Source organism: Melospiza melodia, chromosome 4 (genome assembly GCF_035770615.1).
Source record: "Melospiza melodia melodia isolate bMelMel2 chromosome 4, bMelMel2.pri, whole genome shotgun sequence".
Lineage (NCBI taxonomy): Eukaryota > Metazoa > Chordata > Aves > Passeriformes > Passerellidae > Melospiza > Melospiza melodia.
This window is the reverse complement of record NC_086197.1, coordinates 67,277,419-67,421,597: the sequence shown is the minus strand read 5'-3', so window position 1 is coordinate 67,421,597 and position 144,179 is coordinate 67,277,419. Positions and strand designations below refer to the sequence as shown.

Below are 144,179 nucleotides of genomic sequence, written 5' to 3'. Positions count from 1 at the left end.
GTGGAATTCTACTGTATTTTTCAAAGCAACATTTTACACTTGGATTATTTTTTTCTTTTTCTTCCCTAGAAAAGGCATATGAAGTTAATTTATAATAATAAAGGTAAATGTTGGTGGGTTAGCCTTGGCTAACACCCAAGCACCCACCAGATGCTTGCTCACACCACCCCCTTGGTGATGTGGGGGAGAAAATAAGAAGAAGCAAAAAATCTCAGAAGTTAAAAGACAGGGAGTTCACTTACCAGTTACTGTCAAAACAGACTCAACTTTGGGAAAATTAACTGAACTATTCCAAGAAAAAAAATCAAAAAACAATCCACCAAACCCCAAAACATAATTGGTAATTCTAGTAATGGAAAACAAAAATGCAAGCATTTAAAAACCACTTTTCTGTCCCCTTTTCTCAGACTTAGGTTCTCTCCACCCTCCTCTCCATTGCTGCAGCCCTGCATCACAGGGCTGGGTTATTTTGGTCAGTACACAGCACTTGCTCTCTCTGTTCCCTCCTTCTCATATTTTTCCTTTGCTGCAGTATGGATCCTTTATGGGCTGCAAGGGATATCTGCTCTGGCACCTGGAGCATCTCCTCCTCCTCCTGCTCATATGATGTTTTGTGTTCTCTCTGCTTTTTCTCACAATTTTGTTCCTTCCCCCTCTCCCTGTGGCATTCTGCCCATTTTTAGACATGTTTTTCCAGAGGAACCAACAGCTTGGCCATGTTTTGCCAGGGGGTCTGTTGGAGTCTGTAGGGATGGGCTGCAGCCCCTGATCTCTCCTCACAGAGGCCACCTCTGCAGCCCCCCCACTTTGACACTAACACCCAGCAGAGTGACTCATTTCAAGCTGAGCTGTCATATTAATGAGATTCAGCTCACTTAACTTTCACCATTTAGAGGTTTGACTACAAAAGATATTTTTCTTTATGATAAGGAGGACATCTTCACAGAACAGTCCACCCCATCTTTCTGTTCATTTCATCCTTCGGAGGTTTCTGTATCTTGAAATGAGGAAACCACAGATGCCACACCTTTCTTCAGTATTGGTTGAGATGAATCCTCTCCCTCAGCACAGCTAATTCTCCAAACTCTCCTTCTCACCAGGAGAGAACATATAAAGAGCAGTTCTGGACTCCAAAGATGGGAATTGTCTCATTTCATCTGGGGAATTACCTTATTTGTGGTGACCAAAAGCCCAGACACATAGTGAAACTTGTCACCTGATCTCCTCTACAGTTGATGGAGGAGAGCCAGGCACCTTGAAAGGTACTTTAACCCCCTGTCTTTAGATGGAAGACACGACCTTCCTGAAGTATGAACTCTTTCCCTTGTCTGTAGAGGGGATCTTGGTGACTGAGATGACTACCAACCTCTTCATCAGATACATCATCCTTAAATGTCAAGACCATATCCTGAAATTAATGTGCAGTTCTCATTCTATATCAGTCTTTGCAGTTTATCTGAATGTTATTATTAACAGAAGAGTCTGATAGGTGAAGAAGAAAAGCATTTAGTAGAAACCAAATTAGAAATGGAAAGCCAGCTAAAGAGCTGGTATTCTTCAGGCTGTAGGCTCACAGTAAGCCATCATGTCCTTCTGCAAGAAAGATAGATGAGGATGACAGCAGCCACTCTTCAAACCACTGAGCAAAAAAATCTCATCCTGGAGAACTAGAATAATTTACAAACAGTAACTCTGCCTTTCCTTAATCACTACTCTTTACGTGTAACAGCAAAATTGATTTGGTGCTCTAGAATTTAGATATGCTATCATTCTCCTGTAATCAGTTGAATATGTCTGACTAATGCTTGAATCCCAAAATAGAATTATTGGTGTGTATCTGTGACAAGAGCACCCAGAAGACCTTTGCAAGGGATGCACTACTAAAAAATATACCAAATTTATAGCTGAGCTTTCTTCCTCTACACAGATATTCTAACATCATATTTAATAACCTACCTAGAGTTTTGATGAGGAAGTATGTTAAATACTCCATAGTTTTCTTGTCAGTGAACATTAAGGCCCTCTGTTGTGTTAGCCCAATACCTGATGACACAGCTTTCACACTTTCAGAACAAAGTGTTGAGTTGCCCCAATTTCAATTATAGTTGGTAATGATAAATGGCAAAGTACTTGTTACCAAATGTTCCTTCTGAAGAGACAAATCCACAAAGTCTGACATCCCAATGTCTGCTCAGTTAATTTTCACTCTTTTCTGTATGTCAAGGGAAGTTTCCATGAACTGGTTTTCAACATATTTATTTACACTGTGTGTTGAACAATGTATTATTTTTAGTAAATTTCCTGTTATTCCTCCCAGGATTTAATACCACACTTCATAAATTCTGTCTCCTATAATTAGCAAGAGCTACAATTTTCACAACTCTTTTTTTTTTGCTTTTCTCTATGCACAAATACTCTCCTACCTGTAAGATACAGCAGTGTTTTTTCCCATTGCTCTATAAATATGTCTCACTTTACATCTGAGGTAATCTAATATGTTTAAACTCTAAGATCACACAGCAACTCTGGCTAATGAAGTTTTGATGTTTCTGCTGTGCTGTTATACTAATCAAAGGTGAAGAAGAATATTTTAAACAATGAAAAACCTGAAAACTACTTCAGCAGGTGTGAAATTTCTAAAGGGTTGTGCAATTTATGTCCTGCAATTTATTCCTTGGACTCTCTTGTGGTTGATACTGGGTGCACCAAGTGGTGAAATTAGAGTTCATTCCCTCGTAGGTATCCGATTCTGAAAAAAACATACAGGCTCTACTCCATTTAAAAATATCTTCTATTCCACAGCCAAAGAATGTGTCATTTCTCAAAATCCTGGCTTATGCATTTGTTTTTTCAGGTTATGTAAAATACTACTCCCTACACAGTGCCCAGGATGGTTCCTGTGCCTTTGTGCGCCGGGCCTGCCAGTGACCAGCAGGGCTGTACCAATCATGGGTGCAAACACAGTGAGTGGGTTTTGTCCCCATCTCATTCTCTGTCTACCAGCGACCTGCAGGACTGTACAAATGAAAGTTGGAAGACCAGTGACTGGTTTTTTTCCTTCTCTTCTCGTGATGGTTCTCCCTCTTGACTCACTCCATGGTTACAGTTAGATGCACAATCTCTTTTTACTTCTTATTACACAGCATTTCTGTAGGCTGATAAACAGCTGCTGGATATTTTCGGTGCCAAAAAAGATCACAGCAGTGATGGGGAGAGTGTAATTCTTACAAAATAAATGAGACATTATGTAAATAAAACACTTTTAAAGCCTCCAGGCTGCAAGGTGCTATCCAAATAAGTATCACCCACACCCTCATGTGCTGCTAAAAATAATCAGGGTTAAGTGTCAGTTTAGATGTGCATTTCAATGAGGGTTAATAGTTCCACAATAAATGACTCATGCAAAAGCATTTGTTTGGGGGCAAGGCAAGAAACACATGAATTTCATCTCCAAGAGAGATTTGTTTGGGGGGATTATTTTGAACATAAGTAGATGCTTGAGCAAAAGGACTTAGAAATTGTCTGTATGATTGAAAAACACATTCAAGCAGCTCAAAGTGATTTTTCTCAAATAATTTTTCCAAAAAACAATTTAAATAAGGTGGCAAAAATTGTAGCTCTTCTTAGAAGATGAGGCATAGGATCCAGTATTTTTCCTTTGAACCCGCACGCAGTTAAATCTTTCAACTTTCCTTTTTTCTTTTTGGTTCTCACTGAATGGCCTTCTCATTCTTATGTAAGGATTTCACTTTTTGATGCTTGTAAACACTATATATTTCAATAGTAAGTGGTGAGGCAGGCAGAACAGAATATCAGTGTTGTACAAGAATGAGGCAGCAATGATTGCCCCCCTTTGAAAATAATTTGGCAGTATAGATGCCATGTGAGAATTTAGAGGCATATCCTGGAATCACAGGCCAAGGGGTAAAATTTTTTTAAATATGTGGCTGTTGGTCCTGTTTGTTAGATGCCAACAATATGAGCAGCTTGAAGGCATAATGAAAAAAAACCCCATACTCTGATGACCTGGTAAGAGGAGATACAGTCAGGAGAAGAGTCCAAGTGCTGGGTGCCAGCTGAGTAACAACTGCAAAAAAGGCCTTTACTTCCTTTCCTGTTTTGACTAATACAAGCAGCTTATCATGATGATGGAAGGCTTGAATATACCTAATAATTTACAAAAATATGTCTATGGTATTTTGAAGGGCTTTGGTAGTTCTAACATCTTCAAAGGAATCTAAAGCAAAATAGTATTCATTTCTATGAGCCACACAGAGTGTAACCATGAGGTATAGCAAAAGTGAGATTATGCAACTTGGTGAAAAAGCATAGGGTTTCTACTAAGGAAGCAGATTACATTTAAAGCCATCATGAGCTTAAAGGAAAAGCAAACCTGTGTTCAACATGATCTAGGGGCTGCTACTGAGCAAAGAACAGGCCAGAAGAAACTCACACAGCAGGAAAAGGCTGTAACAATTAACCAGCAGGAAAAGTTTTTGTTCTTGCTATTTTCATGGGAATGTATTGCACAGAGACCTGAAATAGCTCTTCATGGCACTCTGCCCTGCTCTCACAGACATCTGCAAGGTTTTCTTTCCAGGAGGACACTGACATTGAGAGTAGACATCAGTGGGCTGTTAGCATTTTCCCCTGAAATAATATAACCTAGCCACGTCTTTTTGCCAAGAAAGTATTTATGTTTCTGCAAAATGTGCTTCTTATCACCCCGCTGAAAGCAGCTTTGCTGTAAAGGACCTGGGGGTCTCAGTGCACACCAAGCTGAACATGAGCCAGCAGCCTGCTGTTTCTGAAAAGGTGATTAAGAGTGTCTTGGACTGCATTAGCAGAAGTGCTGCAAGCAGGCTGAGAGAGGTGATTGTTCCCTCCTACACAGCACTGGTGAGGCCAGACCTAGAGTTCTCAGTCCAATTCCTGCTTCCTCAGTACACAAGAAACAGGGATCTACTGGAGAGAGCCCAGTAATGAGCTACAAAGGCAAGACAACTCCAGAATGACAAACAACTGACAACTGAGCAGCTTTGCCCAAATCCCATCATATTTCCTAATAGCAAAAGTGCTACTTTTGGGAATTAAAAAAAAAAAAAAAACTTTTCCCTTATCATTTTATTTAAAAAAAAAAGAATTGTCTGACTGAAAAGCTTCCAGACCTGCAGGGAAGAGAGCTAGGGGAGGCAGGTATGAATATCTGAAGGAGTTAATAATTTTGACAGAGGTATTAACTATTAAGGCAGAGGTTTGAAATAGAAAGAAGTGGGGCCATGGTTTGCAGTATGACTGCAGTTTTAGCTTACCACTCTGGGCTCTGGTCCACCAGCTCCCTGGTGCTGCTGCCTCAGCTCAAGGTCTCGAAGTAAAACACCATAATTTTCCAGGTTGCTTGCAGAAGAAGAGGAATATCAAAACAAACTTTTAATCTGTTCTGATGTTTGATACTTCTGGGAGAAGAAAGCACTTCCTTCACAGTTAGAAAATATGACTGGAATCAAACAGCTTCCCTCTGAAGTCCTCCAGAACAATTACTATTGGGGCGTGTTAGATGGTGACCTTAATTTCCAGGAGCAGGAACAACAGTGTAGAGATGTAGAAATGCAACATGCAGTGTTGCATCAATCTGCCTTGCAAATTTGAATTTTCCTTCTCATCCTCATTTATATCGCCCATGTCTGCTGGTGTCATGAGTACTGATTTAGGATCCTGGTGACTATGTAAAATTGTATTAGGTGAATGATCTAGATCACTGAAAGAATCTCTTTCAAAGAGATTAGCAAAAGTCTTTTTAAGATCACTCTGCAAAATCATGATTTAACAAACTCTGATGGCAAGGTTCACTCCATTACCTGCAACATGGAAGAAACATACAAATGAAAATCATGATCAAGCTAGAATGATTTACACAGAGACCAAAGCTGCAAAAGCTTCAATGTCCACTCTGTGTTACTCCACTTTGTGGGTTTCCTAGAGAGGTTCTTGGCCCAGCTGCAGAACACGGCTTTACCTCCTTTGGAGCTTGTACCAAAATACTGCAGGTTTGGTCAAGGGGTTGAGTGCATCCATCACAACTGGTGCTCCATTAATACTCAGACACAGTCCTGTCCATCTTAAGGAAAGCTGACACTACAGACTGATTTAATTCACTCACTGAAGACAGAAAAAAGTGATAAATCCTTCACAATAGCCTTCCTCTTGCACTTTTAACTCTGTTCTAGCACTGAAAATAAATACTGCAGGCATCAGCTAAGGGGTTTTTTGTATTGGATTTATAGGGAGAAACTTGCAATTCAAATAGATTCATGAACATTTAGGAAGTATAGACAAATCACATACACAGATTTAAGTACCTCTTCCTTGGCAATGCAGCTTGGGTTTTGTAAACTGGTCCGAACAACCTGCTTCAGACACTTCAGAAGTACTTGATTGCCTCCTCCCATTAAATAAAAGCACTAAACCTAAAGCTTTTAATAACATTATCTTCAATGAGACATCACAATTTTTTTCTCATTGCATTTTACGTACTTAAAACCACTTAAAACTAACCAACCAAAGATTTTTGGCAGTAGAATTCTAATGAGCAATACCAACGACTTCCATGTCAATTATTGTTTAATTTATGGGTTATTTTATATGGTTTTAAAAGCTTGGTTACCTGGCAAGTTCAATTAAGAACTTTACAAATCAAAGCATTTTATTTCAGTTACAATTAATTACATTCATGACAACATACTTAACATGATGGAGGGAAAAAGCCTAGATCAAGCAATTAAATGACATTTCTTCATTAGATCAAAATAATTTTATACCAATCCATTATTTATTCCATAATTTTATTCCATTATTCCAAAAAAAAACATTTTCCCAATTTACTCTAGGATCATCTCGTTTAGTTAAAAAAAACGTGAGCTCCTATCTTGGTAAAGAAATTTGGTCTGCCTGCATAGAGGTGATGTAATTCTGTTCACTCTTCTCTTTTTGAAAAGGAAAAATATTTATGAACATGTTTCAAAATATCAAAAGATGCATGTCAAATCTAATTTAATGATATGATTTTTTTTATTGCCAATGGCCAGGTTGCTGAGTAGTAAAGTAAGTTGTCAATGTTGTGTAGAATTGCCTTATTTTACCGTGAGGAATGTTTTCTATTTTGAAGTATTTACCCTCAGAATAGTCAGTCTGACAACACAGCTGGTTATATTAAGTGCAACATTCCACCAGACTGGGCACCTACAACATCTGAATCGAGGGTTTGGAATTTGTGAGGCTTTACTTTGGTTAAAACATTTTGACTAAGATGGCCATGTAGGCCATTTTGGAGGTTCTCCTGCCAACACCAACTCCAAGTACTATACCAGATATGCTTTTGAGGACAGGCTGAACATTGATATCCCCTATTACAAAAGCAGAGTATTGTTGCTTTGAATGGGAAAAACCAGACAGATTAAAAAAAAAAAAAGTACTAGAAATTACTCATTGACTTTTACTGCCTATTTTAAAGAGCAGGCACCCTGCAGGTCTATTTTCCTGCCCTGTGGATGGTTTGGGAAGGTTCAAGAATTTCTGTAGACAACTTCAATTCTCAAGCAAGGACAAAAGTCAACATAGTCCAAGATGAATCCAAATGGAGAGTTCTCTCTGATCCACCTTCTGAGGACTATACCACCCTTGAGCAGTCTAGACAGAAAGATCAGAAAATATAGTTGGCTCAAGAGGAAAAACAGCGTTGGGTGATCTAAGTTCCTCCTTCCTCAGTTCTGTTCATCACCTAGGATCGAAAACAAGCATTTGCATTTAGAAGCCCTACAGCCTGTGGCTTTACTTTAAGAGTTGCTTTTGCCATTTGTTTCAACACTAGAGAGTATTTTATTCCCCAAAAATACAGTAGTGTTCATATGTGCTATTTTGCAAGGGTGGCCCGCAGTCAATTTCCATCCATTAAGACTAGTGCTGTCACTCACTGTGGAATGCACATTTCCAGCTTGTCATACAAATGAGCCAAGGGTGAAAGGAAAATAGTGGAAAAAATACAGCACCATAACAGAAACTGACTCACGACCCAATGAGATCAAAACATGTAGGCTAAAATTGAAAAATCCTTTCAGAGTAGTTGCAATTAAATGAATTTGATGGATGTATGTGAACACCAGACACCAGCCTTGTGTTAAGAGTCTTAGGCTTCAATTCACCATCAGGAAGGACACGTTAGTTTATTATTTTCCTCAAATGGATTAGGTATATAGACTAACTTTTAAAATTTGTTTTAGGATATTGCGATTAGTATTACAATAATATCTGCAGCCTATTATGTACCATTGGATTGGGTTTGCATGGCCAAGTTTTGATAGCACTTGGGCTACAGTGGTGGCTTCAGTGAGAAGCTACCAGAAGGTTCTTCTGTGTCCAGCAGAGCCCATCCTGGCAGCTCCAAAGACAGATGTGCCACTGGTCATGATTGAACCAATTACACATGTTGATAACACCTCTGTGATAACAGATTTAAGAAAAAAGAAGAAAGTTATTGCACAGTTGTAGTTGTGGCTAGAGAAGAGCAGGGTGAGAACGTGTGAGAGGAACAACCCTGCAGACACCAAGGTCAGTGGAGAAAGAGGGGCAGGAGGTGCTCCAGGCACCAGAGCTGGGATTCCTCTGCAGCCCATGGTGCAGCCCATGGTGAGGCAGCTGTGCCCCTGCAGCCCATGGGGATCCACAGGGATGCAGAGATCGACCTGCAGCCTGTGGAGGAGACCCACACCAGAGCAGGTGGATGCCTGAGAGGAGGCTGCCACCCTGTGGGAGGCCCCTGGAGAGAGGATCCTTAGCTGGAGAAGCCTTTCCTTGCAGAACTGCACCCTGTGGAAGCGTGACCCACGCTGCTGCAGTGTGGGGAGGACTGCAGCCCATGGGATGGACTCCTGCTGCAGCCGGACACGGAGAACTGTGCTCCATGGGAGGTACCCCACAGTGGAACAGGGCAATGGCTCCTCCCTGAGCAGCAGGAAAAACCACAGGCCATAACCCCCACTCCATTCTCCCTGTGCCACTGGGGAAGGAGGTAGAGCTGGGAAGGAGGGACAGGCAGGGAGAAAGTGTGGGTTTTTTTTACTTCTCATTACCCTGCTCAGATTTTGTTAGCAATAAATTCAGTTTATATCTTTAATTCAAGCCTGTTTTGCCCATGACTGTACTTGATGAGTGACCTCTCCTGGCCTCATCTCAGTCCATGAACCCTTATTCCATCCTATTTTCTCTTCCTTGCCAAGCTGCAGAGGAGAGGGCAAGAGTGGCATTGGTGGGTGCCTGGCATCCAGCCAGGGTCAACCCACTACAGCCATCTATTCCTCTGCTTGAACACTGATAAACCTGGAACACTGTAGGAATTCCCTCTACCTCAGATTGAGGAAAATCTCATTGGTTCTCAGTTTCACCAGTCCACATGTCACCCAGAAAAAAAAAATATATGTACCATTTGTGTTGGGCCTACACTGCATTTAAAAATTCTGCGCCTACAGCTTGGTCTTTTGCACCACAGCCAAGACCTACCTTATAAAGATGCCTTTGTACAATCCAGTGAAAATCTTCTCACATGTGGTGGTACAGCCAGTACAGAAGTGTTTTGAGCTAAAGGAGTAAGAAAGGAATTTGTACTTATAAGAAAGACTAATCAGTTATGAACATAGGAAAAACATTAACTTGAATATCATGACTCAATACTTTATTTGTGTATATATATGTGTGAGTTTAAAACAGATTCAGTGATGGCTTTTGGAGTGATTCCTCTAGTGACTTCTGCTGTGGTTGTCACTCATCTTGTTTCTGACAGATGAGACATATCAGAAAGCTCTTATTTGTTACAAATAATTTTGATGTTGGCCGTGAAGACAGCTCACTTGCTGGAGAGCACTCTGGTTGGATACATGGGTTTCAGAAGAGGGAAAGATGATAGAGGCTGAGCCCTGGGGCGGTGACACTCTTGCACTTAGAACAAGTACACAGTGTGAGACAAACTGTTCAAATCTCTTTTTGGGAAAAGATGGACTTACCAAGAAATGTTCTTCCACAATCTCAAGATTTTAGATCTCCTTGAATAAAAGACTAATTTCACTAAGGCATCTTTCAGAAGCATCTTCAATAAAATACAAGGCAACCAACAGATAAATATTTGCAGATAATGCTGGAACTTAATGAACTACAGGAAAAATACATACAACCCCGCTGAGTTTTCCTGACTGGAATACAAAAGGTGTGAGAAAATGCTTTATTTCAGGCATCCAAACTAATCTTGTAAGAAAACACACTTCAGCTCAGTCTAAAAAAATCTGTTATATCATCAATAAGTACTTATTAACTGAAATATATGGATAAATATAGAGACCTTCTCTCTTGGTTGCATTGTAGTATGACATCTTAATATTTTGGGTGTTTTCTGGTAACTTCCTCTTCTGAAATCATAACCTAAACACACTGTCTATTTAGTACCTACCCCTCTGTCTATTTAATACCTAGCTGCAAAGAAAGACTGGAAAATCCACAGGTGCATAATGGGGAAGAATAAGCGCATTTATTATTTTTAAGTCCTCATTTTTAAAATATCATTCAAATGGTTTGGATTCTGATTAATGAATTCTGAATATTTGGCTAAGTTAACCCCGGGGCTTAGTCATTCTTTCATGTAGCAATGGGCAATGACTCCAGATGTCATTACTTCTCTCTACCATGTGCTTTATTCCAGAATAAGCAGTAGAATAGATATGTGATGACTGTTTTGGCAAAGTCAGACATCTCGGAGGCCAGGTCAGGCCACCAGACTTCACAGAAATGATTGACAGGTGCTCACATGGCCACAGACTGCACTGCAGGCACAAGAAGTGCCATTGGGGAGACTGGAACAAGCAGCCAGTCTGTGCCAGGCTCAGCAGGCACCTCTTCCCCTGGCTGTGTTGGTGCAGTTGTAAGCCCAAAGAGAAGCACAAAAGCATGCAAAGAAATAAAAGCAGGATACCAGAATTTGCATAAGGTTTGTTTATCCCAGTGCTGGCCTCCCTGCCATTAGGCTGAGGAAGGACACAGAAAACAATATTCAGAAGGCAGCTTGTTTGTGAAAATAATGTGGTTACATATGGTCCTCCAGTTAATGAGATCCCAGTTTAATACTCTGTAGTGTACCATCATAACTACATGGTAGTAAAGAAGGCTGCATTTCTGAATGCTGATAAAGAAAGCAGTGGAAATTTTTGCATCTGAATCTGTTCTGAGCAATGTCCTGTTCCAAGCTGCACTTCAGTGTTGGACAAGAAATCCTCTTCTGCTATAAGAAAAACATCTTTCTCTTCTAGTTCCGAACAGTCATTGACTGGATGATTCAAAAACTATTTATTAGAAAACATTTAACACATCTTTATATTATTTTCAGTCAGCTGGGTAAGACTGATTTCCCAGTGCATCAAGACAAGTGGCATTTTACTCGAGTAACACTCTATGTAAAAGGTGAAAATGAGACACTGAAAGGCATGCAGAGCCCACCAGCAGAGACAGATTGGCACCCAAACAGTTGCATATAGTGGGCATGGGAGGCTCTGCATTGCCTTCATGCCTTCAGCCCTGCTGCCATAAGAAGTGTCTGACTGCTGTGAAGTGTTTTCCATGACGGTAATTAATGATAATGATGGTTGATAAGGTTGGACACCTAGCTGTCACCATCTTAAAGTCAGACATCTGGTCTAATGTACACATTTCTGTTCTTTAAATCCAGTAATATGACATCTGAAAGCAAGTTATCCCATTTAGCTTTCAATTCCTTTCTTAGGGATGGCATGAATAGGAGGTGCTTTTGTCTCTCCATTGCTTCTAAGGAGCATCTTGATAAGGGGCCATTCTCATTTTAGTGTTATTTAGTTCATGATTAAAGACTGTTTTACTTGCTTAGTTTTGAATGTTTAAGCTTGATGACTTGTTTTGAGTTTGATTTAGTTTTGTTAATTTGTTTCTTTTTATGGTTTTTTCGTTTTGTTTTGTTTTTTTGTTTTTTTTTTTTTCCTGAAAGGAACATATGTGATGGCCTTTGAAAATTCCCAGTTAAATTTTGTTAAAATTGAATATAATTATATCCTTCTGTAATGGGAAGCACTTTTTCTAATAGACAGCAATAAAATGTAACTTTTGAGGCTGATGAAGTATACTGACTGAAAACCAGCTGTAGCTATTTGAACTTCATTACTGTGAGAATTTATTATCCGTGTATTACCAGTATTTTGATTTTAGGTCCAGGCTAAATAAAACTTACTGAGGAAATGAGGGCACGTAAAATGAATGGCTGGCTACAAGAACTAGTTTAACAGTAAGATGAAAAGTAATACAAAAATTAGTGTTATAAGTCCAAAATAAGAATTGCAAACTCTCTTATGCCCTGCCATATAGAAAAACAAGTCTGCAACACATATTTCAAGAACTTACTCAGGAAAACCTGCCCAAGTTTCTGCTGGGATTAAAATGCAGAGTCATTGTTTCACAGCATGACTTGAAATTTGGGTAAACCACAGAAGTAATCTGTCGTATTTCATCTTGTCACAAATATTTTTGCTATAACCTCATAAGCATGAAGAATGTTTGAAGAGCAATGAAGGGGAAGATTTACTTTGTACCTACTCCAATTTGGACTTCACTTAGTACATTCCCCAAACATATATGCAAGTTGGTTACAAATATAGGCTATACAAGAAACATCCCCAACTTCCTCCTCACCTTCTACTTAGTCTTTGTAAATGCTTCTTTTCACCCTAGCAAACTTGGGATTTCCTCTTCCAGATAAATTGCTACAATTTATGTATGTGTTCAGCAAACATGGCAAAAAGGTCAGCAGCTGGACAAAAAGACTGTTGTTAATAAATGCTGGGCAAAAGGGGGTGTGAGCACGAGTGAAGATCTGCAGACATGATGCCATGTCTACAATATGAAGAAGGGTGTGAGAAGGCCCTGCAGACCCCAAGTGGAGAGCAGCCCTTCTGGCCAGGGCAGTTCTCCTGTGCAGTGACCACCACAGGGATCGTGGTTCTCCTTGCCTTGTGGCTCTCGTGGGTGTTCTGTCCTGCAAAGCTCAGCCCAGACAGGCGGTGGGTTGCCTTCTCTCTGTGCTAAAAGACCTCGTGGTTATGGTACCTGGGCACACACGTGGAGTTGGATGCAAGAGAACCAATTCTCTCAACTGGAATTTCACAGTTTCACTGGACAGAAAAGCTTGGTAGACAAACAACCTCCTGAAATCTCCTGAAGTATTGTTTGAGACCTCTCCAAGAGTACCTTCTATTATGTGTGCTTGCAAACCAATAATTGCTTTCAGCTATAGAATAAAATCTGCTGAATTTTTCAGTTAATTTAGAAGCTATACATTTTACTAAGTCTAATTTTCCCTACTTTGTTTCTTACTTATGATTCTTTCTTGGAAGGTATAAGCTTTGAAAAGTTCAGCTAATTTTTTTACAACCAGATACCACAACTTTTCTTTCAAAACATGCTGGTTTGTTGTGATTTACTAAAGAAATAATGTGTGACACTCCTCCTTCATAACAAAATTGTAACATGGACTGTTTACCATTACAGTCGGTCTTCTGCCTAAAAGCACCCAGATGAATGAGAAGTCCTCATCTAGACATGAAAAATGAGGTTTTTCTGTGGCTTTGCATCTTTAAGTGGCCCAAATACTCTCCCTGTAAAATTAGAAACAGAAGATCTAGTAAGAGGGTCAACTTTAAGTCCAACTTTTCCCAATGGTTAAGAAATTCAAATAGCATTAGTTTCTGAATTCCTAAATCAACTGGCTACAGAAGTTGCTGTCTAAGGTGTGTCCATGTTGACATCTGGGAAATAGCAAAGCTGAGGACTCAGAGGTTTCACAAAAGAGTAGATGACCAATTTTTTTCTGATTTTCTGTAAGTTTGCATTTGATCTAGCACTAACTGCTATTAGAGCTTTCTTTTGTCTCTGAAATTCACATAAAAGTTTTGCTCATGATACCTTAAGGCAATTTACAAAGAAGACCTGAACCAATATCTCTGTTTTCACAGATAGGAAAATTAAGGCACAAGTTACTTGGACTGTGCAACTGAACAGCTGAAGGCTGACACAAGCTTCCTGAGCATTTGAGATCTGATTGACCAAACCTGAAAAACAGAGTTAGCAGTGTTACAAGTTATGACCCCTGCTCTGGAAACCAGACCTCTCACCTGAGGCAGAGTATCTGCCCATAATCTGTGCACAGCCCATTGCCATGCTCAATAAAACAACTTAACTGGCTGGCTCTGAGGGCGCTGGGGCTGGGAGGGTCAGTACTACCAGCTGAAGAGGCAGAAGCTCAATTAAAGGCAATATCTTCATGGCTTGGGGCTTCCTGGTCTTCCTGTGCTCCAGATGCACTGTGGTTTCAGCACTCAGAGTACTGCCTGTCCCCATGCTCTGCTCCCACCTCTGCCCTGCCATGGATAGCACAGCGCATCACCAGGCCCCTTTCTTTTTATTAACACTGCAAGTTCTGGTGCATATTTTAGGTTGCTGCCAACCTCCTGAATAAGGACAAATGTCCTTCCTTTCCTAGCCAGGCTTTTCTGCCGAGATTCAGCTCTGGACACATAAATGCAGGTTATCTACATGCAAGCTGGGTGCCAAATTATCTTATTTCCCAACATAGCCAGTGAAGAAAAGACAAACAGTGGTGCCTAGGCTGCAGGGTACACTTTGAAATGGATTTAACTTCTTCAACTTAGCCTTCTGGTGCCATTTGAGATGGCCTTGGGTATCTGCCTTGCCTCCAGCAGTCACTACAGGTGACCTGGGGTCCCCTGTAGATCCTGTGACATATCTGACAATGGGGATGTCTCGATTCCTCAAAGGCATTGTAAATGACATCTGAATCATGCCTTGTGTTTTCTTTGGAGAGAACTGAATCATTCTCTAGGCTCCACTAACTGCTGACTAGTTCTAAATCCACCAGCGTGGGAGTTCCAGCACCCCACTCATATGCAAATGTCACATGAAACCCAGGTTCCTGCTGCCTGTCTAACTCTCACTGCTCTGTTATCTTTCCTGAGACACCTACTTGGACTTTGCTTAATTTATTCTACTGTTCTGCCAATTAGCAGTCAAGTATGGCTGCTTTATTTTTAAATAAGTTGCAGGCTTCTTACAAATATTTCTTCCAAAGAGTAATAGGGCCCCTAGAAGCTGTTAGAAGCTGTGCCAATAGCTTGCTAGGACTTCACTTACAAAGCCTCCACATTTTCTTCTCAGATAAAGGTTCTGTCTCAGTGTCTTAGTTCAAGAGGTCTGCATGTTCTGCTGAGCTATAAAAGTCTGCCTTTCAGTCTTAATACTCTTAACTCCCACCTTTTCTCTTCAAATTAAAAGATGAAAAATCTTCATAGTGCCTATAGGAGGCTGGAATTTTTGTGTTTTGCAATCACTAAGTTTGTGTGGGTCCTTTCCATCCCCTGCCCCTGGGCCAGGATGCTACTGCCTACACCAGTGCCTAAGTCCTTGTTTGAAATACTGAAGGAGATGCAGTGTGGGACCCATATCACCACTTCTGCCAATCCTGACTTGAAGGATTAGCTCCATGGTGGAGTATTGAATAGAGGAACTGGGACTGCGTCACTGCAGTTGGACATCCAGGGCTGAGGCAGAGCCTGAGTTGTTGATGGTCTCTCCCACCCCTGTGTTGAGTTTTTTCCTGATAAACTCTGCAGAGGTTAGCATTTTTTCTGCTTTGTTTTTTTCATTTAAGCCATTTATTTCCCTTAATTTGGAGGCAGTGTCTTCCCTGGCTGCTCTTACTGTCTTTTAGCAGTAGAAGGCCTGGAAATAGATGACCATGAAAGCAAAATATGTTATTGACATGGGTGTTATTCCCCATGTACTCAATGCAGAAATCCAAGTGAAGGCAAAGTCAGGTCAAACCTCCAGCTAAAGAGAGTACCAAAAGAAGAGGAAGAGGCACAACCCTGCCTCTTCTCCTGCATCCAGTTCCAGCATAAGGAAGCATAAGCATTTCTGAAAACAAAAATGGGCTCTCATAATTGGGAAAGCATTCTCCCTGCTCAACCCTTTCAAATCCAAAGTGAAAGCCAAGTGAAAATGGCCAGAAACACTAAGGCAGGGAAGAAATGTCCAAAAAAGAGAGTAAACTTCTTATCCTAGCAACAGCAGCACTGAAGGAGGAAAACACTTAGCTGAATGAGGGTGTCTTTTCTGAGTCTGGTGATGCTTCCCCATGGTCGGTAGGTCACAGGACCCTGAGTGATGTGGAAGCTGCCATTTCCTTGGCCTTAGCCACTCTCTGACCTAGATTTAGGGAAATAGAAAGGCACTGAATGGTGGGCAGGCATTTCAAAGGGCCCAAAGCCACCAACAAGGCTCAGGCAGGAAGCAGGAAAGGACTGTCCTGCCAGCATGAGGTATTCACACTTGGCAGAAGGGAGGTTACAAGGTCAAACACAACTCTTGAGGGTCCTCAAGCAATGTCTCAGCAGAAAGATCTGCATGTAGAAAGACAAGGGGCAGAGTTTGGGTTCAGAACTGCAAAGCTGCTCTACTGTCTCTGCAGTGAGACCTCTACTACAACTCTCAGGGGGGAAGCAGGCACCTTTATCTCTGTAAGGGGCAGGTTACCTCTGTAAGGCTCTGTTAGCCAGAGCCCCCAGGGCCACTTAGCAGGCTCCTGAGCTGAGTTACAGCTCTGGGGAGGAGCAAAGATTCTTTGTACTCAGAAGATTTTGAAGTTTACCAAGAATTTAGCAGTACTTGCCCTCCAGCATAAGCAAATCTCCCTTTTCCCTCTTGAGCACCAGATGTTGCCTGCTGCCATTTCTCCTATTTCCAGGGCACAGGCAGATCTCATTAAAACCATCTCTATACTCCTTACATGCGCTGATGTGGGCTAAACATTTGCTACTCACCAAAGCTGCTCTATCACTGCCCTCCTCAGTTGGACAAGGGAGAGATAATGCAATGAAAGACTCTTGAGCTGAGAAAAGGACAGGGAAAGATCACTCACTGATTACTGTAATGGGCAAAACGGCCTTGACTTGGAGGAATTAGCTGAATTTATTACTAATCAAAATCAGAGCAGGATAATGAGAATGAAAACAAATCCTATGAACACCTTTCCCCAGCATCTCTCCTACTTCCTGGGCTTAAGTTTGTTCTTGGTTCTCAATGTCCTCCCTGCAGCAGCACAGGGACACGGTGAGGACGGGGCTATGATCAGTTCATCACACGTTCTTTCTGCCACTGCTTCTGCCCCAGGGAAAGGAGTCCTTATTCACCGACCTTGGTCTCTGCTCAGTTGTTTCTCTCACATATTCTCACTCTGCTCTTTCTGGCCACTATTATTTCTGAGCAACAACTGCTTTTTTTTCCCCCTCATAAACATGTAATCACAGAGGTGATTGGCTTGCTTACTCTGTGGCAGGTCTAGCTTGGAGCTGGTTGGCAGTGGCTCTGTCAGTGGAAGTTTCTGGCAGCTTTTCACAGAAGCCACTCCTGTAGCCCCACCACTACCAGTACCTTGCCACACAAGCCCATTAGCACAAGAAAAGGGTTGTATGGAAGGTTTGGGGCAAAGAGAGATCTACAGGCTCTGAGGGAATCAGAGCATGTGCTGTTGTGACTAAACCCCTTGTCTACCTCTCCCTGCCTTCCAAAGGAGGAGGGAAGATTTGAAGAAATCCCTCTGAATACCACTTTCAACACATAATCCTTAAGGTTAATCTCAAAAATGAGTATCCAGAAAGCTTCCACTACTTCATTTATTTTTTATAAAATGAGTGGATTGGATTTCTGGGGACAATGTGACTTCAGTTACAGGTCTTTAATTCCAGCATCAACAGTTTTTCCTTTAAAATCATTGGACATATTCCTGGTGACTTTTGGACCTATAGCCCACAGCATATTTTTTATTCTTCCATCACCAAAGAAATAGCAAGATCTGATTCTGAGGCTGGAGGTGGAAGTGCAGAGCTTAGCAGTAGGTTGACTTCCCTATGATATACCCTCTGTAAGCAGCCCTGTCATTGTTCATAATTTTTTCTCAACACAATTTGCAAGAGAAATGACAGTAATCTACATTTCCTCTAAAACTATTATCATTCTGCTACGGCACTAAAATTCATCTGCCCTCAAGAAATGTTTCAATAGGAACCTCCATGTATAATACATGTTTTCAATTTATTATTAATGCACTTCAATCTGAATCGCAAATTCAACATGATGTCTGACTTTTTTCAAACTCGTACTGTTCCATGTCAGCTCTTATAACATGTTCCTCATCATAGCATCTGAACAACAGACAGTGCATTAAGTGATGGACTTAAAAATCAGTCACACACTGTTGAGCTTCTCAGCTTTGCCCCAGAGGTAAAAGTCTGGACCATGTGGAACATTCAGTTTTGAGGGGATTTTTGGTTTGGTCTGATGCATGTTTTCTTTTAAAATATCCGTATTTCAGCCACTCAAAGCAATGGCTTTTAACATCAGAGTATGTGATGGTCAGTGACAGCCCTTAGTTCCTGCAGTCTTGGCTTAGTCAGGCCCACCCCAGGACGGACAGCCCTCACCCCTGTGATACGGCACCAGCCATCCCTTGGCAGGTAACAGCTTTGGTCTTGACCCCAGCATGTCAGGACACTTGGTAGATGGGCACAGGCTCAAAATAAAGATTAAAGTCTAGCAATTAGCTACAAGCCCTAAGAGCTAAGCTCCTGTGCCTGCAGAGCTGTGGCTGGTACCCCTGCCTGGCTGCAGTGCTGGACCCGCGGAGCTCTGAGTCAGCCTGTGCAGCTCACAGGTTTGCATTTATCCTCAGGCTACCCCACGGCCAGGGGACACTGCAGCACATCCCCAGGTGAGGGATCCTGCAGTGACAACACAGATCACTCCATACACACGCCCTGGAGAGAGCAGGGCTTTGTTAGGACATCACCAGCGTCCCTCCTACAGACAGCAGTGCACGCTCTCATGCACACACAGCCACTGCCAGGCTGCACCAGGCATTCTCACCATGTAAAATGGTTCCTAAAGCTTCTTTGGTCCCTTCCCAGCACTACCCATTTGCTCCCACAGAGAGGAGGCTTAATAGCCCAGTTACCACCTGGAGAGGATAACAGCTGTGCCACGGGACATGCAGAGCCAGTGGGACTCTTTTCAGAAGCTGAGAAACAGGGGGAAATGAAGCCAAGAAACAAGCACAATGCCACACACTGTCATTTCCCTTTGCAGGAATCTAAGGAGCTATAGGGAATTGTAGATTTTAGAAATGGTTATCTCTTTTCAGGAGCACAGGATATTTTGCTGCTGATGTAAACATTCCATTTATGACTGTAATCTTGATATCCAGCTCCTGTGTGTTGTTCAAAAGGCACCCCTCAGACTACTTCCTCAGGCAGTCAGTAAAATAGTAAAAATCCCACAAGTCACAATTTGCTACAGAAGCACAGACACTATGAGCTATATAGCAGCTGGAAGGAGTCCATAAAATACATCAAAGCATCCCTTTTGAAGTTCTTTGAGAACATGAATGGCAAGCTAGTGCTGAACAACTTTGCATCCAACCATGACAAATGTGAGATTGCTTTACTTGAAACGAACAATCTAGCCAAATTTTCTTTCAAATCTCTGAAAAGAAAAAAAATTTCATGTGAGTAAGCATTTCAGAAGAATGAGTCTGAGCCAAATAATCATCATTCTGACATTCATAAAACTCACTTTATTAAAGACATCAGCACATATTACAATACTAATGCAGCTATAAGGACTGGAGAACAGACTAAGCCCAACATCTCCCAGCAAGTCAGAAGCAATCAAGCAATCCTGGGAAGACAACTCAAGCACTCTTAACTTGCAGGTTTCTTGTGTATCAGGCTACATCTCCCCTTTTAAAGAGCTGCGTTGCCATCTCTGCACTATATATGTGCACTAGGTGTCACAAAGCAGGCTGCAAGACTCAGAAACCAAGGAGAGGAAGAAAAGCAGTTTGCACCCTAAGAGTTTGATTGCTTTCTGTAGAGGTGAGCCCATCAAAGGGCAACCAGGTTATATCCACCTGCAGGACAGACACCTTCCAGGCCCCATCCTCATCAGGTCTGTGCCAACTGAGCCAAGATCTCGTCTGAGGCCAAGGGTTCATGAACAGATAGGAAGTCAAACTAAGAAGGAAATAAAGAAGGAAAACATACTACCAGTAAGGTAATAGTGAATTTACCACAGTGGACTGTGAATGGGTAAACAGAAAAGCAGGTCTTGGGCAACAGATATTCGATGAGTATGGAATACAGAGTAAATTTTAAGAGGCTGTATTCCACTAACAGGGTTAAATTCAGAATTGCACTCTGAACAAGGTAGAGAAAGCACAGCACCAGATCTTCCTTAGCTGCTGTAAAAACATTTCTAAGGAAAGAGATGAATCAGTGATCACAGCAGCAAGCCTGATACCCTCTGAGTTTCCCTTATGACTGTCTGAGAGTTCCATGCTTTCCATGCCTGTGAATCCCTTGTGCCCAGCCAGCCATTCCCCAAAATAGGTGAGCCTGATCACCTCTTTTCTCCAAGCTAAATTTCTGTTCATGAAAGCCAGCTGTCACTCAGGTGTTCCTATAAAATTTGTAGTTCAAAATGGTGTGAGTTTTTAAAAAATTTACTAATGTTCTATTTGTGGGAAATAGCTCTATGATATTCTGAGGAGTTGCATTTTAGTTTATAAATATTTGATTAATGCAGCTTCCGAAATATTACCTTATCAGCTTTTTCTCTATGATACACACCCTTAAGATCAAGATTTATAGATAGTGCAATGTCTTTCTTTAGAGAGCACAATGTGGGGGCAAGGAAGCTCAGGAAAGTCTGAAAGGATGGATACTCAAGGACATGGGGGACCCACTTCCATGTGCACAGAGGCAATTTATGGGCCTCAAGATTTGACAATGGTACCTCCATCCACAAATCTGAGCACATGAAGCCCTCATTGCAAAACCGGATAAGGGCTGCAGCCTCCCAGTTGCTGCTCTGCCAAAGACAAAGAAAGCAGCCGGCACACCCGAGGCAGCTGTGCAGGAAGCTGTACAGACTTAGCTCTGGTAGTGCTGGAAAACAAGACCCCTTTGGGATTAGGCAATATTAAGTGATGACTTGGAGGCTCTGGGTGTTGGATGTAAGTGCTGATGGAGGAGGGCCCAAGTCAGGTGAGTACCTAAGTCCTTTCAGGCCCCTGAGACTGGTGAGACCAGAAACGTGGTGAGACCACCACCCTGAGGCGGTGGGTTTCATAAACTGTGGATAAAGGTATGAGATTTCCCAAAGAAAAATTTTGTTGGACAAAACCTTACATATAATTATGTTAATGAATAACCCAAAGATATAGAGTCTCCAGAGCCATTCAATATTTAATGCTTCTATTTTCAGGTTAATTTATGCTGGTTGTTTGGGACTTTGTTCCTGCTCTCTGACTATCACTAAGCAGAGGTGACAGTTGCATTTGAAAGACAGATTCAGTCTGAAGCTGCCAGAATTTTCCTGAACTGGTTAAAGATTTCCAGCAGATATTTGTGAATGATCAGAAGGAGCTGAGTCACCTTACTGAAGAATTAGAAAAGAAAATAATCTTTAAGCAGTTTCTCACAGAAATACCTTATGAGATCTTTATCTCCTCAAAGGGCATTATTTTGAAATCTGGATTTTGATCATAAAGGTGATTCACTAAGACACACTCAGAGACATGGTTTAAGCACATCTGAAATCAATGGATCTTGCATAAGTGCATTCATTCAAGTGTGCCTACCTACTCTGCTAGGAAGGGATCATTTCTCAGCATGAAGGTTTAGATACTAGCCCTGACATTCATCTCGGTGGTCTGCAGCCTGGCAGAAACATGCACAGTGAAAAGCACTTACACATTCCACCTCAGAAGCAGGTTGCCTTATATTGGAGAGAGTTAAATGATGGATATGCCAAAACTTTACAAAAAAAGGATAAAGCAGACAGCTTCCAGATTGGCTGCAAAAAACTGATAAACAACCTGGGCTCAGGACTACTGTGAAGAAAAAAAATCCATGGTGGAAAAATGCAGAGGTTAAAAGAATAAAATTCTGGTGCCCTCACTAGAGTGTGTGTCACCCAGGAAGGATGCCAAAGACACTAATTAGAGAAGTGAGGGATTTGGGGCTAATTTCCCTGCTCAGATTGCCAGCATTAAGAGCAATTAAAGCAGAGGCTTTAAGTGGACTTGGGATGAAAATCTAAGCAAGAGTTCCAGAAGTTGAAGAAGTCCTGAAGTTTAGTGACAGCAGCATACAATGACAATGACACAGTAAGTGATAGTGAAAAATTCTATCAGGTGCTGGAGAACATGTCATTGCATTATGCCAGTCTCCTGAACAGGCTAATCAACCCATGTTGACTGATTTCATTAGATCTTGCAAATGTCAGATAGTGCTTTAAACACCAGGATGTGCTTTGTAGATAAACTCTCAGCTTTCCATGGAGAACTGGACAACAGTTACAACACTGTGAAGAAAACTGGAGATCAGAATGTTACTGGATACTTAAACATACAGATAATGAAGACCTTTGCGAATCATGTTAAAAATACTGGGGCACTTCCTAGCAGAGTAGTATTACCAGGAAATGACTGAAGCATTCCCACCTCCAAAGGGCAGTACTGACTCCTGCACTTCCAGACAGGGAAGAGTTCAAAGTGCAAGAGAGGCCCAGATGTCACAGATACCTGTACTTCAAGTGCAGCAAACAAGGACCAGCACAAGATTCTGTACTGCCTGATGAAAACTGAGCCAGAGCTCAGATAAAAAGGGTGAGGCTTGGCAGGAGGAAACTGAAGCAATTAGCATCCTTACTGCATCCTTAATGCCACCTGGGCTATGTTCTCAGCCCCTTGCACCAGGGAGAGGCGGAGTTCTCAGTAGTGGAATTTCTTTGATTTTTTTTCTAGTAACAGAATGGTCCATCTTTTCTAAACGCTTACAGAAAAAAAAAAAAAAAGCATTCAGAAGGCTCTGTGAGGGTCATTCAGGGATTGAAAAATTTCAGATGAGAACCAGACACATTTTAGATTGACCTCAGTTGACCTCAGATGAACTGTGGCATTATGGAATGTCTAAAGGTTTCTCAATGTAGCAAAATACAAGACAAGACAAGTGAAATAACCCATATTGGTGGTACAGAGAAGGCAAAAACTTGCTGCCTGAAGCAAAGTAAACATCAATTTGTTTAATCTGGTGGAAAAAAATGTTTCTTATTTATAAATATTTTTCTAAACTAGCAGACACTCCTTACTAGTCTGAACACATGCTTTGACATATTTTGCATGAGTCATCACATATTTTGTAATGCATTTATTAGAATCATACCCATGAGCATTTTTGAATCGACAAACACTTTTGTCATTGAATATTACTGGAACCTCTGTTTAATTTGAGTTAAACCCATCTCTGCACAGACTATGATATGAATTCAATGCACTATTTTAATTATCACAAAAGAACAAGCCAGGTTTAGGATTGTGAATATTTACTGCACTGGCCTTTGATGGAAAAAGTTGTGTACGTACATGACTTTAGAAAAACAAACTTTCAATTCCCACATAGTAACTTTTATTACAGAAATGCAAGTCCAGTAAGGGATATGATTGTTATAAGCAATCAAAGATGACCACAGACAGATGAAACATGGATCACTCACAGTCACCATGGACTCTACACTCACAATAAGCCATATTCAGATATGCTTTCATATGTTAGACGGTATTCCCAAATTCTATCAATAGGGACAGTTTTGGAGGAGGAGTAATCTTACAAGAAGAGAAGAAAAATAATAATGTCCAGAACGTATGCCTAAGTTTTAATTCAAAGACTTTAAATACACTAAAAGAATATATTTTTTTTCCTCCAGATCCATTCCCAGAAATCATTTTCTGTATCTACTTATATCATCAAAAGCAGTAAAAAAAGACTAAACTTTCTAGTTTAGTCCTGAATTATTACATTGCCATTTATTCCTTTACTGTTTTTCACTTTCAGAGTTGGGCAGATAATCTATATTTCCTTTCATAGTTAGATTTCTAGCACATTAATCTTTTCAGGGGCAGACTTTGGATGAATGGATTGCAGTAAAAATTTTAGACTCAGCATGTTATTTTTCTCTTGCATTTTTGCTGTTTTTTCCTGGTCTGCACAAAGACACCTTAATACTTTAAAAATGCCTACTCTTGGCACACTACATATTAACCAGTGGCTTCTGATGCCTTTACATGATGGCATTCACTAAGGCTTTTTCCATTAATTCAATTATTCTTAATCTTAAGGTTCAATCTTCCATTATAATGAATAGATAGTTATTTCATCTTGCATTAGTACTCTTCATCCTTGTGCAATTTCAAAATACAATTTCACAGGATTACTCTGGTTTGAAAATATGAAGGCAGATGCCATTTTGATGTTTTTTTGAGAAAAAGAACAAAAATGTGCTTGAGGCCAATCTGCAAACCAGTGTGCACTTTCATGTGAGTTTTCTGAAAAAGTCATATTTCTAAACTTATCTTGCTGCTGGTGAGGCATACAAGAAATGTGGGCAGAAGCTCAAAGGCTGCATGTAAAGCAATATGGAGCATTCGCAGCCCATCACTCTGACTGATTCTATCAAAACCATTTATATCCTTCTTCTGGTGGCCCAAAGAGCTACATTTGTAAGTGTCTTCCATGCTGAGAGGCAGAGTGAGACATAAAACCACATAAACTGAAGAAAGATTATTGTCCTTGTACTTCCCCTTTTTCTTATTTCTTAGTTTTTCCTTCTGCAATTCAACTTTCCCATGAGCATGATGCAACAGTCTGGGTCTTCTCACACCTGCAATTAGAGGCCAAAGAAGGAAAGGAACCTTGGGCATCCCATGTCAAAGGCAGGGATTGACCTTAATCTGATGTATGTTGCAAGTCGTCTCCAAGTTTTCTAGTCTGTGCCAACTCTCTCCACTGGCCAGGAGTCACCAGGTTTCTCCTTCATCAAACTGCAAATGAACTCTTCCTGTAGTAAATTTACATTACATAATCTTCATAAAGTTATGAGAACAAGCTGCACTGAGATTTGAATAAGATCAACAGAAAAGCAAATATTTCTAAACTTTTTCACAGGTCCCCAGATAGAAGGCTGGGGTTTACCTTTTTCTCTTTTGACCCCAGACAACAATGACAGGTTTGTTAACATTATTCCATGGGAACAACTCCACCTATGGTTGATATGGGGTTTTTCTTCTGTCCTGTCAAGTGCTCCCCTCATCTTTCACCCCTCCTGTCACTGAGCAGTGGGCACACACTGTGTCCTCTCATGGTTCTCATACCACTTTCATCTGCAAATTCCATTTCTTAGTTTAAAACTGTGCTCCCAGTCCTACTTGGCAGGAAGAAATATCTTCCCTAAAATGAGATTTGCTATGATATGAATAGAAGAAAATAAGATAAATTATGTATTCATGTCAATTAGGAGCGTTTGAATAGTCTTTGTTCCATTTGGGTTAGGCTGAATATTTTAGTGACTACTGGGGTGTTCTTGTGAACATGAACATATTTGTGTGTGTCACACATTTGCAGCAGAATAACTTCTCCCTCTGCAGCATTCATTGTCCTCTCAGATCCATCCTGCTTGGAGGGTCAGTGTGACAAGTGACATTTAACCTCTGCATGCTGAAACAGGACTGATGTGCTGTTCCTCTTGAGAATGTGAACGTGATTGCAAAGGCTACCATGTCAGAAGCAGCTCACCTAGAAACTAAAGCAAATTCAGCAATTTTTTTTTTAAGGACAGCTGATCATGTTCTCAATGTAAAGGACTAATAGATATGGAATCTGAAAGTAACTTTGTTGAAACAGAAATTTGACAAAGACTTTTTACACAAGGTACTTCTTTCAGCTTTCCATCATAACTTGTTAACATTTGTTCATGGTGTTCATGCCTTACAACGGCATTCATTAAGTGTTTGATACAAAAGGTGGGAAGCCAAAAGGTTAAGAACACTTAACTCTAAACAGGACTCACACAACACAACTGCTGCCATAATCTCTTTATTATTGTCCAGCAAAAACATTATGCTTTCACTTCTCCACATGCTAGAAGTACAAAGTTAGTTCTAGAGAAAACTGTATGTCTCCAGCATATAGCAGTCTCTGCACTCCACAAGAGAAAATCATATTTTGATAGTGTTAAAAAAAAGTTTGAAAAAATTTCTAGTTTTTATTGAGATGGGAAAAAACTAACCCAGTGCAATCAAGATCACTAAAACACAGTATCAGTCATTTGAGATTATTATTTAAGAGATTTACTTTTCTTATTAGTTTAGTTTTATTGTTTGTAAACCGTAAACATGATTTTTTTTGATTAATGACTGAGAAAACAAAAAGTAAGGAAGTACACTAATGGACATCCATTAAACTATATGAATTTTTCCAAAGTATTTTTTTTTTCTGTGATTTCCTTGACAACATTATTTTAGGACAACTATTATATTAAAGAAGTGTTCTAAAGATATACAGTACTACTTTGTAAGTACAACGGTATTCCTTTGTAAGTATAACTTTTCATCTTTCTTACTTTTTTATCAATCCTTGCTCCTTTATCTCCAGGAAAAAAGTAAAAAGAGAGTGCTGGTAAATAAATTTGTAATCCAGGTCCAGACAAGGGCTTCCAAATGCATGATGAGTGTGTCTGAATTAAAGCCAGGGGAAGGCTGTGAAGTGCCCATACACTGAGGGAAAGGAGCCTGTGTGGATGCTGCCCAGGAGACAGCGCGATGAGAGCGTGTCCTGACCACCAAACTCCTGTCCCCAGAGGTGAAAGCCAGCCTGCCACAGCTTTGCTGGCTCCAGGCACAAACCCACATTCAAGCTTCCAGACAGAGTTGTGTCTTCTCTGTGCTTTCCAGGCAGCTCTGTATGATGTGATGGTGGCCAGTGGAACAACACACCACCCCAGACAGCCCTAAAAATTCAGTGCTGAGCTCTGAAATGTGCAGTCCATCTGCACACATACTGCTCACTGCAAGCATGCTCACAAGCATTACCTGCAGCAGCATCTGATGAGAAAGATAACATTCCCTTTCTTGCAGGGGAAGGAGAGGATGATGACACAGATTTGGTTTTTTTTCCATGCTAGTATAGCATGACTGGGAATTAGTGGTCTGTGGCAGTGCCTCAGCACTCACAGGCCCTGTGCAGATTTCTCATCTGCAGCTCAGTGTGTGGAGCCTCAGAGAGGTTATCAGACACCCTTCCCAGTTATCAGCCACCCTTCCCAGTTATCGGGCACCCTCCTGAGCCACCTGTGACCAAAGAGATGAGCTGCTTCTTCACAGCACAGGTTCCTACAAGGAAGGGCTTTTTCCAAGGCTGAGAGTAATGTCTCAGCTTCCCCCTGCAGAGAACCTTACACAGAAAGTCCTTTTCAAAAGCTCCTGGGATCCTTCCTTGAGTATTTAGCAATGTCTGCTGTCCATGAAGCTCCAGCATGCCACTGAAAGGATAGAATTCTCCTTTAGTTTTGCTTAGAATCCTTTCGGGGGGAAGGTGGTAATTTGTATTATTTTGTATTGTAACTTATTTGATGCTATGCAAAATTTATTCAGAAACACTGGTGGCCTTGTAATCCAATAAGGCTAAAGACCACATGCAGTTGTGTGAAGCCAGTACTTGCATTTCAATATCAGCTGCTGTGCTTTTGATGTTTCCTTAAAACTGCCTTAAGTTGGTCTTGAAAGAGAAAATAGTGTTGCAAGAAAAGGAAAAAAAATTCATTTTCTATGTATACGCTAAATTCAATAATTAAGCCTAATTGGATGTAAAAACATCCAAGCAAAACAAACAAGCCCTCTTATCACCTTAAATGCAACCATAAGCAGGTTCTGGGAGTATATGTAAATTGGAAAAACTCATGAGATAAAGAGAGTTTAATAAGGAAAATTAAAACTAACAAAATAGAAAAACAAAGCCCAGAAAAAATGTCATGGAGAAAAAACCCCAAAATGTTGCTCATCACCAGCTGATCAATGCTGACAGACTCCAAGCAACAGCAGCCCTGGAGAGTTCCCTCCCTCACAAGCTTTTACAGCTGAGCATCATGTCATATGGTAGTCTTGGACATTCCTTTGGTCAGCTGGGATCAGCTGTCCCAGCTGTGTCCCCCCACAGCTTTTTGTGCACACTCATCCTGGTCACTGGCAAGGCAGCTGGGAAGCAGAAATGGCCTTGAATCTTGTGTCAGCACTGCTCAGCAAGGGCTAAAACGTGGGTGTTTCATCAACACTGTTTGTTTTGAAGATCCAAAAAATATCCCACATGAGCTGCTATGAAGAAAATTAACACAATCCCTTAAGCAAAATGCATAATGACAACTGTATCTCTGACAACTAGGCCTCTAGAGTCCACACCAAGCCCACAGAGCCATCAGACAAACCTTGGCCACACCACATTGGGCTGGTTCTGCTGACAAACATATTGGCACCACCTTCATTGTGACAATGCAGTACATAGGGCACCAGGAAGAAAACTGCATTAGGACCAGAAATGCAGAGTTGTCTCCCAGTTTCCAGCTGCTGGGGATGCATGGGGGACAAGATGGCTCAGGAAGAAGATAAGCTGGTGGCTGTAGTGATGCCTAGGAAAGGAGGATCCTATAACTAGAGCACCCAGGGAGCAAATGCTTTTCTGTGCATGCATCCTGGGGGATGCTCTGTGCAGTCCCTCAGTGTGTAGGAGCCAAGCCAAGCCCTAAAAGAGAAAACAAGGGCACTGGGGAGGAGTGAGGTAGAATGTTGCAGCAAAGGGGCCAATGTCTCTGGCTGTGAGCAGGAGAGGACACGCAGTGGTGATGCTGCACCCCACCAAGGTGGCCCATACTTGTGCCCAGGCCCTGGCACAGCTCTCCCCACTGACCTGCCCCTCTGCAGTGTCTGCCTCCCTGTGCAGCACGGCTCCTCCCTCCAGCCCACTCACTTCCTGAGCCCCAGCATAGGAGGACCAGCAGGATTTGGCCACTGAGACTGATTTGGGGTAGACTGTTTCAAGCCCTCACAGCACAGTCTCCATCTAACAGATTCCTGGGATCTTGGTGCAGACAGCCCAGTGCACAGACACAGGGACCATCCAGTCCACTTCTGTTCTCCTCCCACTGGGACCTGCACAATCCAAATCCATCCACCTACACAGTGGGCAAAAACACGAACTCCTCTATCTCTGAAAATAAAATCACCTACAGCTGAGCTCCCACAGAGAGACTGGAGCAGATCCCCTGCCTCCCACTGCCTTGTGCCACGTGGTACCACTTGCAGCTTATACCAAGCACATGATATTGTTAAACACCAAGATGTGCATGATACAAATATTTCTGTCATGGTGTGACCACTCTGCAAAGCCATGGAGGCAAAAAGGAATGAGGAGGGGGCTGTGACATGTGTGGCACTGACTGCACAGCTGTGCTTCCCTGCCAGCAGCCCTGTGAGTGAAGCCCACCACAAAGGGAGAAAACATCCTTGTGAAATCCTCAGGAGAAGGGGACACAGACACATGCTGCAGCACAGCAGCATGGTGGCTGTCACACAATACTGCTTCTTGGACAGGCAGCATGTTCCATCTGACTCCCTAAAACTTTTGTCAGGAATTTCACAGCTTAGTATCAAGCTTTGGATACTCTACACTTACACACCACTGCTGGGTCCCAACCAAGACAGCTGGCTGCAGGGCTGAAATCAGATCCAGAACCCAAAAGGGTGTTGGCAGTGCTGCTGGCAGTGCAGCTGGAACACCAGAGCTGTGCCCTGCAGAGGACAGCCACACTGCCCAGGGGGCTGGGCTGGGCTTTGTAGGAAGGCAGTGAATTAAATTCCAGTGCTGGCCATAGACAGATGCTTGCACCTCTCTGCTCTGTGTGCTGAAACTTCTACAGGGAATCAGACAGCTGCAGTTCCAACCCCTTCCTTTGGCTTAGACATGGCAGTAACAGCCCCACTGAGACAAAGCCATGCCCACAAATTTCCCCAGGGATCTACAGTGAACTACAGACCATGACCTGGAGCATATCTGTTGCTAAGCATATGCCTGCCTGCCCTGCCAGCTGTTACAAAACATCTCATCTGAAAACTTGGATAAGCATATAACTTAGTTTGTTTAGTATTTTTAAAAAGACACAGACAATGCAGGAATGATTAAATAAAAAAATTACCTGTTACTGCCTAAAGATTTAAATACAGACAAGTGAAACAGGCTTCCTAGTAATAAAGAGAACAGAAGTCTAGAAATTATTCTCTAGTTAAAGGGTACTGAGGATTATGGATAAAACTTATTTCAGAGCTTCTGTCTAGGACAAGAATATAAAAACTTTTGTTTAAGTAACTTCTTGGAGCTACCTCTGAGGAATGTTTAATTCCTGACATTAATTTGGCTAATGCACCTATTTTTGTTATATTTATCTTTGGATCTGAAGGAAATTCACTATTACAGTAAGTCTTAAAAAGGACAGAATCATGTCAGTATTTGTCATTATTTTTGATAGCTTATGATATATATTCAGCATTCCAATCATTCTGCTCAGTACTATCATATTGATTAGTAAATGAATAGTTCAGTAAATATGTGGTTGGAAAACCTAATTTCTGAATTTGGTTTCTAAGCAATCATCTCTTTCTGGTTTTTTGGCATGTCCCTCTGCAGTGGCTCAGGCACTGGACATATTCCAGTTGCAAACTGCTTTTCATTGACAGCTGTGCTGCTTTTTAGACAGCATTTTGTGGCTCCAGAATTTAATGTTCCCAACTGTGGCAGCTATACAAAATGCAGAGAACTGCATTCATTCCAAGCTGGGCTGGACCTAACTGCAAAAGACAACATCTCCAACAAGTTTTAGTTGGCTTAAAAAGAAGTCTCAGTCTTGTGCTTCTCTGTCCTCGTGATTTGGGTCCAAGTTCACTTACCTTTTCTCTTCCCAGCAGTTCTCATGCAGGCTACAGCTGCACTGTAATGAGGAGACAGGCAAAGGAGCCAGGGGGTAAGTCCTGAATACAGGATGGGCAGCGTTGAAGCTAGGAAAACTGCAGAAGACAGACAGCAGTGAAGGCACATGCAAAGAAAACAAGGGAATAATCTACATAGTGGGTTCAGTAGCCTGCAGAATGAAAAAAATAAAAGCAAACTGGTAATATGAATGCTGCTTAAAGCTTCTAACATAGCCAAATGCTCTTCCACTAAGAGTTCTTGAAGTACACCTGGAGCTCACATGACAGGATGGTTTCACCAGGGATTTCCTGCAACACCAAAAATGAGAAGCAATTTCAGGAGTCAGTGTGGGAACATGTTCATCCCATGGACACCTGAGCAGGAGCTGCCTCCCAGGCAGGCTCTGGTGGCACACTCCTTTCTCAGAAGAGCCCAAGTGCTGAAAATAAAACTGTTTCTGAGGCAGTGGAGGGCAAATGTCCATGTCTTGGCCTGCACATCTGCAAGAGCAAGCAAAACACTGTGAGAGGCACTGCAGCAGGGCCATGTTACTTCATGTTACAGTTCCTGAATGAGGAGACAGACAGATATGGATATTTTTCTGTCAACAGACACTCACAAAGATCAATTTATCAATTTGACCCTTAATGAAAGAGGCATCTAAGACAAAGGTAACATCAGTTTCTAGACATGAACCATCCATCTTCTTTATCTCTGGAGAAAAAAGCCCAAGCAGCTTGCCTGGAGTTTGCACAGAGCAGAGATGCTGCCAAAGGTTCTGCAGTTTCAGATGTGTAGGTAGATGTGGCACTTAAAGCTGGTCTAGTGCTGGACTTGGACTTGTTGTGTAATCAGTTGGATTCAATTATCTTAAGATCTCTTCCAATCTATTGTATGATTCTATGATGTTGGTGATAAATGTCCTGGAAATGCCCATGCCATAAGCCAGTTGCTTCCCAAGACCTAGTCTTGCTTAAGTAAGCCAAGGACAGTTTTGCAATTCATGTTAGAGAGGTTATTTGACACTGGGACCTTGTTCAGATAATGTCCTGTATTGAGGAAACACTTCAGTAATTACAGATGGAGCTATTTAATTTGTGCATGTGTTCTTCTCTGAGCACAGTCCTCATGCTCTTAAGGTCTCTAATTGCTCCATTATTCAGAGGTATAAAGCACAGTTCTCAAAGTTTAAGTAGAGGTTATAAACAGCAGTAACTAAATAAATTTTATTGCTGTGATTTCCAAACAAAAGTAAGAGGAGTTTAAGAAATGTAAGAGTTACAGTCAATGTTATGACACTGACATAACAGGGAAAGCTGTGTATTTTTATTTCTATGTGGTCACAGCTTCACGTGGCAGATTTCATAAGAATTTAAGAAAACCATGTTGTTCAGTGCTCCCTCTACCCCCCTTTCCAGTGTTCCAGTTCAGAAAAGAAACTTATTTTTTATGCTAGAAAAGTGCAAAAATTGCATCTAAACAATGGCATCATCTGAAGACAATCAGACTGCCAAACTTCATTGCACCAAAAACATTCAAAGGCATGAAGAAAATAAGATTTTCATAAAACCATGGTGCTGTATTTAGTCACAAGTAAGGAAATCCCTGTAAGAAACTGAAAATCCTTTCTATATTTAGCATCAGCTTAATAGGATAATGTGGCTACAGTTTAGTATTCTTCAGATTGATGGAGTTTTGCATTGTTTCACTAAAAAGGCCAGGCTTCTTCAAGAAGTCTGATCTTGCTACTTTTGCAAATAAGCAGTCTTAAGGTCAAGGAGAACAACTTCCACTTTCCTCTTTAGTAGTTCATAGTCTTATGCAAGTCTCATACTGCTCTGAGGAGGCCAACACAGAATTTTCTGCTTTTCATGTTTTAAAAAGGTGCCCATAGCATTCTCAAAAACAAAGAGTTGTTAAGCTACAGTCATCTTTTACAGCTTCAGTATTTCCCAGGGACTATCTCTTTCTGCACAGTACAGTTCACGTTTACAATCCTATAAGAATCAGAATTACTACGTTTCAAAAAGACATCTAAGATCATCAAGTCCAGCACTGCCTTGCTCACCATATCCACCAGTGCCACATCTACATCTACATTTTTAAATACTCCAGGGATGGTGGTGATCCCACCCTTTCCCTGGGAAGCCAGTTCCAATTCAAATTTAAAATAGTATTCTCTGATTTGCTCTGGTATCTTATCTCAAAATCCCATTTGGGGAGAAAACTGAGAGCTTCATGTGATAGGAAAATGTAGCAATGCTCTAACCAGATGCAGAACATAAAAGGAACACATCCTAAAAGTTTCAGAATAGTCTAGTTGTGCCCTGGGTTTAAACTGATCTCCAGTCTTCCACCTGCAAATAATACAGGAGATGTTAAATGAAATGCATAACATTTTTGTGCCAAATTTTCAAAAAGTGTCCACCTCCAACTTCATTTTTTAAAAATATGCTAGAATATTGCCATCTGCGAATGTGAAGCTGTGAAAGCATGAATCTGAAATCTGTCAGCTGTTCATCAACATGCTGGTAATAAAAAAATGCAAGTGACAGAAGGTTGGGTTTTGGGGAGGAGGTTGCAGAGGGTGAGGGAATGGTGCCTATTTTGCCAGAAGGCGATGAGAAGCTGCACCTAGACCGAACTCGGGATGCTTCTGCAGGCTGTGCTGCAGAGCCAGGAGCCTGGCTGGAGAGCACCCCAGCCTTCCCATGGGGACAGCATGCAAAAGAACCCTGTCTCTGGGGCTAGAAATCAGGCACCTCTGCAATTCCAACATGTCCCAGGGATATTCACTGAAGTAGGAGAGAAATGTTCATAATGGCACACCAGCTAGGTACCCAACACCCAGCACTGACAGCTCAGTATTTGCCCTCAAGACAACTTTTGGCTTTTAAACCCCACCACTGTTAAAATAACTTTTCTCTTGGGAAATTAAATAAATAAAGTTTATTTCCAAGAGGAAGATAATGTATTATAAAAATATTAATAATTCTGATAAATTTGACCTGGTAGAAACCTTTCTGCTTTTCTGTAATTTCTTCTCACTCAGTATTCTAAGGCTCTATTATGGAATTGTTCAAGCCATTGCTTGTAATACAGCATATTAATAAATTAATTTTCTTTTTCTAATAGCAGTTTTCCATTCCAATTTCCTTTATCTGACTTCTGCATGGGTTTTTAAGATTATAAAATGCTCTCTTTCATATAGTTCATTCATTCAAGGCTTTTAAAATTCATATTTCACATAACTATGCTGGCAAGTTTGCTCACATTAAAATGATCCCTCTTCCCTGTAGTTTTCAGTTACCCATCTGAAGAGATTCCTTAAATTTCCCTCTCTTTTAGAAGCTTTAATTCAATCCAGACCTTTTGTAAGAGAACTTTCATGAATATCAATTTTTTCACACATGAGAAAGCCCCCTTATTATACAGGATTATATTAATTATTATTAGCTGCGTGCTTCTTAGCAATTCTGGCACCAGTTTGCAGTACACACCTATAAAAACTCATAATGCAATGTCTCAAAATTTGCTGGAACATTTTTTGAGTTCTGGACAATAACTGCCTTCAAAGTCCAAACATCCCATAATCTGCTCATCTCCAAAATATATCACAGCTTTTGATCTCTGCACAAACCCTGCTGTTGTATTAGCTCATCTTTCAAAAGGATGCTCATTTGTGATATCTTGACTTCACAATTTTAAAAGGCAAATGAGTAACAGCTTCTCCTAAATTGTTTTAGCAGATGCATTGCTTGTAAATTCACAGCTGTTTTCTAGTTTGGACTTCTAACCCTTAACTAATACTTAAACAAGGATTGAGTAAGTTTTCAGACTCCTAAGTCAAGCCTAGAGATGGCCACAAGCATCCTTTGGTGGGTATTTGATCCCCAGAATACCCACACAGAATCTTCCTGCTAGCACCAAAACTCCTCTCTCCTGGTGCAATTTTGCTTCTCATCATTCATCTGCTTTCCTTTAAAAGATGGCCAAAACCAGAAGTGAATGAGAATGTGCAGCCCAATCTTAACATCGTATCTGAGACACTGCAGTACCCTGAAGAGTGAGGTTTAGGTTTAAAGACCTCCTCAGCCTGAGAAAGTTAAACCTTGGTATCCCACCTCTCATAAAAATGCCCTTTCACCCCTTCCGGTGCCCAGACACAGGTGAGGAACAGGAAGGGGCTGGTGGTGAAGGCACCTTTTTCCTCTTAGAATAGTCAGAGTTGGGTTTCAAAACACATGAACAGTTACCAGACTCACCATCAGCTTGTCCTCCAGGTGTGTTTTAAAAGAAAGCATTTAAACATAGGCTTGGCTCTCTAGCAGAAAAATAATACTGACTCCAGGATATTCTGGACTCAAAGTCCAGTGTTGGTGGAGATCCATCCAGGCTCCTTACCATCCAGACAGTAGAAGATGGCAGACACCATGTGGCCATCAGTGTTTTCTACAGCCTTGACCAACAAAATGCACTCCATTGTCTGCATCCCATGTGGGGATCATCACTGTCCCTGTGTAGCACTGAGGGAAACCAGACACCTCTCTCTAGGTCTTGGGGCAGACATCACCCTGGGTGACTGGGGCTGGCTGTGAGCCTTGTGCTGCCTGACCACTACACCTCCTCTTCCCTTGGATACTGCTCGCAATCACAGCACAGGCAACTCTTAATTCACGGGCAAACAGCACAGTGAGCTTTCCTGACATATCATAGCACATTTTCTAAAATTGAACACCTGTTTTCTGATCCTGTTTTCTGGAACTTCTCTTACATTACAGCACATATGCCAAAACACTGTGTTACAGCCTCTCAGATCATTTGTAAAACTGTACTAGCTACCTCGCTGCTCTCAGACAATCTGCTTGTGTATTTGGGGATTTCTGGTTGCCACAAATACAGTATATTAGAAGCTTTAAGCAACCATTTATCACCTCCTTTTTTTAGGTTTGACTTCACACCAGGATGCAACAAAACTCCCATCAAGACTTAAAATACCCAGCCTGACAGAAACTTTCACATGAGGCACAGGGTCATTAACAAGCTGATAAATTTTCAATTGTTGCAGAAGCCACCTTATGCTTGCATTTGAATCAGCTCCTCAGGCATTCCAGGAGGCTGGATGGAGAACTGGGATGGCCACTAGCAGGTAGGGGACCGATACAGCTAAAGAAAGCTCATGAGCCAGTTCAGAAGATATGTTCCAAGTTCCTCCCCAGGTCTTTTGCCTTTTATTCTCCATTTCAGGTATTACATTTCCACTGGTTTCCACCAGGATTGTGCATGCACCTTGACATGTTCACAGAAGTTCCACGATACAGAGTTTCACAACTGGGACAGGTCCCTACAATTGGGACACCAGGGTGACAAAACAGATTCTGGAGAATTTCCCACTGAATAGGATGGAGAGAACATAATTACCACATCGTAGCACTACAATGTCTCATAAACATAGAATAGACTAGATCCATTTACCACAAAAATCACAGAAAATAACTTATCAAAGAATATATATATTTTATGCAAAATATACATTTGTAGAATATAATTTTAATACAACTTTTATACTTATTATGTTGGGTTTGCAACACTTTGAATTAAAAAAAAAAAAAAACACAAAATATTCTTGCTGCCAGAATTTTATTTCTGATAATACTTATAGTTTGAGGTAACAATGAAAGAAGACTGTGTGCTGTGAACAAAGTCAGTGATGTTTGTCTGCAGTCACATTTTTGTTATCAAAGTGAAAAGTAAACTTAGGACTTGGCATGTACACTACAATTCATAACAATTTAGGTCATGGCAAACTGAGAAAGCAAGGACTTATGCAAACCTATTCTGTTCAAATTTGTGACTTTTGCAATATATGCCATTAGTATGACAGAAGTCAAGACAGATGTAGTTTACATCACTATCATTATTAAGCGTGTGTCTTTGTATGATCCACAGCACAGCTTACTGCAGGAACCAGGAATAATAAACACAGGGGTGGGGGTCTTTGCATGGAACCTTAGCAATGATGACATGAATTCAGCTTTCCTTGATATAGATAAAAACTGATTTTCCATGCACACACGTTTTATTTACACTGACTCATCAACAGTGACTAGTCACCCCTTCCTCTGGCAGCAGTAATTACGAGCGGTCTTTCATCTTCTTTAACAAGCTCTGCTTCGCACGCAAAGTCTCAGTGACCTCCTCAAGGTGTGAGTCGTTTATCAGGGCCCATTCAGCAGCAGCAGTCTCTTTCCAGTACAGTCCTTGGTATGGCTAAATTCCATTGTCCCTTTTTCAGCAGTCAAAAATCCATGATAAATTCTGTACAACACTGTAGTTAATATAACAGCAGCACCAGATATTATATTAATTCATTTGCTAAAAGCTGTTTGAAATTATCTCTCTATTGACAATATTTTACCAAAAGTAAATCAATGTACATCTCTAAATATCAGAAATGTATACTTTGATAACTACATTATTGTACAAGAATTCTGACATGCAGGTCATGCTATTGGGCTTGGCTATATACAGAAGAACATGTTACATGGTCAACAATAAATTTAATTTCTTTTCCTAACAAAAAGTAAAACATGACAGTCAGGTATTATTCAACAATTTCAAGGATCACTTAAGAAGATTTCAGTCATTATGGTCTTCTAAAACTCTACAGTTTAAGGATAATTTTTCCTCACCAGCCCAGAACCTCAAATTTGCCATTGCATTTGTCCTGTTGCATAAACAGAGGTTAGTATTGAATGAAAAAGCCACTAGAGGAGATACAGTTTCAAAATTGTAATGAATGCTGGTTGCTGGGAGGAAAATTGATGCAATAGGCAACCGGTCAGTGCTGAAAAGCCGCTCAAAAAAACCTTAGGAGTGCACACGAGTTAGTCTAGATGATACTAACTGCACTTGAAAAATATGTATATTTCTATCTATACACGGATGTATAGTGCATATGGAAAAAAGAGAAAAGGAGAAAAAAGTGTTCTTAGTTCAACTTAAAAGAAGGGGGCATTTTAACAGAATCTCTGTGCTTTATGGAGACAGATGGAGACTACAAGGAGACAGGTTGCAAAACAGACAGACAAACAACACATAGGACAAATCACCTCAAAAAACATTGACTGAAGAAATTTTTGAAGCCCATTAGCCAGAGGTATAAGGCTGGTCAAAAACCCGACTTGAGAACTACTACCCTCTTACAATGGTAAAAAAAAGCCCCCAAAAATTGTTTCAATTTTACTTGGTACTCAGCTTCTGAAAATGTTGAAGAACCCTGGAGTAGAGAAAATACTACAGTACCAAGCAGCACTTGCTAGCTTAAAATTGCAAGTCTGGATGGCGTTTACCTTTCTTGCATGTTTTGTGCCTTCCCCAAGCCATTAAGAAAGAGATCTGGCTTCTGCTTGCGTGTAACCAGTAATGACAACCTCTTTGCAGTTATCTGTGTGCAAACAACCGGAGACATTCAGAACTCTGATACAGCAATCCAGTACCGAAATAAGTTAATCACAAAATAAAGTCGTTTATAAACAAGTAGATAGTTAAAAAATAAAAGAAAAGGTTAAACACAGAAAAACAATCCCACATGCAGACCAGTTTATCAGTGCTTTCATTTCAGCAGGATGGTAACAATGTGAGAACACACATCCAGAGCCCTCTGTGGTCTCCACGATCCGCAACACTGCTTGTCAGGTGATGGAGACAGGATGGTCCATGCAAATGAGCAGACCCTTCAGAGCAGACATCTTCAGAATGGATTAGAGTCACAAGAAATGGAGGTTCAATGGAGTGACTGATAATTACTTGGAAGCACATTATTTTAAGTAAATCTCCCTGAAAATATGCTTATTTATTGAATATATGGACAACAGCATCCACTAACTGTCCTTTTATTGCCACAGGAAAGTAGGACAATGTAGTAGATAAAAGGAGAAATGCTACCTGAAGTAATCTTTAAAAGCCAAGACAAAAATCTTCAGGTACCCAAGTGGCTTTTCTTACTACTGACAGTTGTATCATGCAGGACTTAGACCATATTTGTGGAGCCTATGCTTAATGCTACATTTATTTCCAAGATGTGGTAAACAGTATTTGATTTAATGCTATGTAGCCGATTGACGCCATCTGGTTTACAAGATGGAAGGGATGGGAGACCGAGAGCGCCTTAGAGGACAAGGTGAGCTGTAGGGTGATGTTACTGGAGACAGTCGCAGAGCATTGCCTGTCAAGCCAGCTATGTTGTTTAGGCTTCGGGATTTTTCATAGCCTTGTATGAGAAAATGCACAGACATCAGTTGAATTCAGCCAAAAAATAGACAAAGACAAACAGTACAATGTAATGTAATCCAAGGAGCTATCAGGGACTCAGAGGGAATCTGCCTGCAAAAGAACTCAGTGCTGAGACACATTACTACCAAAGGAAACTAATAAATAAAATTATTTACAAATTAATGCATCCACTTTTACCCAAAAAAATTAAACAGACCACCACACAAGAGGTCTGACCTGCTCTTCCACATCCCATCTTGCACTTAGTATCACACTGTGGGCTTCAGCAGGGTGTCACAGAGAGCAAGATAAGGGATCCCACCAGGGTGACTGAGCTATCTGGCTAAGCATAATCAAAAACCCATTAAGACAGACTGTAAGAACTGTCAAAATTACATAATGTCTGCTACATTCAATTCCTAATATAGTACAATTTTTTCTTTAAAATAAATAAACCAGAAACCAGATAAATTTTATACAGTATGTGTAAATCAGTTCTGCAGAGGATTGAATGATAATATAAGAAGCTCTATCTTCAAAAATATTAACTCTTAGGCTTTGCTTCTAATTTAGAAGTCTAATAAGACAGCAGAGCTTGACGTATTTGTAAATGCCTCCTGAATGGCAAACTTAAAACATTGAATTTGTGCTTCTTTTCCAGATGATTCGAACAAAATCAACAGTATTAATTCATATAAGCAAGTAGTAAATTATTAATCATTAAATGAGGCAACCACATAATGCTTCACAATTTGAAGGGAACATTGCACTTGCAGATATTTCTGTTCACATACACTGTGAGCTCTAGCTACCTACTTTTTGCTAGTGTGGATTGTTTTCACTTCGTAGAGGCAATGCTGCAAACCAAAAAAAAAGCATTGCTTTCACTGCATCACTATCTTCATATTCAAGTATTTTCAGCAGCTGCTGAATAACCCCTTTTGTTAGGAAACAGATCTGCTCGTCAGCCTGAAGATATCAGCAAGGAAATACAACAAAGGCTGGGCCAGGCAGGACCTTGCTCCTGAAGTACATGGGTACATGCTTCAGTGCAACCATGAAAGTCTCACTGATTTCAGTGGTACTACTTATTTCCTTGAAGACAAGTATGCATTTAAGCATTTGCCAGGTTAAAGTATTCAGGTCAAAATTGCTTATAGGGAAATAATGAGACTTTTTTCCCCAGAAACCTTAAAATACCAATGATGGTAAAGCTAAATACCACATGGAATGTCAGCAATTTTTTTTTTCTTTCTGACTGAAACAGTTACTGGCTCAAATTCCAGGTCTCTAGGTAACAGACAGTTAATGGCATCTTTAGGAAAAATCATATCTTAAGCTCTCCCCTTACGACAATTAACATATTTCTTACCCTGAAATCTGCACACTGTAGAACTATACTTAACGCAAATGTATAACCTCATGTCTACTAAAACATTGTGCAATGTTCCCTCCAGATGGCAAGGGCAGGCTAGACTGTGATACTACACAGAATTCAGATACATTTCTGAAACAGCCTCCAGTTTCTGAGTTTTTATCAGTATTTAAACAGACTAGAAAGAATTTTGTTTGAAAAGGGAATTAAAGAGAAGCACAATGCTAGTGTATATATTTAAACTCCCTGTAAACATAAAGCTTATTAAAAAAAATCAAAATAATCAGGTAGCTTTTTTGCATAAAAATAGGAAAGTAGTTTTTAAGATTATTTTCTTGCTACTCTTCTAATGATAAAAGGAAAGAACTGAGAGAAGAAGATGGTAATGATTATAAAGAAAGTAGAAACTCCTAAAAAATGAAAACCAGATACACAAGATGAATAGTGAGAGATGCTTGATCCAAAATCAGTACTTTTCAGGTATATTAATGGATCAGGTCTGAATCAGTATCATCTTGGAGATGGAGATGCAAAAAGCTCAGAATAAATTATAATTGAACAATCAAGAATCAACCGAGGAACAAACCAAACAAGAAGAACGTACCAAAAGAAGGAAAGAAGGAAAGGGTAAAAATAAAATGTGAAAGTAGGAGACTTGATGTGTGAATGACATTCAAGCATTCAAACCTATTTGTATATTATTTGAAGATATTTTCTGCTTATGGGCTAGCTTCTCCACTCTGTATAAAATACACTCCAAAGCCAATGACTAAAACATTTCAGCCTCAATTAAGATTATCATCAGAGCCAGGCAAAGAGCATATTTCTCATCAAAAAACTACCCATTCTGAACTCAAGCCCCAATTTTTCTAGTAAAAACAACAAAACCTAAAAAAATTACCAAAAAAAATTTATTTTAAATCTAGATTTACAAATCAAAATGTTCCAGGACAAAATAGGTTTTACTGTTATATAAATACGTCTTTAGTAGCTGATGGGTAACTTCTTTTATTATTTCTGATCTGCTCTAGTCATGGTTACTACCATAACTTGCTGAGTGAAGTCAAAAAGCTGATAATGCAAGATGCCATGGTACTCTACCTTATCCAGGTGTTCTTGACCTCCTCAAAGACTCTTAGCATTAGAGATATTTTAAATAATCCTAGTTGTTGAGAAGACAGTGAAATATACGCTCAGTGAAAAATGTAGTAAATTCGTGCAAAAACATGCTTGCAATGATTTTTCATTTAAGCTAAACATTAAATACAGGAGTACATAAAATGCCCGAGCGTAGAGTCATACTCTGCAAATGCCATACACGTGGAACTGGTTGCCTATCTGCCTTCACAGGTTTAAACTATTGAGCTTATGCTCTGAAGTGCATAAAGAGCATTGGCAGAACAACCCAAGAGAACTCCCTTAGATATATGGCTGTCTGGGACAGCTATGTTTGCTATACACCAAGCAAGTTTGGGAAAAATAAAAAAAAGCCAGAAAAATCTCGGGCAAAAATGTTTGTCCAGTGCCACATGGCTACTTCAGATGAACTCTGAGGTGAACAACTACACTTCAGCACTCAGGAATGCAAAATCTGTCTGAATGATCCAAGGTCAGAGGAATATAATTTGCCAAGAAACAAAAGCAGTTCCTATTTAAGGAAATGGGAATATTACCACTGGCATGCTGATCTTAGGGCTCTGTCCTGATCTTAGGTTTGCAGCCACAGCCAAATATGGCCTGCTGGGGTAGAAATAATCAGTCATGTCGGAGATTCAAGCACAAAACAAACTCCACCTGGGCACTCCCATCATACTGAGCAGGAAGTAATCAGATTTGAAGAGGCTAAATAACTAGAAAGGCCTTTTTAACACCTTGAAGGGTTAAGCATTGTTTTACTACATAGCTGAATTATGGATGGGGTAGACAGTAATATTTTAGTGTCAGTGGTTAGTATTGCCAAGGGAAAAAATAGTTTTTGGCATTATCAGCTCAAAATTTTGTTTGAAAGAAATCTAACTAGCATCTCAGGATATGCTTTTTTGTGTTCAGAAATGTTGCTTACTTCTGACATGTCAATCTTAGAAGTTTATTCAGCTGTAAATTTTATAAAGAGCAGACTACAGTTATAATATGATTAATTTGTCTTTTAGAATGACAAGTTATATTGAGTGATGAGTGGTTGAATGAGCAAGGTCTGAACTGCAGGCTTTTCTACTAGAGATTACGGGCAAATGAAGACACAAGTGAAATGAGTGTCCAACATCAAGCACATTTTTTGAAGACTAAAGGGGATGAGTGTTTCTAAAAGGAAAAGAATGACTAGGAGTAAAGAAAAAAAGGTACATTGTGAGTACAGTCTTTCCTCTTAGAGCATTGTGCACATCATTTACTCTAAGATTGTTTTTCACAAGCACATTGCTGAGTAACCTTTTATGATCTAATGAAAGAAGTCCATACCTTTCCTGATCCCTCCATCAGTAGCACACGTGTAATCACCTGTTGTCAGTAGGAAACATGTTCCCCCTCTTCTGTTTTTGTCTCTTGTACTAGAACGTCTGATGGGAGGGAGCCTTTCACCAGGTGAGAGTGGCTGCTCACTTCCTGCACTGTCTTCACCTGATAACACTGGTTAAAGCACCATGCCCATTTACAGACAATAATGAATGAGGAAATGAGACATCACAAAGAGCTTACGCTGAATGCCAGATATTCCCATCACTCAAAAAGTAGATATAAAGTAAATCATTAGAAGAAAACAAGATTGCAATTCATCATTAATCAGTACAAAATGACAAAAGATATACGTTTTGTTCAAGAATAAATGATCTTTTGACTTTCCTGTTCTTCTTCTAAAATTTGAATAAAATTAGACTAAACTAACATGAAGAAATAATCAAACCAAGGCTCAGTTATTCACCTACTCTGGGCTGTAACTTGTCAGAATACAATCAGCCTTGGATATTTCAAACAGTTATCTACTATTTTGGCTATCATTTTTGCTAAACAAGAGGTCAGTCATGTTAGGCATTTTTGTTTAAAATATATAGTTTAATGTTTTAAAGACAAGCCCTCACCCAGAAGGACTATATTTTCAATATTTGGCACTATACACTGTTTATTAACACACTTAGCTTTCATTTCCATATTTATTACACTTGCACTGCTTGTCATCATAAGTACCCAACATAAAATGCTGCCTTGGTCTCTGTACTTTATTTTGTAAAATGGCAAAACTTGTACCTGTCCTGATTTGTCACTCCCAACGGACTCTCTTTTAAAATTATCTACCGTTTCAAATTCAGGCCACACTTCAGGAAAAAAATCTCTTCTCAGTACAGCACATAACTTCAGCTTTACCTTTGCATGTAAACCTGCACATGGTTTTTTTCTGAACTGGGAATGCAAAGGGCAGAATTCAGCCTTTAAGTTTTGCACATAATTCATAGTGACTCTAATAACATTCTCTACTAGAAATAAAGCTACAGTGCATGATGTGAGTGGTGGTACTACAAGGAAGATAACACTTTAAAATGGCTCCTTCTTGCATGTCTGCTTTCTCTCTAACTTCAAGGATTACAACCCCTTGTAAATAAAGCTGTAGACACAAAAAAAGTGTCTCTTAATGAGAGACACAGTGATCACACTGAGCTGTCTCCATTCAGAATACCTTTGGTAGGACCTGATGGCATGAAAAAGCTGTTATCATTCACAATTTAAAGATGCTACCTCAAAGGTTGTCAGTCAAAGCACTGAAAAACTAACCATATTTTACTGTCAGTCTGAGTCTTTTCAAGTGTTTCCATCCTTTTAAATACATTTAGGATGTTCAAAAAACTGTGTTAATTTGTGAACAGTAACTCGGAGAGTGAAACCGAGCTTCTTTGAACAGAAACGCTCTTCACTAACAGAGCAACAGACCAAAGAAGGATATTGCTCAGAGATGGATTTTTCTGGACTCTTCTTTTTAAAATCTATATTTCAATTACTGAATTACACCAGTCATGAGTGGTTTTGCTCTTATTACGCTTTAGCAGCTTTACAGCTGGAATCTCATGACTGGTATGTGAGCTTTTAAACAGATTGTATTTGGCCTAAGAATAAATAAACTTAAAAAACAAGAAAATATTCTTGCTGCTAAACTATTTAATTATACTGAGAGGTAAAATTTACTTTTTAATTGCAACAGATTTGGAACATGGAGCAGTGGCTTGGAGGGACTGAGGCTGTCATTTGATAGGCAATTTCACTGAGTAAAGCAAAAAATACTCCTGATTCATCATTTGGAACTCTAACAAATAAGGTAATAGAAATCACAAAAATCAACTGTAATAGCGATGATGGTGCTAAGGGCTGTCATTTTCTTTTTTCTTGACAAGATTTACATCAGCTATGCTAAGTATAATTTAATGAATAGTAAATATCATGCAATGTTTCATCTAACACAGATGAAGGAGAATCTTTTAGCCAGGGAAGCAGAATGCCAAATGGAAAGAAAACTAGAAAGAAAATTTCTTCCTATTTCCTTTGAGTGCTGGGCTTTGGATGTAAAGCACCTGCTCCTTTTAAATGACTGCTTCTTTGTAGGATCTTGCTTAACAGGCCACGATGTGGCACAGGCAAAGCTGACACAAGAGACAGACACTGAGGCAAAACACCATGGAGTCCAACAGGGTGGGACACGGTGGCTGCTCAAATAGTCACAGTCATGCAGAAAAACAAGAAACATCCATACAACGCAACAAACAACAGGCAAAAGAAAAGGTTGATATCATCAGCAGGAAAGCATTCTCAACAGAGCAAGCAAAACTGTATAGACCAGCTACATAGAGGTTTGGGAACATCACTATACCTATTTTTGTCCTCTATGAGACTGACACACGCAAATGTTGGAGGGGAGAAGGGTGGGAGCTACATCTTCTCCTGGCAGAAAGACTGGCTGCTTTCTGACCCCTACCAAACATACTGGTCTATAAAGTGTTTTCAGAGGACATGCATTTCCAGTGGGGTCCTACCTGATGATCTGTTGTGTTCCATCAGCTGGTTGTCCTTGCCCAGGCAGATGTCACCCTGCGTGCTATTGCAGGCCATGTTCAAGTCTGTCTTGCAGAAGGTGGGTGAGCTGGCTTGAGGAGCAGGAGGGATGTGCTTCTTTCGCTTCCTTGGCAGTTTCTGCTTTGCCATGGCCAGGGAGTAGTACATCCCAAAATTGTTAACTATCACAGGCACGGGCATGGCTATGGTGAGCACTCCCGCCAGGGCACACAGGGCTCCCACCAGCATGCCTGACCAAGTCCGTGGATACATATCCCCATATCCCAGGGTGGTCATGGTGACTACAGCCCACCAGAAGCCGATGGGGATGTTTTTGAACTGTGTGTGTTCACTCGCTGACGGGTCATTAGGCTGGGCTCCCACCCGCTCTGCGTAGTAGATCATAGTGGCAAATATCAAAACACCAAGTGCCAGGAATATTATCAGCAGCAGAAATTCATTGGTGCTGGCTCGCAGAGTGTGGCCCAGCACCCTGAGGCCCACAAAGTGCCGGGTGAGCTTGAAAATCCGGAGGATCCTGACGAACCTTACCACCCTGAGGAAACCAAGCACGTCCTTAGCAGCTTTGGAGGAGAGCCCACTCAGGCCCACTTCTAGGTAAAAGGGCAGGATGGCCACAAAGTCAATGATATTCAAGAGGTTTTTGACGAATTCAAGTTTGTTGGGAGAAAAAATAACACGTACTAAAAATTCAAATGTAAACCATACCACGCAGACTCCTTCTACGTATGTCAGTGCAGGATCTGTCTCAATCTCATACTGTAACACAGCTTCTGTCCCGTTGATGACCTGCTCAGTTTTGTTTATAATAGTGTTGAAAGCCTCGTGTGTTTCCAGGCAGAAGGTTGTGATTGAAACTAAGATGAAGAATAAAGAGGCAAAAGCGATGAACTGAAACACAAAGAGATAAAAAGAGACATCAGAACCACACAGGCCTTCACATTAACACAAATGATGTCTGTGTTTATAGTAAAACTTTTACTCATTCTTCCCCAAATGGCAGACAAATTCATACACATAAAAATTTCCATCTAGGCCAGAGAAGAGTAGCAGACAGCTCTCACATGCAGATCAGGAGTCCAGGAGCAGGAAAAGCCTTGGCAATGGATTTTGTCAATCTTGACAAAATGCAACTCATTAGGAAAGTGACAACAATTTCTTTAATCTGTACTAAATTGTCTGAACTTGATTCAGTTGTCAAGGTTCCTTTCAAGCAGTCCCCATACACACCAACCACAGCAGTATTTACACACGTCCAGCTCTCACACAGTGAAACATGGGGGCTGACCCTAACAGTCTTGAGATTATGGCTCAGAACTCACACCTGTCTTGAAGAGCACCTCACAGGGATCTAGGAGCAGATCCAAAGTCTGGGTTTCCTTTAGATTTTCAATGATTTACAAATACAGGATATTTACTGATAGAAAATGCCTTCTGTGTTACAGGTAGAGTTGGTTGCATAGCCTACTGTGTTTGTAGTCATCCATCACTGATTCTCTTGGGCAGCACTATAAGCAACCCTTCCAGAACCTCACACACTGTGGTGTCAGAGTTTTGTCACATTCTTAGGATCCACAATCCTGCTAACCAGGTTACTAATTCAGGGCAATACAAACAAAAAGGGAAATACAAATTCAGTTCTAGTAGAGGCATGTGAATTAATAAAATACAGGTAAATAACCTGGAAACAGCCATCACAAAAGATTATTTAGGACTTAAAAAGCACAGACTGCCTGATCTTCAATTCAGCCATCACAGATGAATAACAGAGAAAATCAAGGACAGGATCTCAAAAATTAACACTGAGCCAAACAGCTAGAGCAGGAGATAGATTTTCTTACACTGAGGAATATACACCAAATGAAAAGGTGTTTTGAGGTCACCTGCTCCTTTGCTACAATAGTCAACTTCTTTTCAATGACATTACAACCAGTTTAGCTAGCATTCAGCAGCAGTGATGTAGTATAAAAATAACAACAGTTTTTATTTTGAATTTGCATCTTAATAAATATTTTATAGCCAATATTATTCTGGGGAAAAAAGCCTTCTGGAGACATGAAGACTTTTGAAAGTGTTAGGGGCCCAAGGAGGCAAAAAGTTGCCAAACCAGGTTAAGAATACCTAGTATGTAGTTACCACACTGAAATCTTGAATGTAATTGGAAAAATCTAGATGCAAGGCAGACAAAATAACAGCCATAAGCCGGAATGCCTTTGTTCTGCCACTTTAATCCAAGATACAGCATTGTGGCAAAACTGATTTTGTGTACTTCGGATATCAATGACTGAATTTAGTATTAGCATTCATATTTAGTGCTATGTATCACAGGAATTCATTTAGACTTGCACAATACTGAATGCTGGTATTTTTCTAAGACAGAACACTTGTTAGACAATAAAATATTGTCGCCACAACCTGTAAAGATAATTCCTTTTATTCCAGAAACAAGTTTAAATTTGCAGTGCAGGTCTGGCAAATTTATTACATTCAGATTCATGAAATGGATCTATGAAAAAACCCATATAACTACCTATATCAGATATTTGCAGGTTATTTATGGCTTCCTTTCCCCAGTCAAGGAAACAAAAGTTATTACACCATGCCCTACAATTGCAAACACACTAAATCTGTTACCTTTCAAAAAGTACTGACTCAGAGACTGAACTGAACACTTATCATCCAGTCTGGACTTCTAGCCACAAGCTAAGCAAACAATCTTACACTGTCTGATTTTTACTGAACAGGCTTTTCTGCCCTTGCCTTAACTACAAATTTGCTGCATGCTCATAGCTCACAGCACCTGACACCAACATACACAAAAAAGCCTCAGTCTTGTGTGGGACAACTTGTGAGAGTCAGCAAATACAACCAGATTTATAAAACCTAAGTGAATTAATCTCAGCAGATCTTTGCAAAACTTCTCCACAAGAGAGACAGAGAATGTGTATCAGATTCTAAGCCACTGGTGGGCTAAGAATGACCCTTGGGTGTCTCCTAGAGCATCCTCCAGAATCCTTCTACACAGTCAAGCATTGAAAAAGCAAACAAATCTTTGGAGGCTGAGTCACTATAGCTAAGTCAGCACTGTAGTTTGGGAAGGAACTTTTGACAGATAAAATATTGGGAAACCTCTTCAACAGCAACACTGGTGATTTCAGACAACTGTGAAAATTTTTTTGTCTGAAAATAAAAGAAAACTACATTCAGGCTAACCAAAGTAAAATTTACCAACAACTGAATAATTTACCAACAACTCAGATATGACAAGGACTAACTGTGCATTCAACAGTGCAGTGAAGCCAACAGTATGTAAATAATTACCACTGTTTTCTGGACTGTATTTCAGAGTCCATTCAGGTTCAGAAACCTTCTAAAAAATGCCAAACACCACGAGAGTAACTACAGGTAGAACTGCCTGACAAGCTATTTATTACTGTTTTGCTTAACATTGACACTGCACGGACATTGCACTTGGCAAGGCAGATTGAAATTTTTAGCTGTGTACCTACATTCAGTGTTTTGTTATCCCTAAAGGAAAAAGACATTCAGTCATGCCCAAAATCTATCCTAAAGATAGTCATGTTCCAGAGGTTAGAACAAAGACAAGAAAACACTATCAATCTGGTGACAGATTTCTTGGTAAGCCTGCAATAAGCATTCATAGAAATGTAAAACAATAAGTTGTACACATTTTTCCATGCATATGCATGCCATCACTGATTTTGAGCAAAGACACACATTCCTTTTATCTCTCATTGCATTTGGTTTAAAACTGCCAGCTCCTAGGATGAGGAGCGAGCTTGCATAGCATCTAGCAAGATGAAGCCTCATACACGAGACCTACACTGTTACTGCAATAATTAGAGGATTCAGAGAGCCTGCAAGAAGCAAATGCAAGGACCAATGAAAGCAGGAGCATTTTATCAGTCAAACAAAAAATGCTTAGGGATTAATGTTATATTAACAAAGATGCTTTGTTAGTATTATGTTACCTATCAGGCAATGTGTTGAAAAGCTTTTCATACACAGCTGCAATGATAGAAACTAAATGAAGTCATGTGTTATCCCCATTTTATGCTTTCCTTCTCCTTCATCCTAATTCCAGCTTCTCTAAAGTAATTAGTCTCTAAAAATACATCCATTTTTGTCATGTGAGCAAGCACCACATTTCAAAAAAAGCCAGTACAGATCTGAAGTCAGAGATTCTCTGATGGATGTACCCAGTCAAGTTCTATTCCTCAGTCCTGCAATAGTTCCTCAGTCCACAATAGCCAGGGTAGCACACACAACTTTCTAGTTTTTTTCCTTTTTACTTTTATGAAGCACAAAAATCTAAAAGGAGTTAGCCTGATCATTATTTCAGAAAGGTTACAGCAGGAAACAATTTTCTGTTTAAATCATTAGCAGCCTTTCACTGTGAGAAGTTCTGAAAACTTTGGTTTTGACTAGTTGCAAGACAAGTTCAGCCTTGGTATAAAGCAAAACATCTTATTCACCCCCTTTTTAAAACCAAACATTGCAGCCCTAGCACATTTTTTGACAGTCTTCAAAAAAAAGCTGAAGAAAAATTTTCAAATAATATCCTCATAATCATGATCTTTTCCTCATTTCTTAAAAAGGGGGTGTTGGTTTTTTTTAAGTAATTGCTTCTTGTTTGCTTCAATGGATGTGATAAAATTAACTTTCTTCATTTAGGTTTTCTTTTTTCCTCCTGAAGGAACCATCTTTCTAAGTGACAGAATGGTTGTAGGCACACTCTGCAGCCACCGTTCGAAATTCAAATTAGCGCAATTTGAATTAATAAAAAGTTCGGTCCATTTTTTCCAGAAGAGAGCAGTTAAAAGTTACAAAAATGTTCAGTATGTAATACACAGCATGTAGAGCATTCCTCATTAAGCAGTTAAAGCTCTCAGGAGATTGCTGATTCTCTCTGCTCACAGTTTGAAGGCAGTGTGCACCCAATTTTGTTCTTGTGTGTCAGCATCACACGTTCAGACACTAGAGATTCCATCTCCCAGCTTGTCTAGTTGACAGGATCACCAGCCAAGCTCTGTTGCTAAGTTCTACTAACATTCACAGTAAGTGGATTAATCATATATACCTCAATTTTCAATGAAGCACATAAATCTAGAGTGTGAGGGGCCTGCAGATAATTTGCTAGAAATTATAAAGAAAACTGTATGATTCTTACTTTGAACTCAGTGTTTCATGGGGGACTGAGTGGCTCAGAGTTTAAAGCAATTTCAAAATTGACAACCAATTCTAGAACACCAAATTGAGCAGTCTGTGGATTAGCAGAACTTTTATGAGTCCAAAGTCATGTTTTACCTTGCACTTAGCTCCTTAAGTGCCTAGAAAAATTAAGGTCACTAAAAATTGTGGCTGCAAATGACCTGACAACAGTCTTAGCTCACAGGCTATGTCTGGATTTCCCAGTAGGAGAAGGCACAAGGTCTGAGGAAGCTGTGGCTCACACCTGACCCACAAACATATGCTTCCTTTTCAAGCAAACCCAGACATGTCATTGTCCTGGGATGGAGCCAGGGCCTTGCTGAGCCATTCTAAGGCTCAACAGCTTAGACAGAGCCCAAACAAAGCAACAGTGGAGCTGGAAACTGACTCTTGCACTTAGGTGTATTATACATATTCATAAAATCAGACTGACCCTAATCCATATTTAAAATAAGTTTCTTCTGTCCATCCCATGCCCCTAAATAGACAATTATTTCTACACAGTTATTTAATGTTCCAAAATGTACAGGTCATAGTCAGTGAAGAGGTTAATGCACAGCAAAGTGTTAATTGCCACAGTCATCTTAACTTCTTGCTACATATTTAAGTTTTGAATAAAATCTCTCACCATATTTCAGTGTTTTCCAAAAAAATATATGTATCTTGTCTGGATGCAACTTGTTCTGGGGTTGGATTCTCAGCACCTCCTCTTTCAACTCCCCTCTCTGTAATGTAATGTATATTTTGTATCATGAGCACTTAGTAGCAGCTTTTAAGAATCATTTAGTTTGAGTCACATTCCAGGACACAGAAGGTTTGCCCTTGACATACTTGACAATGGAAAAAGAAAATGACTAAATATTTAATAAGCCCTTGAAAATACAACACTTAATATTCTCTAATGCAGGTACAGAATTGCCTTTAAAGAACTAAGATCAAAACGTTTCTTTAAATAAATTTCTTCACAGGGACATTATGAGATTTAATACATGTGTGTTGCTAGAACTTAAAATGATTTTTAAAAATCAGTATTCCTCCCCACCACACTCACAGACTAAAAATATAACTATAAAGCATCCAAGAAAAGAGACTGTGATGATTTTTTTTCTAAAGAAACTAACTCTGATGGCTTGATTACTATTATAACCAAAATCCTACTTTCATAAAAAAAGGTAAGAGATTACTGAACAACTTATTTTTTCTGACCGAAACAAGAGTAGAGGAGTTTCCACTCATAGGTTCTTTGCTTTCCCAGATCATTCATGCTAACCAGAACCCTCAAAACTGGGTAAATTCTGTTGGACAACAGAAAACTTAAATGGAAAGCCGTATTTTTTTGTAGTACCATACTCATTTTGACAAATAAAAAAAAGTCCAAACTCTGGAGATTTAAAAATTATACCCAGTGATGTCTGTTCACATTTGTTAGAAAAGCCTCATCTTTTCATAGTTCAGAAGATAAAACAAATTATTTGAAAAAAATAATGGATTCAGTTTCTTCCTCATACCAACCCTATGACCACAAAAAGTAAGCTGATCTATGCATTACATGCACCCACTATCACTGACTGCAAGAAGTTAGTCATATTTATGCATTACAAAATTTTATTTTACAGATTTTCTTCACACGTATTTTTAGACTCATAGAGCTGTTGCTTAGGCTGAAATAGTTAACAGTTGTTATACCAAAATTACATACTCCCATCATAAACATAATATGCTTATATTAACTTCTTTTTGTCTCTGTCAAGGTTCAGGAAAGAAAAGTATTTTTTCCTGTAAATCTTCCATAAATTTTTCTTGTCATGTTTTCCAGAAGTCTTTTTTATTCTTTCAGGAATTCAAACTGTCAGTTTCTGAAATCCCCCTTGCTCTGCAGGGAGACTGAATGAGACCCAGTCAAACAGGGAATAGAGCCAAAATCACATACTGTTTCTAATCAGTCCTATCTAACTTGCAATGCTGATTTTTTAATCTAGCTTTATAGCTGCTTAGTCATATAAAACCAAAGTCTCAAAAGAAATCCCATAAAAAATGCAATAAATTTGGGCATTCAATGAGAATATGACTCAACTGAGAATGTTACTTATGCAGAAAAAGAAGCTGCATTTGTAAAGTACATGGCATGCTTCACTCAAAGTAGCAACTAACCTTGGCAATGAAATCACAGAATTAGATACCACTTCCAGCTCTAAAGAGAGTTCTTTTTGTTTAGATTTGACAGATTGTCCTCATTTCTGATTTCAACATGATAGATTTTTTTCCCTCTGTTTGATTCCATCTGGCTATCAGGAGACTGTTAAAATCATAATGTGATTTCAGAATGAGCTCTTGTGATGAACTTCCCTCTCTATGTAGTTTAATGTTCTGTGTGACACAACTTGAACATTAATGGGCCTTTTACATAAACCCAAATACCTCACCAAACATACCATCAGCCTCTTCACAACTCTTTTTCTCAAAGCTGCTATTCTTCCTTAGCTGTCAGTTGCCTATAAAAATCTATCATTTCAAGAAAAACTAAAAAGAAGGCAAAGTCACAAGTTTTTATGGCATGATGCATTTTCAGTGCGCTGTATCTGGATATACTTAGTAAGAAGTACTAGGATATACTTAGTAAGAAAACAAATACCATCAAAACCTACTAACCAAACTACTGGCATTTAAACTATAAGCTCAAGGCAAACATACTATCAATTTACTTCACCACTCATAAATAATATTCTCTCACATAATTTGTCTCCAAAGATTAAGGAATTGGTACAGACATAGCATTTTAAATAAACCATCAAAGGGCAAACAAAAACAGGGTACATAAAGTATCAGGCACTAAGGCCAATTTTATGTCTCTAAAAATCTGTAAAGCATCCTCCCTCTGGGGAATAATGTGGAATGTCAGCATTAAAGAGATTTTTTTTTAATGTCTATATAAAGACTTAACAGCCCAACCTTAGCATCCTAATTGGGAAACTCTGGCCACCATAATATCTCAACCAACATCAAGCCACAGTTAGAACAGTTCCTGCCAATATTTTTGTTTTCATCCTTTGGTCTACTCTTTTCAAATCCCCAGTACAGTTCTACCTCATTTATATCCTCTCCTGCTAACAATATCTGGCATTCAATTTAGCAATTAAACTGCTGCTGTTACAATTCTACACATAGTCATAAGTGAATGAAAAAAAAAAACAGTATGGCAATACATTTATTGATATACTGTCTAAGAACAGCTTATAGCTAATGTCCAATGTTAGATTTATAGTGCAGCAGTATTTACAGCTGAGAGTGGCTACTGTCTGTATGTAGTAGTGAGAACATAAATGTTCTCTTGTTTGTTCACTCATTCTTTTCTCATTTGTTATAGTTTTAAAACCTGGTGTTTTTTATTACCAGCTGGAGCACAAATAAAAAGGTTATTAATGCATCTTTTCATATTTAGAAATCCAGGCATAAAAGTAAGTCACTCTAATCAATCTGTTAGGTAAATCAGCAGTCTAACACCAGTTTGACCCAGATACATGTCTGACTCAACAAATCCTAGTCACATCTGCATTTTAAAGCAGATCATAATGAAAACCAGAGTTACAAATCATTCCGCATTTTAATTGCATTGAATTGATATATATCTTTCTAAGGAATTCAAAACTGATTTACAAAGCTACCCTGATTTAGGCATATGCTCTCCTGCTCAGCATGGAAAACTTTTTCCCCTGCCAAGTAACTGGAAAGAAGACTTGAGCATGAATTTTGTAGCAGGACCACACCTCATGCAGTGGGATTCCCGGGGACAGGACTGATCTGTTTCCCAGGGCATTCCCTCATACTCCATCCCTCCCTGCCTACCATCCAAGAAGATTACTAATTTCCTAAATGACCACTGTTGTTTCCCACTAGGCAAATCAAAATCATCTGACTTTGTTGTCCCATGGAGCAGCTCAGTAAAACATGTCACACCAACACACAGCATACATTCCACTGCATCTTACTGCCTCTTGGAAACTCAGCAGAAGTCCTTGAACAGCAATTACACTGCCTCCAGAAGCTTCCGTTTCCTTTCACTTGAATTTATGAAGCTTGCTTCACTTGTGATTTTTCTGAGCTGTGACTGTTGCAGCAATGTTTTTGGTTTAACAGCTAGCTGTGTGCATTATTTTAACTAGACTTGGCATTTATATTCTAGCAATCATTTTATAAAAAGGCACAGCAAGGCTCACTTTGCCCTTGTCTTACTGAAAAGGTCTGCATGGCTATGTGGCTTGATAAGCAAACCACTGCCACTCATTCATTAAACATTGCTATAAATCAAACAGGCAAAATATTTATAGCAGCTGCAAAAATGCAATGGATGTTCTTCCCTGAGTCAAAGCAAAGGTGAGAAAAAGAGGAATTCACAGCTTGTATTCTGGTCTGGTATAAAACATTCAGAGCTTTCTTATTATTAAAGAGTATATTCCAAAATGAGCTAAAACTGTCTGAAGGGAAGAAGAATGCAGATTTTGTAGCGTGCATTTCAGCCAATCCCAAATTTACATAATGTGTCAAATTAGCCTCTCTGTTTGCTTTGTTGCCCTTCTCTAGGCTACCCGCTGTTCACATCATTACAGGAAAGATTAGGCTCGGGACCTGGCAACCTGAAATACTACACAGGCACTATCTTTCTTTCTGCACTTGATTTATCATGAGAAGTTCCCATTTGCCTCAATGGGTCAAAACTGGAAAAAAAATCTTCAGTATAATACTATTTATTATTAATAGACTTTTACACCCATGCAGACAAATGGAGAAAATAGAGACATTCTTAATATAAATTAATGAAAATTCTATTATAATGTAGTTTGCCTAGTACATAAATCTCACATCCATTAAAATTACAGAAACATTTTCATCTGTATCATTTCCATCTCACTTAAGCTCTCAGGCTCATTTATGTCTATGTTTCCTCTCCCTGAAAACAAGTCTGATGGCCTAATTAAAATTACACTTGGGTGAATTCAGAAAAGATTTTGAGGCTTGACGTCCATTGAGATTTGTCATAGAGCCCATCCCAGATTTCACTAGAGAAGCCTTTTCACTAACTCATGTAAACTCTTTTTGTTATCCTGAAGGTAATCAAAACATTCTGGAACTACTCACTAGTTTTTCAGGCCTGTGTCTTTCCTGTACAACATAATAAGATTCCTACTGCCAGTGCTGGAATGAAAATTACTAAACTACTTCTTAAAAATTGAAGGGATGGAACCATTTTCTAGCTACTCAAAAGTGTATGCAAAGTCCTCAAACTGCTGATTAACAGGTCTCATTTGACTGGAAGCTTTTCCTTCCATACCCTATTCAAGTAGCACTGGGTTAGTTTTTCATACCTGCACCACAGTAAAAAAATAGATTTGATACTAACTAGTACCTTCGCTTCATGATTGCAGCGTAGTTATGGGAAAGCAAAACCATAAGGAAGAGGATGCCCAGACTGTGGCATTGCCTAACCCTTAGTTGCTTGGTAAGACAGTCCTAATGATGAGCTTCCAGTAGAGCAGGCTTTGTGGAGCAATCTAGGCTTAATAAAAGCAAATCATGAACATAGACACTTCAGCCTGTGGTTTCCTACAGAACTGCCACAGTTGCAATCCCACAGAGAAAACCTCTCTGCCACTTGCACCAGCAGGAATATTTAACTGACTCATGGCAGAGCACACAGTCCCAAGGCTCAGCAGTCTCCAGCTCCCTGGTTCTACCTTGAAAATCCTCTAGGAAGTACAGATCTTTCCTCCCCACCCTCAGATGTCAAGAGTTTGACCCTTTCTGCATTTCCAACTCCAATTTGTCCCTACCCTGGTACTTTCTCCTCCTGTCCTTCCCTTCCTCCTCAGCCCCAGCTCTGTTCCTCAGGTTCACTGCTGGATCCCAGGCTTCCTTCCTCTCTTCTACTGAGCAACCTGTTCTTACCTTATTTGTATATCCATGGCCCATATCTCTAATAATAATAATTCTTTATTGTCATATGCAGCTCTCTTTCCAGAGCTGATGTGCCTCTGCTCTTCCAGGCCCCAGATTCAGCTTCACCTCACCTGCTACCTGGCTGTTTGTCCCAGGCTGTTTGTTCAGCTTGTTAGTCTCAATCTCTTTATCTTTCCACCTCGCTCCACATTTCAGGACCTTCAAGCCCTTGTCCTTTGACATAAATCACAACCACTTTCCTCTTTTCCATCTCCAAAAGTAAGAGATCTTCCTTCTGCTCCAGTGCTGATACCACTCCATGGTCCCCTGGTCCAGCCACCCACTGTCATGTATCTTTTCTCCTCATCTTGCAACCTCATCAGGATTTTTATGCCAGCCTACACTCCCTGTGCAGTTTCTGTGACTTTTATATTTGTATCTGAAGGGCACATGTGCCTGGAAAATCATCTGATTTTTCCAACTGAATTACTGGTCTAATGAAAGATATTTTTTCTTTCAAACCTGGTTTGACTTTGAGATCAAAGCTTCCTCCCCTGCATCACTGAGATTCCAGGGAAATGGCAAGGAGCATATACTGACCCTAATTTTAAAAATCTACCTTTTAATAAAATTAGAACAGCTCCTCTTCAGAGAAATATTTACATCTTTCTATAGTTAAATCACTGAACAATGTATAAAATAGAAGCAGTATCTCATCTTTACTCTTTTCCTAGGCCAGAGAGGACAGTGTCCTTGCAGCTCCTCCATGGTCTCACACGACCCTCTGAAAAGTCTCAATATTTTTTTAAAAATAAATACTTTAGATACCTAAATCAATGCACCTTCACACTCTGGTACAGCTGAAAGAATACCATAAGAAGTACTTGAAGAAGAATTTCAGGTCAGAAGGGTGTTTTTATGAGAGAGGGAAGGGTAAGACTGCTGAAACTCCTGAGCCTGATGTATGTGAGTATGTTTCAAGTTCACAACACAATCACATAGATCAAAGCTAAATTTAGAGATTGTGAATTATTCATTGCAACTGTAGACAGCTAGGCTTACCTGAACCCTGAGGAACCAAGCATATCACCCCAGACAACACTAGTTCACATGTTTTTTCAGACCTATCTTTTGGCTCCACAGTGCAAAAAAACTGCATGGGTCAACCAGTTACCCAGAATCTTGTTGAAGGTTTTTTGAAAGATAGGTAAATAACTATATGTAGCTTACTTCCATTTTTTAATACATTAAAATTCCATTTAAACTTGTCTCCAGGAATGCAGAAGTGACAGCTCAATTGAGCAGAGAAAGCAAATGTAAGAAAGAGAAAAGCCACCAGCGCAACAGCTTTTAGGATACTCAGACAACTGTGACATTCATATTTCATCCTCTGTTCAAAGCAGACACTTGAACTGAGATGAACGATAGTTCAAGGCTCTCCTCCAGAACCTGAGAGAAGCACAGCAAAGAGATTACACAAGTTTATGAGAGGGATTATATGACACTGGGCCTGTGATAAGGGAGGATTGGAATCAGAGACCCAAGAGGTTCCCCCAGCCCCTTGCCCCCATGAATATTTCCAAATCCAATTTACACATCTATTTAATACACAGATTATGTTCTAAGTTACTGCCATTGCAAGCATTAGCCCCGACTCTGTGAAACGTATTCCTATTATTTAGCTTAAACATTCTCTTAGAGCTTCATCACCAGTTTGCCCAAGGGACTGACACTAATACTTACACTCAGGGCTGGACTAATCAGCACAAGGACAAATACACGCAACGCTGTGCATCATCCTGCTGAAGATTCCCTTATTCTAGAGCTTGCTGTTGATGAGCAGAAGCTTGCTAACAGCAGAGGGGAACCATAGAGGACTTGCTTTGTGACTTCAGGAAAACCCAGGACTGAATTCCTGTGTCAGACCTGTCAAGCCACTACGGTATATATATTTCTTCACAACCAGGTGCTGATATGGACAAGAGAACTCATCCCAATCCAGGAGGCTTCAGAAGAAGCCTTCCCAAAATGCCAGGGAAAGCTACTGTTTGTCTACTGCTTATGACAACTCATCTCTTTCAGAGGTATTACAGCTATTCAGAAAATAAATACCTTTATCATTTTCCTTGTGATTCCAAATGCCACTTATTTTTTAATTTACATTATTAGCTTACTTAGGAAACAATCAATACTGAAATAAACACAGCGGACCCATTCCAGCATCTTTTAATTACATTCTCCACACAAAGCAGTGTGGGAAGAAATATAAATTAAATCTAATAAAAAAATTGGATGTTCTGGATGTCCAAAATTCACCTACAGTAAAGCAGCCACCAGTAAGAAGTACTCCAATTATCATGTATGTGTCAGAGTGAACACGCCATTGAGTTTGCTGGGGGAGATGTTTTTCTGTGCAACTAGGGCTTTGGGCAAGCTAAAGGCAAAGAACTCTGCACTGGCTATCTTTACAATGGGCTGATTTTTTTTTTATTTTTTTTTTTATTTATCATTTGGGCTGGTGTCTTTCCAAAGATTCTCACAGCAATGAAAGGCAACATTTGCAGCATTCAGAGGAAACTTTGCATTAAGGGAGTTCTCCAGAGAGCATTTTTGTGGTGAAACCAGAGTTAGGAGATCTTTGACGTGTCAGGCGATCTTGTTGATGATTATGCACAAAGGGGACCATGGGAGAATGAATTGCCACTGCTGCCACTACCAGGCAGATTATGCTCGCTAGAGACCTTCTGTGACTGTAATCTACAGAAGGAGTGGCACGCAATGCTGCACTGAGGGACACTCTGCAGCTTCTATTTCCAGTTTAAGTTCTACATGGCATATTTACTGCTGGCACTTTCCTTTCAAGACTAGTTACATCTGCCTGCATACTTCTCTTTTCAAATAGAGCAGGTTACTTGTACATGGAATTATAAGTGTTGTCCCTGATGAAATATGCATGTGACATACCAGCAGAAGGTGGTCACTGGTGGTGTTTATAAGGCAAACCAAAAACTTAGCAGGATGCCAGTGTACTTACCAGCCTCCTAAATCCATTTATTGACCACAAAGTTTCTTTGTTCCTTAAGATGTCCCTTCAGAACTGTAACAAAACTGCATTAAAACATCAGCTGTGGGTTTCTTCTGAAGGGGGGAGTTGTTTTTGGACTGAAACTACTTGGACAGATGATGATCATTAAAATAGTTTAAAGCTTATCACTTGCAGTGTTCAGGATTACTTTGCCAAGCAAGAGCAGAGACACATTAATAGACTGCATATAACAAACCAGGAAGACTGTGGGAAACAGAAGAAAACTTAAATGCATGAAATGATTCTTTCTAGTTTGCAGCACATAGGAGACAGCATTCATTTTTAGGAATAAAAGGCTGATTCTTCCTTTACTAAAGGAGATGCTGCAATATAAATGTTAGCCCAGCCTGTCAGATATTTCCCCCACCCTCAACAGATGAATAGCTCAGAACAAAATCATTCAAGATCTTGTGTGCAAGATTTACCAAGTATTCTATGTTTACAATTATATTTGCAGTACAGGTTACTTATACATCACTGTGTTTGACCGGCAGTTTTACATCAGGCTGCTCTGGGACGTGTCTCTCAGTTCAATTATGACTTTGGCCCCTGGGGAGAGACAGGGGTGGTGCCAGGTTACCGAGGTACCAAGGTTGAGAGTAGCATCTCCATGCAATAAATGGAAGAATCTTGTGACTAAGGGAATTTTTAGCACTGCAATAAATACATTCATCTGATTTCACCAAGCCATAGTGACCCCCATCTGTGAACCCAGTCTTCTCTAGAGAAAAACAATGAAAAGAGAAGTTACTTTCTAAATTCGTACATAAAGAGTCACCTATACTGAATACTTTTCATCCTCCCCAGCTCAAGTACTCCTGATACCACTTTTACTGTGTGGGATTGCATTTTGAATCCCATGTGCCCATAGTTCCTCCTGATTCTGAGCTCAATTCCACCCCACTGGAGAAAGAGCAGGCAGCTCTCAGGCCACAACACTATTATAGATTGTACAAGTACCAAAAAAAAGGACTATTTCCAGCTTCCTCATATAGAACAGAGATGAAAACCATCAAAGTTCAGATAAAAATAACCTGTCTCCCAGATCTATGCAGTCTGGTTGCTTCCGAGACCTTCAGGCCTCTCACTTCTCTGTCACTGCATTCATTTAATCTAGAAATGAAAACTCCCTAAACTGTGAATGGCATCCAGTTATAAGTGAGGGTGTTTGGATAAGTCACTGTGCTTCAGTTGATTTTTTTTTCTCTTGGTCCTTCACCTTCATTCATGTGAAGTTGGACCCTGTTTCTGCATGAGGACCACACACAGAGTGGACACAAAAGCAGTGCCTGGTGAAAGCCATGAGCAATTCCAGGACATTTCCAGCTTACTGTGAATGTTTGGAAGGACAGCACTCTGCATGGCATGCAGGATCTTTCACTGCCAAGTTCTTATGTGGAGACAAAGCTTCTGTCTCAGGCAATACAATAGATGCCCTCCAAATCTACAGACATGAATAACACTCTTCTAGTAATATCTTTCTTTATGCTGAATGTGGATATTGATACAGACAATGCATCAATAAGGCACTTAAATATTTCAAAACTTTCCGTCGCAGTGGATCTTCCAAGAGCATTGAAAACTGCCAAACTTCTTCCTCCCATAAGTCTCAATATATTTCTGGGTGGGAGGACATAAAGAAGTGTTATACAATATCTGGAAATGCTCCAGCTTGAAAAATCATAATGTCTGGTCAACTCCCTTAGTTCTAGCACATCATCTGCACATTGCTACTTCAATTTCTAGAATAATGTAATCCAAGAGGTAAAAAGCTGCTATTATTAAGACAAGAACTTTTCATGACATTTTCATTGGGGATTCCAGTCTCCTCAGGATAGAATTTAATTTCTTCTCTCCCCTGTCTCACCCCCAACAAAAGAGGTGCGCCACCAAAAAAAATTCAGTATCCAGGGATCCAAATGCTCATGAAAGACCATGTTAGAGTCTCTCAGGAGCCAATGTGTGCCCAAACTACAGCCTTCCAAAGTGAGAAGTCCACCCAGATGAGAAGTCCTCCCTTCCCTGCCTTCCAAAGGGCTGAACAAACTTCAAACCCCAAAATTTATTTTAAAAAAGCTTTTGTTTTCCAGTCGACCATAACCATTACTTTATCCCAGCTCCCAGTGAGCAAGATTTTCTAACTGTAACACCCCAACATATTCTCTCTCATTCTTTTCCTCTCCATCTCTTCTTTCTTCACCAAGCACCATCTGAAGTGACAGACAGGCAGACAATGCACCAGCCTTTTCAAATCCTGCTGGGAAGCACATGTGAAAGAGAACTATCAAAACCATCCAAAACCACACACAAAATATAATAGCAAGCAATTAATTAACCTGTCAAGAGAGAAGCAGACATTATTGTTCTGATGAGCTTTTTAGATTGTGGGTTGTTTCCCTTGCCAGGTGCAGCTGCAGTGATAGCAGGGGGGAGCTCACAAAATACTGTACTGCCAGTCCAGAACAAAATCTGGCCTCCAGACAAATGGCCTGGCCAGGCACTCAACTCAATACCAGAGCTTTGCTCCAGAAGAAATCAGACAAAGCAAGGATGAGCCTTTTGTAGGGGTTTGGGGGTTTTATTTTCCATTTTGCACAGCTGGCACCAATAGTATTTCTATTTATTAAAAAGAAAGAAAAAAAAAACAACTATCTGGAACTCAAATGGAACCAAATATATGTAGCTATTTAGGCTCAACACTATGAAATACTGAGCACCTCCTGCAGTGGAAACAGCTCTCACTGTTACCCACATTAACATACACAGCTTTCTCTTTTGGTCCAATCTGTAAACACTTTCTTGGATTCAGAAAATTCTTTATGTTACATGAGGTTACATTACTACCAAGATTAAGAGAGTTTGCTGAATGTGGCCATTACACAAGTCTCCTTATTGTGGGGCCTTTCTTTTTCCTAAGTTCGCTGTAGTTTATTCATAAGGTAAATGAGCAGGAAACAGCTAATCCTTCAGGCACAGATAATTGTGGTGCAAAGAGCAGATTGTTATTCATGGGCGGGGGGGGGGGGGGGGGGAGGTTGTTTTTTGTTTGGGTTTTTTCTTTTAGATTTCAGCCATAAAATTTCAGCTGAATCTCAATATTAATAGGCATCCTGGGGAAGACATAAACAACATAGCCTGGTAAAATATTCTAAAAGCTATAAAATTATGGATAACAAGAGCTTGGGAAGCAAGAAATATTGCCTCTCTTAGCAGACTACCAATATGGAAGAGGCTATGAGATTACTTTTGGAAAAACAGGGTTATGACCTGAACTGAAATATATGTCAGGACAGCTAAGATGGAGTTTTGATCACTGAGTATAGATCTACATTTTAAAATAAAGGAAGCCTTATTTCCCATGTCACATGTAGGGATTTCATCCAAAATTTTGGCTACCAAATGCTATCAAGTCATATAATGCTTCAGATAGGAAGTCTGAAAATCTATGTTTCAAAACCTCATATTAACAGTTTATTTCTAACACATGAAAAATTATGCAAGATATGACCAGGAAAAGTATTCAACCGTCTATTTTTAAATTCCTTTCCACATACCACTAGCTAACAACCCAAATACTCAGATGTTAGAAACAGAGGATGAAGCCTAGGAAGGCTTTTGTGCACTTGTAGATAGACCTGAGCCCACTCTAGATGAACCAACCACTGGTATATTGCCATATCCACTGTCACAAATCCATGACCACAGTGGACAACCAGAACAGGAAAACATAAAGTCACTACCCATACTGGTTGAGTTAAAGTATTTTTTATTTTATTTTACTTAATCTGATAATAGTACTGTCTGAAGACAGGATTATATTTGTTTTCTGCTGCTGTTACCAAAATATGTACCTTGCAGGAGGCAGAAGAGGCCACTTGGTGTGACTTTGCTATAACTGATTTGACCACAGGGTTCTTGAACTTTCCAAGGAAAGAATATAAGGTAGGTGGAAAACTTCCAAACAAAATGAGTCACATTCTGTGTAGATAGAACCAAATATTAAAACACTTTTGTGGTTTCTTGGCTGAAAAAGAAACCACAAAAATGAAAACGTGGGCCTATGAAAGAACACAGAAGGCAATAAGGTAAGTCACATGCCAGAGCAAAAGAACTGTTACCAGTTGAATGTGCATTTACAAGGCTCACCGGGGAGGCAGGAGACTATCAGGTGAGACTCTGTGGTATACATGCATCCACATTATAGTGCAGCAACAGCATGCACAGGCAAGGACACCTTTCCCTAGTTTCCTTCAAATCCAGGCTTTCCTGTAATGCTCCCAGTATCAATGACACTTTTCCAAAAATATAAGCTGATTCAGGCTTGTGAATCAGCTTATCACTTCCCTTAGTGCCTGACCATCACCATGCAAGACTTGATTACAAATGCAGCTGCACTGGTGCAATAACAAAATAACTCAGTACAACACAATGATGTTCCATGCTCTTTGAATGGAGAACAGAAACAAACCAAATCTCATAAAAATGGAAAAATGAGAGAGTAAGCCGAAAAAGTAACCTAGGCTGGCAATGTCAGACCACCTGTGACAGTGACTGCAATCCAGAATTTGCAATGAGGCACATACCTAAGAATCTTGCTAAGGTAGCAATAATTACATAGATTTTGGTAATGTGACACTGACTCCATGTGCCCACGTGTGCATAAGCTCACTCAATGTGCACAGACTGCTGCTGTACTGGTCTGCAGCAACGAGGGGCAATGAAGTTATAGAGGAGCCATAAAACAAAATCTGACATCCATTGCTCTGAACAGGGACTTCAGGATCTTTCTTTTACTCCAAATAAATCTGGGAAAACTCATGTAATTTTGAATTACCCAAAAAATATATTCAGTACAATCTTGTAAGATATGCAGACACACAGCAAGATCCTGGTCTATGTGACAGGGTATGTGAGAAAGCTCCAATTCTCCCAGGTCCCGTTAAATATCTCCACTAAGCTAATGGCATGGTAGAAGTGTTCATTGAACTAAATCTGGATGATGAGTATGCATCAAGCCTTTGGAATCTTTACATACCAAACCAGCCAAATTTAAAGTACTCAGTTGTCACTGTAACCCAGACATGAGTGTAACAGAAAACAGTAAAATAAAACTTACCTATCTGTCCCCAAGGCACTTTTACATGCACTTTTACTTGTAAGATTATGACACTGCCTTTTTAAAGATTACTAGCTGGAATGACTTGTAGGAGACAAACAGTTGATGCTATTTCCAAACATTATTTTCAAAAAGTGAGTCCTAATTTCTAAGAATAGTGCTAATAATTATGCCACATAATGTAGCTCAGTACAAATGAAAAAATAAACACAGCCTTATTCAACCTCTGGTGATATTCTTATCTTAGATGCAACAGAAGTTGATGAAATGCCAGCAGAAATGTTTTGAATTAAAGGCTGATTAGAAGCTTCATTTTGATCTTCAGCATGAATTTACTCTGAACCTCAGGCTAGACTTGAGAGCTGCTATCATATGTGGGCTAACTAGCTCACGGAGGAGACAGGAGGAATTCCCAAGTTAGGAGTGAAAGGAAGGAAGGCTCGCATACTTGATACAGAAAAATAAAACTTTTTTCAATTCAATGTCCTCTTATTTATTTTTTAGTAAGTTACGTGCAAATAGGGCGATTTACTTCAGAGGCTTGCTGCCACCATGCAGTATTGAAGGAGCACTTCTTCAGAATTTCCTGTTTCTTAGATACATGTAATTTGGTCTAAATCACATAAAAAACACAGCGAGGCAAAGGTTTAAATTTTCTGGAGGTCTTCCTGTTCTGCATGTGTAAGTGTTCTTGTATGTGCTTGAATATCCTATGCAGTTCTAACATATTTTAGATTTTCAGCCTACATTCTTACTAAGGAGAAAATTCTAAGAAACGAAGAAAATGTAAGAACCAAGAAAAGGCAATAACACATTTCATGTTTCGACAACTGTGACAGATATTTTCTTACAATCACAGAAAGATGAAATAAATCCCAGTCTTCAAAAGTTTATTTTCTCATCCTGGTGGACTCAAGGAAGAAGCAAAGAAGAAAGAACCCACCAGGATCTCCTAAAGAAACACTAGATATTGGAATGAAACATTAAAATAGGAGCCAGTCTACCTGAGGAAACATATCAACAAGTAGGAGCTAGAGGGTATCTTTAAATAAGCATAAAAGTGCACCACAAATAATTGTAACTTCTTTTCCTAGAGCTGACCTTCAGTTAGATGATTATTTACAGTTTCAGCCCTGGGAGAAGTATCCTGATTCCTCAAGTAGGCAGCCTGGTTAAGGAAAAATGAGACATGGACAGAACACATGCTCTGATCACTAGTACCTATTTAACATAATTAGCCCTTCACACGTTTTGGCAGTCACTTGTGCCACAACCAAAACCAAGCTTTCCATAAACATCAACCACCTCCCACAGAAAAACCAGGTTTAGATGTGTCGTTTAGACTCAGACTACTAACTGTGTGTAGATGAGATCAGACACTTTTAGTATTGCACAGGCATGTCTGCAGGTGGTGAATTAACACTGAAAATTCGTGAGGAAAGAGCTGATCACAATTACAATAACTGGAAACCACTGAATGAAAGAGGAGTTTCCTTCTGTTGGTGTAACAGTTTTGAGAATTGCTCTTGTAACAAAGGACAGAGAGAAAGAGCTGCTCCCTAATGGACAGGATCTCTTCCTGGCAAATGTACATAACTGAAAATATGCCATTGTTACAGGCTGCTCTGTAAGTTCCTCAGCATTCTAGATGCTCAATTCAGGATGGTTTTAGAGCACATCTAAAGAGAGACCATATTTTCAACAGGAACATTAAAAAATCATCTTGTCTTTAACCTGATTGATCATGCAATAGGTAATTAATTTGTTTGCTTTCCTAATGAAAAGGTAAATAAACATGCCATAAACATTCAATCTGCAATCTTTCTCTCTTGCCAGTATGTAGTTGATTTCCCATGGCAACAACAGCTGTGCCATTGTCAACAACAGGCCACTTGAGCTACTGCAAGCCTGGACTAATTCCACTGAATGTAACAGTCCCGTATCTTCAGTCCTTCATCATAGCTGTGCCCCTGGTGCCAGCTGGAAAGGCTGGTTATGGTGGTTCAGCAAGCCAAAGAGCAGCAAACAGCCCCAGGCATAAGGTCCTAGACCCTAGTGGGACCTCCCGGTCCCTCTCACCTCCTGGCTCACCTCCCTCGGATGCTGCTCCTACAGGGATACAGAAACAAGTGGAGATAAAAATGGATACTTACACGTGCTCCAGAAACCACTGAGCAGAAATAACTATGCAATAATGAAAAACAAAGGCAACAGAAAGCCAGGTTGGTTAGCAATTTCAGAAGTCCAGATTGAAAGTGGTGTGTCAGCAGCAGCATCTGACCCACCATCAGCTCACTGTGATGACATTAAATCTTTTATCTTTGTAGCCCCTACTACATTCTTCCTTTTGGCCATCAGTCATGTAAAGTACCTGACTTCATTCTGCAGATTACCAGGACATTTATTGGTAAAACAATTTTCTGCCGATGACCTTCTCCTTAATATCTAGTTGACCTTGGTTAAACTCCCAATTAAAGATTCTTCCTTCATCAGAAAACTGTTTATATACCATGTTTTCAGCATAATAGCACATCAGTCAAGATGCCAGCAGTCACTAAATGCAGGTTTCATGCTCCACACTAGGTAGCTGTTTGCTTCTCTAGCTGTCTATAAATTTCACAGCAACTAATAATACATGAAAGCTGCTAAATAGGAGGAGAATTATAACAATATTAACCATAATGAACATTTTATTGCAGCCTACATTGCCAATGTCTGGAATTCTGGAAATATTACTGTTCAAAACACTATTATTTCAAATAATTGCACATAACACAGTGAATTATTCCCTCTTAATATTTAACTGTAAAAGAAACTGTCTAGATAAACTAATGCAGCATTCCAGAAGACACGGATTTAATCAGAAATCAATCAGCATATATGCCCTTTGAATTTAATAATGAAGAACTGTCAGTGCAAGCTGAAAATTTCCCAAGTTAGATTTCACCATAGTTACTAGCCTGTTAGAAGAATACAAAATATGATCTTAAAAATCCCTGTAACCAATTGACTACATGTGTCAACTTGCCTTGAAAGATTAACTTAATTATGTAGAAAGGGGGAACCAGAGCTTGTAGGATTGGTGGGATTTAAAACTCTTTGATGTATGTTAAGTGCTGAAATAGGGCAGTTGAAACCACATATAATACTATGAAAATGTGCTTTGAAATTCTTTCAAAATATGAAGTGCTACATAGCTGCTATTACAATTACTGTATCTAAAATGTCCATGCACAAACCATCTTTGAGTGGCAAATGTTAAAAAATCCTTAACCAGGCTGGAAGTTATCTCAAAGGGGTGTTTTTAAAGGATGTTTTCTAACATCTTGTAAGTTCCTGCTATTGTTGTAATAATAAATCACATCAAAGTTAGTGGAAAATAGGCTTGCATTGAAAATCTAGCACTTGGCTATTTTTCTCAATTGGCACCTCTGTGCCAATTCCTTCCAAGCTAAAAACCTCTATCTTTTTCAGGTTCCTAGGTTAATAAGGCCAAATTCAGAGGTAATAGTCACATGTGACCATGTGACTTACAGTCCTGAAAATTACCAAAGCTATGATAGAAAAGAATCTTCTTATCTGTCCTCTGAGCTTGGAGGTGCACAAAATTACCAGCTGACTCCTTATTGTTCTTCATAATTTTCTAGGAAACATAGAGGTTCTCCTTATTAAGAGCTGCCCCACTTGGGCAATTTTAAGGTCTATGTTCTCCTTAAGCTCACTGGGGCTCCAAAAACCAGATATTCTCTGACATTTACAATGAGTCTGCACAGAATTCCTACCTTCTAGCCTCTCCTGATAGTCATCAGAGAGAGTGGGGCAATTCTGAGTTAGCATTCATCTGGCCCATGAAGAGGTCTCCTTTATGGGCCAGATGAATGCTAACTCCTGTCCAGGGCACAGGAGTGGACATTTGACTGGGGATTATGGAAGTAAGTCAGTCTGAATCAATCTGCGCACACCAACATTTGAGAAAATGTACCTTCACTTCTAATGCATCTGGGATACAAATACCATTGAAAAAACCTGAGGATACTTCAGAGAGCAGATTTCTTAAGACAAAAGACTGATAGTGACAGCAACTGTACTTAGAGCTCTTAGGCTTCAGTCACCCTAGCTTTGAGGAGAGGGAGAGTACAGATGTAAAGTTTACATAACATGAGGAGAATCAGAAACACCGAATACGAGATTTTATAATGGAGAGAAGATTCAAAATGTTTACAGACTTTCATTCAAAAAAAATCAGTGAGATTATTTTACCTCTAAAATAATTTCATTATGACCAGACAGCATCACATTCTTCAGATATCTCTGAAAGTCCATTAATTATTTTTTTTAATTTCAAATCTAAATGTTTGCCTCAGATCCTGAAACACAACAGAATAAATTCTGCTTGTTGTATCTCAGACTATAGTTATACTTTAGCTAAATACTGTAATAAAATTATGTCCCAAGAAATTTCTGCTAACTTAGGCATTAAAGGAAATTGTAATATAAGAGCAGGTTTTCAAATACTTTTTCCCAATTTAGTGTTAAAGCCAGATCAGAAGAAATTTTTAGCAATAGAATGACATTGCAATTTCATCAGGAAACAAAGTGTGGCTTAATTTGATCTTGAGATACAGTCTATTTGGTTGAATGACTGGCCAATTCTTTCTGTTTAAAAGCAGTTATACAACCTAGGGTAGAGAAACAATTAGTTATTAATAAGTCTACAAATGAACATCTATCTTAGGGCAACAATGCACTGTAATGAACAAACATTCTTATTTTAAATACAAATTGAGAAATATTTTGCTCTAGAGAAACAGCACACAGGAAAGTTTAAGAGAAAAGTATCTTTGGTACAGTATGATTTAAGGAGTGCTTATAACCCCAGGGACCAGTGACATTTCCTGTTACACTAGCAAAATTCTATTTAACAGGGGCAAACCCATTAAGCCAGAGATTTCCTGGCTACTGTTCAAGCTAGACATCATGACTAAAAGAACATGAGTTCTGAAGGGCTCCCCAGAGACCACCAACAAGACTGGATTTTCAGAGATCATTGGAAATTCAAAGGTGTCTTAACACACATACACACACACACACACACACACACACGTGAAACCTTTCAGAAGACTTCAGGGCTCAGAGCGGGCTCTTCAGAGGCACTGAGAGCTGCTGAGAGCAAGAGCAACACAGCAAACATTTTCCACAAACATTCAAAAACCATCACAGCACATCTCCTTTGCATCTTTGTTTTAAAAATTAAGAAACTGACACTCAATTAAGTGAAATGAGTTTACAAACAGGAGGTTGGACCGAGTTTCCCTCCCATCCCATGCAGCCAGGTGTAGTACCCTCACTAGTCACTTATATCAGTTTTCAGAAGAATGTCTCTAACTCACTGAAACTCCCAACATATTTTCTGGTTTACCCAAATCCAGCCTAATCTGGCTACTTCCCACTCTGACTACAGAACTACTAACAAAGCCTAATTCTCCCTCATGTCCCCAAGGTAGAATGCCACTGAATTCAAAGATGAGAAAAGTGATTGCAGACAAAACTTTTTTTTCTCTTTGATGAGAAAAAACAAAAAAAAAACCACTTTATTTTTCAAAAAGATTCTTCATGTTTTCTCCATTGTATCAATGTTTTGAAGATTTGCAATGCTACATAGCCGCTATTACAATTATTGTATCTAAAAATAAGCTATTATGGTATCATAGAAAAACTATTTTAGAATAAAAATATATACCACAATACTCTAGCTCTATAAAAAATGCCCTCTTGAATGGTTTTATGAACTTGTTTCACAACATACATATACACAGCCAGGATACACAGAGGCCAATATGAACGGCCTCCTTCAAAATATCTAAAAAATGAGTCAAGAATATTCACAACCAATGTGCTGTTTCCTAGATGTGTTATCATTTTCCTAAATTAGAAATATTTTACTGTAGTATAGTTAGTATTTCTTGTTTCAGGATTTTGTATACATGCAACTACGGCAAAAATAAACAGATGAATAGAAAAGAGTAACCACTTCAATATACCCACAACAGGGAGATGATTATTTTGTTGCTTGGTGAACTTTTCCTGTGTAAGAAATAGCAACAGTTATAAACTAACATAAGCAGATTTATAAGCACTGAGTGCAAGCATTAACTGAAATAACGTCCCTATGGATTGAAAAGTTAAGTTTTCACATTGCCGATCCTTGGAATTGCTGATAAACACATCTATTTATACTCCTAGGTTTTCAGCATATGAAGAGAAAACTTTGATTTTTTGCCTGGCAGATGCACCTCTAGCCTCTATGCTCTCTTTTTTGCTCTGGAACATATGAAAAAAAATAAAAATAATGAAAGTTCAAAAGAAGCAAAAATGCGCTCTTTAAATCTTCAAAGCTTAGAAATTATTAGCAATTAGGAATTAGAAGCATTTAAATTAACGAAATTTAAGTAAAACTAAAAAAATTTTGACAGCCTTTGAAGGCATTATTTCTTCATTCTCTAACAAATAAATATGGTTTTCATATAATTAAAAAGTATCTGTGATACTTTCCTTTTTATTTTTACTTCCTTAGCCTACACATATAAAGACTGCATCTTCCTATGGAATTATGAATGCAAACAAAACAAAAATCTAATCCTCCTTGGTTTAACAGGAAAATCAAAGCAAAAATTTAGTACCTGATTAACTCCTTTCCCTATTGCTTCAGAAGCAATAGCGCAAAAGAAAGCAAGCACTCTGCTCTCATTTGATTCCACCAGTAAGCCTCCCAAGGGGAAAGGATGTCTGACTCATGAACTAACGCCTTGGGAGTTCTCAGAATTCTTAAAGCATTTAGTTGCCTTACTCTCCTTGTCCTTCATCCCTAGACATCACATAATGTTAAAAAAACTGCCTGAGTCCTAACAGATAGGTTTACATGTGAGTTGAACTGCTACAGCTTTCATTTTTTGCTATTCACATGCCAAACATGGATCAATTATCAATACGCTGTTGAGACCTAGAAGCAACTTCAATTTAGGGAAGTAAATGGTGGCACAACATTGTTTGGTTTGACTTTTAAATTTGCTTCCAGATAATGAAAATTTCTTCAGTGACATTTTCATTTTAACTGTAAAGTTCCCATACATTTATAATTCCATGAATTTTTTTTCTCTCTCCAAGAAGACTTAACTTTACCTCCCTTGTATGGACTGTGTCCCCCTGCTTACAAATATTTAACAGTAATTAACTAGACATAAAACCAGGTGTCTTCCTTTTGCAGATCAAAAAATAATCAAATTGTGCTTGCCCTTGAGATGTTATACATCAAAGAGGCTCTTCAAGCATGCTGAATGAACAAAGATCAGAATGTTCAGTTCACATTTCACATGAAGAGCTATGATATTTGCAGCACGCTCCATTGGCTTACTTATTATTACCTTTCTCAGGGTTCGTGGGGTTGAAGGTGGCATTTCTGACTCACCACCAAAACCAGCAGAAAGTCAATGGAAAGGAAGAATTCCATCAAGCATGTTATCATATAATGTAAAACAGCATTCCTCCCTTGTTTCATCTGCCACCACTCAGTTAGAGGGCCGAGAAGTCTCTATATTTCACTGTTCAAAGCTCAGAAGATAATCGTGACAAAGCCCTCCCTGAACCTTCTCAGTATTTTCCACCTCTGCAAGTTAAAAGGGCAAATTTATTTGTTGCTTCACAGGCAATTTCTCCTCACCTTCAGGCATCTGCCTCTTAAAATATGGAGGCAGGGGAGAGTAGAAGAGATGAAACAATAAATTTTTCCTAATATTCAACAAAATCTTGTTTTTTATACAGTCTTCTCCAGAACTATATTTTTCTTGCACATCTTCTCAATGCAAGATTGGGATTGTTGATAGTCAAGGAGCTGTGAAGAGTAAAAAGGTCGGAGAAGCCAGTAAGAAGGGAAAATGCAGCAAAAGGGGCACTCTCACAGAGTCAGATGGTGTAACTACCAGTACAAGTCCAGGACTGTCATTTTGAAAGTTTGTGCTATGAACAGTCAGCAGTTTGAGTAGTGAAAAGCACGTCCCGTGAGACAAGCACACAGGAGGTAAGGCACACTTCAGCCCACAGAACACCTACATGATTGCCCATGATGTGTCAGCATCTGGCCCTCAGAGTACATTACCATGGGTGAGTAAGATAGCTTAGCAGTAAGGTTTACACTTTACAGTAGGTCCTTCACAGCATAGGAACATGGGCATGACACCAACTGGAATGCCTTACACAAGTGACCACGCAAGTCAGGACATTGCCACTCTGAGAACGTCCAATTGACTAAGGGGCTGAAACTGAAGATGTTAGATGGGCAAAAGAAGTGAAAGAAAAAATTAAAAGGAGGCAGGGAAATGTTTTTGCCATTGACTATGAAGGTCACATATAAGATACCATTAGGAAAGAGTTTCAAAAGACAACAGATGGTTTTTGCACAATTTCAATTTTACTGGACTCTGTTGTGGATATATCATTTAACTATTGTTCCATTTGTCATTAAACAAGAAACAAAGGAAGATATTCAAATACTTGCTTTGATTGCACTTTCTTTTTGCTATTGAAATGGTTGCTTTACATAATTTCATACTCCAGGTGACTCACTATGATACTCATTATGAAATAAACTATGAAATAATGAGTTATAGAAAACACTCATTTCTGCAATTTCTCTTAGGACACATGCTTGGGGCTAGCCATAAAATCACCTTTCTGTTTAGAAGGCCTTGGCCTTGAATACTTTCTTCTGAATTATTTGTTTGACATACACACAACCACAAGGATTAGAAAGTTCTACTTTCCATATACCATATACCATACTTTCCACATACCCTCTCTGTGTAAAAATATAGAACATGTATTTGAAGTGACAGGATGTATACAATCTCAAACTAAATCATTTCAAATTACCATCTGTGTATAGACATGCATAAAGGCATATTTCTCACTTCCAAATAAGCTTCTTCTGTACGTTCCAATACAATATTTGCAATCCTAAAACAGTATCCCTTTCTATATGAAACAATTTTCTCTCTATGCCTCTACTGTCTTAAGACCGATCCCACAGTTTAAAAAGGAGAAAGTAGAGAAGGAAGAAATGCTGCTGGCTGATCTGAGTTATGAAAGAATATTAACCCAGATGGACCCATAATTTCATATATCAAGTAGTTCCTATGTACCTCTCTGCGACCCATAGAGTCAAAAGCAGTCTCCCTTCCTAGCGAGAGATATCCTAATATGCAAAGTCTGATATTGAATATGGGGAAGAGACAGGAAGCTGCATAGTTTTCTTCACCTCCTCCTGACTATTTGGGAAGAGCTGAATCTCCTGGCTCTCAGCTGCGCTTCCAGCAGGGAAGGGCGCATTGACCATCCCCTCACCTTGGACAGCGGCTGAAAGCCACAGTTTATTTTTAAACACTTTAATAATAGAAGGTTGAAATAACCTTCTGAGGTCTGAGCCGGATCCAGCATGCACATCTGACGGCACGATAACTCACACGGCCTGCACAGCTAGTCAGAGACACTTTGAAATAAACTTGATTGAAGTCACCAGCCAAGTGCTAGGTGCATTTTGAAGGCAAACCCCTCAGGCTGCGTCTTCTCACTTCTCCTCTGCCCAAAGCACCGGCTCAGTGAGCAGGCTCTGAAGCAGCTGCAGCAAAGCACAGTGACTATTAATTGCAAACAGCAAAAGCCATCACAACAGCCAGGGGACAAGAAAAACCTCAGAAGTCTCCGGCATGAGGAGTTGCTAAAGGAGAAACACAAAATAGCTTTAGGTTACAGTATTTCCTATCACAAAGCATAGAGAGAGCAGATACCAGTGAACTACTGAAGGTAAAATGAATAAATGCAAGAAGAACATCCCGTTTGTACTCAGGTCATTGGTAGCAACTTGGTTTGCACAAGATACATGATCCTACATATTTTTTGAGCAAAGGAGGGCTTGTTAAAAAAAAAAAATCCATAATGACAGCCACAAAGCAGGGCTTTCATACTTACAGCTTCTCTGCTGTTTTATAAAACGTGTGAACAGAGTTAACTTTCAGCCACTTCCCTCTGTACAGAGAAGAGAATTATAAAGGAATCACTCATTCTCTTCACATACAACATAAGGTTCCTCAGATGATCCTTTGAATTTGCCAGTGTTTTCATCAGAAACACTGGTTTTCTGCCTTAAATTTTCCCAGCTCATGCACTTCTTAAGTCATTCATTTCCAAAACCAATTCACAGCACAGCTGCACAAAGCTTTGTGGCAAAACTGCAAAGGGAGCAAAGTCAGAGGGAAAATGATGGGTCCATGACAAAGCAGAAGTGCCACAGGCCAATATCACATATGGCTTTGTCTGATAAACCCTTGGCTGGGGCTGGTTATTGAAATGCCTGAATTTGGGTGATGAAATCTGCTCTCTTCCCGCACAACTTTGTGATTAGAGGTGGAAAATAAGAGCAACCTAAGGGCAAACAAGAGTTGTTGCATTAAGAAGCTGCTCCTGTCTCACTGTAGCCAGCCTGCGCCTTTCCACAGCAACACACATCCTGAAACACCCAGTGATCAACAAAAAAATGATCCATTTCCAGCAATAAAACCTTCAGCAATGCTTACCAGAATAATTAATCTGCCACAGAATGATCAATACTAGTTTTGCAAAATACTGAGCATGTTATATTCCATGTATTGTCAAGGATGCTAAACAGTGTTGCCCCCTACAACAAGCACTTAAAGCCAGTGAGAAATTATAATTGTCAAAAGCAATATGACAGAACAGCATTCATAAACAAACAAACGTAACCAGACTCTTCTTCCCTCCAGGATAAACCAGAGATGATTGTGACCAGGAGTCACAGAGGTCTTAGTCCTGATTTAATGCAGTGAAAACATCGTTATCTTACCAGGCTCTAAGCAGACGAGCTGGAAGGACAGAAAGCCACAAACAAAATCACCCTGAAAACTGCACAGGGTATCATGCAGCGATTTACAAGAGACAATTATCTTTCCCACTGCTTCATGAAAGGTATTTTTCCTTAGGTCTAAATGTGGGGAGATAATGAAAACTCACACAGCTCCTTTGGGTTTCAGTGCTAGCTGTTAACTCAACACACTCAAACTGGAGGCCTTCAAATGGGAGATGGATAGCTAAAGCTGCATCTTTTTAATTTTACTTCACACCGCTTCCAGCATCTAAGGCAACACCTTAAAGGTTGTTGACTTGCCTTAGCTGTACAACTGGAGATGGGACAGAGGAGAGAAAGACTTTTTCCCTTGCTAATGAAATTCAGTAAAGCCTTCATTTGCATCAAACTGACTTTTCATTGATGAATAAAGAGGGAATATTTAAAAAATCCAGCTCAAACAGCTTATTCCAGCAATGGAAAGTGACAGCATATGCACACATATAATCACATGGGAAATAATAATAGTACATCCCAGTGCACTGCAGAGCATAAGAAAGCCAACTGCCTAAGGGATATGTCAAGAATGATTTATTTGTATACAGGGCTCTCTTTCCATGTGTCACTGCCTGATTTCTTCAGCACAATCGCCAAACCTTGGTAGAAAATAGCTATAGTTTCTTCCCCTTATAATTTTAAAATAATTTAAGTAGTCCTTTAAGAGAAATTTGGGATCTTCCTCAGCAGCTGAAAAATTGGAGGGAGGTGTTTAAACTACTTTGTTTCTAACTTACATTGGCATATGTAATGCAATAAAATGTTTAGATTCTACCAAAAATACCATTATTTTTATTTGAAAAACACATTGCTAATTCAGAAATTGATGGAGGACTTTTCCTTTCTCCCCTGTAGTTGCTCTCTCATGCGACTTTTTGTCTCAATATTTTCCAGCTTTTGCAATGTGATTGTTTTGTTTCTGTATATCTATTATATTATTTCAAAACAATCAGATGTATGGGTAATATATCCATGCATAATAGTTAAAAAGTTAATATCTTCTCACAAGACTACTGTCTCCTTACTATCTTCTTTTACTTCTTTGTTTCCCTCATCCTCCATTGCAACTTCCCTGAAAAGTTTAAAGGAACCAGAATCTACTGGACAAGGAATTGAAAAATAGACAACATGAGGAGTGGTAACACCTGGCTTTCCCTGTAATAATTCCTTCTGGAAGTGGGTAGTTAGTCAGAACTTTGACAAAGATTTAGCAACACTATCTGCAGTATGAATTTTATCCAATGCACAGGAGTAAGGTGCTTACCTCATTCAGTCACCTGACAGATGAGAGAATATTGTGTTTTCAAATGCCTAGTAGCATTAACACTTGAAATTGCCAGAATTCCTCCAAAGGCAAAGGCATTTCTTCTGAAAAGGGTCCTAAGTGTTCCCATTACATCTTCCTGAGCTCTACCAGCCACCAAAGCCCTTAAAAGCACAATCTTGCATCTAATTTCTAGACTTACTGAAATTTTGAAAAACACACAAGTCCTCATCACATTTCCAGCTGACTTTTGAAGATCAACGAGCTTTAACTTTGGCCTGGCAAAGTCTGAGAAAAATTAACAAAAGCATTATGAAATATGACCACTTACTACGTGAAAGCAATGAGATGATACATCATTGTGGTGAAACAGAACAGCCTGCAAGATGACAAACTTAATCTTAACACATTCAAAAGATGGCCTGTATGATACACATCTATTGATAGCATTAAATGGAATAGATGACAAATCATTGAACAGCTTTGTTTTCACTCATTTTTTTGTTACTTTTGGGGAAATGAGGACAGAAATTATACTCATAAAATGACATAATATTGATCACATATTGATATAGTCAATATAGATAAATAGACATGTTCAATTCTTAATACCAGAAATCATTTTTAAACAGACTGCATTTGGTATTCTCGTTGATGATCTGCCTACATCGTACAGACACAAGCAAACTATTGCTATTGTTTCCTTGAGAGCACCAAAATTGTCAGCAAAGGAGTTTGTGGTCAATAGGAAAGAGAACATTTGATGAGGTGAGATTCACATGTGTCTGAGTCCAAGGGAAGGAGCCCAGTGCTCCTCTGTGAAGTGAGCCAGGTAATCAGACAAGGAATTACAGTCCAAGTGCATGCAGTGAGCACACAGGGTATGTGCTGCAGCACTGAGCATAGCTTATCCATGTGGCAGCTGCAGTTTCCTGATTCCTAGATCAGAATTTAAAGGCTTGTTCAGCAACGGAGGGGATGTGATTTACGAGAAAATCTAAAGACAGAAGAAGTACAGCAAAGAGAAGAGGATACCATCATGGCATTAATCAGAGAGGCAGCGCAGGACATTGCTCCTTGGATGTGAAATGTAATGAAAGGTAGAAATGGGAATCTCTGCATGAGCACCCACATCCAAAGTACTTCTAACTTTACTTCAACATATATGATGCAGTGTGATTAGGTAGTGACATATTCATTAAAGCAGTAACTATCATTGCTATTCTCCATGCTACACCACAGAAAAGAAATCAAATATATAAACAGTCATTCAGGTTTACTGATGAGCTAGAGTTATGAAGGGTAAAGGATTTCAGTTTGCCTACAGAAAAAAATATACTGCGTTCATTTTTCATCAGCCAATTTGCATAAAGAACAACAAAAGCATAAACAATAATCATGTATTTTATTTTCAAAATTTTGTGGCCACAAGATTTCCTTGAAAATTTCATAATCTGAATTATTTTCCACCCATATTAGATAAATGAGACAGGGATGACTATGCATTGTACAAATTACTCTAGATAAACCTCTAGAACAAACTATGTTCTGAGCTAATGCTTTTCAATCACCGGCCTGAATCAGCAGCTAGGGAAAGTCACTCAGCTGCAAATAATGACTGGGATAGGTGTCAGGAGAGAGTCCCCAAAAGTCACCTTGCTTCTTGGACTGTAGAGGGTGAGCTGAAGATAGTGAGAAAACCTACCCCAAGCCCCTTAACAATGTGTGAGATGCTGAAAGCAGCAGCAATTTATTTCTGCCAGGTTCCTGATGCTCTGCAGCCTCACAACAATCAGGCTGGGGTATGTTTTGCCTCCTTTCCATATGCCCAAATAACCTGAAAATGTTAGCTGAAAGCTGGAAAACAAAATAGATGCATGCAGCTCTCCTAAACATGCAAACATCACAGAGATTATGCCAAGGGTTAGCACTATAAATGTACCACAGTCAGGATGCAATCAGGCACAGGTTTGCTTTATTCAAGACTGAAATGTCACCACACCATGCAAATTTGAATATATGATGAAGAGAGAGGTAGTGTGTGTAGCATTAGTTATGCTTAATAAGTCATATCCCACTCTTCTTAAGCTCTTTTTAAGAAGCTTGGGACACATATCTAATAATCTTTTTATCTGACTGCTACTAAGCAGACATTAAGGTTTTTTAAATACTCAAATACTGCAGTTAACAGTTTCTCTAAATATTTTCATGAACTGCCACCAATTCAGCACAGAAGGGTTCAGAACCTGCAATTCAACTACTACTAAATTCTTTATCTCTGTAACTACCAGGACTCATTCAAAAGTTAAGATGTGCACACCCAGATCATTACATAAATGGCTTCTAGGCTTTACATTCAGTTTCTCTGTTTTTTAATTTATACTGTCCTTGCACTTTAAAGGGCTTTTTATTTCCCTGATAAATATGAAATATTTTACATAAGGAAGAAAACAAGCCTGTACAAAGAGAAATTTCTTCAGACAAATCTCAAATGCAAATGCACAAATCTCACGATTTTATGACTTCTACTACATAGGAAGATGAAAATTAATATATCATTTTTTTAAAGTACTTGTGAAAATAAAAAGTTGAAAGTCCTTGTAAAGTCCTTAAGAAAGTCCTTCAAAAATTTGCCTTATTCAGAAAAAGCAAAGTAAAAACCTCAATAAATTTCTTAATACACATCCTAAATAGATGAAATTCAAGGATTCCTACCTTCTGCTATTAAAACATTTGTGGTAGTACTGAGCTTTCACTGCAATGACAGCAGAATTTCACAAACTCTGAAGTGACAAGTTTCTGCCCCAAGAGTTTTTAGCATAATTCAAATCCAAGAAAGCAGTAATGGCTTAATTGCTTCAAAATTTTAGATTAATATATCCATTTGATGGGAGCATGCTACAAATTTCTGAAAAAGCTTAGAGAAAATGTTATTTAGTCAATTCATTATAAAAATAGAGCTTTGTGTACAGCTATTTCTACTTGCATCAAGTTGGATAGCCAACAAGCCTTAATTAGTTGCAATTTTCACAGAGCGTGATCTGCAAGGACATTGGAGTCATTTTACATTACAGCAATTAATCTGTTAAGCCCTGTAGCTTTATGCTTAAAAGGTACACCATATCTATTACTTAAGCAGAATGGAAGGAGATTGCATGGATTATGTGAAATTAAAACAGCTACACAGTAGCTGATTCTTTCTCTCTCTTTAAAATACACCAAAATTACATATATGTTATAATTTATGAGTTATAAATAAATATACGCATTTTTATAAATAAATATATGCATTCCATAGAATTTATACATACACAACCACTAACTCGTTGATAAAGACAACAATCCTTGCACTTTCAATGAGCTAACATATTCAAAAACAAGAATGTGGGTTCTCCATGCTCATTCTGAAAACATATTCCTAGAACCTGTTCACATGAAGGTTGGCACTATGGAAACTTGCCTTCCTCCCAGCTTATTAAAAATAGGCTTTCTCTGCAGTCAGGTAAAGCAAGGCTTTGATAGTGCTCTAACACAGCATTTGTGCCTGCCAACCAGTTTCTTCCTTTTCATCCTTAGATCTCATCACTGAAATGATACTAGAAGAGTAAATCTGGAAGGATTATTCTCTCCTTTATTCTTATAACTAATTTTATGTGTAATCCAAAGAGAGGACAATTAGCACACACAGCATACGGCAGGCATTAATGATTAATTTTAGATGCCTGATCTGTAGATATCTAAATCTGCCTTGTCTTTATAGCCAGTGGAGAGAAATATACATTCATGGAAGACGCAGTATCTCAAAGATTTTTTTCTGCCATTGCAGAAGGGTCCCAGAACATCTTAATTGAGCTCTACAGAGAAAAGCTGGGAGAACTGGGAAGCTTTGGTGGAAATGTCCTTTCTCTGTTATGTGAAAGGTACTCAAAGACAAGTGCAAGGAGAAGCTGACGTGAAGGAACAAACTAAATCAGTTCCAGGAGAAATTTTACACCCGTAGAAACACCGCAAACTAAGTCCAGGGTGGTTTAACTTCAGCAGCTGCAGATGTTCTTCTCTGTCTTCTCAAAGGAAAATGCAATACAAACACCAGCAACCACCAGGCAATGTACCAGCTAGAAGGAACTGAGGATTGTGGATGATAAAGAAATTGGATCCATTAGCATTCCCTCCATTTCTTAGTAGATTGACCTTTTGGGCCTTATTGTGTTCCAGACAGGACCAGATGAGCCAAATAAGGAAGGAGATTCCATAACACTCCTCCCGCCGAGTAATGAAGCCAGGAACTATTTTGCCTTTTCGTCCTGCCTCAGAACTACCCTATGCAGCCACAATATCTGAGTGACAGGCACTTTGGGTGCTGATATAAAAATTAGCTTCCTTATTTTATGAGCTGTGTTGCTAAGAGATGCTGTTGTGCAATTTGTACACCAAGGTTACAACTTCTGTTCTTTAATTTTTTTGTGAGTTCTGTGAGTTCTCATTTGGCATGGGACTCATGCCATACACTTCAGTGCTGGCCTTGAACTTCTCCCAACCACTGAGCTAACCAGCTTTCATCTGGAAGCTTCTCTGCTTGATGTGAGTTGAAAGAAAAAAAACAATAGACATTTTAATAAATCACTAGTCTTAAGAATTAATTTACTGAAACTTTTAAGTTTATTAGTTTAGCGTCACCAATATAGGCAGACATTGTGCATTACAATTCAAGATGAAATGCTCAAAATCAGTAGGTAACCATGGAATGGTTCCCACACTGATTTATTTTAGTCTGCAAACAAATGACTGGAAGTCAGTTAGTAGTTTTCTTAGGCCATTAAGAAGAGGGAAAGTACACATGGAAGCTCAGCAACTCAATTAAGTTTCTGATTGGATACACCACATGGCTATTTCAAAAAGAAACAGAAAACACTTGTTAAAACATGGAAGGGCTCACACTCCCATTTTTTTCCACAGCACTTTGGCAAGGAGAGGAAATTATTTCTTAATACCTGTAGTATTTTTCCTACAGAGTCACTAAGCTCAACTAAGATTACTCAGATTATGTGTATTTTCTTAGTGTTTTTCCCCCTGGACAGTGAAATAGTTGGACCCATACAAACTCATGTTCCTAATGATTCTTACCAAAAATATCAGCAGAGTCAAAACAGACATTTTTGTGGGCTATGAAAAATTATCATTGAACCATTTCTCCACATTGATTGTATATATTTTTGCTGCATTAAATCCTACATCTCTTTAGGGTGTCTGACTGATACTTGGTTTTGCACTAGCACTGCACTCCAAAACACCGCTAATTTTTCAAAATCCTTGAGACTGTATCAGCCTGCAGAGAGATGGACACATATTCTAATAAATACTCATTGAAATAATTCCTAGAAATTTGTCTTTAAAGTGTTTTAGGAATAAAAGCAGCTGAAATGAAAATTATGAAGTCTACACTCATACATCTTTTACAGATCTTTTCAATTCAGTTTCAATGTTTAGATATTCAGATGTGAAATCTGTCATGGAATCTGCATAGTCTATAGGCTTATCTGAGGGTGAGCTAAGTATTTGGTGTGTCAGACAGCCTCAGAAACATTAAGATGGTTATTCACACATAATATTTACAGCTCATTAAATAAAATTTACAGAAGAGACAGAAAGTCACAGCTTCCATGTATAGTCCAAGCCTGAGCCTCGGAGCAGAATTTCTGCTAAAAGTAGCACTACCCTGCCTGTCCTTGTTTTCTTATTAGAAAGATTTTCTAGCTAGCAGAAATCCCCAACCATCATGTGTTTTTGCTTTAAGCTCAGATTTTCACAGGCAACATCTCACTTTGAGTCTTACTTTAGCCAAGGGTTACCTTCCTTGCGTTCCAGTCAATCTTTGATTATTTACCACAAGGTTGCAGGCAGCATCTTTCCTCCAGCACTTACTGTCCTTATGTAGTGTAGACAATTAACATTTGCTAAAGGACTTCAAGAGAGCACTCAGTTGTCCCCTTTTGCAGTAGACAACAGTTCAACTAAATATCAGCCCTCAGGAAAGCTTCGTAAAAGTAAATCCTAACTAAAACTTTGTTCAAAAGAAAAAAAATCATCCAGTTTGGTTTATAGGCTTAACAGTGTTTTAAAAGAGTCTTTCCCATCTGCATAAAAGGTTCCTTCACACCATGTGGCTGAAGGTGGAGCTGGGAATTTTTCTGAAAATGGGTCCAGGAATTTGCTTTGGCTTTTCCTGAAACTGTCATTTCCAGACACAAAATGGTTTTCCCTTTTTCATCCTCCATAAGGTTTCCTCAAGAAGGAAAGCCATTGTCAAACAAAGAAGGCGAGTGACTGCAGAGAGGGTTACCAGCAGTTGGAATCACCAACACGCAAACGGCTGCTGAGAAGCCATGGGGTAAAGCCTAATTGCTGCAAATAGGCTTAGTTTTGAATGAACAGTCTAAAACTCAAGTGTAAAACATGTCAAATACTTCCAGCCAAGGAGTCATGCACACACCCAAGTGACTGACCTTCTAGCCTGGGTAGGTCTGCAGGTAGGATTGTACTAAGGAACTAGGATTCGGGTCAAAGAACCTGAAGTACCACAACAGCCAAGCTCAAATCAGCAGGAAGAAAGATACTAAGGGTTGCATTTTTCGTAGTATAAATCCAGGTAGGGCTAATATATACCCTTGGCTGTTTGAATATAAATTTGGTTGCACATAATACAAGGAAAAAAAAATCAGTATGTTAGGAGAAACACAAATACTTTTGTCAAACATCATTCTAAACTAGGGATGCCTTCAGGAAAGCGATATACTGGATGGGGAGAGTTGGATGAGGAACCAAGAGGAGAATTACTCTTTCACAGTCTTTGGAGAGGGGCAGCATATCAGGAAGGAGATTCATATCCTTTGGAAACTCTTTCCATGGACTGTGGTGAGAGTGCAGACACTAATGGAATACAGACAAACAATGCTTAGATTGATTACGCCAGGCAAAGAGCATGGTTTGCTCATTGACCATTTCTACCACCAGTATGAAGAGTAACACATGTCAGTGACCCACATGCACATCACTGGACAACTTATACCACTGCAGGAAAAAGTTGTGCATGGCCCCCAGCCACAAGCCATGTAATATGAGAAATTAGGAATCAAATATCTACAAGAGAAATTTCCACTTAGTTTTATTTTTAACCTGTGTCTATGTGCATCATTATGACATCATCATCATCACCAAGGAGATTTACAAGAGGTTTATGCATGTGACATTCCAATGAATATATCTGCCTCTGCCAAATAAATGAGTGTTAAGCTTCAGGAATAGCTCCTGGAAGTTGTAATGAGGGTAGAACATGAACTATCAGAAGTTCTAAAGGACAAAAGTCAGTACTATTTTTTTTTTCTGAAAGGTTGCATAGATTTCAGAGGTACTATAAACAATTCCATTTGTTTCCTAATCTTCACTCTGGAGAATCCAGGAGACTTGGTAACTCCCTTCAGAAGCCAAGCTGCTGGAACTTCAGAAAAACCAGACACATCCTGATTCCCCATGAGGTTAACAGAAACATGGTGAAATCACTGGCTCTCCAGCATAGGTAACAACCCTGAGACAGCACCAAATGTTGTTCAATCCATTAGGAACAAAAAGGAAGAAAGATAATTGAAAGCCCAGATGTCTTTCAAGCTCAGTGTGAATCTGCTACTGTAGTTCTGAAAGAGTAGGCGAAAGATGTTTTACAAGCCTGACATAAATTGCCAAGAATAATCCTACTCCCATTCATAAAAAGCTCTCATTTTCTATTTCCAATAGCTGTCACCCAGATATCTGCCTCCTAATTTTTGCATTTAAATAATGGGGGGAAAAAGAACTTCATGAGAAAGCTGAAAATCTTCCCTTGATGAATTTCTTCTGAATTTCTCTAGAGATACATCAAAAAACGTAACTACAGGCAATTGCCTATGAGCTTAGATTATCATTCAGTTAATTTTCCATGCATATTCAAACTAGATGATGCATATGGTGTTTCAAATCTCTCTGCCTGGATAGCCGTCTAAAGTTTTATGCAACACAATATAAGATCAGTATGGTTTAACCTACACTTCATAACTACCATTTCTATGGACGGGGTCTCTAGAAAGCATTCTAATTTGCATGATTTTCAATGTAAGTCATTGCTTTCAAAAGAAAATTCATATAAGAAACCACATATGACTAGCTAATAAAAACTGCTCTAGTCAGACCTTTATGTGAAGACAAAGATGCTTATGTGCAAATAATATTTTTTTTCAGGAACTATAGCTTTCTCATTTTGAAAAGCCAACTTGAAGCTCACTTGTTCAGTTCTTTTCCAAAGTCACTAATGAACAGGACAGAAATAAAAATTTTTAAAGCCAAAGTTTGTGGAATTTATTTTTTTCTTGTCTCAACTTTTAAGACATTTCTGTCTTCTGCATGGTTAAATTTAAGTAAGAATAGAGTAAATACTTTATTTCAACTAATTTTTACATAAATGAATCAAATGTCCACAGTTCTAAGAGTGGAAGGAACAGAGATTGCAATTTATTAAGTCAAAGAGCTTCATAACACCATCTTTAGCCTATTACCTACAATGTAATTCTTATACTTGATTCTGATTTAGTTGCAGTGAGCAACTTAGCTCTGATAAGACAGCTTTTTGCAGCCATGAAACAACCACTTTTATCTGGGCAGGACTGTGGAATAGCTTTTGAAGTTGCCATGCAAAAAGTGTAAGAACTAACAAGTAAAGCAGTTAAGACAAGTAGCTAGGGAAAAGCCTCAGACACACTTGATCAATTTTTTTTTAAGAGTTGACAATGTGGAAAAATACAAAACTACAGATGTGTAGGGATGCCTTGTGAAGGACTGAGATTAGCGTGTCAACAGATCTAACAATCAAAATCACAGCTTCTTTCCTCAAATTAAAAAATAAATTAAAAAGAAAAAAAATTGGCACATTCACTTTGATTACCACCATGAGGCTGGGTCAATTCACTGGACTGATTCATTCTTATTATTCTTATTTTATACATTGGAAGAGATGTGGACTGCATAACCTAAAACTCATTCAAAGTTGCAGCCAGGAATGAGGAAGGTATCTTTGGCATAAAGGTACAATATAGAATCTTAGAACCATTTAGGTCAGAAAAGACCTCTAAGATCATTGAGATCATTGAGTGAAACCATTAACCCAGTATGGCCCAAGTCGACAAACAAACCACGTCCTCAAGTGCCACATCCACACCTCTTTTAAAAGCCTCCAGGGATGGTGACAATCATCTCACTGGGCTACCTGTCCCAGAGCTTGACAATCCATTCATTGAAAAAAATTTTTCCTAACATCCATCTGAACCTCCTCTGGCACAACTTGAGGCCATTTCCCCTTGCTCCATCATTGCTTGCCTGCAGAAGAGAACAGCTCCCACTTGGCTACAACCTCCTTTCGAGTAGCTGCAGAGAGCTATAAGGTCTCCCCTGATCCTCCTTTTCTCCAGGCTAAACAGCTCCAGCTCCCTCAGCCACTCCTCATCAGACTTGTGCTCCAGACCCTTCACCAGCTCTGCTGCCCTTCTCTGGACCTGCTCCAGCACCTCAATGACTTTCGTGTGCAGAGGGGCCCAAAACTGAGCACAGGACTCGAGATGCAGCCTCACCAGTGCTGAGTACAGGAGAAAAAGGTGGAATGAATTTGGTTACAATGAAGTTTGGAATCTGGAATGAAGTTGGTTTTGAAATCGACACTGATTTTGTGTTAGGAAGGCGTGCGCTTTGAAAGGTTGCTCATTCCTCTCTCTTATATAACACCCTGCAAACAAGTCCCTTGAGTTCTTGCAGACTTGAAAACACTAGAAGAGTATTCCTTTCTGGATCTCAAATAACCTCCTCCTTTCACTTGTTTTATGAATCCATATTTCTTGGCACAGCAAAATTAGTAACTACAAAAATATGCTAGGGATAAAATTTTCAAACATAAGGTGCTTGTCTACCTTGGTAAAAGTGTATCGTTTAATTAAAAGAAGATTGATCCTGGTACTTTCAGTATTTTTTCCTGGATGAAGAACTAATTTGGCTTCAGATTTTTCTTGCTGGTATTTGTTCCCAGAGAGGTTACTCATGGCAAAGAGAGCATCTCCTGATGAATGATTTTCCACCAGAAAAATACACACGGTATTTAATTTTCTTTTCACTAAGGCAATAAATCCTTAGAGACACTTTAGTAAGTAACATGCATCTGATTAATTCATTATTCACTTATTTTTAGCTGTTTGTTTCATTTGCACAGGCTGGCTCTTAAATATTTTACCATGGAACAATAAATGTTCTAATCCAGAATAAATAAAAACCAATGGTATGCTCAGTCCTAATGGGATAGTTATTTTATAAAATATAATGTTTCTTTCCAGTAGAAAAATATGACTAATTGAAGACAATTGTATTGAAGGATATTTACTTTTCACCATCTGCTCTAATGTGAAATTAAACCAGATCCAAATTTCAAAGCCAAACACTTTTCTTCAATCATCTTAACCAAAGTACTTCCAAAGAACTTCAGCTCCCTATCAACCCAAACAAATGATGTCTGGAGAACCCTGAAAGCATTTCTAAAATCAAACAGGTAGGATAGCCAGGAAGGACAGATCACCCATTAAAAATCTGTGAAAGTTAGTTAATTCAAGGGTTTCCAAATAAGCTTTTTGAGTTAAAGCTACCAGCATTTCTAAGTTTTACTTTCTTTGAAAATCTAAAATACTTTATATTTTTAGATAATGGCTGAAAATTATTGCTGTTGCACATTTCTGATAGGAATTCCACATTCTATCAGTGTTGGAATGAACTAAATATAGACTTTCCAAGTGGTCTGTCTTATGTGATATGAGAATGACATTAATTTCTAGTTTTTTCCCCTTTTTTATGACTTATAAAATTATGACTTACAAAAATGAGCCATTCTATAGCTTTATGCTCTAGATAAAAAAGTAAGTAGCATGGTAATCAATTCAATTTAGATAAGGTAAATTCTCAGGTTGAAAGATATTACAGTTATTTTCATCTGACACATCCACTGGTCTCTAAAAACTCTGCAGCCTTGAGTTTACTAAGCTTACCTGTACAGCTTTATCATGCCATTTTACAGACATGGAAACAAAAACATGCAAAAATATCAAGTGACTTCTTAAAACTTCTGCTAGCGCTGTAAATAAAGATCATTCCTGATTCTTATTTGTTTTTGTTATAAGCAATTTCCTTTTCCTTCTAAAATAATTTTTCATGAATATAAATACCAGCTTTTTCAAAATGTTCTGCCTTGCTTCTCTTTCACTGTTAACATTCCAGTTCACCACAGTTTTAGCATTTCTCTGTTTAGGGAGATGGGAGTAAAAACCAACACAACTATTTGATTTTTAAATATGAGCCTTAAGTGCAGCAGCCTCATCAAAACCTCACAATTCAGTGACTGGAAGTAAATTGTCTCAGTGTGCAGGGGAATAGAATATTTTATGAACATAAATACTTTCATATAGCTTGTATTTGCAGATTTGACATTACTGTATATCTTTACTAACTAGTAAGTCAGCAACAGCTAGATCTAGAGTCATTAGTACATGTCAAATCTATCAAACTTCATCTACCACTTCTGTCTAAAGTATAATCAGTCAATAAAAATTTATATAGACTGTTTTGCCTCACCATAAAAATCCTTCACAGTAATATTTGTAATCCATTTATTGCCTTTATCTTTATGGAAAGTGCTCTTCAAGAAATGGAAATGTCAAAAAGCACTTATTTGAAGCCATTACATTGAAACTACTTGATTCTACAGGGATGAAAACAGTGCAGTGCAGTCATGGGTTTTTGTTGAGGTCACATTTAAGAATGGATTGATTTTATTTTGCTAGAGACAAGACCAGGTCCAGAACACTTCTACATGTGGCCTGACACCACTGAAACCAAAGGCAAAGACTGGTCTGTCTAATAAAGAAAGCTGAGTGTTCTCACTAAAAACAAAAAAGCAACAGTAGTAGCAGTTGTATCATCATCATTATTATCATTTTTACTGTTGTTTTTACGGTTATTTACACTATAAAGCTGTAACACTGATCAGCATATTTTCACCTTCCTTTATACACTCCAGAGAGGGCTTAAACTATGCCAGGCTTAAACCTTTATGTGTCTGCATCTCCTTAGGGTCATTTTTCTGGACACGTGAAGAACTTAGTCTTATCTTTTTCAAAGAAATGTGTTTCTTTTCTGTATGGAAATAAAATCTTTTCCATAAGGAGATTAAACATTGGCAAACAGGGTACTGTTCATGTGTATTTTTCTTTCAGCTATAGGAGCATATAAAAATGCTACCCATAGACCAAAAAAACCCAGTAAATTATGCACCATATAGACATTTGAGAACAGCATCTTGCTTTGATACACAGGAGAGATCTTCAATAGATCAGATCACAGTAAAGAAAATTGATTGTAAAGGCAAAGCAGCAGTAATGAAACAAAAAGTCTGCATTTCTACTTAGCCAAAAACCTCAATACCAAAAAATATAATTTAAGAACTCCATTCATACTTAGATCATCAAATCTCTTAATTGCTAAAGGAGATGCTCCAAAGAAATGAAACTGATTGAGCGATTATATGCACTATAATGAGCAAGCAGAAGGGAGGAGGAGAATTTGCTTGGGCTGCTTGAACTTTTGCATGCCCTGACTTTTGAAGTGTGCAAGCCTCATGACTTTCTTCTGCAATCACACACAGCAGTAACTCTGAGCATCCCTCCAGGGCTTGTGCATCCCTTTGAAGCATCACAGTCCTTTCTGGTGCATGGCACTATTGATAATTATTTCTGAACAATCTTACATATCTCAGTGTGACTTCAAAACTGACAATTGAAAATAAGTTATCTGCTGCTACACACAGACTTTATTAGAACCACTTTAAAAATTTCATCTTACAGATCAAGATGACAGGAGCTTACCCTTTTATTAATCTGATCTTGTTAAGAGTGGCTGGTCAGGTCTTCCCCTCCAGCTCGGCACCTGTACTGGGGAGGCTCTCCTCAAAAAGCACCTGTGAAAAATATTCTCATAAAAGATAACTAAAGCTGAAGCAGGAGTAGATTTTGGTTTTTTTCTTTTTTTTGGTAAGTGTTCCTCACAGTCAAGATCTTAAGCCATGTAGTATTTAATGATAGTTGTTTTTTCATTTTTCCTGTTGCTAAGAAAAATAACATTTTTTTTTAAATATAAGCTTGCAATAGGAAAAAAAAATGTTGCTTCTCTACTTTACCTCTGCATCTGACAATATACCATGAATTTTCACAGTCAGAAGCTAGTAGTTAAACTTTCTATATGAATTCAGAGCACAGGCCAGAAAGTCACCCTTCCCCTCACCTGAAAGTATTTTAGTTTAGCCTGCACACCTGGTATCAAAGGTTTTCAAACTTAATATGAGATACCACTTATCTACTTAAGCAGTCTTTAAAAGACACTTTGAAGACCTTATATGCTTTTCATAGCTGGAAACCCTGACCCTACACCAGCAAAGAAAACTGAAAATAGCATGTTACTCTTGCTGTCTAAAAACAGAAACCTCTCACTTACTATCGCAAAACTCACACTTCTTTTTAAAAAGTCTAAATTCCTCAAATATTTATATTTCCATCTTTGCAACTACTGTATATTTTTGTATGTATATATGAAATGTGTTATATTTCATGTATATAACCTGGGTTCCTCATGTAAGCACAAAACTTTTAAAGCACAGCCCTCCTTTGCCAGGGAAATTAAGGTGCTTGATAAAATTTGCATTCTCTGCAGTGCAAATTAGTTTAGTACTTATCAGTGTGGAGTGATTTTGACAAAGATATAAGCAACTACAAAAAACTGGAATTGCAATGAAAAAAATAACAGACAATCTAACTGCAGGCTAGAGCTATGAGTTGTTTTGGTTCTCATTGTGTTCAAAGAACCTGAAATGATTCTTTGTGCTCTGAAAAACTATAGTGTTTGTTGGTAAATGAAAAGAAGGCATTAAAAAAAGGCTGCAATAAGAAAATACTGAAAAGAGAAAATGAGGCATTGTAAACCAGAACAAGGGGAACAGCTAATTATCTGACATGTCTGAGTAAGTTATAAATTCTGCAATATTTTGTCTGTCTATTCTAATTTTTTTTTCTTAAATGGAAAAATTATTACCAGCATTATATTGCTGGTTTTAAAAAAGGGATGGAAAGGCTGTGAAAATGAGAACTGACATCTAATTGACTTACTGGAACTGAATTGTAAAAGAAAGACAGAGGAGAGCAACTCTTCTTTCCAAGTAAAAAAAAGTCTGATCTCATGGCTTTTTCAGCTCAATAGTAAACATGGCTGAGATGGGAGCAAATGAGAGCAAGTACGCTAGTAACTACTCATATCCTTTTTTTTTAAATTATTTTTCCTCCAAAATCCCAAATGGAAAGTTTCATCATGGTACAGTAAGGTGTGCAACACAAGAACTAGTCCACTGTATCTATTTTGGGTGTGTTTTTTCTTTGTTTGCTCCCTTTCCACTTTTGCTCTGGCAAAGTAATCATTCATCATTAGAAAATATCATATATGCTGATGTTATAACCCAAACTCTGATTTTATGGCTCTTGAGAGAAGACAGAATTCCACTCTATAGGAACATTCATGGAAAGAATACACATAGAGTTTGGGACAAAACAGGAAGTTAAAGGCAGCTTCCAATTTACTTTCTGCAAACATCCACTCAAGTCTAAATATATACAGAAATACTCTATTTTCTCTCTCAGAATTAAGTACAAATTGTCTCCACAAACTGTCCATTAAAGAGCATCAACACGATAAATTATCACAGCATTATTTTCAACATGCTATGCACAGCTGAAGAGAAGGGATTTGAATATCTGTCTCAGCTTTAATTACAGTGTCATTTCCTCAAAGCTGTAATAAGGTTCATTTCCGCAAAGCAGTTTTCCATTTTTCCCCTTGCTTATTTTATCTCAACAGCAAATGCCCAATTAAAAGTTTCTTAGAATCAGAACAAATGTTTCATGTTACAGAAAGATTTAACAAATCCTATTAATCATTTCTCAGGTGAAAATTAAAAGGGAAAAGAATAAGAAGAAAACAACCAAACTAAACACAAAAGAAGAAGCTGTTCCACTGTAACTGTTGGAGGAGAACACGTTTATTTTCAATAATATAAATATAAATTTTTTCCTAATATAAATGTTGCAAAATCACTTGGAATTAAGGTACTTCTGTATCTGACACCCAAGGACAGCCAACTACATTAGCAGAATGTCTATATCAGATGTTTCATGCATCTTTTCATCCTAAATCCCTTGCAAATAGCAAGTGAAAAAGGCTTTGAAATACTCTGCTCCCATTAGGAAGATTTAAGTCTGAATCACCAAGCCTATGTTTTCGTTGAAGGTCCTCCTTCAACCAGTACCAACCAGGGAAAACCACCAGAAGTTTGGCTCTTTTCACATGTCACAATTAGAGGGCTACATCCCTTGAAACAAACCGAATAAAAAAAGACAATACAGAATTTGAGGCTGAGCATGAACTTAAGCCCCAAGCTAACACGACAAAAGAGACTTCCAAGCTTAGGCATTACAGTATGGACTGCCACAGACTACTGAAAAATGTATCGCACCCAATAAGATGGTGTGGATACACTTAGTATTAAAGTCAAGTCACCAGCAGAAGAATACAGGTGAGTCTTGATGCCTGAAGCTGACTAACTGAGTTTGGAAAGCAGTAAAAGAGATTTGCATTACATACAGAAAAAGAAAACATAGCTGACTTGTAGCTTTCTGCCTCCTAGCAAAGCCAAAAGAGAAGGGGAAAAAACTAGATTTTTCAAGGTGGATTAAGAAGAACCAGGAGAAAGGCTTGGCAGCAAAACATAAATAATGCAAGCGTGAGCAAGGAAGACTTCGTGTCACTGCTGGAAACAGAGAGGAGGTTAAGGAGGAGTCTAGGCTTAGGGGGAAATCTGCAACTGTTTGCTGGTGTGTGTACAGAACTGTTTATAGTCTACAGACTGGACATACTGGATGTTGATACTGGTGCTACCTGACTCTGTGGTCCATAGCTCTGCTCCAGAGGGCCAACTCCACGCACCCTGAACTGGTGTCCCTGTATTTCCAAACTCCTTAGTACAAAATCTGCTCCCTCAGATAAGGGAGACCACGTGTAAACTGCAACAAAAAACATTTTTATTTCTAATGCATCTATTTTATTTCTAATGCATTAAGCATTTGATGAAGCAAAGTTAAACTAAAAATTAAATTTACTGTTCCCTGCACCCATCATCTGGGACATGTAGTCACAAACTGTTCAAATACAAGTTCTTCTACCGCTTCATCAAATTGAATAGAGGTGTTTTTTTCCTAAAGTACAATGTGGCACAGTAACTAATAAACATCACAAAACTGCACAAAACGTCTTACTGTCTAATTTGTTGCTCCTGGGAAAAATCTACACACAACAAACATTTTTATATGCATGGTTATTTTCTATTTATATTTAGGTTTTGACTAAATGCACTAATCACATTTTAAATGGCCTGTTATGAAGAGAAGGATTTACCATATTGTGCCACTGTCAACACAGAGCAGTAAACCTCTCAAGTACACAAAATTCAGCCCTTGTTCGTCTCCTGCCCTGTTTAAGCACTGTGCTGCAGCATTGTTGAGGCAGGCATCATTACTCTCTGATAACTCTTACCCAGGATGTGAGAAAAATCAAAGTTTCAATATTTTTTAATCAAGACTCACAGTCAATCAGTAATTTTGACTGAAAATTTTCAACATTACAGCAACCTAATGCTCGTGAACAAAACAAAATCCTCTTGCTGAAGAAAAATGTCTCAGCTGTTGATCACTACAGTATTACTGTATAATGGCCAATGTGGAATATTACCCTGCTGGGTTTAGATTACTGCTAACGTAGCTACAAGTTAAAAATAAGGAGATAAACTTGCAAAAGAGCACTTAAACAGCACAGAGGTTAGAATCATAGAACCATTTAGGCTGGAAAAGATCTCTAAGATCATTGAATGTAATCATTAGCCTAACACTGGAGTTCACCACTAAACCCACATCTACACCTGTTTTACATGCCTCCAGGGATGGTGACTCAACCACTTCCTCAGGCAGTTGTTTCCAATGCTTAACAACCCTTCTGGTGAAGAAATTTTTCCTAACATCCAATCTAAGTCTCCCCTGGAACAACTTGAGGCCATTTCCTCTCATTCCATCCTTGGCTGCCTAGAGGAGAGACCACCTCCTACCTGGCTACAACCTCCTCTCAGGTAGTTGCAGAGAGCAGTAAGATCTCTCCTGAATATCCTTTTCTCCAGGTTAAACAGCCCCAGCTTTCTCCCTTGCTCCTCATCAGACTTGTGTTCCCGACTCTTCCCCAATTCTGCTGCCCTTCTCTGGACTCACTCCAACACCCCAGTGTCTTTCCTACAAAAGCATCCCCAAAACTGGACACAGATTCAAGGTGTGGCTTCAACAGTGCCAAGCACAAAGGGAAAATCACTGCCATGGCCCTGCTGGCCGCACCATTTTTAACACAAGCCCCAATACCACTGGGCTTCTTGGTTACCTGGGCACACACTGGTTCATGTTCAGTTGCTGTTCACCAACACCCCCAAGTCCTTTTCCACTGGAAAAGGTTTCCAGCCACTTTGCCCAGGCCTGTTTGCTGCATGCAGTTGTTGTGACCCAAGAGCAAGACTTGCTACTTCCCCTGCTCAAGCCTCATGCAACTGGCCTTGCCCCATCTGCAGACCCTACACTGCAGCAGATCAACACTCCCACCCAACCTGGTATCATCTGCAAAGTAACTCAGGGTGCACTTGATCCATCCCCTCACCCAGACTATCAGTAAAAATATTAAACAGATCTGACCCCAACACTGAGCCCTGGGCAGCTCCACTAGTGATGGGTTACCAGCTGGATGTATCTCCACTCACCACCACTCCCTGACCTTGGCCATCCAGCCAGTTTTTTATCCAGCAAACAGAGCACCTGTCCAAGCCACGAGCAATCCCTTTCTCCAGAAGGATGCTGTGGGAAATCCTGTCAAAGGCTTTACTAAAGTGCAAGTTGACAACATCCACAACATTTTCCTCATCCATTCAGTGGGTCACTTTATCATGGAAGGAAATAGGGTTGGCCAAGCAGGACCTTACCTTTCATTCACCCATGCTGGCTGGGCCTGACCCTGTTTGCCCCGCACATGCTGTGTGATGGCACTCAAGACAATCTGCTCCATGATCTTCCCTGGCACTGAGGTCAAGCTGACAGGCTTGTCATTCCTCAGATCATCCTTCTAGCCCCTCTTGTAGATGGGTATCACAGCTGTGAACTTGTGCTGATCCTACAAAAATTTGTAACTGTCATTGCGATTTTTAAAAATATATTTGACTGGAATTTTCTCATGTGTAATCTCTTACTAACTGGACAAAAACGGATCCATCTTGTATCCAAGCTACACCATTTTGCAAAGTAAAAAACAGTTCTAATGTCCTGTTTCAGATCAGTCATTACTTTTCCTTCTCTTCTGGCCACAGAATGCTTTCATTATTTATTTGCAGGGTTTCAGAGCTTTATTGTTGCAAAAAGCAATAACCAGGTCATCCAATGTTTCTCCCAAATATAGCACTGACGTACACAGTGAACATGGTATAAAGGCCACCATGGTCAGTGGCAATGTTGGAAACAATTTAGATCATCAGCTTTGTTCTTCGCTGCTGAATGTTCATTTGGGAGCACAGCACCAGAAGCAAGGCATGCAAAATGCCCAAACAAGGTGCACCAACTCTGTCTGAAAGCCAGCCACAGGAAGGAGGAGCTGCATCTATGACCAGATGATCTTTATGATCAAGCTCTGCTGAAGCTCAGCCCAGCCTAGTGGTTGATATTCAGCTGAGCTCCTCTGCTTTTTATTCGGACAGTGCCCATTTCTGGCAGATGGCAGTTTACATAATGATGACAAATGTGAGTGAGCAGCTGTCATCAGTGCTCATCATTTATGCATCCTGCAGTATCAGCAGTAAAATACTCCCCTTCCGAAGGGGGGAAAATATTTCAAATCCCCAAAATCAACACCTGAAATCACTCTCTCTGGCATAAAAATAGCAACAGGAAATAGTAATCACCAAAAAGTAGTGACTGGAGAACCAGGAAGAAGATATCCTTGACTATTTTGGGACTACTTGTCCTCTCCTATGGCTTATCAGTCCCATAGGAAAAAAAAAACCTCTAAGTATCTTCATTTCATTCATTTCAAAGCAAAGCTTTTCATCTTAGCTCTAAATACCTTCCTAAAGCATTTTATAACATGTGGATGACAAATAGATAAATTATTCTTCCTTGCAACTATTATTCTTCAGTCATAATAACCTCTATCCTGGTGGTAATACATGGGTAACTGTTAACATTGTCTTTGATGCCTGCAGGAAAGGGCATCTGCCTTTGCCCTCAGCAGTGCAGGAAATGGTTTTTCATTCAGGCTCCCTTCTAAGAGCCACATTTCAGCATTTGCTACAGCTTTGCAATCACACCAAGGTCAATGAACTGACACTAGTGTATATAAAAGCTTACCTTAGCTCATCTTTTCAGTTTCTGACTCTCCTGCACCATGAAGAAGAGGATTTATAAAACTAACCACTAAACATTAATTTGCTAATACCTACTTTTCCTGTTTCTCTTTACGTACTGGTTCTTTTCATTAAGTTTACACGGCTGTTAACTCTTCATGTTTACAAGAAAACTCACAGTAATTTAAGATTCATTCTGCCATTGTAATTACTGCCTTTTACTACACTACTGGAGACTCTGCAATACAATTCCTCCTACCTTTAGGGTTACTACTTTGAAACTGGGTTGGTGCAGTGTCCCTCAAAACCAAAACTGATGATGATTTTTAAAAGAATCTTGCATCAAACTTTGTCCAGCTACAAAAAAGATGCCCATGTCCTTTCTGTATGCAAAGCAAACAAAGTCAGGCAACAGCCAAATAACACACCTGTCATCCTATCTTTTCTAGTTCATTCCCTTTAAATAAAAAAAAAGGCATCAGAGCTTCATATTCTGTCTCTCAGAACACTAAAAAAATGGAATTTCCACAAACTGCCACTTCAAGCCATAATGGGTTCTGACTCAATACAGTCTGCAAAATTTAAAGTGGTGCCAATACACTTCACATATTTCTCTCATTTTCTTCTTTCATCACCCATTAGCATGCAATAGGAAACTCTGCTTTCTAATTATACTTATATTTCTCAACAAACAGTTGTTTCTGTTAGCAAGTTCCATGAAAAAGTGCTTTCTTTCAGCTGAGAAAAAAGTTTTTGGACTTAAATTGATGGCCATTCTGTTTTGGTTTGGGGTTTTTTTTTTGTTTGTTTTCATTCCAAACCTTGTCTGATTCTAGATTTTCCAGCTGAAAGCCACAATGCAGAACAGGTGTACTTGAAAGCACAGTTGGCATATTGAAACAATTGTAGTCCATCTACACACTGTGTGGTACCCAGCTCACCCACAAAAGACATTGGCTCATTTGTCCATTAAAATGCAGGAACTTGATAAACTATAATTTCGCATAATTCATGAGCAAACAAATTCCATCTGTCTTACCTTCAGAGACAGTGTTGATTAGGGGGCATGAATGTAATGAAGTAATACTCAGTGGTACTCTGCTGGTATAAACATATGCTGAGGAAAAAGCCTAAAGGCTTTGAAGAGCTGCAAAGTTTCAAGCTTATGTGCAAAAAGAAAAGCAATCAGGACTTGAAAAACTACAGGAGGACTCAAGGAGTTCCTGCCCAGCTTGCAATACCATGACAGAACATTTAATCCTCATGACCACCCTTGCATCAAAGGTAGGCACACACACAGAAGGGAAATAAACAAAGAAAAATCAAGAGTGCAAATGGGAAAATGCAGTCACTTTGTGTATTTCTAATTGCAATTCTCATCTTTCCTGCTAGATCTGCAAAGCAAAGGTCCCTTCAAGGGAGGCAGGTGCAGGCCCATTTGTGCAGCCGTCTTTAGACTGTACAAACTGGAAGAAAGGCAGCAGGTTCACAGAGTTTCCTGTGCCAAACACAGTTCAATACACTACCTGTTCAATAGCCTGTCACAAAACCTCCTCTTCTCACCTCCAACTACTCTCTCTGTAAACAAACACACTTTATTACACACATTACAAACTATCCTGAAGTGTTCTCAAGCCTACACTAACCAGTGTTCCAAATTCTCAGTTTCAAATGAGGAGCTATGGATATTGGAGGCATTTTCTGCATGTATTGGCTTACTCCTTTTATGGGATAACACACTTAGAATACTACTGCACATTTTAGGACTTACAGAAGGAAAACAACAAATGATGGCAACTCTCCAGCTGGTATAAACTGTCTTTTCCACTGATTTATGCCCCCTTCAACAGGCATGAATTGTGCAGGTGCTCTTGGCTGTCTACTGCATGTGTTCTGCTCCAAGGGACAACTGTGGAATTTGATACCAGTTACTATCTCTTCCATTCTTTTTAAAAGACAGGAAGTTGCTGGCCCCTTACAGGAGATCTCCTGGCCACCTCAGAACTACAGCTGCAGGCTGATTGCCTGATTTCAGCACCTGTACTAAATAAATGTTGGCAGCTGCTGAAAGGTTTCCTTTTCTCTTCCTCCAACAACACTACATACAGATAATGTCAATATCATTCCATTCTAGATACCATGCATGTGACTTGACACCAGGGGAACTTGTACTGGCATGTTCAGCTACCTTCCCTGGTATCTTGCCACAGAAAACAGAACTCTGATTAACAAAGAGAAATGAGAGTGAGATGTAAGCTAAGCAGATTGATGGGTGGGGGGAGGGAGGGAGACAGAGGGAAGAAAGAAAACTTTTTTTAAAAAAAAATGAGGGCAGAGTGCAACAGAATCAACAGTCCTTGGGAAGAAAAAAAAAGACATAAAACAGTATTTTAAAACTGCATTACAATAATTTGATCAGATTTCTGTCAACAAGCAGCAAAATAAATTCTAGCATAGTGACAAAGTAATTTCCCAGACAAAAATGAGTATGTATTCCCCCAACATACCTATAGACTTGAAGGAAAATCTGCATGTCAGCAAATTTTACCAGCATAAGGCTCTCCTCCTCCAGATCAAACAATATGATCCATCATAGCAGCACTCTGCACCACAGGTAGGAAGAATTCTTTTCTCTGACTTGTCTAGATGATCTACATAATTAAATTCATAGCAATTGTTATCAACCTACTATCTCTGTTGTTACTGTTTCTCATCTGACAAGGGCTTACACAGCCAAAGTCTTTCTTATTTCTTCCCTCTGTGCCTTCTGATCTCACAAAATATTTATTTCTACCTGTAAATCATGTTTCTTTTCCATCTGTATTCTAGCAGAACTACAACAGCCTGAACACCAGAACTAGGACAAACAGCTTATATAGGGCAGCTCACTTCTCTCCAGCTAGTTGCTGTCAAAAAAACCATTTGCCAACATCCCAGGTTTCTGCTTCTCCTCTCAGTTCAGAAGGTTACAGAAGATTACAGTCTGCAGCAGCAGGAAGGGTTCAAACTGTATTTTAATACTGAAATTCAGCATTATAGTTTCAGAACTCCCTTTGTTTTTATTTGTTACAAACTGCCCCAAGACTAAGGAAACAGTCATGCTCTGCATCTTAGCTCTCATCTTCACAAAGGGAAGCTCCAGCTGATGAGGTCTGCCTCAGCAGTGAGTACTACTACCTTGATGGGAATAATTTTAGAAGTGTTTTGGGAGATAAATGCCGATTCATCCATATGAAAACAAAGCACACACAAATAAAAGCAATAAACAACAACCACAAACAACAAAAAGTCTTATATGTTTGCTACATAGTTACTTTTAATCTCACAGAATTAAATATTCATGGACTTTCCAAAGCTAGCTGCCTACTACTCAGGAAAAACTGTTAAATATGTAGCAGGCTGATATGCTGTGTGAGCTTCATACACTTAGATATTCAATTTTTTATATGATGGCTTTAGGATTTTCATGTATTTCACAGTTTTCTGCACCTTGGTTCTCTGCCAATGCCTGTCACAAAAGGCATTATATCACATGGAAAAGAGACAAAGAAGGCTGGTGAATTTCCTCTGTCTTTCCAACTCAAGCAGAAATACTGCTAAAAGCATCAGAATTTATGTAAGACAGCAGGGCAAAATGCAAAATGCAAAAAGCATTTATTAGAGGAAAACAAGTATTGTAAAGTAAAAAATAAAAACCACATGAGGAAATGTAAGCTGAGAAGAAAATTTTAGCACACCTTTAGTTTGAAAAACTTACAGAATTAAATATCTTCATCCTAATTCTGACATGAATTTCAATCATATGAGGAATACAGGAGAAATCTGCACTTCTCCCATTACTATCTATTATCTAGCCATACACGACGTCCATGATAAGTACTCTAAACTGGTTATCCTATCAATGTCCAGACCGATTTCTGGCCCCAACGAAGGCCTCAAGAAGACCTGGCCCCACCTGTGACCCCAATGAAGGACCAGCCTTGGGACCCTTCTCAGGACATCTGCATGTTGTCCTAGGTTGACTATGTGATGCTTTTATCCCCAATTGTCTGTTCTGCGGAATAATAAGTTTTGCACCTTTTAGACTTGTTCCAGAGAGTGAAGGGGGGAGAGAAGAAGCGCACGGTTTGTCTTCAGACACTGCACTCACTCCTGCATATTCCTGCTCCTGACTGTGTTGTCTGCAGATGGACAGACAGCAGGACAGAGCTCTCTAGTTTTAGCTAGCTGAGATAAAGAAGTTCCCTGGACTGTGGGGTTTTTTTTCTTTTTCCCTTTTCTTTGGACCTGTTCAAACCTGCTCTGGACTGAACACCCATCAGGGCACCGGCAGCTGCACCTGTGGCCCACCGGGCCAGGCCTGGGCCGCGGCACTTCCAGCACTGAGGGACTGATCAGAGACTGAGTGAGCTGAGCTGCAACCCAGGGAGGGGACTGTCTCAGTTTGTCATCTGTTTTGGAGCACCAATGGGTTTTACTGATTAATATTTTTTTTAGGTTTCATTGTTTAATAAACAGGGTTTTTTCCACTTCTCTCCAAGGAGGTATTTTTCTGATCGGTTGGGAAGGGGCCAGTTGAATCTGCTTTCCTACAGGAGCCCCTTTGGGGGGTCTCTCCAAAATTTGCCCTGAACCAGAACAAACACATCTAGTGGTGCCCAATGTGAGGCTCAAGAAAGTGGAAAAAATCCTCTATTGATTTCATGTTGGTTGTGCCTGCTCTGTAGTGAGTTAAAGCAGTCAGTAGCCATGTTGCTTGAATTCGTAATGTCTCTTGGGGTGGAGGCCTTCACAACCCCTGCAGGTTCACACCAGCTCATAGCACACCTCTCTTTCAGCCCAGGAGCTCCTGTGATGCTGCCTCCCACACCCCAAACAGAGCGAGAGGTGACAGCTTCCAGGACCACAGCTTTTATAGCTGGATGGCATGGTGGCATATTGCAAAGCTTCTGAAGGCAGCAGCTTTATTTCCAAACACAGCCTGGACCAGTGCTCCATTCAGAAGGTTTTGAAGCAGTTTTTTACTTGTCTTGACAAAAAAAAATTTCTATAATAAGCACTCCCACACCTCACAGACAGGTGATCAATACCATTTAGGTAAACAATTCCTTCACTGATGTACATAAAAGAGTAATCATTAGTCAATTCTTAACAGCTGCAGCCTACATAATGGCAAGAGAAGTTTAAAATAACTCATTAAACATGGGAATCTGTTAATATGTTTGAATAAAACACCTCCTGAATGAAAAGGTACAATATTTGTGGACTATGTCAACATAAAGTAAATTAGCAAATGCTTAAAGGGACTGAATATTAAACCATTTAAAAACCAAATACTCCAAACTGATGGAAAAAGTATGTTGAATGACCTTTGTAGGTATTTCCTACACATGAAAGTTATAGTTTTTTAGAACTGAAAAGAATGAGATATTTTTCTATTTGTATTTTTCCAATAATAACGTTTTGCACAAAGCAATGTTCTGCATTATATTCTCCACTCACAAAAAAAGGCATTAACAATATTAATGAGATCATAAAAATCAAATACTCAGAAGACAGAAATGCCAGACTCACTTGCTCCAGCTCCATTCACAGGAACAGAACATGTTACCACCACTATCAATCCTAAGCCCAGAGGTCAAGTAGGCAAGTGTTAGTATTGCAGGCAAGTAAACAACAGATATTTAATGTTTTTTAAGATGTGACCCCATGCTGCTGCTAACAAACATTTTACCATATGATTTTAAAGAAAACAAACCCTTTCCAAACCAAAAACCTCACACTTCTGTCCTAGAAGAGACCTAAAAATAAAGGAAGTGACCCAGACCCCATTCTACAATGGAATTAAGATGATAACACACCAACCAATCAACCAACCAACCAACCGACCCACCCACTCTTGACTTTCAAACCTGGGTGACAATACTCCCCTCCCTTTAACAGTGCTGACATGTCTGAGCATGTGAACGTGACAAACTGTTCAGGGATCGATGACATACTCGTACTTCTCATAGCATCAACACATACCACCAGTTTTTCCTATCTACCTACTTGCAGACACTCCTGTATGCTTAAAAAAAGTAAAAAAGGAAAAGGAACCAAAAAAAACACAAACAAAAAAGAAAATCCCTGGAAACAGGAAAAAGAAAAAAGAGAAAAAGAAAAATAAAAAGAAAAAAAAGGAAAAAGAAAAGAGAAGGAAAAAAAAAAAAAAAAAAAAAAACCAAAAAAGAAAAACCCTGTAAAAAGGAAATGGAAAAAGGAAGAAAAAAAAGAAAAAAGAAAAAAAAGGGAAAAAAAAAAAGGGAAAAAAAGAAAAAAGAAAAAAAAGAAAATGGAAAAAAATAAAGGAAAAAAAGAAAAAAAGAAAAAAAAGAAAAAGGGAATAAAAGAGAAAATTCCTGAGAAGACAGGAAATACACCAGAAGGCCCAGGGACAATTCCAGTAAGCTGTGGGCAATGACTCATACACAAAGGATAGAGATAAACACTGTCAATACCAGTCATATCTCCTTTGGGGTTATCAAGCTGCACACCCATGAACTCAGACTAGCTGCTTCAATTTCCAGCAATGTTATCACCCAAGTCCATCCATAAATTTACCAAGTTCTACCTTAAATAATTTTTTTCTTTGTTGTTGGACAGAATGAGTTCTAGTTTCAGCAAAGCCTAAGCTACCCTAAACCAACACTGATTTTGCCACTAGAGTCCATTAAAAAAGCCATAATGCATAAAAACAGTGACCAAACCAAGGAAGATGAAGATATGTAGATTCTCCTGGCATCTGAGCATTTCTCCCTTTTAAGCACTGCCACCCATGGCTGCCCTCTTCCTTAAAGATCCCCAACTACCCCCAGATGAGCAGATAGTCAAGGAATGCCTAGTCTTGCTCAAAACAGAAAGTTCTCACTCTCCTCTCAGCATTTACACACATGCATGTACACTCCTGACCAGCCACAAGGGAATATGTTGAAGTGTAGGGGCTGTTTTCTATCTGCTTCTGGTACTCTGCTCTTTGGAGTCATTTGCTGTAATCCCAAATCCTGACACAAAGTTATAATCAAACAGCAGGCAGTTTAAAGGACCAGATTTGCAGGCTCACCAATCAGACTGGTTATAATCCAAGGCAGTGCTTCATGATATTTAATCATATATTCTGCAGCTTCTGAAGAGAGGGGATTTTTATTTCCCAAAAGAACTTGCAATTATCCTTCACAAAGCCTGCAGACTTCTTACAGTACAACAGCTGCAACGTCCTGTTGCCTTAACTCTGGGACAGTCTGAGTGTGTGTGTGTGTGTGTATATTTATTTATTTATTTGTTTGTTTACTTTTCAGGGAAGAATCGTCTCAAAGCATGTACGTGCCCACTAGGGCACCAAAAAATTATTTATATGAAGGCTCATGCCCCTATACAAATCTGCAGGCTTAAAACAAGAAGACCATGATATTTCTACGTAATTCTGCTATTTCCTCTTTAAGTAATTATCAAGCCATGTTTTCTACTTATCTAAAAAGCAAGTACACAAATTTTATTTGTAATGCTGTTGGAGATGCAGAACAATTCCACAAATAAATATTTTTATTTTAGCAGAGAACATGAACTAGTTAAATCAGCAAACCATGCATTTGAATGTCTTAATAACAGAACTGTTTGTTTTCCATTAAACTGGCCTCAATATTTAGTTGGAATGAAACTGTGGCTGTTTCTCTTAACCTAAGCACTTAGAGGAGAAAAGCCCTCACAGCAGCCTTTTATCATTTCACCATTAAGGCAAAGCCTCCCAGAGGAAAGACAAGGTATGGAAGGCTAGGACTGCATGCTGGGGTGAGGCAACACAGCAACCCACAGGATTCACACAAGCTTTGAACCCAAGCCAAAGTCATCAAGAGCTTTCCATCAGAACAAATCAATTAAAACCGAATCTTGTTATTAATATACCTTGTCCATGATATTTCTGAGCAGAAAGAACATTGTGACATCCTGAAAACCATGACTTATAAGAGAAGCACTGACATATCCTTAACTGTTTGAGGACAGAAGTAGCAATGTGATTGCTAAATAAGCTTTGAAGAACTGTTGTAGTAGCTTAGGAACAAGGGTAGAGAGTAGTGGTAGAGTTATTAATGCCACCCAAAAAAAGTTGTCCAGACAATACGATTTTTTTCTGATGATCACAGATGACCCCAAATACAAGAGATCAAAAGGCCTGAGCTTTGGGAACAGGCAATTGCAGTTTCTGAGTCCAGTCTGCTACAAATTGTTTAAGCTTTCTACATAACAGGGAAATGGCTCAGCACGGCAGAAACTATAAACAAAAACATTTTTTATTAATCCAAGATGGGTTTTTATTGCTAGTGTGCTGTGCTCATGCTTCAAGCGGATTTATTAAAATGTTTTCCACTGTAAAACAGGAGGTTGCACATGCATTGCTCAGAGTAGGCAATTATAAACTCATGAAGGCTACACAAGCTTTAACAGAGAAAAATGTTCTCACCCTTTGGTATGGCAGGCAAGATTAGTAAAGTTCTTCCCCATGTTGTGAAGTAAACATCTGAACTTTTTATTTTCCGTGCTGTATTTCTTCCTTGCTGAAAGTAAAATACCCCAGTATTCCACAAGCTGAAAACTATAACCAGCTGCTTGTGCAATAAGAAGGTACTGCTTCCTCTGAAATAGAAATTTACCTTTCTTCCAATATACCCAGTGTTTATTTTTAATCAAACAAGTGATAATTTATTTCAAACACTGAAAAGTCATCAAAATGCAACACTAGTAAATCACACCAAACGGAACATTAAGAATACTGATTTCCCATCTGGTCTTAGAAAAAAACTAGATCTTCATCTTAATGCTTTAAGCCTCTCCATACAAAAAACTTGATGCAGGTAATCACAATGATTCAAGACAAGTTTAGGGCTGTCCCAGCTCAGTCATGCCTCAGTGAAAATGAATGATGACAAAAGCCTGACCCTTCTCATATCTGCCCAGAGACAGCACAAAAGAAGCTGGCACAAACTGGAATATAGGAAACTATGTTTAGTGCAAAAAAAATGCATTTTACTGTAAGAATGGTCAGGCACTGGCACATGTAGCCCAGAGAGGTTGTGGAGTACCCATCCTTTGATATCCTCAACAGGATACATTACTGAGCAACCAGTTCCAGGCTGCCCTGCTTCAAGCGTGGTTTTGGACTAGACAATCTCCAGAAGCCCCTTCCAACCTCAACCATTCTGTGATTTCACTGGAATTCATTTGGAACATTGATTACTGTAGTATGTGTGCCATGACCTCAGCCCTCCTGCTAGCCTGAACAGTGAAGTCAATAATCAAACCTACTGGCTCAACTCTGACTTAAAAGCACCTTCATGATCTTAACTGGGCCAGAACTGCAAACGCGGCTGTGCTACATGAGGAAAATAAAAAAAATGTGGCTCAAACTCCTACCAGTGTTAGAGGAAAATAAATACATAATCACTATTGCAAAAAAAATTATTGTGTCATCAAATTATGCAAGTAACTATCAACAAGTAAGAGCATGCAATCAAAATCCTAACCAGATCTAGGAAATACCTCCATTGGTTGTGACAGTGATATTTAACAAGAAGTTGATACAACATCTAGAATTGTTCTGTCCCATAAATAGCACCATATTTTGGTTTCCATCCCACACTAACTTACTTTTAAAGGTTTGCAGATATACACAGCAGAATCCCTTGCCAAACTCTTATGCAACTGCCTCTCATGCACTTGGACTAATATAAAATAATCATTTCATGACCCCTAAAATTGACAAAACTAAAATATTCTCCCAAGCCAATTTTGCACAGAATAGTCAAAAGAATAAATATTTTTCAACATCTGATCCATAAGCAAAAACCTAAGAACATGAATTTCTATCAAAAGTTTAGCCTTGGAATTCTTGCATACAAAACTGAGACTTTTTTCCTCCTTAATAAAGGATAATGATACTGAAGGAAAAAATCCTGAAATAAATTAAAGTAATAAGAGCTTTCTGATGCATTCAGTAAATAAAAAAGACAGGTTCTATTATGGTGTAAACAAAGAGTTTCTCCACTAAACTAACAACTATCCATTACACCCAGTTTATAGCAATTTATAAGACGAGTGATAAATGACTATTGACCTCTGTCAAGAAGAAATGACAGAGCAGTTTAATAAGCTGAAACATTATTGGCATTCAATACAATTTGGCACAAATTCTGGGTTTTCTCCTTTGAAAACTACAACTCTGAGCCTTGGAGAACATCAGCAAAAAGAAGCCAGAATATCATTTAATCCTTCCTTTGGAATAAAAGTCACATGCGACAGCAGTTTTATTTGTTGCATGCAAGATAAAGACAATCAGGTGACACTTCTCTTAACTCCAGAACTGTGGATGCAATAGATCTATGATTTCCCTTCTCAAATGTTTCATTCTCAAACATTTTAGTGCTGAAAAATTCAAACCTATTCCCAATATTTGCATCTGATCCAGACCAAAAAAATACAACTACCACAAATCAGAAACTTATGCTGCATTCAGGACACAAGCAAATAAAACATGTAAATAATCCCTCCTGCAATTTCACTGGAGGTAGTACTCTTTTGATGTGTTTCACAGGCCTAAAACTAATTTTTAAAATGGGCCAAGAGGAATCTCATGCAGTACAACAAAACCAAGTTCTAGATGATGCACTTGGGATGGAGCACCTTTCCTATTAAGAAAGGCTAAGAGAAATGGGTTTGTTCAGCCTGGAAAGCAAAGACTTCCAGGTGACCTAAATGCAGCCATACAGTACCTGAAAGGAGCCCACACGAATGATGGAGTGCAGTGGTTTTAACCAGGAAAATGACAAGGTGCAATGGTTTTAAACAAGAAGAGATGTTCAGGCTGGAAATCACGTAAAAATTCTTGACTGTAAGAGTGGTGAGGGCCCAGAACAAGTTGCCCAGAGAAGTTGTGAATGCCCCATCCCTGCAAGTGTTTCAGCTGGATGAAGCTCTGAGCAACCTGGTCCATGGCAGGAGCATTGGTACTAGATTACCTTTAAGGTCTCTTCCAACACAAGCCATTCTGCCACTGTGATATTGGGAGGACCAGACCATTTGGCTCTTGTATATCAAAAGAGGACATTCAGTACTCTTATGTTTGGACCTAACCTCACTATTTGTCTGCTAATGAAAACCTAACAGGCTCTAGGCTTGAAGATAGTGATTAATAACATTAACTTACAAAACAGGCTTCTCCAAGACTTTTACCAATTCCAATAATCCCATCAGCTTCAACACATCAGATGTACTTACTTTGCCTTATAAAGCTCTGTGGCATCCCAAGTGACATTCAAATGTAACAGTTTTAATTTTCTGTTGTGTCCTGACACACTTGGCACTTTGCATTTAATATTTCCACCACATGGGAAAAGGACTCTGGCATGGTTGACCAAATAAAGAATGTCACAGCAACTTGCCTTTCTCTCTCTCTCTCTCTCTCTGTTCCTTTGGCACTTCATCTGCTATTAAAAAAAAAAAAAAAAGATAACTTGGAAAACCCCAAATACCTGATCTGTTATGCTGGAAGTTTAATTAGACCTAGACTAATTTGGAAATGCCAGCAATATCTTTTTTAAAGACCATTTAGGTATACTCCATTAAATAATAACATGACATGAAGTAAGTAATGAAATTATGACTGTGGGAGTAAAAATTGTTTCCAAAGAAAGACTTACTCATACTAAATACCACATGTTTAAGTGACTGGCATTGCATTAATAATTATAGTAGTTATCACTCTTCATTGAAGAGAAAATATATTCAGATTACTAGCTCTATTTAACACAGCAAGAAAAGACGGATTTAACCAATGTTACTGTGGAGTTGGGGTAGTCTGCCAGCCTCTATTCCCATCATTAGCAGCCAACTTGTCTTGAAGTCACTAAAAATATGGCTTAGTAAATTGTTATTCACGCTAACACTATTGATAAAACCCCAGATAGACATAAACAGAGAGAATTTAGGAAAAATGCATTTTTCATCTCTTTTTGTTCTTCTCACCTTATTCTATCTGTTCCAAATAAAGAAAAATTAAACATTTATTCTAGTTTCCATTATTTTATGACAAGTAGTTTCCATATAGAATAGATGGACATAAAAACTCTGCTTTTTCAAGTTCTATTTACTATCAGTAATAGATAAGCTAGAAGTGCCTTTACCTTGGCAGACTTCTTCAAATAAATCGTTTACCATGATTAACCTGGTTTCCTTGGGATTGAAAGAGCTCTATAGTGCTTTCCCCACTTGCTCATTAGACTGCTTGGTCCCCCATTTCTACTAAGAAAATTAATACAATTCTATTGTAAAAAAAGCTATTGATTGCAGCCAATGCAATTCACTGGTGCAAGAGAACATTCTTCCAAAAAGAGCGCCAGTTTATAATCATACTAGAAATGCTATGAAGCAGATTCTGTCTAGCACTCTAGAAAATTGGCCTGGCTTTCTACTCCTGGGATGGCCAGAAGGAAGAGCAGAGATGCTGCATTTGGCCCTTTCAACCACACACATTTCCAACTAGCCTTTGTGCTCTTTCCTCACCACAGCTTTTCCTACTGCTTTTCCTTCTCTGAGGAAGTCTCCTTAACACAGAAAACAACCATGAGGGTCAATTTGCTCCAAAAATCCCCCCACAATGTATATTCTGGAGAGTCAGTTCAAAAAGATCCTTATGTGGGTCACTGCTCACCCCCCTCTCTACTGTTGGTTCAATTGTATTCAATATCCAGATTTATCCGGCCAATTATTAATTTGTAAGGCAGCCAAATCAGCCAATAAAACAGGACATAAAGGTCATGTTTCAAACTCCCAAGCAGAAAGACCACAAGCTGAATTATCACACTGCCCATTTCTGCATAGCTGTCAAAATAATCCTGCCGCTGCTCAAACTCTGGGCTCATTTGAGAAAGCCCATCTGGGGTATCTATCCCATACAGATATATCTGTATGACATATCTGGTCATACAGGTATCAGGGGCCACTTGATATTTTCAGTGCTTCTTTCCTCCCCCTTCCCTTTGGAATGAATTATTTGCAGCTTTGATCATTCAAAGACATTGTTAACCTTAAATATTCGAGACACATGCTTCCACTTTAGCATTTCTTTCTCCCTTTAGCAGAATTGCTCTGAAAGGAATTTTTCTACAACACTGTGAGTACCAGGGAAACATGCTGTTGTATCTCTCCAACAAAAACCTTTCAGTAACATCAGGAATGTAGCACTCCTGGTAAAACATCTGCTGAAGACAGTTAACCTTGACAGTGCTGTGAGCTAAAGTATTAGCAACAAAATGAGCCTACATGGTGGGCATATGTGCCTGCTGATGTTCCTGTACAGGAGGCCTTCACCTCAGACTCTGTCCATCTTCATTACTCCATCAAACAGATCACTGAACTGAGTTAACTCGTATTTCAACTCATACTACAGTGACTGAGAAACAGCACTCAGTATAGCAAACAAAAGGATTGGGAAAAATTATGTTAATAATAAAAAAAAAATTAAAGTACCTAAGGATTAGGATATTTTGTTGGAGTTATTCCTTCACGCAACACAGCTTTTATGTCAAACTTTTGTAAAGGGCTCCTTGCACAGGGAACACATAGCAGCACATTCCTCTTGTATGAAACTGCCAGCAAGTTGTACAAACCTTCTCCTCAAAAGCTTATTTACCTGCAACCAGTAACTACTCTTGCAAAGAACAGTTCTGGTCTAAATTTCTGACTCAATCAGAACTTTTTCACCTTGGTGAAAATACCATTTACTTGAAATAGTACTTCTCCTGCTTTGAGTTTTAAAGTGAAATAGTCATTCAACCTTTGGAAACTAAACTGAGACTGATGAGCTTCACCAAAGAAGCCAAGTCAAAACAGAGTGCTGTGTAAAAGACTTCATAACACATGTAAAGAGAGAGCACATAGGCTGGAGTTCCTAGTTTTCCCATGAAAGGGAAAGGAAAATCCCTCACTGTAGGTCTACAAAGTTCTCAAGAAGCGAAAGACTCACATGGGTCAGCAAGCTGCCAACACACCAGCCAGGTGGGACTTGACAGCAGAATCTCACACCAGCGGCGCCAGGTAACCCAGCCCCTGCAGGACAGCTGCCATTGCCAGGGCAGGGACAAGCCTGCACACCTGTACAACAGCTCAGAGACACCTGGACAACAGCACTAATGCAAACTTCTCAGTGTAAAGAACATCCATCATGGCACAAATTACAGGAGCATATAAAAATAAATTTTGTGTAGGCATTCCACATAGCAGAGATGCCCTCTAAAGCTGGATTTTTTTTTTTGGTTTGCGGTGGGGTTTTTCCCCAGGGGTGTCTGTAACAACAATATTTACTTCTTTAAGAGAAAAAGCCCTTCCCTTGCCTGTGTGCAGTCATACTCCATTAATTCAGGACAGCTGCTCTAACAGCAACATTAACTGTTGTGATTTCTCATATTGAAACTTCTGTCATTCTCCTCCACTGAGAAAAATCTGGATTGATAAAGTTTGTTTATATCTTATTTATACAAAGGAATTCCATTCCCTTTCTGTTGGCAACTGGGCTATTTTTGCTAAAATTCACTTATTAATTCAGCAGAACAAAGCTCACCTTAGTAAGTTATGCACATTAATAGCAGTCTATTATCCATGTCGCCTTCTTATGAATCAATTAAGTTTCATGTCCAAACTTCAAAATGAGCAGAAGAGGCATATTTCTGCATAATGAACTCTGAGGAAAAGTCAACAGATGTTCATAAAGTCTCACTACATCTATCTACACAGGCTTTTAATGAAATATATTCATGTTTCTAAAAGAAATCTCATCTATATTTTTCTAAAATTTGCCTCTACTTGAGCTTGAGATTTAATGAACTCATTAAGACCACCAACCATACCAGGCTTTGGGTTCTTTTTTAAATGCTTTTCACATCTCTTACTTGTATTGAAATTCTTAGCCCAGATTTCCACTTCTCCTTTCCCAGGACAACTATTATTCTGAAATTAATGAACCTTCTCCTGACAGCCACACAGAAGTTGTCTGAAGTGCACATGGCTCAGGCGTCCTGGTACACGTTTCAGGCAGCCTGGACCCACACCACCAGCTTCTCTGACCTGAGCAAGCTGTTGGTTTTGCTTTGGGTGTATGACATCCAAGCGTGGTTTGCCTTTTAATGCTGCTACTGTACAAGTCCTCCAGAGAGCTCTAAATTCTGCCTGCTTTCTTCTTGGTTCCCCAGAAAACCTTAAATGCCTAACCAGAGACAGTCACTTCAACAACAAAAATAATGAGCTTCTCAGTTTGAGGAGCACACAGAAAACCTAAACATTAAAAGAGATCAGTCCATAATGGAAATTTTTCTGGTTTTATTTGGGGTTGAGTTTTTTGTTAGGTTATTTTTTCAATATCAAAATATTAAAAACCTATCTTACATTTTTTTCTGATTTTTAGTCAGATTTCTACTGAATATGACATTTCAGAATTATAGCTGATTCAAAAAAATTTAAAATGCTGCCCCTTCCCATTGTTTCTCTTTCCCCAGATCTAAATTATCCAACAATAACAACACAAAATTTATGAATACATTCCATCTCCTCTAAGCTTCAGTTTGGACAAACTTATTACTAGTCAAATAATAATAATTACCCAGCATTTCAGTTGCCTTTCATGCATTTGAATATACTTCCACCTATAAAAGACACTCACTACTGTTAGCATTACAGCCCTGATTAGGAAAGTATTTAAGAGCATAAAAAAGGCATTTTCCTGCATAAGCACTAATAACAAAAGGCACAACATAAGAAGGCATGACAAATTCAGAAGAAGAAACAATTGAACAAATATAAAATATATGGGAGATAACGTCTGGTTGATGTCAAGGTTTTGGAGGGTATTTCAGAAGGTTTCTGTTATTATTTTCAAGTCTTTCAGAATCTATTTTCAGATCTTATTTCAGGTAAAAAATCTTGCTACCATTTTCCATAAGAAGACAGATCTCTCAATTAAGATGAAGTATTTTTGGCACAGGCACAGACTATAAATGTTTCTATTTTCCCTGTGCTTATTTAGATCCCTCACTGGATTATTTATAAACTAGTGCAAGTCTTTCATATGGATTCTAGACACAGAGGTACAAATTGGCTGGCATCTTCTCTTTTGCCAAACAGGCTTATAAATCTTTATTTGTGTGACAGAAATCATAAATGATGATTCTGAATTTGATGTGGCCAAAACAATAGGATGCTGCACCTCCTTAGTCACCTTTCAGACTTGTGAAAAAGCCTAAAGCTTGCTTCGTGACTAGAAACCCAGGAGCAGGAATTCATGACTGCCCATAGAGACTGTAGAGCAAAAATGTTCCAACCTCCCAGCCAACTCGCCCTGGTGAGCTATTGCTCTCTTCAACACCACTATTTTTACACAGTTATTTAAACATGAACACAAATAACTTGAGTCTCCATTCTGACTCCATAATTCTCTTAGCTCACAACAATTCTCTCACAGGAGTCACAGGGAGCTGCTTTTGTCACTTTGTGGTTTTAGAAGCTATACAGATCGACAAGAATGCTTTAAAAAAAATTAATCAAGACAACACAAAACCCTAACCTATAATTTGAGACCACTCTCTTATTCCATATACCATGCAAATGCACATTTCTCAGATTTCTGTGACTAGAAATATATAATCTCCTAAATATTAATAGTTACTACCATTTTTAAAACTCTGAAAAAATACTCTTGCAATTAAGAACAAAACATGAAACAAGCGTGGATGTAAATGAAACATGGATTTTCTTATCCAAAACAATTATTTATTTATTCTATAACTGTCTGGCTACAGAACTGCAATTTGAACTTTAAATCCTAAAGTATGTTGGCAACTCCACAGAATGTGGAAAGATGCAAGGAGACAGGAGCAAAGTCTTGGTGTTTCATACTTATGGCTTCAGCTCAGTATCATTAGAATCTGTTCTGCCTAGACTAAAGCACTGAACTAAAATTAAACTAAACCGATACTAAATCTTTCCAGCTCCAGTTAAATCCAATTTTGCTCTCCTTGGTATGGGCACTGGAAAAGCTATGATGAAAAGATATTCAACAGGAATCTAGGCAATGATCAAATGATTTATGCAGAAGATGCAACGAGCCAGGCCCACCCAATGACACAAACGCCCTGGGAAGAAAAGCAGCATCACCAAACTACTCCTGTTCCTGGATGACAGCCACCAAGTGCTTGTGAGCTGGAACTTTGCTGTTGGCCCTGAAGAGCCACCCAGAAGGGGTTCACCAGAAGGAAGAGAGCACTAATGCGCTGGCAAAGCTCAAGGGACAGAGCTTTGTGTAATCTCAGGAGAGAGGAATACTGTGGTGTTTTTACAGCTCAGGGTAATATAAACAGGTATTTTTTATTCTTCTCTTGTTTTGTTGGGGTTTTTTTTGTCTGTCAGCTATTGTTGAAAGGAAGTCATCAGGAAATATTTATACAGCTGTTCAATTCAAGATACAGTTTTTGTGCATACTAAGACAATTCTGTTTTACAGAAAAACAACAAAACTTTGTAAAGCACAACACAAAAGCCACATAGGTTCTATAGTGTTGTCTTCATAATACTAGAATTTCACAATTTAATTAATGAATGCATTATTCTTTATTACATCAGTCTATCTGAGAATTTAGTTTTAATCTAAGTCCTTAAGTTACAATCTTTTGAAGTTAATGGACTTACATTTTTTATAAGATTATATAACTAGAAAAATAAGATTTTTTTTTCTTTTAATGCGTTAATCAGTTAAAGGGTTAATTATGTTGACGCTTATCAGGGCTTCAGCATCACTGAAGCAAATGAGATAGTTCATGCCTCTTGACATTAATGTTTACCTTGCCTGACTCCTGAAACAAAATATTACTTTGGACCCAGAATTAAACATAAGCTCTGCAACAGCCAAACCTTGGAAGTTTGTATGTCCTCAGGTCAAAATCATGAAACAGCAATTTCTCTAAGTCAGATCTTACAGTAAGCATAAACATTTAAAAATGTAATAATTTTTACTTTACTTGGGAACAAACAATTAAAGAAATACATCAGTATGAGGTTAATGTACCACATAAGCATCCACCGTCCAGTAAAGCAGCAAACCTGGTTCTCACAATTCATCTCATTTGCTGGAAACTATAATATAAATAGGAAACAAAAGATGTTGAAGTGATGATGAGCAGCCACACATTGCATGACCAGGTTAGGGTCCCACTGGCAAGAACTGTTGCTTTAAAATTTAAATCAAGGGGGTTTTTTTTCATATTTCTGGCATTTACAATGACATGTAGACAAGCAATCTCTTTCTAGAAAACTACGAGACAGTCTTCTCTGAAATGGGTGAAGTCATTAACTGCAGTTCAGACAGTAAGTGTTGGCTTCCAGCTTCTGGAAAAACAAAGCTGCAATAGGGAGCTGAGTTCTTCAGAAGCAGTTTTTCCATGATTGTTTATTTATTCCGGCAGTATTTGGAGGGCAGTTCTCTGTCTTTGGCAAAAGTCTGCATTTGTACTCTGCTCTGACACTGCTGAACACTACACAGCAAACTGTCCATGCAGACCAGTGTGAACACTAGTAAACCCCAGCAAAAAGTCAGCTGGGATGGATACAAATCATTCTGATGCCCACAGCAGTGTTGAGAAGGCAGCTTAATAAGTATAATGAGAAAATCAAGGTCATCTTTACAGCACCACCTTGTTCTTCTTCATTCAATCACTGAATCTGTTCCTTTCATCTACTCAATGGCTTTGAAAGTTACAAGAATATTTTCACTTCCCACAAAAAAAGAATAGATATAATCTAATGAAAGGGAAACCCTTTTAACACAAAATAACACAGTATTCCCAAATGAAAGCAAGTCCCAGTCCACACTGGGATCATTGCTTTTCACACCACATACTGAATCCATTGCAAAGTTTTCAAGGAAATATAAGGACATGAAAAACTAGTAACTACCTACCAATATGTCTTTATCATGCAATGGAGTATGGTGAACAAACTGTAGAGGCAGTAACAGCCCTCATAGTCTAAATGAACAGTATCCCCAGCACTACAATCTTGTGTCTTAAATACACACATAGGATGGTGTTACTGCTAAACACAGAAATTTAGCATTCCCTAATTCAGGGTGCTAACTGTACAATTTTAATAGGTGTCTTTTACTGCAATTTCTACATTTAAAGGCTATATATTGTGAGTATACACAAGAGCCACAAGTACGTGTCCATTACCTACAACAACAAAAAGATCTTCTGAAGATCTTGGTGTTTCTGCTTCTCAGGGAGAAAGACACAGAAAATTATATAAAAGCTGCAATTGTATAACCTACTAGTCCACTCAACACAGAGGGCCACATTTATTTCCTCAAAATGAACAGGAATACACAGCATTGCAAATGAGACAGTTAATGAAGAAGAGGGCAAGAGGCAAAAATATAGTTTATTCTATCAAAAAGTTACCCAATAGTTTCTTGTACCAAAAATTGAAACAGCAGAACTAGAATTTACAGTTAGGGAATTATTCCAGCTTCATAAAATGAAAAGAAACTAAATTGAGCTACCATGATGTTGCATAAGCACATTGTGCCTTCCAATGGAACATCACTTCAGCACTGCTGAGCCTACTGCAGCCTCTCCCCAGGCTTCCTGCTGAGCCCCTGCTTTACTTTCCCTTTGAACAGAGACTATTTACATACCCTTTAGAATCAAAACGTGCTGTCATCCATTTTGACTGTGACTGCCATTCCTTCATGTAGAAAACCAGTTTTTATGGTTGCTGGTGTTTTGGTCTGTCTCTTACTCTGTCACCAAAAGAGGCCTGAAAAACAAAGCCATGGACTTCCACAGGTCCACCCTAGCAGCTGTCCATGGCAGCCCTCTCAGTACTGCTCTCACTGCCCCACAGGAAAACAGACCCTCACCCTGTGATCCTCCTGGCTGCCAGCCACCACAAAAACACAAGCCTGCTACTTACTACAGGAATTTCTCTGCTGATTCTGAACAAATCCCAGCCTCATATAAATCCTCCCATATGATGCAGCCATCCCAGCCTCTGCTCCCTGGCTTGAAAATGCAGAATGCAGGGTGTGCCAAGGGGAATGGAAATCACTAATATTGTAGTAGTAGATTAAGAGGTCTGCCCCAACAGGGGTCATGCAGCCAAAGCACATCCCAAGATAATTCAATGGCTCTATTGGGCATTTGGAGGGCATGGAAAACAAGGACTGAATTCAGCACGAATGCAAAGAGTCAAAAAAAAAAAAAATCAATTGGTGGTTATGTGATGTTATAAATTGCAATAAAGCATGCTGGCAGCTGTCACAGTTCCTCCACATTAAGAAGATATGCAAGAATGGAATAAAGATGATTTTACTGACTTGATGAAAAAAGAACATCCAAGCTTTCTAAAATATGCTAGACTTTGATGAGGTCACAAACTTGACAGTGAATTGCATTATGAACTCATTACTCTCCCTACCAGGGTTCATGCTGTGCAATCCAAAACACACACAAGCCAAATATGTGCAGACATATGGCAACATCAGTCTGCACGTACATGGAATCTACAGCTGGAAGAGGCTATGGCAAGGGCTGGAAAAATAAAAGTACAAAACACAAGCAATAAGTATCTCAGAAGTAGCTAAGAGTCAGTTCAACCTGATTTCAACTCAGATACTCCAACTTCAAGAAAACCATTTCTGGTTACATGTCTGTATCTCAGGCAGTCAGAACCAACACTGATAGTTCAAGGCAGGCAACAGTGGCTTTCTAGAATTTCTTACAAGGGTCAGAACACTTTAATACTGCAAGTGACCTTTACAGAAATCACTGAGAAATTTCTCCAGTTTAGCTAAACTGATTTGCAAAGTAACTTATTTACATCAGAGACAGCCTGCAGTACACTCTGTTAAGTATGGGAAAATGGGTTTGGAAGCCAAACTAAGTTGAATGAGTACTGGGCACTCTTTAACTGATTGAAGCATAGTCATAGAAGCTTGCTACATGGATTTAGGCAAATCAGCTCTAGCTAACAATTTAGTTAGATCAGTGCCAATTCTACATTTAGGCCACAAATGCAATTTTCACTTTGCACATTGTTTAGTTCCCACTAGTAGAGCCTATGGGAAAACAAATGCAGTCCAGTGAAGTAGAGAGCACAATTGCCCATTTCAGTCACACATATAGCAGGATTATATTTAAAACACTCAAAAGAGTTTACTGCGTCCAAATGAATGCATCTCTCTCAGCTATTTTCAATCATCTAGGCCTGTACCTCAAATCATCACAAAGATGGGGAACTTAGATTCCTAATAATAGATGCACTGAATTACACCTCCAGGCCATGCAACTGAGAAATTATATACCACAACATCTGAGAGCTTTTCAGGGAGACTTTGTGTAACGGATTCTGTAACAGGGACATAAAAGATCTGCAGAGAGAATTAAAAACTTGATGCAGTCCTCTCTGCAGTTTTAAGACTGTTAAGTCTGTGTTTGAAAAGAAAATAATATTGTTCATTATACTTAACAGTGAGCCTATCTGTAGAGATTTATGGCTTTTTTTAACAATACTCAATAAAATGGAAAAAGAATGGGGTGTGGGCTTTGCCCATTTATTCTGTATTACAGGATCAGATATCTGAACTCATGAGATACACCACTGCTCTACAGATATAAAACCCACACTTACAGGAAGAAGCCTTGCTGATGAATCTTCTTCCAGAGGAGCAAAAGGTTACCTAAATTTAGAGAGTCCTCAAATAATAGGGAGGGGAAAAAACTGAAAAAACCAAGCAGAAAAATAAGTGAATTAGAAAAAGTAGAAAATAGCTTGAAGAAAATTAGTTTGTTCCAAAATGTAACAAATTCATGAAATATAATCATGATGATTCATATGCATTAATTAAAAAAAATTAAGTAAAATCTAAATTTAGTGGAGAAGTAGAACTGTCTCTGACTCTGCACATCTGGGCAGAATAGTCATTTCCACAGAATTATCAGTAAGGCATTCTAAAGCGAACCTCTGATAAAAGGTGTCATAAAATCATCATTCACACATACCAGCTTTCAAACATTTGGTTGTTCCCCTTCTTCCTGTTTTTTCCAAAATAATTCAAATTTTCATGAAGTAGTCTGATTATGAACGCAGACAAAGCAGATTGCCAAGACTGTCTGACACTTTAATCGCCATCACTTATAATTCAGGAAAAGGGGTATCTCCAAGCTTCATTTTTGATTTTTACTGCTCTTCATCTTAATTGAATGGACACTTAAGTCTCCTAAACCAAAAAATAAAAATTATAAAAATGTATCCTAGAGAGTCCTTTTTTTTTTTTGTCAACTTAAAATGTGGCAGTAAGAATTTTTTTCTATACAGTGTTTATGATTTTTAATGTCTTTTTATACTCAGAGCAACACAGAAGAGGCAGTTTGCTTCACTGTTCACTTGGCATGCCCCTCTAATTCTGATATTGTGTAAAGAAGTCATGCTTCTTAGTGATCTGGAGCTGGAAGTCCTTTGCTTGCCTGTAGGAGTCTTACTTTATTTTCAAGGGGAATTTCAGAGTGAACTGCTTCTGCTATGGATTAGTGCCACAAAAAGTAGAATCATCATTCTTACTATCAATGTTCTTTCAACAAGAGCCCTAAAATAGGTTGTGAGATGTAGAAAAAGCCTTCATTTGAGTATATCAGCTCAGAATGTATAAGACAGTCCCTTTAGGATAATTTTATTCAAGGCCATTTTGTAAAAACTAATGAGTTTGAAATTAAAAATAAAACTCTATGCCACTTAGTGGTTTTCCTGAATTTCAAATATTAAACATTTATCTTATTAGCCTCTCTTCTTCCTACATGACCTATTTTTTACTTTCCTTTGAACTGAAATAAAAAACAACTCAATGTTCCAATTTCTTGAAATTCACCACTTAAACAGTATTCTTAATATGGCTACATACAGGTACACACTTAGATAGTTTACCTAATATAGTCAGACCTCAATGCTACATATGTTATATATTTAACTTCAAAATGTCTTATCTAAAAAGTGACAGATACTGCACAACAGGTACCATGTTTAATAGACAGCTATTAAGCACAGCATCAGGATTGTGAGCTATGGACTCTCCAGAAAATAAAAAGCAAATGCATGTACAGGTTCCCATTACAGTGGTGCACAGAAGTTTTGCCATTCAGATATATCTTCAGAGAGATACATGGTTAATGCAAAGATTTAATATATTGCTTTTCAAAAGTAAAAAAACAACTGTTTAATAAAACCTAAGACTGTAGCTTTGTACAAATGGACACTGAAGCTTCTCCCTGCCCTCCTCCTTTCTCTTCCCCTGCCAATACTTTAATCAGCTGAAGAATTCCCAAGGACTGTGATAAATGCAAATATTTCACCCTACAAAACTGGTAATGCGTATTATTTCTTCCCTAGGCAGCAGAATAAAACAAATCCAGAAGCAACTATAACCAACACAACCTATATTTCAGGGCATCACCAGTTCCTAGTTTCTGGAGCTATACTTAATTTATAGTCTTCAAACAAAACACCACTCTCCAACAGGCCTTTCCTTTTCTCACTCTTGACCTTTCTTTTTATTTAACTGCCATTTCAAATGCATCACTTTTCTTCAGTATTCCCCAATTAGATTTCTCCTCTAAGATTATCTCTCCTCCAGATCTTTATGTATTTTTTGCACATTGGTTTCCTATTTATAGGCACACTTCCATCCTCTAGCACGTTTAATTTACCAGTTGGACAATGCTCACTTTGTCCAGTATTCCCTGCACACTCTAGGAAATCCTTTCCTGACCCAGAGATTGCCAGGCTAATGCAGGAAGCAATGTACTTCTTTTAAGCACAAAAAGCCTTGACTCAACAGAACAGTACTATTAACTCCACTCTTCACAAAAAGCAAGGTATTTACCTAGGTAAGCCTTGAAGATCCATCCATTAGGGTTTTCACTCTAATAAGTATCAGAGGAGTGAAGGAGAGATTTCTTAACAACTAGTGGCAAACTCAGTTTAAAACGCACTACAAATTATTATCGTGGCTACCAGCTCGTAGCTTTTTCAGGGTCAAGCTAGTCACTCATGCCAGAAATTTGCAACGACAACTAGAAATACACAGAACTATTTTTTCATATTAAACTCCTATTATGGAAACTTTGGGGATTTTTAAGATACACAATGAACATGAAACCAGATCTGTCCTTAAACTCCTGGTTCAGAACCAGCTTTGCCAAATTCAGAACAACACACAACATCAGCACAGTATATGAACAAAATAGAAAGTGCATGTGACAGACATGAAGTTATAGCGCCATAAATTTTTTCTTGACAAATACTTTACAGCTGGTTTACTGACTGGGAATGTGCATTGATTTCTAAGTGTAAAATGTTGTATGTTGGTTTAAGTTTTGGCATTACTCTGTACTGGGCATCAATGCTGAAATCCAGCCCTGTATTACACAGCTATTAACAACACACTAGAAAAGAGTTTTCAAACCTCAAAAGCCCCAGAAGAAACCCCCACAATACAGCCATTCTCTGTCAAAAGTATAGGCAGCCATCATTTCAGGTAGAACAAAACACTGGGCTCACTTGTTTATCCTGCATCTTGTTTGTTCCAAAGCAATTAACTGAATGAAGAAATTGCTTGCCTGTCCACGATCACAGCAGACTCAGGGCTTGCCAACTGCCGTCTCCTGGAATTCATTCAGCCAATACTGTCACATGCTTTCAGCACATCCTCAAATCTTGGCCAGACATAACTCAATGTTACTTTTGTTTTGCTTCGTTGCTCCCCAGCAGAAAACATCACAGTTAAACCATTAATGAATTTCCTGTAATAACTCAGTAGAGCTTCCTTAAAATGTATTTCCTGATATAGTAACTCAGTATAGTTTCCCCTTGTGAGGGAAAAGAGAAATAAAATATCAAAGTATAAGTGCCCCCAGGAATCTTCAAAACACCACTTCAATTTAGATGGCAATGCTCTTCCTCTTCATGGCTTTCACATTAGATAATGTTTCACATTTCTGATCAATAAGCAAAATGTTTGGCATTGTTTCACAATAAACTGTTAAGCAACATATTACACATCTTGCTCATGAAAATGCATTCACCATATATAGGACAAATTCATCCATCTCTATGGATAAAACTTACAGCTACAGCTCTTATACACGAAAAGCAGGATACAAAGATGGGTCTTATTTCAGAATTAAGGATTAAATTCTGTTGAAAAACTCTTATACTAAAATTTACAGTAACTCAATTACAACAGTGCTGTAAGCTTAGCCAATGCTGATCTATATAATTAAGTACAAACTATTAACCTATTAAAATGCAGCAAAGAATAGCAACTAGCTTTCAGTCACTAATACAAATGCTCCTAAAATACAAAATTAGGTGCTACTGTAAGTACTGATGACACTGACAATGCCCTTGGAATCTTACCCTTTTTTTTTTTTTAAAGCCTGATGAAATACATCCCCTAGAAAGCAGCTACAGAACACAATCAACATGAGCTCATTCAACATATTCATCACTCTAATAAACTGCAGATCAAATTGACAGCGGAGCCAACTGTAAAGACTGAACAACATTTTTCACTTTGAGACTTTACATTCTGTTGTGCTAGAATCTCACTGCACAGGCTGAATACCAAAGGTCTTTGCAGACATTCAGTGAACAGTATCAAATTCTGCAAACTTTTTACTTACTAAAATTGTGGAAGAAAAATCATGGCAGACCAGTATGTGCCAACCTCCTCCTTAGTTCATGATTTTAAAGGTCTTTTCTGCTCTTCCATTATTTTAATTCAGTCTCCTTGTGTTTACATCCAACAAAGCAACTACTACTGACATGACTGAAGAGTTTTTTTCCATGTAGACTTTGCCTCAAAATTGTCACTGTTTTCTTATGGAAGTCAGAATGTTGGGGTTTTTTCTGTATCCCTCAGGTGTAAGATATAAGCCTTCTTCTCTGAGTACACTCCTCCAACTCTGCTCTGCAAACACTATTAACAATACATTGAGGATTTCCTCTCATACTCATTACTGCATACATTCAAATTGCTACACAGTCACACTTTGCTTCTACCACAGAGACACTGAATGAAAAAAATAACAACAGAAAGAAAGAAGGAAAAAAGGGACTGTTAAATGATTACGTACACTTACATTTTCAGGCACAGAAACCAGTGAACAACCCCAACCTTCTTTGAAAATTACCTTAGCTCTCATTGCACTATATTTTACAGTCACAAACAAAAATTCAAATCCTTCTTTTTTAGAAACTGTTATTTGAGCACTAATTGGGGTTTTTTTTATTTTTTTCTTTTTTTTTTTTTTTTTTTGGTAAGGTAAGAGAGTGGTTGTATCTTCTCAGTTTCCAGTCAAGGGTGAAACTCAGGAGACATAAACCTGGATTTCCAGAACTCCCCGCTAGCACTTTAGTTCCCAATCCCTCTTCAATCGCAATGTCCCTCCAAGCCTGACCAAATGAGTTCATTGTCACATAATCCCTACAGCATTCCCAGCTTTCACTGTACTATGACATTCTGAATCTTCTGCTTAAATGTCAGTTTTGTAGTTTTATGCTTCTCATTAGTCAATAATCCTCACAAGAAGCAGAGATGTATGAACTTAACTTGAACTGATCCTCTATTCCTTTCAAAAAAAAGAACTAAGTGAAAAAAAATAGACAGATCAATAATAAAACCAGCTGTAATACTTCAAAGATGAAAAATCACTGTGTGTGTTATCAACATGACCTGATGTAAATGACTGTCAAATCTGATTTTATTTATTTTATATCCCCCTACTAAAGCTGAAGGAGGGAAAGCTGCATTGCTGGGAGACATGACTTTCTTAAAATGTCTTATAAAATATCATAATGAACGTATGTTTCAACAAATAAGAATAACTTTATTGAGCCCTGAGAGTCACCAATGAGATAGCAGTTCACAGAAAATAAGATGTCTTAAGTTATGTAACTCCTTCAGGTTTCTCCCACATTCAGTGAGATAACATTTATAACAAATGGAACACTACTCCTGCTATCAAACATGATTAATTACTGTATGCCAATATTGTAATACAGATGCATATCTAGTAAGATTGACTCATCATAGCCTAAAAAAGCAAGATACTCATATAGTCCACAAAACTCCACTCAAACTTACAGCCAGGAACTGAATTAAACATGTAAAAGCAAGAACATTGAATTAATAATGAAATAGAGGATGCAGCCTTCTTCATTAAAATCTTCAAGGACAAATTAGAAAATAAAAAAAATTTAAAAGAAAATCTTACTGACTATCATAATTACAGGTTAGAAACACCTATGTATTTGTTTATAAACGTATGTGTGCGCCTGTGCATGTACATACATCTATACACACACAGAAAATACTTGCATCCACATTTGTATATATATGGATAAGATCACCTGAAGTCTGAAAGCACTAGGATCCCAAACATTCTCCCTCCTGTCTGACACTTGCATTTCACCACATTTTCACATTTCTTCAGTGCACACAATTGTCACACTACTTGTCTGAACAGTAGAATTGCAATGAAAAATTTAGGTCACACACTTTCCTTTAGCCTCCACATTTTCAAAGACTTTCCCAACCACAGACAAGGCTTGGGTTTCTGGAGGCAACATATTACTCCTATATTGTGATTAGGAAACTGTAACAATTACCTTGTTATTTTAAAATTGCTTTGCCAGTAAACAAACAAAATAAGATTTGCAAAGTTTGTTCATTATAATTACTAACAGGCACCTCCTGATCCTTATTTTCAAGGAGCATACAAAGAGCAGCAGTACAAAATCAGATTTTAATATTTCTTCACTTTTCTGAAAATTAGCTCTTGATATTTGAAGAAAGTAGATATCTTTTCAAAGAGTAATGCCTTCATCTCACACATCTGTCAGGACTGCATTGCAAGAGAGGTTGCTCTAATGAAACACAAACCCAACATAAACTACATCTTCACTTCTCTAGAAACTAATGGGTACATTTCTGCTACGAAATACTAAATTTAAATGTCTTTCAATTGTTGAGAATACAAAGTCATTTGAATTTTGCAGAGTTTTCATTTCAGTGAGACAAGCTATCACACTTTCAAAGAAAAACTCCTAACACAGCTACTAAAGTTGATAGTTATCTACAGCTATCATTGCACTTCAAGCCATAGCAAAATGGTAAATTTTAATATAAAAGCATTGGAAAGGACACTGATTCAGAAGTACTAGAATAGCTAGTCATTGGCTCAGTGACAGTGCAAGATGCTGAATGCAATGCAGTGCAGCTGAAGAGTGAAGAAGCAAGTAAGCACCAATTCTGAGAGCCTTCAATGATAGTTCTAAGAGACACTCACTGCTGTCACAGCTCCTGAATGGAGGCGCAGACTGTACCTACTTACCATAGCTGTTTCAAAAATGTCATAATCGAGTCATTAGGGAAGTAATTTTGAAAAGACAGAAAGATCAAAGCTCCCATCTCACAATTGCCATTAGAGAAATGGCAATTGAAGCAAGAAGTTTAAGTAGATAAACCTGCAGTTCACAAAAACTCTGCATCTCCCATCCTTAAAACAGTGAACGTAGTCAAAAGAAATCATTGAACACAGTCAAAAGAAACACATGCAACCTGAAATATCTTTGCCAGTTTTAAGGTTTGGCTGGCTATATTTGACAAACCAAGACAATGAAAACACTGTGCTTCAGTCCGTAGCAGCTCTTTTTTTTTCCCAAGACACAATTTTCCCTGTTATTAAATATTTATTTTCCTTTTTAATTCCTCCCATTTCATTTTTTCTGCTATCAAACCACCAATTTTAAAAATGCAATGACTAACCAAGGAGACCTTGTAGCTGCAATGCATCAAACCAGTTTCATTGACCATTCACAGGTCACTGCACTATTAGTTTCACATGCCTGTTTTGGAGACAAATGACAACCACAGCCATTTCTTCTCCAAGCTGCACAGGTACATCACCTAGGCAATCAGGAAAATAACTCTGTCTTGCTGTCAAGAGTCTCAATTGTCAAATTTGAACTATATTCAAACCATCTCTAATACAGCCAGCAATAAAATTCACTGGGCAAACGATTAAGATGCCTTAAGAATTTAAATCAATTTAACATACAGTATTACCATATAATTAAGAGATAATGAGTTATACAGCAAAGCTGATGTTGAATACCTACACTGAAATCCTACCCTGTTTGATTTATACCCTAAAAAAAATTTTGATGTCATTTATTATATGTCTTTTACTATATACACTTTTGTTTTTAAACTATGAAAATATGAAACACTATCATTACTAGATAAAAGGACTTGATTTTCCATTGTAAGGGAAAGAAGGTAAGGTTGGAAAACCAGAACTTACTTCTTTAGAATAGGATAGATTCTTTCAGTTGGAAGGGTCCTACAACAAACATCTAATCCAACTGCTTGACCATTTCACAGCTGAATTCACAGTTAAAGCATGGTTTTAAAGGCACTGCCCAAATTCCTCTGTAATGCTGACAGGCTTGGGACATTGGCCACCTCTCTAGGAAGCCCTTTCCAGTGTGTGAGACTACCCCCTCGGTAAAGAAATGGTTCCTAGTGTCCAGCCTAAACTTCTGACACAGCTTTGCATCATTCCAACATCCTCTTACTGAATATCAGGAGATCAGCACCTCCTTGTCCACTTTCCCTTCTCAGAAAGCTATAGAAAGGCATAACTCCATCCCAACTGAGTTATTTACCATTTTTTAAAATAATTTTTCAGACCAGGAGAAGAATGTTCAAGGTGAAATTCAGATGTGCTTGTGCATCAATTACATCCTAAAATTCAAATGAAAATCTGATGGTAGGTGTCAGATCTAGAACTGCAAATGCAAGAAAATTTATTTTTCAAATGAGACCAGAAACCAGGAGAACAAATAAGGCTCTTCTCCAAACCATATCTGGATTAAAGTTAGAATACTGAAAAATTCCTATCACAAAAAAGACCTGTGTAACACTTTTGATGCTACTAATAAAAAATATCAAAATTACCTCTTTCAGCTTTTAGCACTTAATCCTGGGAAAATGAAGATACTCCTGAAACCAATTATTAAACATAATTGCCATTCATATTAGTAGGATTACCAACTGCCAATAAAGACTATTGCTCACTTGAAAAGTTCAGAGAATTTTTAAATATCTATGTAAAAATAAGGACTATTGAGGACATCTCCTTTGATATTATCTAAGAACTAAAGAAAATTTATAGTCAGACATTTGTATACTTCAAAAACATTTTTACATTTTCCTGTACATTAAAGTTTTGCTACTGCACAGGCTTTATATAAAATATTAACTACTACATACTTGATTATCCTCAATCTTTTAGTTCACAGCATAGAAAAGCCTAATATATTCTGAGAATATCCACAATCTGAGAAATCACTTAGGCCAACAGGAATGTGACACCCCTCAAGAGTGCCCAGCAGCAGCAGCAGCAGCAGGGTGCTGCTGGGGATGGTTAAACTCTCGCCCAGGGCTGCAGCAGGCACCAACACGTTCCCCTTGCAAACCTCTCAGGGGCTCAGCCTGTGCTCTGCACTGTGGCAACAACAACATGTACCCAGCACTTCACAGCACTGTTCCACAGCCCCCTCTTTCAACTCCACGACATTTCATCTTCTCCAATGCAATTTTCTCTGCCATTAACTGAGTTTCAGCATTTGATTTCTGTTGCTCTAAAATCCCAGGTACTACCAGATCCCTAATGTTGGAACAGCCTCGTGCTTTTATCAAAACAAGCATTGTAGCAGGGTCAAAGTCATTGCCAAAGAAGAATTATTTATCTTAGGATAAGAATTAAAAAGAAGTTTACTGCTATATATCTACTATATCTTTAGTACTCTAAAAATTATCCAAGCCAAATGCACAACCTTCAAGGGATATTTACCCTTTTATAAAGACTAGGCAGAGTGGGAAAATGTAATTCTCTATGCTATACACTAATGAAAATGTAAACACTTTAAACTATACTTATTTAAAACTACACTTTTTTTCAGAAACAAGCTTAGATCATATTGAGTGTCATACGTCATGCATATTAATGAACTCTACCACACTATTTTGCATTGGGCTAAGAGACTTTTCCCTGTTTACAGCCTTTTGCTGGAATATATCAAAGAACCAATATCTAAGTTTCACCTAGAAACACTAAGAAACTACAAAAGGCTGTCTGTAACAAGAAAGAACTGAATTATCACATTACTGTAATAATTAACCTACTGGTAAAAAGACCAAAACCACAGCAACACCTCAGAATTTTCAACTTAAAAGCAGCAAGGGGAATAACAACACACTACTATAATACATAATTAGATGATTTGATTTTTAAGCTTCAAGCCACCACTTCAGCCAGGAAATCTGTAAAGCAAATGACAAATCACAAGACATTGTATTTGATGTGATTAGATGGCATTCTATTTTTAACACTTCCGATTAACAGATGGAAGTGGAGTTTTTCTTTCCAAACTGCTTTAGTCATCATAAAGTACCAACAAAGATGTTAATTAAACAAATTAGTAAAACAAAACAAAAAAAACCCAAAAACGTGTGATTCATGCTCATTCTCTACAGCTATTTCTACAGCATCTGACAAAATTGCCATTTAGTTGTATCAACATATACATATGTACACCACTACAGGGAAAAAATGTACCAGGTCATCAGTACAACTTGAATCCCTCTGATCACATTGATAAATATCACCAAGCTAAATTTATACCACTATGTCCTTGCACATTACCCCAACTGAATATTTTGTTCACCAGAATAAATTATTTCTGACGTGTGAAATATCCTCGTGTTTCAGCCCTCACGTCAGGGAGAAGGCTCTTTGGAAGCAAGAGCACACATAAGAGTGGACATAGTTCCCCTATTTCCTCTCCACATAAAATCACTGAATAGTCTTGCTTAACATTTCTTTAAAATAAAATTTTTATTCCTGTGTAATTAGTGATTTATACTGGAAAAGTGTGCACTTGTGAAAGAACGAGAGTATGAAAAGGAACTGTATAACTATAAGAAATACACGAAGTAGACTGACAGCTGATAGCTTGATATTCTAAATTACTATACCCATATTTAATTTACTCACAATTTAAAAGAAAAATCCACCACTGAAACTCTGCAGAAATCCCCACAAATTTTTACACTGAATCAGTAAGTTTACATAAACCATGCTGACAGAAGTGAGGTCTAAAGAAAAGTTTAAAATTAAAAGGGATCACACTACCTACATTGGATGCTAAATATAGAGCATAAACCCTCTCTTTCCAGTCATGGCTGAAGGAAACTTTCCTTCCCCAAGACGAGCCACGAATCTGAATCACAGGACAAGCAGGAAGCATCTCTGGAGAAATGAACGGTGCTGAAACAGCACTTGATCATGAGAAGAACTTGTTTCTTCCATCTTAAAACTACTGGACACCACTTTTATAACAGATTACTAAAACATTAAAAATTTACAGAGGAAGCCTTTCCTCTTCTCTTATTCTACTACCCCAGTTGCAAGGCACCTTCATAGGAAGAGAATAATATTCTGCCAATGATCACTGAGGGAGAGAAGGATAGGCAAATTTTCCACATACTTCTCCTATAGTATATTAAAGTCCCTGCAGTGAAGGATATTAATCAAGGATATGGAAGTTGTCTCAGTTCTGAACTTTTTCAATTATGACTTAACAAAAATTCTCCAAATCAAGCAAAAATGCTGTTTTCTTCACAGGGTATTGATTGGTATATTTACTTTGGACTAAGTACCAAACACCTTAAAAGGACCTTGAAGATACCATGTTTTCCTGCATCACTTATTTCATATTCTGACTGCATCACATGATGTGCATGATAACTGATTCCTCATCTGACAGTAGCACTGAAACCTATACAATATTCATCCCAAGTTGTGAGCTATTCCTCCCACCACCATCTTAATCAGTTTGAGAATAAATTCTCATCCTCAAAGTAAAGCATTTGAGAATTTTATCACTGTAAACAAACATGACAAATACTACTATCTGTAATAACTACATAAAAAAAGAGAACATTGTCTGCCGGATTTCTCAATTTAAAATATTTCTCACACCGTTACTATATTGGGCTATGTCTAATTAGCTGATTTCCACTCCCAGTTACACCAAAGCAAATTCAACCTGAGTCCATTAACCAAATTATTTTAGAGTCACTGAAGGACAATCTGGCTGTATGCACATATCTAATAGCATCTATTTCTGAAATGATAGGACAGATCATCTCTGTGTCATTTGTGTCAGAGCCATGACAAAATCCGTTTCCCAGATGAATAAGTGACAGTGAGAAGGCTGTTTTCAATGGGAAGAGGAAGCGAAGAGCTGGCTTGTTTCCATGGAAACACTAGCAGCATCAGGCAGAACAGCTGTAGAGGAAGAGGCACAAGTTAGGAAGGCAGAAATCTTGCTGATTTTACCTCTCTGATGTCAGTACCATCAGAAACCATTTACACTTAGGGCAGATCAAGCTAGTTGATTATACATCATGTATTAAGCTTAAATTTCCAGTCAAAATTTTAAAAGCCAGCATGCCAGAAGTAAATTAATAAAAACTACTTACAATGTGATTTGGGCAGGCATTGTATGCATGAAGCTACAGAGTGTATGAATATCTGTAACACTAATGCAGTATGATTTTTGTCATTAGGAACATATCTAGATGTGTCTTTAAAAAAGACAGCTCCCATAGCATAAATGCTTCAACCAGAATGACTATTTCTCACTAATTTATTGTAATTGAATATTTTCTCACATGTAAATAAATCCAGTGTTTTCATTACCAACAAAAGGAATACACACTTTGAGGTGTCAACCTTAACTAATTCCCTTGAGCCATTATTAGACAGATGTCTGCCTAACTAATAATTGAATGGTAAAATCTAAAATATACCTGCTTTCCTCATTGAATAAAAGACAGAGTAAAGATTTCCATTTATGTATTAAAGGGCTTCCTACCAGTTAAGATAGCAAATCTTTGCTATTCACTATTAATCTACAAACATATATTCTGTGATCAATGTACCTCCACCACTCCATTCACAGTATTTCAGACTGATGCAGCAGTGTTATTTCCACCAAAAATAAAACCTGTCTTTCATCAGAACAGGCAAAGCCCTAAAAATATTACTCACTTCAATCATTCACCATAGTACATGACAGGCTTCCTAAATCAAGGCTTTCTTGACAGGTATCAAAACAGGTATCTAGGTACCTGGAGAAAACATAAGCAAGCCACCACATAAAGACCTAAGTTATCTTTGTTAAGAACGTTCTCCAACATAATTTCTGTATCTTTAGCCTCGAGGGAATCTATAAAACCACATTTTTCCCCTCTCCCACTCCACTCATTTCAGCTGATTCTTCACCTCACCAAATGTCCAAAGCTGGTGTAGACGCAATGGGTCACTGAAAGGAATCTCTGACAACTAAATATCATATAAAGCAGTAGAGGGGGTGGTATTTTTTCCCTCCAAAAATACCACCCACTGCTCAAATACAGCTCCCCATATCACTATGAAGCAGCATCAGTATCTTTAAGAACACTTTCAAGATATATCTTGATGCCCAGACTGCAAGGCTATTGTGGGTTTATTTGCATTGCAGTGAATATTTTACTTACAGCAAACTTGACAAATACTTGCTAATTAGGATTTGTATTTCCTTGTGCACCAAGTAATGATGATCTTTCCTAGAGATAAAAACCATATCAAAGGGGCTGTGTAAGCTGCCTTCAGCTGCTGCTAACAGCAGTGCCAGCTCAAGTGCCCTGGGCCATGCTGACTCCCAAACTGCTTAACCACCCCACTGGCCCCTTATCCACTAAGAGATTCACAGTCTCCCCCAAAACATTAAGGATATATAGCTATGGACCTGGTGAATTTCAGGGCCATTTTTGCATTCCTGCACCCAGTACAGGAGTAATCTATAATTCTTAGGAAAAATCAATGACAAATACTAATTACATCTTTAAACAGCATCATTTTACAGCTATTATTCAAAAGTAAAAAGGCTTTAGAGGTAATTACTTTGAAATATGATATCTGAGATGAGCACTGGCATTCCAGTCCCCGCTGGACACCTGCAGACACTTTTTGAACTCAGCACTTAATATTGCCTCTTGTGCTTTCTTACAAACTACTTAGATGTTTCTTTGCACTTTACTAATGCAAACAAGTGCCTGGCACCTAGGAGCCACTGGACACCAAAATCACTCACAGATATTAACCAACAAAACAGTGCACAGGTTTTAGTCAGATAAGGTGTCTGTTTCAGACAGGTTTAAACCAACACACAAAGATTCAGTCACCCAGCACTCCTCCTCCTGTGAGAGCACCTTATGCCAGTAGATTTCCACATCTACATTAACAACATTGTGTCAAACAGCCTTTTGTGAATGATCGTTCCATTACGTGTGGAGTGAAAGGAGTACGGCTGCACTCTAATTTCATTTCACGGTCTGTGAAATCCAAAACGATAACATGAGGACGGAAATAATATTCAGACCTAACTCCTAAACTTGGGAAACAAAGGGAAGTGTTGCAGGTTTCAAAGCAATCATATATACATGGATTGTATTTCATATTTACAAACCCCATGTTTAGTAGATGTCACTATCTGACTACCAAACTGCACGCACTAAAAGTTGAATTTTTTTAGAATCTCGACTAAACTAAACCTTCTTGTCAACAAACTAGTTCCACTATTTATATAACATCACTGGATGGTCTTGCTAGAATAATCTTGTGCGTGCACTATCCCCAAAGAGGTTACCATGGCAACTTATATTTGAATTTCTATAAATTTCTATTTTTAGAGATCACAGTTTCAAATAAAGAAAATCACAAATATTAAGTACCATTTCATTAACAGAAAATACCCTATTTTTATCAGCATCATAATTCCCCAAAAAAGACACTAGTGAACCTAAATCAGTAATGCTAAAAGAAAATAATTATCACAGTTCTTAGGAAAGTTTACCACTAAGCAGCCCCACCATAATCTCAGTGGTGTATGAGTCAGTAACTAACACTGTGAGGCAAAGACTGATGTTCACAGAGTTTTGTCTTGATTTCAGTAAGCCCAGGATTTCACTCAAATGTTTTCAGAGTTAGTCATCATCTCAGCTGACATAAAACAAGAGTGTATTTGCCAGAATACTGGGAAAATAAGGGCTCTCGTTTCAGGTGTGGAAAAACATAATGTCTCATTCCAAACTATGGCTACCATCACCTTAAATTACTGTGCTCAAGAGTGCTTACTAAGTGCATGCGAGTCCTTAAATACAAATTCACTTTAATGCTTTAAAACTCACCAGAAATTCTCGAAATTATCTCCCTGCCTGAAAGATCAAGTGTAGATCTTCAGAAAATGAAATTACAGACTTAGACGCGCTGTTATTATGGCTCTGACACTGCCTTATTCTGGCTGCCTGGGTTTGAAATCACAATAAAATCTTTAAAACCAGTTAAGTTATAAAAAGGTAAATACTCTTGTCTTCGAAGAGATTAATACTGCAGTGCTGCAATTTCCTACTATAGTATTAATTACAGTATTCATTTTGTAAACTTGAAATATCTTCACCCAAGCCACTAATGGTTCAGGATGACCTAGTACAGATGGAAAATTTGGAAAGCAAGTGCCTATAGCTCCTGACTGAAAAGCCAACTTCAACTCCAAGGCACAACAGCATACCTACCTTCCTACTTCTCCTGGTATCTTCCATTTAACACTTACTCCGTACTCCTCAGTTCTCCAGAAAAGTTGAGCAGGAAGATTCTCTGTCATAAAAGCTGCAGTTTTGACACTGTCAGCAACTTTCCACAAGACAGGAGGTGAAAGAAAACCTGCAGGGCAATCACTGCTCACACTACAGTCTGTCAGGTAAATGACAGCCACGTTTTCTTTAGGATCCCGACAGCTGAGATGCGAGTATGCTCTGAGGAGCAAAGATAGACACTTCTGGTAACTTTTCTTCAGAACCCATTCTTTATTGAAAACATATTTTAAGAATCAACTGGAGCCAGCTGTTGAGGGAAAACATACTGGTACGTAACCTTCAAAAACATAAACAACGTTGGCACTCCGTAAGTGACAGTAGTAAGTGTGAGGACCTTTACTTTCAGTTTAACTTACCTCAATAAGCTCATAGGGTGAGCGGGCAGAAACTGCATCATGCCATGGGGTACAATTCCAGAAGTCACTAAATCACAAACTTAAGTGCACATCTATGAGACTGCCAGCAGAATAAGTGGAACTGATTAGGAGATTACACCCACCATAACTACACTTTCTGCAAAATGAGGTTTAGCTCTGAATACTTCATGGAAATCCTGATAAATACGCCATAAAATACTTATTGCCATTTTATAATCAAGCATTTCCTGTTACAAGTCCTTTGTCTTGTATTGGAGGGAGGATTTGCTGGTGGTTGCTGTTCTGGTTAAATTAGAGACACCACTGCATATTTCTCTCAAAGGAATTACAACTATTTGTTTGCTACAAAGCCCTGAGTTAGAAAGCAAACCCTCATCACCCCTGAGAACTGCAATGAAAAGACAGAACAAAAATCCAACTCATCGAAGTATGAAGTAGTGAGCATAAAAACCTAAAACCCCTATCTAAGTAAAAGAAAGTCAGTATGATCACTTACTCTCTTCTCCCCAGTCCCTCAGTCACTGAGCCAGTCAGGGTCACCCTGAGAAATCAATGGAGGAAGAGCCAGGGTGACCCCCTGTCACATTTGCTTTGTTGAACCAGGATCACCTACCAGTGCAGACAGAGCAAAGCTCAGAACGGACTGAGGTCGCTCTCCGGCGTCACTGTCACCACCTGACCCCAAACCCGAGACCTCAGGCCACCTGCCCCGGCCCCAAAGGCACGTTCACGCAGGCGCTCGGGGAGGATGAGGATGCCTTGGGGCTGCTCCTGCTCACACCCACACACAAACAGGTCCACCAGTGAGTGAGTCACCCCCTCCACACCCCACACAAGCCAGGGGGTGACTCTGGGCTCCCCTGCAGGCTTCTCGGGGCACAGCTCCCTCCTCAGCCCCGCACACTCCCATGGGAAGGATGCTGGCACAGCGGGACCCCCGTGCTGCCTGACATTGCCTGCAGCTGTACCGGGTTCAAGCATCACCACCCCACGCGGGCCGACGTGCCCCTTGCAGCGGCCCACCAAAGCATCCCTTCTGCAGGCAGCCCGGAGCGGGGCAGCCTCCCCGCCACGCCGGCTCCCGCTCGGGGGCCCCAGCAGCCCCGCGGCCTCCGCAGCGCCCGCTGGGAGCGCCGGCCGGCGGCGCTTACCCTGGCGGCGCGGGACGAGTAGGGGTCCTCGAAGAGCGCCCACACGCGGGGCTGCAGCCGCCGCCAGCGCCCGCCCTTGCCTTCGGCGGCCGCCCCCACGTCCTCGATGCCCAGTCTCTTGGCGGCCAAGTCGTCGTCGTCGCCGTCGGGGGGCGGCTCGCCCGTCAGCAGGTCGGGTGCCTCGAAGATGTCGAGGGCCTCCTCGGCGTCGCGGTGCTGGCGGTAGGTCATCCAGCAGCAGGGCTCCACGTCGGTCTCGTCGATGCCCCAGAAGGCCAGCTCCTCCTCGAAGAGCGGCCCGCAGACGTCGGCGGGGCAGTGCAGCTTGCCGGTGCGGTAGTAGTTGAGCACATAGGCGAAGACCCCCGGGTGCCGGTCGAAGAAAAACTCGCTGGCGCCGCCGCTGCCCCGGGGGCTGCAGCCGCTGCCGGGCTCCGGGCAGCCGCCCGCCGGAGGCAGCGGCGGGTTGGGGGGCGGCGGCGGCTCCTCGCCGCCCGGGGACTCGCTCTGGGACTCGCAGGCGAGCAGGGCCAGGCGGGTCCCCGGCAGGGTCTTCAGGGTGCTGCGGTAGGTCTCGTGCCGCGTGCCCCCCACGTTGAGGATCACCCTCTCGTTGTCCTCGAGCTTCCCCATCGCTCCGGGTGGGACATGACTGGGGAGAGCGCGGGAGGCGGCGGCGCGGATCGGGAGGGGGGCGCGCCGGTCGCTGGGCGGGGGGCAGCCGGTCGCCGGCAGGTCCGCGGGGAACGAGCCTCTGCCTTAAACGCAAACAGAAGAAATCGAGGAGAAGCCCCACAAGCAACCACCGCAGGAGCACCGCTCCCCGCGGTCACGGCCTGTCCCAGACCCCTCCCGCGGACCCGCACTCCGGGAGAGCCCTCCCGGCCCGGCCCGGCACCCACCGCCGGCCAGCTCCGCTCGCTCTGCCGCGAAGGGCTGTGCCGCCTGCCCGCTCCGGGCACAGCTCCGGGCTGCCTCCCGCTTCCCCTGGAAGCAGGCTACCGAAATGGCACTGCCGCTGCTTCGACCGCCTATGGATCCGCCACCGTCCCCACCCCCTTCTCCCTCGCGGGGCCGTGTGAACCGAGCTGATGGAACAGAAAGTGTACGGTTAATTATTTAATGGGCATCTATCTTTTATTGTCCTAACAGCTTAACCAGGGGGAAAAAAGAAGGCTTAGATATTTTTCTCTTCCTCCCCACCCCCACCGTGGGAGGGAGGAAAGGGCTGCTTTTTGGGAAGAAATACAGAGCACCCCACCAGCGCAGGCAGCAGGCATACTCTGGGAAAAGCTGTCTGTGTGGAGCTCGGCTCGCTACTTTCTCAGACAAATCACGAAGGCGAGCGCGCATCTCGGGGAAGGGCAGGTGGGATCAGCCTCCCGCTCCCCGCCAGCCCCGCGCTCCTCCCGCCGCCCCGCCGCTACCTTTGCCGGAGCAGCGACAGCGGCTTCTGCCAGGCGAGACTACTTGTTGTGGGTTCGGGTGTTTCTCCGCGTTCAGGTGGCTGTTTCACCTCCCTCCGTGCTCAACTCCGACAGGCGTAACAGCGGCTCCCGCCGCCCGCGCGGAGATCCCGCTCCCCGCATTTTACAGGGGGGATGCGGCCGTTCCACGTCGGGGCTGGCAGCGGGGACCACCGGCGGAGCGCAGAGCCATGAGCGGGGACCGGGACGGCCGTAATTCCAGTGGTGCTCCGGGAAGACGAGCCCAAAGGTGAAATCGCTCCTCATTTGGGGCCGCAGCTCCGCCCCGGGGCGGGGGCAGGGCGGCCGAGCCGGCCCTACACACCCCTCCGGTCCCGCACTGCCCGCCGGGCGGGGGTGCACGGAGGCGACGGCGAACGCAAACGCTGCCTCTTTCCCAAAAGGCACCACCTCCGCTCCTGATACACGGACATTTGGTTCACTCGAGTAAAGCACGCGGGAAGGGAGCGAGGCTGAGAAGAGCTCTTTTTCGGAGAGATGCGGGGAAATGAGCCGTAGCTCCAGGTGGCTTTGGAGAGGGGCTGCCCGGCCCCAGGAGGGTCGCGGAGCGCCCGCAGAGCCCGGCGGGCGGGCAGGGATGCCGGGGGGTACCGGCACCGCGGCTGCGGCGGGCAGTGAGTGCCCCGATTCCGGGGAGCCCCAGAGCCGGCTCTGGAGCCGGCCGGCAGCGGGGTTTGGGATCCGGCTTAAGGAGAGGACATCCAGTTCCCATGTCGGCTAAGAAAGATAAAGAGCCGTGGGTGCACTTCAGAGTTCGTGCGCTCCATAGGTGTGAGGTTGGGTGTGGCAGAGGGGATGAAACTTGAGAGTTCTCAATAATATGGGAGGGAAACCGATGCCTGTGCACTTATAATATATGAGAGAGTCCCATATCTCTGCCTCCAAGCCAGCTGAGTTATTTTCTACAGCCTACACTGCTGCCTGGTTTCAGCCGGGTTGGTAAAAGTGAAAGAAGCTTCCAGTCCCAAAGAGAAGATATACAACATGAGAGGTGATCCCTCTTGCTGCTTCCTCAAAAGAATAAAAAAGTCTTCCTCCACGCAAAGGGTATTTGCTTGCCTGAAGGAGGGCAATGAGTGGAATAATGGTGTCTGAAACGTCCTCCTTCCGCATCAGAGCCTGTGGCTGGGCACTTGCTGGTGTCTGGAGGGCAGAGCTCTGCTGGAAGCTATGCTCTGAGGACACTCTGCTTAGACCAGATTGCTTTAACCCAGATCTGTCTATATGTGGCATCCATGATGTAAACACAGGCTCCCAAAGCAGCAGTAACTTTAAGAAATGGGTTTTGGAAGCTTTCTCCAGATGTACGTTTTGAAGTTCCTTAAATAAAAAGAGTAAAATCTATCCTGCCAAAGCAGATATAATCAGTTAGTGAAAACCCTTGGAACCAAAATTAATATTCAATTACATAGTTGTAAATGCAGTGGAAAAGATTCTACCATCCTAATGCCACCTATGGCCTCTCATGCCGTAATTGATTTTCTTTGCAGATGGGATTTTTCTGAAAAGGGGACATAGAGGAGGAGTGAGTAAGACAAAAGGAATATCCTTTGTCTTCTCTCTGACCTACAAGAGGTTTCTGGAGAAATGCAATGCATTAAAGCTCTGCAGCATTCATCCATTATGGAAAACCATAGGGTGGCAGTAGCTGCCAAAACACTACACAAACTGTATCATCACAGAGTACCAGGACTTCCTTCTGAACCGTCACCATCTGCTCAGGTCCCACATCTGTGCCCAAGTTAAGAAGCTGACCCCTCCAGAAAAAAACCACACAAAACAAAAACAAATGAAAAGCCCCAACAATACCAAAATCAACAACCCCACCCCAAACCCAGCCCCACTAACCACCCCCGCAAAAAACCCCTCACAACCCACCCAAAATCCTAAGAAACCTGAGACTAACAAGGGTGGCATCTCATAAACAATATCTTTACAGTCATACCTGTAATGCCATTGCCATGAAGAAGGCATTTTTTTATGACCAACTGGTTGACACTTCAGACTTATGAAGCATGCAGGGGGTTTTATTGCATGGTGGGAATAAGCAATAGAAAGAATTTTTGCCAGTTGGTAAGAAAAGGAATGGTCTCCTCCAGAATATAATAGTCCTTCAGTCATATAAAAAATTTCACATTCTATAACTTGTCTGTTACTAAATATAATGCTGTTAATTTCTCTGTGTGTCATTCTTCCTTGTAGTTTCATAATGTGGCAGACTTCTCAATGAAGGATGAAATTATGTTAGATGCTGACTTTCCAGAGCTGAAATTTTCTTGAATCACAATATCCTACGTAGACATAGTGACATTTATGAATTAATTTCCTCCTTACAAGAGTTTGACCTGAATTTTTGCACTCCTCAGTGCTTCCAGTAAGAGTAAAAGCATGAGACATATGTAAGAGAGAGAAATGTGTCTGTGGAGTGAGCCTTACCATGAAATATGTCTACAAAGGGAAAAAAACCCCCAACAAACCCAAAAACTATTTACACACATGCTCAAACATATTCATTTAAAATATAAGTAAAAACATTTCTGTAGCTCAGAATTTGGGGCTTTATTTGAGGAACTGAGTGATACTGAGAAGTGCACAACTGATTTTCCCTGCTGGCTAATAATTCATTTACAAAGGGAAAGGTCCTATGTTATGGTTTCCACCAGCAAAGCAATAAAATTAGATGTAATGATCACTGTGAGAAAACCCGGGCAAATGAGCATTTTATTTACTAGGAGCAATCATTCTTTGTGCAAGCTTGAGTACTGTAATGCAAACTCATTGGGTTACCAGCTGTCTAACAACAAGAGTAAATGGAAGTAGGGATTTGCACAAAAGAAAAGCAAACTTGAGGACAAACACAGTTTACCTCAGCTAAAGTCGTGCTCTGAATCACCTTCTGGAGGAGATGTGTCCCTGTTAACTAGTGGGTCCCTGGGAAGGATAACCTGGCCAGATAACATCTGCCATCCTGAGGAGGACATGAGGGGTTGAAGCCACCAAGTTTTTCTAGTGCAGATCACTATTTTGTATTATTCATACGATGTTGAATTGGGAAACAAAAAATAATCAATTTTACAATCAAAACTTATAACTGAAGACAGTGAAAAGATAAAATATGATCTATTTATATCAATCATTAAGTAAATCATTTTAAGTATCCACTGTCATTAACATTTTATTAAGCCTCTACTTGTTTCTTTCATGTATTTTGTTATTTTCCCTTATTATTTATAATCATCTCTACTCTTTACAATTACATGTACTAATTCATTATACATCTTGCAGAACATGGCAGCCACATTATACTGAAGTACACTGATGATCAGTCAGAATCTTACTCTGAAACTGCAAAAAACCCTGAATTAATTGATTAAGCAAACATCTCTGAAATAAAACTGTAAGGAGCCATGGTGTAGTTAAATTGGATGAAGCTCAAAACAAAACTAGCAGAAAGATCATTATTATTGTTTTTAAATTCCAGTATAGGATTGCATTTTTTAAGGCAGTTGAGACATAAGCTTGGTTTGATCAATAACACATAATTATTGAAAAACGTCTTATTGTAGAGAAATATGAATAAAAGTAAGATTGGACAAGAAAGACGTACAAAATGTGAAAGCTGGGATGAAGTCAGCCTACTCTTAGTTCCACACTAGCACACAAGAGCTCTCCATATGAGTGGCTTTATACAGACAGGTGTGCTTCATATGCTTTCTCTTACATTTCAGCTCCCTGTGAAATTCTGGGGAATGTGGTATCTCTCATTAAAAAATGAAAACCTGGAAAAAGTTCTTGTATATTACACTTATCAAGGAAATTAAAAATAGTGAGCACAAGACTGGGGTCCTCTGAGAAGAGATGACACAGTAGAAAAAAGTACAGATGAGCACTAATTTCATTGCCTAATAATCCCCCCCTGCCAGTGGTGGGGATGGAATTCTAAAGTGTGTGTACATTTAAACTGGCTTTGGGTTTCTCTCTTCAAAAGAAAGGCAGAGGTTGGTGTCCAAGGGTGAAAATCCCCCACCTCAGTATTGTTTTGCCTGGGATGCTACATGAACAGACATGGACAAGTGCAGCCTTTCCAATAGATCACCTCCTCCAGGCTCACAGAGGTTCAGATCCAAGGTGCCTCTTCTCACAGGTACCTGCTCTCACCTGGTGAAACTCTCCCTTACAAACTGTCACCACTCCACTGTTCCTTTAGATCAGGGGTAAATAGCACATGGCCTTTGCCCAGTCCTCACCAGAATCTTCAAGTCACTGCCTTTTTCCTTCATGACCCTGGGGTGTCCTTTCCCGCCCAGTACCAATGCCAGAGGCATTAGCAATGCAAGATGGTGGAAGGCAAGATTACTCACCTGCTTCTGCTGTGATTCAAGTGTCTTCGTCAGTGCTGATTCATGTTTGTGGGATGCAGATTTTCTCAAGAGCTTTAGGATATTACATTCTGCTTATAAAAGGAGATATTGCCTCAGGCTCTGTCCACACTTACATTTTTTAGTGTCCAGTGCTAAAACAGTTGAAATGAATTTTTTATCTATCCTGAATATTTCCTTCAATTTCAGGGAAAGGTCAGTGATGTGTTTTTCTCATTTGTAACTAGCCAGGACATGAAGCCACTTCTAAGGGTCTGGCACCTCTCAGCGAGACAGTGTCTTTGTAAAGACTCATTAGGCAGTGAGAGCAGTACTGAGCTCCTCCACAGCCATTTACTCCTTAGTTCAAGTGTAAATACATGGACTGAGCTTCTTCCAGGTGCTCGTAGTACTTAAGGAGACTGAAAGAAACAGGTCTTGGAATGTGCTCGTCAAGCATACAGAGACCCAAGAGACAGGAAAATGAATGCAGTACCTCCAACAGCTCTCAGGTACAAGCTTTCCTCATTCAAAAGGAATAAAGCTTTCTGTTTCTATCTGGAAAGTGCAGACAGATGGAAAATGGGGAAATGCCAAAGCCGTGTATCTTGTCTTATAGCATGGCCAGCAGACCCAAGGTAGCCTCCACCAACTTGGAGGAGTTTCTGTTTACTGTCAGTCTCGTGAAAATTTTGGGGAATTCTGCTTCTAAAATTTCTGTGATTTTCCATTTATTATCCCTCTCATTAATTTTAACTGAAGTTTTTGGGCAACACATAAATAATAAAACTTTGTGTCATTATAATGAGGTCCTCATCTGGTTGCAAGTCTTAAGCATTCATATAATATAAATAATGAACAATCACCTAGATTGCAGGACAATTAGGTTTCTTCAGCTACAGAAGAGCGTGCTCAGAAAGAACTAAACTTGTTTAAACAGAAGTGCCTTATTAACTAATTTTAGAAGTCTCATCAGAACAGAGACCAAAACATCCCAAACCAACCACAACCACAACAACCCTAAACAAAACAAGAACATCTGTAACACACTTTGCTCTGAAACATCTGTCAGTTTCATTTCACTGGCAAAGACTGTATCAAGAAACACCCAGTTTATAGAGGACTGTATATGTACCACTAAACAACCTTGCAAAGAAATTTAAAGTGATATTTAGTTTCTAAGTCTTTGAAGTGATTGAACTGACTTGGATGTATTTTGTAGGGGAAAAAAATCAAAAAGAGACCTTTAAATTTGTATTTTGGTAAATTAAATTATCTATCATGCAGCATACACTCTATCTACTACCTAATTGATATCCAAGCAGTTATTGAACAGATAGTGTGTGTTTTTAAAAGATTAGGTCCATTCAATAAAATATTCTGGAAGGAGTCTTATGATCAGTTAATTCTAACTTTCAGTTAATTCTAGCTTTTACTAATCTTCTAAAATCAGTTCAAATCTGAGACATAATCTACATATGACAGTGATTTATTTGAGGAAGTCAGCACACCCTCCCTCACATGCTACCAAAAGCCATGGAAACACACTATAAGGAGCACAGAGGTTTTCAGGTGACTGGCATTGTTACACCTAGTTTCTGTGTTTCACCAAAGTTCAACTGGAAACCTCATCTATCATCTTCCTCCTTCCCATGACTAGCAATCTCCATTCTTTTTTGTTAATTTTTAGGAAGAGACCATAACACAAATGCCTCAAGAATGCAGGCATATGCTTTAATACATCATCTTCTGAAGATGTTTGCACTGATGATCATTGAGGCAACCCTGGAGCAGCAGTGATTTAATTGATTATCAGTGTATAGAGGATACTTTGTAATAATAATTTTCTACTATTGATGCAAAGTTTAATAATTCTGTTTTGCAACACTTTTGTCTTCCCACTGTGAATAGCTATAGTTTACCTGTTAGAAAGGCAACTCCAAGAGTTTGAGGCACAGAAGTCTCCCACAGAGCATCACTGACCGAGGCAGGCAGATTTGAAATCAGATGCCTGAGCAGTATGGGAAGCAAAGAGGTTTCTTCTTAGTTTCTGCAGTCTCTCATGGCAGACCCAATCTCAGTGCATGCAAGCTTGATTAATTTTGACTGCCTCCATTCAGCTGCAGTCAAGTTTTTCCTCTCCAATTTTTTTTGTGCTACTTTGCAGACAAGATTGCCCAAATCTGGACTGAGCTGTCTACTGCCATGGAAACAGAACAGCATTCTCAAGAGATAAATACAGCATCTCCTCTGCCTGTGCTGAGGTCTTGCCTGCCAAAGTTAGAGGTGCTGCTACAGATTTCTGCTATGACCCATAAACTGGAACCATTACCCTACAAGACAGGGGAGACCAGATAGGAATCACCAGATCCACTGCAGACAGCATTATCAGCATTTCCTCCTCAGAGAAAAGGTGCCAGTGAACCTTAAACAGCGGTGCAAGGTCATGCTGAGGTGGGAAGTCTTGCCAGAAACAGCCTAACTAACTGTGAGTTAGTAGCCCTTCTTAGTAGTAGGAAAATAATACAAGGTTGTAAAACTGCAGGTTTCTCTATGTCTTTGAACAAGTCAGGTTATATAGTTAGTCACAGAGTAAAACCACATTGGTCACACTGACTGTTACACTTAGCTGTCAGAGGACCTGCCATGTCCATACTGATCCTGTAAACATTTCAGCAACATTTGATACCCTTGAGATCTTTTCCCAATTTGTTTTGAACTGCAGTGCTCTAGAAGAAGTATACCTTCCTTAAAATAAAAAAAAAGAGCTGGTTTGGACCAAGGTGGAGTAGGTGCAGGCTGAGGGGCTGCTGTTGCAGCAAATACTGTTGAGCACACCTCCTGGGGACAGGAGGTACAACACAACCAACAAAACACCAGCCACAGCCACCTACCTGTC

At 39.4% G+C, this 144,179-nt stretch overlaps 1 protein-coding gene across 10 annotated transcripts; it reads right to left on the bottom strand.

Annotated features, from left to right (window-relative positions):
• Positions 1-36,231: 36,231 nt before the first annotated feature.
• Positions 36,232-137,211, bottom strand: KCNC2 (potassium voltage-gated channel subfamily C member 2). Of its 10 annotated transcripts, none has more exons than XM_063155037.1 (6): positions 136,863-137,211; positions 135,436-136,193; positions 45,696-46,626; positions 45,237-45,368; positions 43,141-43,308; positions 36,232-39,306 (listed from the first exon to the last, which is right to left on the bottom strand). In XM_063155037.1, the coding sequence occupies exons 2-6, from the start codon at positions 136,066-136,068 to the stop codon at positions 39,170-39,172; spliced, it is 2,001 nt and encodes a 666-aa protein (XP_063011107.1). In that variant the 5' UTR covers positions 136,069-136,193; positions 136,863-137,211; the 3' UTR covers positions 36,232-39,169. The 10 variants fall into 10 exon arrangements, with proteins under 10 accessions (XP_063011107.1, XP_063011102.1, XP_063011106.1 ...); XM_063155032.1 differs by lacking the exon at positions 45,237-45,368 and having other exon boundaries at positions 36,232-37,362; positions 38,387-38,481; positions 136,863-137,209; XM_063155030.1 differs by lacking the exon at positions 45,237-45,368 and adding an exon at positions 41,785-41,845 and having other exon boundaries at positions 39,179-39,306; positions 136,863-137,210.
• Between the last annotated feature and the right edge of the window lie 6,968 nt (positions 137,212-144,179).

What these genes read in the sequence shown, in the direction of transcription:
- KCNC2 (XM_063155037.1), bottom strand. Translation starts at nt 136,068, where the DNA reads ATGGGGAAGCTCGAGGACAACGAGAGGGTGATCCTCAACGTGGGGGGC. An exon ending in ACTCGTCCCGCGCCGCCAGG is followed by an intron (nt 46,627 to 135,435) that starts GTAAGCGCCGCC and finishes TTTGTGTTTCAG; the next exon opens with TTCATCGCTTTTGCCTCTTT. An exon ending in CAGTCATTTAAAAGGAGCAG is followed by an intron (nt 43,309 to 45,236) that starts GTGCTTTACATC and finishes TGCTTTAACCAG; the next exon opens with TGTTATCAGGTGAAGACAGT.